General features: G+C 46.7%; 5 protein-coding genes across 14 annotated transcripts in view; 4 read left to right on the top strand and 1 right to left on the bottom strand.

Moving 5' to 3' along the window:
• Window positions 1–11,464, top strand: part of C3H1orf116 (chromosome 3 C1orf116 homolog) — a 12,003-nt gene extending 539 nt beyond the window's left edge. For 2 of the 3 annotated variants that reach the window (XM_068541633.1, XM_068541632.1), the window contains exons 2-4: window positions 4,990–5,175; window positions 7,578–7,755; window positions 9,142–11,464. In XM_068541633.1, coding sequence (XP_068397734.1) covers window positions 5,071–5,175; window positions 7,578–7,755; window positions 9,142–10,697 — 1,839 coding nt within the window. In that variant the 5' untranslated portion in view covers window positions 4,990–5,070 and the 3' untranslated portion in view covers window positions 10,698–11,464. The remainder of the gene's footprint in view (window positions 1–4,989; window positions 5,176–7,577; window positions 7,756–9,141) is intronic. The other variant, XM_068541634.1, reaches the window with a different exon arrangement.
• A 61,433-nt stretch (window positions 11,465–72,897) lies between these two features.
• On the top strand, window positions 72,898–84,004 carry FCAMR (Fc alpha and mu receptor). The gene is made up of 6 exons (XM_068538492.1): window positions 72,898–73,240; window positions 75,776–75,836; window positions 80,082–80,420; window positions 81,382–82,138; window positions 82,769–82,887; window positions 83,532–84,004. The coding sequence occupies exons 1-6, from the start codon at window positions 73,202–73,204 to the stop codon at window positions 83,714–83,716; spliced, it is 1,500 nt and encodes a 499-aa protein (XP_068394593.1). The 5' UTR covers window positions 72,898–73,201; the 3' UTR covers window positions 83,717–84,004.
• Window positions 84,005–94,342: 10,338 nt separating this feature from the next.
• On the top strand, window positions 94,343–111,428 carry PIGR (polymeric immunoglobulin receptor). The gene is made up of 11 exons (XM_068541631.1): window positions 94,343–94,473; window positions 101,524–101,619; window positions 102,371–102,715; window positions 103,456–104,109; window positions 105,298–105,630; window positions 106,203–106,526; window positions 107,433–107,607; window positions 108,000–108,121; window positions 108,759–108,890; window positions 109,014–109,072; window positions 110,124–111,428. Exons 2-11 carry the CDS (start codon window positions 101,577–101,579, stop codon window positions 110,217–110,219), a joined length of 2,283 nt encoding a protein of 760 aa, XP_068397732.1. The 5' UTR covers window positions 94,343–94,473; window positions 101,524–101,576; the 3' UTR covers window positions 110,220–111,428.
• A 2,536-nt stretch (window positions 111,429–113,964) lies between these two features.
• FCMR (Fc mu receptor) lies at window positions 113,965–126,984 on the top strand. Of its 8 annotated transcripts, none has more exons than XM_068538485.1 (8): window positions 113,965–114,025; window positions 120,767–121,102; window positions 121,848–121,979; window positions 122,959–123,181; window positions 123,333–123,469; window positions 123,794–123,952; window positions 124,231–124,289; window positions 126,593–126,984. In XM_068538485.1, the coding sequence occupies exons 1-8, from the start codon at window positions 113,989–113,991 to the stop codon at window positions 126,767–126,769; spliced, it is 1,260 nt and encodes a 419-aa protein (XP_068394586.1). In that variant the 5' UTR covers window positions 113,965–113,988; the 3' UTR covers window positions 126,770–126,984. The 8 variants fall into 8 exon arrangements, with proteins under 8 accessions (XP_068394586.1, XP_068394585.1, XP_068394587.1 ...); XM_068538484.1 differs by having other exon boundaries at window positions 123,794–123,965; window positions 124,229–124,289; XM_068538486.1 differs by lacking the exon at window positions 123,333–123,469 and having other exon boundaries at window positions 123,804–123,952.
• A 1,761-nt stretch (window positions 126,985–128,745) lies between these two features.
• Window positions 128,746–132,622, bottom strand: IL24 (interleukin 24). Its single transcript, XM_068538483.1, has 5 exons — window positions 132,452–132,622; window positions 131,297–131,359; window positions 130,257–130,415; window positions 129,723–129,797; window positions 128,746–128,829 (listed from the first exon to the last, which is right to left on the bottom strand). The coding sequence occupies exons 1-5, from the start codon at window positions 132,620–132,622 to the stop codon at window positions 128,746–128,748; spliced, it is 552 nt and encodes a 183-aa protein (XP_068394584.1).
• Window positions 132,623–141,773: the final 9,151 nt, after the last annotated feature.

Genomic DNA, 141,773 nt, shown 5'->3' with positions numbered 1-141,773 from the left:
AATCGCCCGGGGAAGAAAAGTGCTTTGGTTTTCCATTCTAACAGGCAAATTTCTCATGGCTTTATGAACTCAATGTCTATTGTTATTTAAATGAAGGGTGCAGTGTGTGTGTGTGTTCAGTAATGGTAGTGTGATAATGGAACTCTTTGTGGATGGGTGTGTAAGGCGTGAGCTGCGCTAGGTTTTCGTAAGGGTGTGTGAGGTTTGGTTACATTGGGAAAATGCCAGCTCAGGCTACCAGCTCATCTTTGGAAAACCCACGGATACTCTAGTTGCAAAGTCGAGCCTATTTGAGTTCAGCTTCATTAAATTTCTGACTTTGCCTGTTAATAGACACAGGGACTGGCAAACAGGAAGCTACTCAACTGTGCCGGGGCCTCAGCTACATTAATATTTCACGGTAGCATGTTGAGTCTAGTAGGAATTCCGAGTGGGGCTCAGGCCAAAGCAGTGTGGCAGAGTCCAGAGAGGAGAACCAGACCAGTGTTGTGGTTTTGCTTTGCCTTCCTTCAGGTGTCCCAGTTGGCAGTCTGTGTGGCCGGATTCCCTGCACAAGGACGCTGGCTGTAGAAGTCAAGTCAGAGTAACAAGTCAGCTCTCCGCCATCCACCTTGTGGGGATTAACACTGTGGTCCCTAACTTCACCCCTTTTCCTCCTGCTTCCAGAAAGAGGGAAGTGGGAAGACCCAATGCCAGGATCCCAGGGCCTGGCACACAAGCCCTGAGTGAATATATTGGGTTTCGTCCTGGCAACTGAAGCTTTAGGCTTTAGCTCAGCCCACACCACAGAACCAGCCTGCCAAGCTCACTGACTGAGGGCTGCCATACACGGCGACCTTGTCAGCAGTAAAGATAAGCTGCAGTGTCAAGCAGAGTTCTTCTGTGCAGGTGATATTTCCACCCACCCTCTCCCTCAAACCCACTGGTGAAAGAGGCGATTATATCATTGCTTAAACACAAACAGAAACTTGCCCTTGTGCTTGTGGAGAGGGATACACACACAGTGCAACTTTTAGTCTTCTTGGCCTTTTCCTTAGGATGTTCTCCAGCCCAAGGCACATTTTGGGTGGTCAGCAAAAAGCAGAGGCACCTGGTCTAAGAGAAACAGGAAACCTCTTTGACCACTGGGGAGAGAGCTGAGCTCTTGGAGGATAAAGGAATGGGCTCACAGGAAGAAGGTGATAAGGGGGCCTTGGGTCTGTTCAGATGGTACAGAGAAGCCAAACAGGAGTGGAGCTGGAGGCCTCTTCCCACCCCACCCCCTCCAGATGCCAGAGTTCCACACGCCATTTATTTACTCTCCTCCAAGGCTTGGCTGGTTTCAGGGAGTAGTTAATATTTAATGTGCCTTTGCATGGGTGGCCCCGATATAGGCTGTTCACATTTCTTAACCCATTCCCTCCTCCCCTCAAGCTGCCCAAAGAGGTCAAGGGTTAAAAAATACAGAACTCTCACATTGAGTGTTTTGCATGCTGTCAGGCTTCTTATCAAGTAGAAATACCTCAGGTTTCAATGGCTGCCCTGAAATAGCCCCCAAGTTTCAAGGTTGTAAAGTTGGTGGAAGGAAATGCAGCATCCAGGTCAGGTCAGACTGGTGAGGGAAGGAGAGAGTGGAGAGAAGAAGAGAAGACGTCTTTATGGTTCAGACTTTTAGGGTCAGGATACTAGGTGTGGAGATGAGGTGTGAGCACCTTAGAGCTCATTCAACTTTGGTTTCAGGTTCAGGTTAATCTCTGCAGTGATTTTGTTGTGCCTATGACTTGAGCTTCAGTGGCATTTGGTGTCTTTTCCTTATTCTGGAAATATCTATTGTGGGGACAAAAAGCTGGCCTGGATGCATAAATCTGAATCAGAGAAGAGTGGTCTTAGGGCTTTCAGTGTTTAGTCAGGCATGGCCAATGGCCCTTCTTTAGGTACCCGGCCCTCTTGCCTCTGGACAGCTGCTGTAATGCCCTCTAGAAGGGCTGGGAGCCACAGGCTGCCCCTAGATGCAGTTATAAATCATTTCCTACTTCCCATAGGAAGGGGAGGTAGAAAGAGCCCCAGCTTTTGCATCTGTCAAATGGAGAAAATGCCACATCCTGCCTAAGGTATCAGGTTATTTTAAAGACCGAATTAACATATCTGAAACCACTTTGTAAGCTATACCCTGGTATGTTTTTTAAAGCAATGCTGTTCATATTGTTTCTATCTCTTCCAGCTGCTTCAGGCCATCCTTTGTTCCAAAGTGAGAATGTGTTAGGCTGCCCCGGGAGCGAGGAGAGGCTAGCATACCACTGTAAAGTCCGAAGTGTGCTTGGAAGAACAAGGGTAGTCATTTTTCTCTGAAAGGGAAAGACAGCATCTGCTCATCCATTCACAGAGAACATTCTATTAATTACAGTGAGTCACTTTTAATAGTTACGGCCCCAGTGTAACAGAGAGGAAAACTAGAGCCAAAAAAACAGACCCTTGGATCTACACTGACTTCTTGGAAACAACACCTTTGTCTTAACAAAGTTTTGCATGCCTCATGCCTATTAGGTACTCATAAATGTTAGTGTAACTGAAAGCATTGCCCAAATTCCATTAAGCCATATATTTTCTGGGAAATAAAATATTAAAAAAGAGCTTACATGGGGCTTCCCTGGTGGCACAGTGGTTAAGAATCTGCCTGCCAATGCAGGGGACATGGGTTCGGGCCCTGCCGGGAAGATCCCACATGCTGCAGAGCAGCAAAGCCCGTGAGCCACAACTACTGAGCCCGCGTGCTGCAACCAGTGAAGCCCACACACCTAGAGCCCATGCTCCACAACAAGGGAAGCCACGGCAATGAGAAGCCCGTGCACCACAACGAAGAGTAGCCCCCGCTCACCACAACTAGAGAAAGCCCGTGTGTAGCAACGAAGACCCAATGCACCAAAAAATAAATAAATAAAATAAGTAAATTTATTTAAAAAAATTTTTTTAAAAAGAGCTTACAGTAATAGGATAGAAGCCAAAAAAGAGACCTTCCAACAGTTCAACTAGTTCTAATGTCTACTGAGTTCTAGTGTCAACTCAGTAGACACTAGAACAAATGACGTTTATCCATCCAGCATTTTTTGAATGCCTTCTGTGTGCCTAGGCTAACGAGAAATGGATCCTCTTTGTTGTAGTGGTCTCAACCCTTCAGAATGTTAGGAATGAGTTAGAACTTTTGGAACCTAGACAGTCATTAATGGAGAGGCTAGCTGAGGTGACTGAACTTCATCCACATGACTTCTCACGTTTCTGTTTCTTTGGGATTCTGGGTAATGGGGAACTAACCTCATGAAGGAATCCCAGGAGTTATCTTACCCCATGTTGATTTATCACTGGGCTTCTTTGGTATCTCTGTCCTCTCTGGTTCTCCCTCTCTCTCCTGAGAGGCTCTGGACCCGCGTGAACTACATGTATCTTGCCCATAATGGATCTTCCCTCTTCCTTCCCCACTGTCCTGCCCCCTCCCTACCTGCCCCACTTGAAGGTCTCCTCCCAAGCAGGAGGGGAGCTCTGTGAGGCCTCGTGTTTGTCAGCTCTAGGTGGTTGGCGGACTGACTCACCCAGCACAGCCCAAACCTGACTTTGGCACTGGAAGCAATTATTGGCAGAGGCGAAAAAGACAACCTGCCCTGGAATCTAAACCTCAAGCCTCAAGATCTCAAATAAAACCCAGTTTTCCAGAACATTTTACCTAGTATTCAGAAGGTGGGGAAAATGGTAGAAAATAAAGCATGGCGTTGTGGGGAAAATATGGATTCAGAATCAGACAAAGTATACTCTAATTCTAGCTCTTCCCCCAGGTCCCTACTTTATCTTAGAACTGTCTTTTAATCTTAATTCTTCTAGAATTTCATTTTAGCATAGGAGAGTCACCTTTGGCCTTTCCAGCTCTGGTGGAGTTTTTCCCACAAACAGGAATATGAAAATCCCTGGCATTTCCTGAAGGGAGATGGCACTACCTTCCTTTGCTATTTCTATTGGCACAATGAACTTGAAACTGTTCTTTCCCTATGAGCTGGAGTTGGGAGAAAGCTACCTAGAACATTGCTCTTGTTCATTTGACACAGATTAGGGAATCTCATTGGGAATAAGTGCAACATCAGGAGGGTGATACACAAGAGGGAAGCTGGGTTTGTGTCAACCACTGGGGTGCCACGCACATCCCTCCCGGACTAGGGGGATGACGGTGGCTGGGGTGGGGGTCGTTGTGATGGTGCTGACGATGTGGCTATGGTAGCAGCTGACAGTTACAGGGCCGTGCACTGCACAAAGTGTTTTACATGGAGTATTTCATTCTATAGTCACGAAAACCCTTTAAGGTAGGTACTATTACGGGCCCTGTTCCTTTTTTAAAAAAAAAAAGCTTTTATTTCCCTTGCTACAGTCTACTTTGATCCGAGATGGATCTTGTCTTTTTCTTAGTACAAAAACAGCAGTAGTTACTCATTTATACCTGAAGTGTTTGCTTACTTACTACCAACTAAACTGTGCTAACTGTTCTCATTTAGTCTTACTGTTAACCCTATTTAATGAAGAAAAAACAGATTCAAAGAGTAATTTGCCTCGTCACAACACTTTAAATGGTGGAACTGGAATTTGAACCCAGATCCAGCTACCTCCAGAACCCAAGCTTTAACCCCTGTAATATGTAGTGTTTATAGTAATGAAAATGTAGGTTAAGCTCCGTGGTTCAGAGAAAAAAACGTGACCAAGAGAAATGATGGAATCTCTTTTCTGACTAGACTGCTTCTCCACCACCTAAGTCTGACGTTCTGCATGTATGTAAGCCAGCTTATGTGTCCTTACATGTCCAGCTTATGTGTCCCCCTGCAGGCTGGGGGTTTGGGTTTGGGGCATGGCTGAGCATGGCCCCTTCCAGCTCTCTGTTTGCTTGGTGTCCCTGCCGCCATGCTGCTCCAGGGCCTGGGCAGAGCCTCGCTGGAGCCTGGCTCAGCTCACACGTGGCTTTGATTCTTCTCTTTTCAGGCCCGGCCTGGGACATTCTTCGCTTCCCTTCGCTTCCCCTCTGAGAGCCCCTTTCACCACCCCTGCACCTTGCTTCAGGCGATGCCCGAGAGAGAGCTCTGGCCAGCAGGGCCTGGCTTAGAACCCGTGACCCGCATTGGCAGCTGCGACAGCATGATGAGCACCACCTCCACCCTCTCTGGATCTGTACGTACCCTCTGTCTGCAGCCTGGCCCGCTCTCCGCACCCCTGCCCTGCCCTGCCCTGCCCTGCCCTGCCCTACCCACCACCATCCTGGCTCACTGCTCCTTGTCTTTCATCTTCCTTGTCAGGGAGTGAATCACACCGGTCGGTATTCTGCCTCTGAGTCACCCCGGGTTCTGCAGAGAATAGGGTGGGACAACCCCAGAGAGTAATAGGACAAATGAGAGTTTTTCCCAGTTTTCATTAGGTTGGGGGGTTTAACTGAGATGAGAGAGTGGGTCAGTGATCTGAGGTTACGGTGGAAACTAGAATGTAGATCCTTGTAGCACGTGGATTCCTGAAGTCCTCTGCAAAGAACAGCGTTACTTCTGTCTTTTACAAAGATCAAAGAGCACGGAGCAGTTAAGAGCCTGGGTTCTGGAGCCAAACAGATCTGGGTTCTCTACTTACAAGCTCTATGACCTTGGGCAAATTACTGAATTTCTCTAAGCTTCAGTCTCAGTTTTAAGATGGGCATAATATTAATACCAAATTCATAGGGTTCTTGAGGCGAGTAAATGAAATGCATGTCAAGCACTTAGCGCGTGCCTCTATGTAGAAAAGAAATAGCCTATCTGTTAGCAAAGACTGAGAATCTTCCAAAGTCACTGTGTTTAACTATTTGTGAGTGACATGTAATAAATTGTAATTTTTCTGGGCATGAATTTAAATCTCAATTCTTATAAGGTTGGTGTGACAGGGTAAATCTGCCCTCTGTCAAAGTGTAAGCATTCTTTTGTTATAGGTACTCATCACATACATGATAACCCTTGAGAATTTATACTTTATTGTTCTATATCCTATACGTAGAGGTATTTGATAATTTAAGGATCGTAATGATCTCTACTGAATGTCAAAGATGTTTGATATAGTCGGTGAGTTTTGATATGTAAAAATGAAGTAGAAAAAGCAGCACACAACACACAAAAAACCTAAGGTGCAGACAATATGTAGATAATTTCTTTTTAACCCTAGATGATGGGGCCGCACAGACCGCTTTCAGTTTCTGTTAAGCAGAGGCCAACATGAGTAGTTACATACCATTGGACACAGAATGTGACGGGAATTAAAGGTTTTCAAAGTGAATCATCCACAAAGGAGAAATTCAGAGTTGGAGTTTTGGAAGACTATTTTAGTAGGAAGAGGGCAGTAGAGAAGATTTTGTTTAGGGAACCTCTGGGGTCTGCATCGAGGCTTCCAAGGGCTGTATTCGAGACTTCCCTTTACAATGTAAGCGTCCCTCAATCCACTGACAGATGATTCTTTAAGGAGCCTGGGGAATTGGGGAAGTTATTCCAACAACCATCTCCCCTCCCCCTAAGATATTTTTAGGGCTTTCTCAAAATCTTTCCTGGCCATCTGAGTGGGTCTGGAAAATATATAACTCTGAAGTATCTCAAATATTAGGAAGAGGGGTAGAGACAGCAGGAAGGGACTCAGGCCAAATTTCCTATATTCCCATCTGCCCTTTTGGTCCTCCCTTCAACCTTCAACTTTGGAGAGTGATTATTCCATGGATCTTCCTGGCCTTGTAGAACATAGGCAGTAACCATCTGAAATGGCCTCACCTGTTCTCCCAAACACTCCTATGTGCTTTCTCGTAATGAAAATTATTTATTTTAATTTCTACTTAATATTTAATACTAAGTTGCTTTCCCCTCACCCCATACCAGTTTCTCCACCTTCCTCCCTTCAGTTAATATTTGTTTAAGAAATGCACACTTTTTTGAATGTTAGCCAGAGCCAAATGCTATCAAGAAAGTAAATACACGAGGGAAAAAAAAATACTGTATGGAATGCATTTCAAAGTCAAGTATAAATTATTTAGTAAATTTATCTGTGACTAGTCATGCCACTCTTCCCATTGGCCTGGCAGCGAGTAGTTGGCTGTCTTTCCTGTTTGTCCTCATACTGTCCTTGACATGCCAGGTCAAGAATGCAGAAGTACTTTGAAAAGTTAAAAGCAATACCATTCAAGTTTAAGGTCAAATCATTATGTCGCCCATACAGTTTAGAACAACATTGGAGACACGCGAAATGAGATACATGATATAGGTCACACAGAGGAAGTGGAATTAGAACCTGGGTCTGCTTCTGATCTTTGCCCCTAAGCATTCCGCCCAGGAGTGAACAAAAGAAAGGTCATTTGCCATCTGCCTGCCCGGCTGGGTGCTAGTGGGACAGCAGCCCAACAGTCTCTGCCCTCCTTGGTGCCTGCAGTTTCAGGAAGCAGCTCCAGCAGGTCTGCAGAGTGGCATGATGGACAGGTTTCCAGCTCTTCAGCAGTCCTTCGCAATGCAGGGTGGTTCTCGGGCCCCGCCAGTTTCTGTGGAGCTACCTCTCACAGCGCCCTCTCTTCACTCTAGAGTGACAGCAACTACGACTTCCTGTCCGCTGAAGAGAAGGAGTGTCTGCTCTTCTTAGAAGAAACCATTGGCTCATTGGACACCGAGGCTGACAGTGGACTGTCCACTGACAAGTCTGGGCAAGCCACAACTCCCCGAGGTCCCCGAACACTGCCCACGACCCAGCCTGCCGCCCAGGGTAAGAAAGAGTGTCTAAAAAAATCAAAAAAGGGGACTTCCCTGGAGGTCCAGCGGTTAAGACTCTGTGCTTCCACTGCAGGGGGCACGGGTTCGATCCCAGGTCGGGGAACTAAGATCCCGCCTGCATGCTGTGAGGCCAAAAAAACACAAAAAATAAAACCCCCAAAAAAGCAGTACATCCTCTGGCCACTCTCCATCTTGTCTGCCCTCTGCTCTAAGGGTCACGGGCAGAAGAAGGAGCAAGTGTTCTCCTCTCCATTCTCGTGGCTGGAATAAAGCCTTGTCCCTGCAGGGAAGGGGAGGGATTGCCCACAAGCCAGCCTTCTACGTCTTTCTATGAAGTATCAGAGGCCTGGGAGGGAAAGGGGTTTGACCAGCACCCATCCTCTTATGCAGACATTCTAAAGCAATATGACCACAGAGGTGGGGGAGAGATTCAGGGAGGGGTGGGTGGTTGGCTCTGGAAAAGCTAAGTCAGTCTGTGGAGCTAATCTGGGTGACCCAGAGGATGAGGCTGCAGGAGATAAGAAGAGGGAAGGGCTCCCTTAACTTCAGTGGGTGACGTCTCAAGGGCCTTGTGAGAGAGTGTGGAGTGGCGTTGAGGCTCAGTAGACGGGGAACAAGATGGCATGTAAGTGTGGCCATGAGTGCGGGGCCATATGTCCCAGGGTGAGGGGGGCATTTTACTCCTGAAGACGGTCCCATTGCTATCAGGACTGTGATCACTGATTCATTCGTTTAGCAAATATTGATTGACAATGTGTTAGACCCTCCCTGAGATAGAAGAGGAAGTGGGGACATGGGGCTTCCCCTGCTGCCTGGTGCTGATTTCCTGGTCCAGTGGGCCTGATACATGTGCTTACTCGCTGGAAGAAAAGAGCCCCTGTCACTCTGTGGTGCGGGGACAGCTGTGGCCATTACAGAATCATCCAGGTGCTTATAGAAAGTGAAGGCAGAAGAAGGCAGAAGCCTGGTCAGGCAAGAGCAAATCACCGTTGACAATGTTCATGCTCAATGCTCCCACTGGACTCAGTTACCTGAGAGCCCCAGGAGAGCTAGAGGGACTGTCCTGAACCCCAACCAACCCTGCATCTGTAGAGGGTTAGGAAGAGCCTGAGTCAGGAACATGGATCTTGTCTGGGGCTGCCCTTTCCCCAGTCATCAGGAAACATTAATCCTTGGTTGGAGGGAAACTGCTAGTACTGATCTGTTAGTCTAAATGACATCCAAACAAGAGTGCTGCCCTTTAAGAGCAAAGAAACAACAAAAATCAAAACCCATCCATTGCTAACTAGAGATCAGAGTTTGGGAAGTGTTTTCTTTCCCCCGGCAGCAGGGTTCTCACCACGCACTCTTCTTTGCCTGTTTCTCCCGACCCTCACAGGACATCCGAAAGAAACTGTTCAGCAAGGAACAGAGCCAAAAAGAGTGACTCCATTCAGCTTGTCGCATCTGCCCGAGCCTCAAAGCCTGGGCCTCAGGTCTGGCTCCTACAGCCTCCCCAGAAATATCCACATCGGCAGAGACCAGATCCTCAGAAAAAGCACCACACAGACTAACAGCCACATCCCGGGGGCACCTGAGGGGCTTGTCCCGGGGCCTGAGAAAGAGCAGGTCAGCCAGAGCAGTGAGCCCCACCAGGCACCGACGGGCCCCCGGGACGCGGCCCTTGATCTGGACAGGGCCTTCATCCCCCCACCAGAGGCCTTCCGGGACACCCAGCCAGAGCAGCGTGGGCAACACGGCCTGCCCAGCCAGCCAGGGGAGCTGAGTCACGGGCCCCAGCTCCACACATCACTCAGCCTCCAGCAAAAAAGGGAGACCACTTCGGAGGCCATGTCCCAAAAAGCCAGTGAGGAAGGCTCAACCGGGGAACCTGGACAAGCTCGGCCTCCTCCAGCTGTGTCCTCGCAGAATGCAAAAGCTGAAGATGTTCCTGGCCCATCAGGGGGGGATCCAAATGCCCGGCCGGCTCCCCTCACAGCCCCTAAGACGCGGAAGCTGCCACCAAATATTGTTCTGAAGAGCAGCCGAGGTGGTTTCCACAGTGATCCCCAGAAACGGCTGTCTTGCCACTCGGAGGCTGGGCCTGGAGACTCGGGCCCCGCCTCGTCATCACTGCAGGAGCAGAGGAGAGCACGCAGGGAAGCGCTGGAGAAGCTGGGGCTGCCCCAGGACCAAGACGAGGCCAGCGCCCACTTAAGTAGGCCCTCCATCAGGCTCAGGGAGACTCGCACTCAGGCCCCCTCCCCGGCTCCGGCCTCGGCTCCGGCTCAGCCTGTGCTTCCAGCTCAGGTCTCAGCAGCGACAGGAAAGGCTCCAGCACCTGCACCAATGCGGGGACCTTCTCCAGTGAAAGCTCCGGGTCCGGCTCCAGCTCAGCCGTCTTCTCCAGGCAAGGTTTTGGTTCCCGCCCAGGAACCCACTCCAGGCAAAGTTCCAGCTGCCAAATCCATGCCAATTCCTATCCCTAAGGCCCCACAGGCAAATAGTCTCCTGACTCAGCCAAAGCCAGACTCTGGGCTGACTCTCCAGGGCAGGAGCATCCCTGGCCTGAGACAGATGAACTTCAAGTCCAACACGCTGGAGCGTTCAGGCGTGGGGCTGAGCAGCTACCTCTCAGCGGAGAAAGATCGCAGCCCCAAAACCAGCACCTCTCTGGGAAAAAGCTCCTTCTTGGACAAGATCTCACCCAACGTCTTGCGTAACTCCCGGCCGCGCCCGGCCTCCTTGGGCACCAGGAAGGACTTCGAGGGGATCCAGGTGGGCAAGTTGGCCGACCTGGAGCAGGAGCAGGGCTCCAAGCACCTGTCTTACCAAGGACAGAGCCGTGACAAGCTGCCTCGACCCCCCTGTGTCAGTGTCAAGATCTCCCCAAAAGGCGTGTCTGCTGAACACAGAAGGGAGGCTCTCAAGAAGCTGGGCCTGTTGAAGAAGTAGGCGCTGGCCGCCAGCACCCCCACACAACCCCTCCCGCGCCCCGTCATTCGAGAAGAGACCCAGGGCTCCACTTAGTCTTCCCCACCTCACAAGTCAGGGGCCGGGCAGGGGTCTGCTTCTCTGCAGTGTCCTCTTCTCTCTGAGGGAGAGATTGGAGCACACATTTATATTCAGAGTGGCTGTACCAATGAGTGCCTGCGTGAACCATCCTGAAGATGATTCCCACAGGAGGGTGTGTGTGTGTGCTATAGGCTGCGTCTATCACTGAAGCTATTTATATGACACAGAGTCATTGCTCAGAATTCCTCACTTGTTGGAAATTTTCTTATATCAGGTAGAGTTCAGCCAAGCCAGAACTGAGTGCAGAGGGGTGGCTAAGCCTGAGAAAAAGAAGTCAAATGGGACAATGGATGTACTCGTGACACTGCAAATGCAGGGTCACATGAAATGTGGGTCTCCCAGAACCCCTGCAGCGGGTGGAGATTGGCACAGACCTTGCTGGCTTCCCCTCTCACTTCTGGCCTCCTGGATAGGGGCCTGCGGCCAAGAGGAGTTGGTTTGTTATCTCATCATCTGCTGCCTTCTCACTGTCCCTAGTCCCAAGGATCAGACACATCCCTGTCACTAAAAACTCTTGGTTGACTCATACCAGGAGAGCTCTTGCTGGCCTGAGGAGTCGGGATGAGTGCCCACACAGCACACCTCCACTGGGGAGGGCCTTGTCCGTGGGCTTGTTAAATTCAGTAATAAACTACGGTGGTCCCTGACTCTGATGTGCCTCTCCTTCCTGCTCCGGATCTCAGTCCGCACAGTGACCCCAGGGCTGGGCCAACAGTGAGATGGGAGCCCAAGCCCAGAGGCTTTGTAAATACCAGGGGACTCTTACAGGCCTTTGTCTACACGACTGCAAGTTGTTTTTTGATTTCCTCAATTCCTATGGAAAATCAGCACAGTGCATTCTCTGCTAATTATTCATAGAATATCAGAGCTGGGAGGGGCCTTAGAGACACCCTAGTCCAACCCTGTTGGGGAAGGCAAGTGACTCATCTTGGTCACTCTGCTGTTTGGTAACAGATCTGAGATCAGAGCCGGAGCTCCTGATGCCGCTCCCATGCTGCATGCCCCTTCCCTCCAGCAGTGCCTTTGTCCCTCCACTCAGCACCCTAAGGAGTCACCAGCAAAGGTCCAAGCTTAAAGCTCTTCAAGATCTAAAGTGTCTCCTGAAACATCAGAGATTAAACGTTGCTCAGGATCATATTTAGTGTTGTGGGTTTTTACTTAGTTTGGGAAAGTAGCAATATAATAACTCATTTTTAATCCCAAATTCCCTGACCAAGTTGTGCAACTTGAGAACATGCTGGAAGAGCGTACTGTGGGTAGGTGGTGTGGGCTTGTGAATGCAAGCTTGGAGATCAGACATGGCTGGACGTGACCCCTGCTTCCCCTTAAGAAATGAATGTTATTCAGAGATGTGACCTGGTTGGAGTCCAAGGTGCCCAGATGTGAGGGGCAGATAAAGGGAACCGGGTTGAAAAAGTGCCCTTTAGGTCTGCTGAGTGTTTCTGGGCTGTGTCCTTAGGGACCCAGCACATCAAGGCTCAGTATCTCTGCAAGTGGAGAGGAGGTTAAGGTAAGGACAACAAATGGCTGTGCCCTGCTATGGCATGTGGGTTGTGGTTGTGACAGTTTCTGTGTACACTCTCACACACACACCCAAAAGCTGGTGCCTTGTTCCTGGCCCTGGGTGAGGACCTGGCCTGTCACAGCCAGTAGGGTCACCCATGCATGACTGTCTGAGCCACATCTTATCACAGACACCCCCCAGAGAGAGAAGACCCCCCCCTCCTGCAATACTGGTCCGACATGCTGTATTTGGTTGAACTGCTTCCCAAGACACAACCTAAAGAATGCTCACTTTATTATTTATTAATTTCCCTGATAAATAGGGAAACTTGGGGCCAGCTATAAAGTAAGACTTGGTAGGAATCTGGGGCCTTGGCATTAACACAAGCCTCACTAACACAGGTTGGTCAGGGGCACATCCTGTGAAATCGCACTCCCTGGTGAAGGCAATTTCTCTCTCAGACAAAGCAGAGTTACACACAGCCTGCCTTCCTGCTCTCTATTCTCATCCTGCCTGCTTCCCCAAGTCACCCAATTTGAGATACTCTGTCCCCTTGTTATTTAAAGATACCATGCTTCCCCATGTCCTTGGCCTTCAAAGAGCATGCTTTGCTCTAAGGATGGTCTTTGGGATTCAAGAATAGGATAATAAATCCAAACCCGGTTGTCCTCATGTTGAAGAGGATCAAGGGGAGGTAGTGAGGACATCCACTGTCCTGAGTTGTATCCATCTTCTTGTTCCAGAAAGGACTGCTCTTCATTCAGCTTGAACTGATTGGGGGAGAGGTGAGAGTGGGGTCAGGGTTGTTCTTATCCCCTTTGAAGGATTTTGGGCAGAAATTTGGTTTTAAAAACCACAGTGACAACTCTACTTTCACATGGCCTTATTTCTCCGCTATCCCCTGCCTGCTGTAGTCTTGCTGCTGCTGGAAACAAACCATCTGCCAAATACAGGAGCTGGCCCCTCCTCAGCCTAGCCCAGTGAGGTCTGTGCCCTCAGATGCGTTGGCAGCCACTCCTCTGAATCACCACTCATATGCCACCCTGAGAGTTCTCCAGGCCCACGCACTATCCTACCCAGAGGTCAAGGGATGGACCCAGTCACCTCTTAGGTGGCCCTCTCCATAGTGGGAAGTGTGGTCTGACAGATGCCACCCTGGGGGTACGTAGGTGTGCAAAAGTTAGTGTTTATTCCATGGAAGAAGAGCAAGTGAAAGACTGGAGAGCAGGCCCTACTTGATGTTATGAGTTAGAGCTGGAGGTGAAGAATTTAAATATGTGTAAATATGTGAGATGAACCACTTCATCCTTGATCCATGATCATTTTGTAGGAAGAAAAGGATCATACTGTCAGAATACAAAGCTGTAGGTTCATAAACTAGAGAAGGAGGAGAGCCAGGGGGACGGGCAGGAGAAAGCACGTCCACCACAATCAGAATCTAAGAAAGAAGGCAGATACAGTGCTCCCATGCTCTTTTCTTCATGTGGGTGACTATGGAGCCTATAGATCTGGGCTCAGGTTACCTCCATCACTTACCAATCAGGGAACCATGGGGATGACACTTTAATTTTTGAACCTCAGAGTTCTCATCTGTAAAATGGGTATAATAATACCAGGCTTTGAAGATTATTAAGATGAACAAGTGATACAAACAAAATCTAAAGCTTAGTGCTTGACATAGCATAGATAGCCGATAAATGACAGAATTATTCCTTCTGGGTCTTATTCCTTCCTTCTCAAAGGGAGCAAATGTAGACAGGGTTGGCAGCCAAGAGCTCACCCAGTTCAGCTCTGAAGAAATCGGAGAGAGCTTGCTGCAGGTAAAAGTTCAAAGTAACAAGTAGGCTTTGGCATGCTCTCCGAGTGACTCAACTTCCCCCAAGCCATGAGTCCCGGAATTTGAAAACAAAGGGATCAGAGTGAATATGGTGTTTCTGTCTCCGTGAAGGCTGAACCAGCTATTTCCACCTTCTCTATCCCCAAACCCAGATTGCCATTTATCATCAGTCTCTTGTTGTCCATGACCATATAGTTTACTTCTGTTTGCTTCCTTTAACTTCTTTTTGCTGTGGTTCAGGGAACTATATGCTGCTCTATCGTTATTTATTTTTCAAATGGAGAAAAAGAATAAACATAACAGGAGGGAACTCTGGCTAAAAATCAGGAAGAGACAGAGGTTTCAAGATTCCTGGGGCATTTTCTAAAATAAGGTAGGCATCTTCCAGGAATGAACCAGGCATTCGTTAGCAGGAGGCAAGAAGATATATTGGGTGAACTCTCCAAATCCTTCTGATATGAGGGCCCTATGAATTGCAGGAGTCATCGCCAGTATCACCATCCCCACCACCACCATCATGACCATCACTGACTTAGCATACAAGTGAGGTAAAAATAGGTGATGTTCTAAATCCCAGCCATCATTCCCTCTTGCTCATTGCCTACCTGGAGCATTGTCTTTATTCACCACTTGCCATGTATCCAGAGTTCAAAATAATCTGAAACGGATTCTTTTTAAAAAGCTCTGGACCAGGTGAGCTTTAGTGAGTCACTTCATCTCCTTCATAAAACGGGGGGTTGGACTGGACTGGTCCATGCCAGCCTTGAAGTGTATGTTTCAATACATCCAAGCAATTTAATCAGGAAGACTAACACCCTGCCAAAAATAATCACAATGTAGTCTAAGCTAAAATACACCTCATAGAACCTAAGAGCTGGAAGGAAACTTTTAGGCTGTCTAATCCAACCTCCCAGCTAAAGAGGAATTATGTCTATAAGTGGATATAAATAGTCAGAAAGATAGATGGGTGGATGGAGGGATGGATGGGTGGATGGAAGAGAGGAGAGGGAAGAGAGGATTGAGAACATATAGTGGCCAAGAGCACAGGCTTAGGAGTCAGGCTCTCTGCACCTCAGCTTCCTTTTCAGTTTATTTCTTTTTGATTCCTTTAACTTCCTTTGTCAGGGAACAGTATGCTGTCCTACAGTCACTTAGTTTAAAAATATAGTTTAAAAAAAGAGAACTTATAACAAGAATGAACCCCATGGAAGCAACAGAAATACTTACCTGTTACAGCTGTTATGAGCATAGAATCAAATGAGATAATACATATAAAAAGCACTTAGCACATTGCTCAATAAATGGACTCTATTAATGTTGTTATCATCATATACATAGTTAATTCAGATACCAAATAGGTCCCCTTGAGGACTGGATTAATCCTAGCCTGCACCTAAATTCCTCAACCTGAAACAGTCAAAAGCCCTCACCATCAATCCTCCTGTGTTCCCTCTACATCCGTGGTGCTGCTTCTGGGCCTCCCCCGACCTGCCCACCCTTCCACCCCACACACCGCCCACCCCACAGCATCTTCACTGTCCCTAGAGCCCAGGCCTTTAACTGATTCCCAAGGGAAATCAAGTTGAAGCATTATGTTGTTTTCTGAGTTTCTAACTGAAGATTGAGTGGGAGATGCCAAGGGACCGAACATGAGGCACAGAGCCTACCTCCACCTCTGTGTCACCCTTTTTTCCCTCTCTGTCCCTTCTGGTGTGTTAACAGCGCTCCCAGGAAGCTCTCACCTCCATCCACACTCAGGGCCCCTCATGCTCTGAGCATCTGCTGCAAGAGACTTTTCAAAATATTTCTTATCCATGAATAGGGGTGTCTCGTTGAAATGAGCTCTGGAGACTGCAGTGTTCTCTACCTCCTTATCTTCACCCTTGAAAGCTGGGGGGGTGGGCTGGGGCAGGGAGAGTCTACAACACAAGATGGCTTGTGACATCTACGCTTCCAACTCACACCGGCCCCACTACATTCTTCCCAAGGGCTTCAGCAGGGCCTCCTTTGGATAGCTCCCTGCTCTGTGGATAAGCAGAGAAGTTTGGTCCTCTCTTCCAGTGACACCCCACCCTAGTTTTTCAGGCAGGGGCTCTTCTGTGTTAACCAAGGCCCCAGGTAGGAGTTGTGGGCTGTGGGAATGTCGTTTAGCTGGTTAGTTCAAATATGGTATCATTAGCATTTTAGGGTGATTTTGTTGACTTAAAAAAATTGAGAAGTATGCTTTATTTGGTGGACAAAACTGAGGACTTAAGCCCAGGAGGCAGCCTCTCAGGTAGCTCTGAGGGACTGCTCCAAAGAGGTAAGGGAGGGCCCAGGATATACAGGAGCTCTTGCTACAAAGACCGGGTAGTTGGAACACCAAAAGATTACTGTTAATTAAAGAAAACCAGACATCTCAAGTTAAGGAATTTAGCGCTTTTCTATGTATGGGAAGATGTAAGAGTCTGGACTCATTGATATCATTCCTTTGATATACACCTCAGCTCTCTGGGGACAGTATCCTGTGCTTTCTCAACCTGAGTCTCCTCAGGGTGCATCACTGGGGGGCGGCTGCAGTGACTGACTGCTTGGCGGTGGGCATCCTGTTTCCATCTTGAGTCTCCTCAGGGCTCACCTTCAGGGGTGGCTGTAATGTGATGGCTTGATGGCTACAGCATCCTTTGTTTACTGATACGGCAGGAAAATTTTTCACTGAGACTTGAAATCAGGCACAATTCTAGACCCAATCTTCTGCCATCCCACCTCCACCTGGAGAGGCAGGGATTGCCCTGTGCCTCTGACATCACCCACTGGTAAGGCACATTCTCTGGTGGGCACCATGCTCTGAGCAGCCAGCCTTCTCCAAGAAGATGGAGTGACTACCAAGGTTTTGTTTATGTTTTTGTTTTTCTGCATTGGACAGGAGTATCTCCCTGTGATTTATAATTGAAAATGTATATTTGGTCTTAATCCCCGTTTCTGGCACAGAGCTCCTAAAACCTTTGAAATTGCCTGTGATGAAAGCAATAAAGGTATCTTTCGTTGTGTTAATGAGGCGACTTTGGGAAAGCCCCTACAGAACCTATGAATGGGGGCTTGATCACCAGGGAAACCAACCGGGTGATTAGAAGTTCAGTCCCACTCCCTTCCCTCCCCCTCCACCCTATACCCATACCTCTGGGGAGGGGAGAGGGGCAGGAGACTGAGTTAAATTGCCAGTGGCCAATGATTTAATCAATCGTGCCTGTACAATGAAGCCTTCATAGAAACTCAAAAGGATGGGGCTCGGAGAACTTCTGGGTTGGTGAACCAGAATGCTTCCATGTGCCACTGTGCCAGGCTCCAAACTCCACAAGGACAGAAGCTCCTTTGTTCAGAACCTTGCCCTATACATCTCTTCATCTGGCTGTTGATTCATATCCCTTAATATCCTTTGTAATAAACCTGTAATCTAGTGAGTAAACCGGTTTCCTGAGTTCAGTGAGCCACTCTAGCCAATGAATTGAACTTAAGGCGGAGGTCATGGGAACCTCTGACTTATAACCAGGGAGTCAGAAGCACAGGTGACAACCTGAGCTTGCGATTGGCATCAGAAGTAAAGGGCGATCTTGTGGGACTGAGCCCTCAACCTGTGGAATCTGATGCTGTATCAGGGTGGATAGTGTCAGGATTGGGTTGAACTGTAAGACACCCTGCTGGTGTTACACTGGAATTGGGTACCGGATCCTCCTCTCCATGCTGTTGCACTCATTTCTTGACCAGAAGATCAGGGCAGAATTCACAGCTTGAGGAATAACTCTCTAGACCTCCCCTCTGTGCTTTATGCCTCAGGTGCCTACTCCATCGCCACTTCAAACTCGACATGTCCAAACACAGACCCATGTGAGGGACCCCTCACCACATCTGACCCTTTTACAGTGTTCTCTATCTCAGGTAGCAGCTCTAGTATCCATCCAGTCAGTCAAGCCAGAAACCAAAACATCACACATGACATCACCGTCAGAAATCAGTTACCAAATTATGACAACGTCACCTCCAAACATCATTCAAACCTGTCCTCTTTTCTTCTTTTCTGCTGCCACTGGAGCTGCACCAGTTTCCCCATCTCCCTCCTGGTCCACAGCAGCAGCTTCCCAAGTGTTCTCTTCACATCCGCTCAAGCCTCCCTCCAGTCCCACCCAGCAACCAGAATGGTCTTTCCATCTATAGTACATTTTCTTCCATGGAAGAGAAAAGAAACCCTAAGAAAATGCACATGTATCTGCACATCTGTGCAAAAAGAAATACAGGAAGGGTAAACCAAAAACTAGTGCGATTGATACCTACAGAAGGTGGGTGGGAAGGCTGTGGAAAGAACAGAGGAATGGGAACACGGTCAGGAGCAGGGGGTGGTGGAGAGAACTTGGCTGAGTATGCCTTTCTGTATAGCTCAGATTTTCGAACCATGGTAATGTGTCACATATCCAGATAATGACTATATAAATAAATAAATAACAACCAGAATGTTTGTGTGTTTGAAGGAGGAGGGTGGAGGGATCCAAAATGGAATACAAACAGTCAAAAGTAAACCTAGGGCTTCCCTGGTGGCGCGGTGGTTGAGAATCTGCCTGCTAATGCAGGGGACACGGGTTCGAGCCCTGGTCTGGGAAGATCCCACATGCTGCGGAGCAACTAGGCCTGTGAGCCACAACTACTGAGCCTGCACGTCTGGAGTCTGTGCTCCGCAACAAGAGATGCCACGATAGTGAGAGGCCCGCGCATCGCGATGAAGAGTGGCCCCGCTTGCCGCAACTAGAGGAAGCCCTCGCACAGAAACGAAGATCCAACAGAGCCAATAAATAAATAAATAAATAAATAAATAAATAAATAATAATTAAAAAAAAAAAAAGTAAACCTAATTGTATTAAAAATGAGTAACATAACCACACTGAGGGGAGTGGGGAAGGGAAGAACTAATCTAAGTAAGGTGGAAAAATATGTATTTTTACCATATGCTATCAAAGGCTAACGACAGATTCTATTTGATGAATGTGTTTTTCACGTTTACGGGTTAGCATTCTGAATTTATGTGTATTACTGGATTGAACAATAAGTACCTATACTATGTATAAAAGAACCCAGATTTCTCATTGTCTGAAAAGGGAAATAAGAAGGGAAACAAAATACTCTGAGACTATGCAAGTATCTCATTTCTCATCATACTTTCTTCCACTAATTTTGGCATCCATTAATGATACTTGCCTGCAACAATTACTACAATTACTACTGTGCTGTTTGCCCAATTGTCATTTTTCTATTTCTACCATTCCTTCTACATTTACTGTTTGGAATTTTATCCTTTACTTTGACTCTTTTGTCCTTTTGACATGCCCCTATAATTTTTTGACTACTTCCTTACTTTTTGCCACCACAAAATGTTTTAGGCCCATCTGTTCTTTCCCTGTCTTTACCCAGGAATTCCTCACCAAGGATTGATGGATCCTCTTTTTGGGAAATGATATTTGGAAACTAAGATCTGGGTGCTAGATGTGCCCATTGCTTCTAGACCCTCTCAGCAGAAAGAGCTAGGAAATATATGTATGAATATGTACACATACCTACACATATCTATATCTCGTCTACATTCATCTATCTGTAATATGTTAAAAATCATGAGTTCATACTGACACTGGGGCAGGAGATAGATGGGCCCCAGGCTGAGCAGCTGGACTTTGTCCCCTGTGGACAGATACTCCAAGACGAAGATAATAGCAGGGGGAGGAGAAGCTGAGCCCCTGCCCAGATAAGAGATAAAAGACCACATATTTCTCATTCTCAAGGTCAAGGAGACCTGCCTGACTACACATGCACAGAAAGACTTCTCAGGGGTTAAAAATGTAGGGGCCGCCACCCCATAGTAGGTTATGTCAACCTACCCATAGGCCTTTTTGCTAGAATCCATCTTGGCTAAGAGATGCACGCGCATACACGGGAGGACCCTAAGATAAACCAAATACGAACTCAGAACCAGGCAGAGCAAGATGATTGGCCAAAGGAAACCCAGAAGAAATGCCCCATATAAGTGATTCAAACTACCACGAGGGTGTGACTCTTTCTCTGAGTCTGCCCGTGTGTCTATCCACATGTACTCTTTTTCCTCCTAATAAACACTTTACTTTTTTCACTACTTTCTATCTCTTTGTGGAAATTTATTTCTACAAAGCTGATGGGCCATGGCCTTGTCACTGGCCGCTGGTCCCTGGTGGTCTAGTGGCTAGGATTCAGCGCTCTCACTGCTGCAGCCTGACTTCAATCTCTGGCCATGGAACCAAAATCCTGCCTCAAGCCGCTGCAGGCCAAGGCCACCTGAGATCAATACCTCCAATTCCAATCCAAAATCACAGGGTTTGTTCTAGTCTTCCTCACTTTCTTATTTATTTTTAATAAATGTCAAAAGGACAAAAGAACCAACATAAATAGTCTCTCAATAGCTAAGTATGGAGTAAGTTGAGCAACAAAATTAATGATAGCCATGGACTATAATCCAGAGAGTAAAATAAGTGTACATGATTCCATACTGATATAAATAAATAATTAAGTGGAGTTTAAAAAAAAGTTCTTCATTACAGTGGAATTCCAGCAATAAATGTAGAAAGAATGATGGAAATAGAAAAATGACAATTTGGCAAACACTACAGTAACAATTATTGCAGGCAAGAATCATTAATGGATGCTATAATTAGTGGAAGAAAGTATGAAGAGAAATAGGATATTTGCATAGTCTCGAAGCATCATCCTGCAAAATACTTACTCACTGAAAAGAGAAAAATAGTAACTGAGTGATCAAAGTCAACGTCGCAATGGCAATAATACTAGGATCTTGCAAAACATCTCAATTTGGTTTTAATAAGTACTATGTAAGATGGTAACATCTGGGGAAGATGGGGGAATGATATGTGGGAACTCTTTGTGGCAACTTTTTTAAAATCCAAAATTCTTTTAAAATAAAAAGTTTCAAGAAAGAATTTTTTTTTTTTTTTCAAAATAGACCACTGAAGCAGACATGACCTGGCTTCCCCACTGCTCTTAGGATGTAGATCAAAATCTTAAACATGGACTGTAAGATCTCCAAGTTCCATCATAGGCAGCCCCAGTCCATCCCTCCAGCCTCCCCTGCACTCTCTTTGAGCTGCAAGTCACTCCTTCAGTTCATGGAATTAGCCACTCTCTTCCCCAAAGTGCATTTGCTTATAACTATTTAATTAATGTCTGCTCCTCCATTAGCCTAAGGTCCACAAAATCAAAGACGATGTCTCTTTTTGCTCATCATTGTATGCACTGAACATTGCATAGTTCCCAGCATGCAGTAAACACTCAATGAGTATTTGTTGAATGAATGAAGGAATGAATGATGGAATAGGGTGCAGGGTGCCACAAAGGCCCATCATTTCTATAGTTCATACAAAAAGTGAGTCAGTTCTGATTCACCAAGTCTCAGGTACACCTTTTTAATTTTTCCAAATATGCCCCATTCATATTGAGACCTGCCGGGTATTAGATAACCCGGTGGGCCTAGTGGTCCTCTTGATAGTCAGGCTTGATAAGCAAATGTGTGGACATTGTCTCTACCCGGGGCTTGGACTGTACTGTGGAACTTTCTAAACAGAGAAGGGGAACCTCATCCCAACTCCCCAGGACCATGCTCGTGTGCCTTGAGAGATAGCAGAGAACAAGTTAAGAGGGCAAACTCAGGAAATCAGATCCTGGGGCTCGTCTTGAAAATTGTAATGATAGGTAATATTTACTGCAGTTAATCTGTACAAGATACGAGACACAGAGGTAGGTACTTTACCCACATTATTCTTTTTAATCCTCCCAACAATCCTAGTATTATTGCCCTTTTGTAGAAGAGGAAACTGAGGCATTAAAAGGGTAAAAGATTTGCCCCAAGTCACCTGCTGCGCACCCTTGAAGAGGTGATTCACAGAGTTGTTTTGAAACTTACATGAGCTACATATTTATGAAAGCACCAGGAGACCTTTTCGGTGCTCTGAGGATGTTAATAGCTCTTCTTATTCCTCCAGCCTGGGGAGAGACCCAGAGAAGCCCTGCATGGAGTAGCTGGCCTGGCAGCTGCTGTTTGCACAGTTAAAGGAGGCAGACAGGGTTCTGTGGCTTTGGCTGCCCAGCAGCACGTGGACCACACCTCTCTTCTAGGAATAAAGCTGAATCAGGCCTCTGTACCCCGACACTGAGTTAAATCTCGGAGACAGAGTTTTGGGTGAAGTAGAAAAGAATAGCTTTATTGCTTTGCCGGGCAAAGGGGGCCACGGCGGGCATTAGCCCTCAAAACTGTGTGTCCCCACCTGGGGGGGGGGGTTGTGTGGAGTCTTACAGTCCAGGGGCGGGGTTGCTGATAAGGATTAGGGTGTGTGCAGGGCCCGCATTCCTTCAATCCAGAGACCATCTGGCGTCAGGTGGTGAGGGGCGAACTGTGACCGTCTCTGGAATGAAGAGTGCTTCATCAAGTAGTTAACATCTTCTATTTGTGGCGGTTTTAGTTCTGCAGAAGAGCTCAAAGACATTATGTATATCGCTTGAGGCAGAACCAGGACCCTGCCCCAAGGCTGCACTATTGTTTCTTGACTGTTCCTCCCTTGTCTCTGCATCCCCTCCCTTCTTTGATTAGCAACTGTTTAAACTGTTCTTTGGAACTCTGGGAAGGGGACACAGAATGGCTTTTTGGCCCAGGAGCCCCACAGGATCCTGTTCGGTTTCAGGAAATGGGCATCCCAGGCAGAATCCCACTGAGGTTGAAGACCTCTCCTTCTCACCTCCACTTCAACTAATATTTACTGAGCCCCTGTTATGAGCCAGAAATTCTCACATCCTGTATCTCATTTAATCCTCATAACAACCACACAGGTTTATACACAACTTCCTAACAATTAAGAAACTGAGGCTCAGAGAGTTTGCCTAACTTGCTCAAGTTCGTAAATTAGTGATTAGTAGAAAGGTGGTTTTTAACCTGCGTCTGCTTGTCACCAAGGCCAGTGCTGTTTCTGACATTACAAAGCTGCCACAAACATAATTTCATTTGAACTCCAAATAGACATAGACAAAGGTAAAATTAATACCCTTGTTTTACATATGAAGAAAATGATTTTCAGAGAACTCAAGGGGTTATGAGAGATAGAATTAAGGAGAGAATCAAGGCCCCTGGTTCAGGGCACTCATTCATTCATTCATTTATTTATTTATTCATTTTACAAACAATTGCCTAGTCCCAGTCGCCTACTCAATATTGGGAAGACAAAGATGAATAAGACAAATCCATAGAGGTACTCATAGTCCAGTGAGAAGAAAAGACAATAAAATGTGATCGTGCTAAAGATAGTAAGGATACGGAACCATAGAAGATAGCTCTAAGAGAGGGAGGTGAAAAGCTTGAAGAAAAGAAGGTATTTCAGGCAGAAGAAACAGCATGTGCCCAGAAAACATGAAAGAACATGGTTTACTTGGAGAACTGTCTGTGATGGACAGTGCCAAGGGATGAGGCTGGAAGGACAGACTGCAGGAGATTGTGGAGGGTCTGCATGCCATGCAAAGGAGTCTGAACTTTATCCTGTTTAGTGGAGAGTCAGTGGAGGATTTAATTAAGGAAGTAGTGTGATCAAATTTGCATTTTATAAAGGTTACTCTGGCCAAGGTTGTGAAGAATGGAAAACTGCAGTGAGATTCAAACAAGGAAACCAGGTAGGAGACTATCAGTCAAGGATGCTTTTGTCTGCAAGTAACAGAATCCCCTCTGGCTTAAATAAAGGTTTATTTTTTTCCACACTGAGAAATCTGGGGGTAGGTGGCTGTTGGCACTTGTCAGGGCTGAAGGCACTAAGATTCTCTTTGCCTTTCCTTCAGTGATTGCAAGGTGGTGGCAGTCATGGTGTCAGCAGTCAAAGGAGGAAGAAGGGAAAGAAAGAGTGGCAGCAGCTATACCTGTCCTTTTTAATCAGGAAAGCAAAATCTTTCCCAGAAACTCTTCAACAGGCTTCATTTTAGGTCCATGAGACAAGCTTCCCCTAGCTGAATGTGTCCCTTCCCTCAACCTCTCTATTAGAGGCTAGCCTGGGAGAAGCGGGTGGGTATGAGTATTCTGTTGGCCAATCCACAATGTCCCCAACAGTTCAAGTGAGAGTTTAAATAAGTCAGTGAAAATGTAGAGGAGAGAATCAATTCCACGTACGTTCCCAAATCTAACTAGCCATTTAGTGACTGACCAGATATAAAGAATAAGAAAGAAGAATTCAAAATGACTCCCACATTGCTGGCCTGGGTAAGTGGGTGGGTTTCAAGGAGGTGCTATAGCAGTAGAACCAGGAGGAACTGGAGGTTCAGTTTTGGACATACTGAGTTTGAAATTGCTGTGGGAATTCTAAGTTGACATGATCTCTAGGTAGGTGGACTGTGGATCTGCTGCCCAGGAAGGAGAAAAAATAATGGGGCCAATTGATAGGTGATCATGAGCATGGATGAGGTTGTCAAGGGAGAATGGGTAGAATAGGAAGAGCAGGGGTCATGGATGGATCTCTAGGGCGCATTAACAGCTGAAGGGAGATAAAGAAAGAGAAGTGCAGGAAGAAAGATGTACCTCCAATCTCTATGTGATCACTGCTGTGTCTAGTATCCACCACATTAAGAAATTAAGTACAGGGACTTCCCTGGTGGCACAGTGGTTAAGACTCCGTGCTCCCAATGCAGGGGACCAGGGTTCGATCCCTGGTCAGGGAACTAGATCCCACAAGCATGCTGCAACTAAGAGTCCGCATGCCACAACTAAGACCCGACACAACCAAATAAATAAATTAAATTGATATTTTTAAAAAAATTAACTACAACCCAACCAACCAATAACAACAACAAAATTTAAAAACCTTCCTTAATCCCACATCCTCTACTGCAAGCTTGTCCAATAGAACTTCCTGCACTGATAAAAACATATCTGCTCTGGTCAATAGAGTAACCACTAGCCGCACCAAGCTATCAAGCACTTCAAATGTGGTTCGTGTGACTGAGAAAGTGAATCTTTTATTTTATCTCATTTTAATGAAAATGTTTAAAGAGCCACATGTGAGTAGTGGCTCCCATATAGTACAGCGCGTTTCTAGGGCTCTGGCATCTCTCTGTTCTTCTTCTGGAAATTCTCCTTGAAACAGTCACAGTCTCTCCTTTCTCACCTCACACCCACTCTTCCACCCCCTGCAAGCAAGCATCTGTCTCCTCCATGTCCCTGAGACTGCACTTGCCAAGGTCACCATTATACCCATTTGGCAAATCCAATGGTCCTCTTCACTCTCATTTTATTTTATCTCTTGGCAATATTTGACACAGTTGACAACTTCCTTCTTTTTGAAACACTTTCATTTCTGGTCTTCTGGGTTCTGTCTGCTCCTTCTCAGTTGCCTTTGCCAGCTCATTCTCTTGGGCCCCAGGGCGCTACCTTGCTCATATATATCTACACGTTCAAAGGGGAAATCCTTTAAACACATCAATTTTGTCCCAACTCTGGGATTCTGCCTTGGCTGTTTCTTCTGCTAGAATTCTCTTCCCCTCATTGTTACATAGCTGGTTCCTTCTCAGCCTTCAAGTCTTGGATAAAATTTCAGATCTTCAGAGAGGGCTTTGCTGAATGCTCAGTCTAAAGATGACACTCAATCTTTTCTTTAATAGTGTCACACTTTAATTCTCTGCATAGTACTCAATGTTATCTAACATTTTCTTGTTTATTTGTTTACTTATTTTATTTACTTTCTCTTTCCCTCAACGAAAGTATAAACTCTGTGAAAGCAAGGACTTTGCCTATCTTGTAGAAGAATTCTTAGCACATAGTAAGCACTCAACAAATATTTGCTTAATGAATATATGAGGGGATTTCTCTGAAACACAGTAGAGAAACAGAGAGAGAGAGGCTGAAAGGGAGAGAGAGATTTTGAAAGCTAAAAGAAAAAAGAGCTTCTAGAAGGAGACACGGTCAACAGTATCAAATACCCCAGATGCATCAAATATGACAGTGACAAAAACACCTCCACTGGATTTGGAAATTGAGTCACCAACAGTCTCAGCAAAGGCATTTTCAGTGGAGAGTTGAGTGTGGAAGCCCAAATTTAGAGGGTTGTCAGGTGAATGGAAATCAAAACAGTATAGATTTAAGCTTAGCTATAAAAGGAAAATGAAAGCTAGGGCAATTGACAGAGAGTCATCAAGGGCCAAGGAGGGTTTTTTTTAAATTGTTTGCTTTAAGATGAAATAGATTTGAGCATGATCATATACTAGGAGGAAAGAGTCAGCAGAGGAAAAAATTAAATATAAAGGAAAGGTCATCATTATAGAGCAAGGTTCTTAAAGGAAAGAGGGGACAGAATCTAGTGAATGAATTCTTGGGAAAGAGGGTCAGTACCTTCTTCAGGTAAGAGAGAAGAAGGAAAGGATGGAGAGATGTTAAAAAAAAAACCCAAAAAACAAAAATCTTTGTGGGTAGAGGGTGGAAAATGGAGGGAGTCCTCTCTTAATAAATTGCATTTTCCCTTTTAATTTGGAAGCAATGTCAACTGCTGAAAGCAAAGGAAGTAGGGGAAGGGTAAGGAGCTTGATAAGAGAGAAGGTATAAAATAGCCATAGTGGTAGGGATGAGAAACAAAGTTCATTGGGAACAATGACAGAAAAGAACGTGTGGTGATACCACAGGTCCAAACCAGGTCAGAAACCACCCAGGAAAGCATAAATATGTAGAGAAAGGAAGGTGGCATTGGGTCAATCAGGTTGGAGGGGGTGCAGGCTTATCTCCATCCCTGGTCCTTTGACTGAGACCCTTCACTCACCATTGTACAGCTACTATATAAAAACATCCCCATAAAGAAGACGTGGTACATATACACAATGGAATATTACTCAGCCATAAAAAGGAATGAAATTGGGTCACTTGTAGAGATGTGGATGGACCTAGAGACTATCATACAGAGTGAAGTAAGTCAGAAAGAGAAAAACAAATATCGTATATTAACGCATATATGTGGAACCTAAGAAAATGGTACAGGTGAACTGGTTTGCAGGGCAGAAATAGAGACACAGATGTAGAGAACAAAAGTGTGGACATCAAGGGGGGAAAGCGGTGGGAGGGGGTGGTGTGGGATGAATTGGGAGATTGGGATTGACATATATACACTAATATGTATTAAATGGATAACTAATAAGAACCTGCTGTATAAAAAATAAAATAAAATTCAAAAATTCAAAAAAAAAAAATCCCCAGCAGAAAACAATTGTTCTGAAAAAACAATTACCCCAATTTTCCACCCAATTAAGCTAAATTGACAGCTCTTGCAGCCACTCTTACTCATCCCCGGAAACTGTGAGAACCACTCCAGCATCCTGACGGTACCTGAAGAAGCTATCAGAACCTGAAGGCTGCTTAAAAGGGACTTTAAGACTTACTCTGGAAGCACTGAGGATTGGTATTATGCGGAGGAGGGCGGAAAAGGCATGTTCTAGAAATGGTCTGGGGTAAGCAGAATGCTGACACTGCCTCCCAGTGTCATCGCAGCCCCTTGACATAAGGGGGCCGGGAGAGGGCGCTGGGGAGGCATCTTTCAATTAGCACAGGAAGTAGAAGGGGTGGCCTGTGAAATTCTGAGGATATGTAAGAATTTTGTGTCCAATAAAGAATGTGGGGCTATTGCTGATTAGAATGCTGGTGTAGGGGCCTCCATTTGGACTGGGCTGAGATCCTTCCTTGGTGTCATTAGGGTTAAGCTTGTCTGGGGTCTACTACAGCGGAACATAGACTGAGAGTAAATTCCTCCCTCTGAAGTTTTCATTTCTCAGTTATGGGAGTTGGGAGTGTCAGGGTAGCGAGGAGGTGATTAACTAAATAACCCTCACCCCTTTCTGAAATAGGACTTCAAGGCTTGGAGGAATCTAACTAAACTCATTTTGTACCATTTACTATAGTCATGAAACAGGAGGGAAGGGGGCAGGGCACAACCTTTAAAAGAATGACATAGCCTGAGGACATGACATAAACTGATTAGAACGAAATAGGTCCAAGATGGCAGATGAGTAAACTCCCACTAGACCTTGAGCCTCAGTATATGCTCATTGTAACACATCAGCATGCTAAATGACACACCCACAAGTGCCATACAGTTCTGAGGCTAACCATAATGGTCAAAAAGAGGACAGTGGCCCAATTCCTGGAAATCCCCACCCCCTCCCCAAAATAGCTGGAATACTCCGTCTGTGGAGTGTGTTTCTCTCTAAATAAATCCACTTCTTACCTATCACTTTGTCTCTCTTTCTGAATTCAAGCACCTGAGCTTCATTAAGTTCTGAGACCAGGTGTGTGATCTCAATTAAAAGATCATGGGTTCAAGTCCCAATCTGGGTTCAAGTCCCAGTATGTGGGTTCAAGTCCCAATCAGAGTTACACAGTTTCAGGGGCAGTAACTTGTTGAAGGATGGATGGTTGATCTACATGAAATAACATACAGCTTAAGTCCAATCCTGAGAGAAAGAGAGACAGACAGAGAGAGAGACAGTCTGCACACAGACCTTTCTAACACTGCCCTTGGAAGAGTTGTGGCTAGAATTGGTATTTAACAAACATTTAAAGAACATGATGTGTTGTATTCAGGCTTCAAGCTGGAAAGAAGGAAACCATGGATTCTGCCCTAAGAAAGCCTTCCAATGTGGGATAGGTTAGGGGGTTCCCTGGAGAAAGAGAACCAGGAGCGCCTTTCGTCACATTTTGGCTGAAGCCATTTTGTGACCTAAGCCTGACACAATGCTTGCCCTTGAACAGGTCTCAGTAATTAATGATCTTAAGGGAGGGAATGCAAAAACAAGGGAGGAGCAGTCAAGAAACAGTAGTGTAGCCTTGGGTCAGGGTCCTGGTTCCTCAAGGGATATACATAATATATCTTTGAGTTCTGCAGGAACTAAGGCCCTCACCCAGGTGGAGGATGGAATGATAATGTTGACCCTCCTGACTTCAATCAGCTAAAGCTTGGACTCTGTCAACCTTGGCCCCAATTCTTCGCTGACTTCTTCTCTGCTCAAGCTCCCTCATGAATATGCATATACCCTTAGCTGAAAACTTCCCCACTTTTGCTGTTTGGGGAGACACTGCTTTGGGAAATATCCCCGGTGTTCTCCTTACTTGCTGCAAGTAATAAATCCTTCCTTCCCCCAGTCTTTGGCTTGGGTCTGTCTATTGGCTCAACACCCACCAAGAGGTGAATCCAGTTTTCAGGTAACAGAGACAGAGCACACAGATGAACAGTGCCACAGAAAGAGGAGGGCAGAGGAGCACAGTGCAGATGAGGCATGTCACCACTGAGGAATATGGTGGAGCTGATCAGAGGAAGCTGACTGAAAGCAAGGGACATTGAGCTCCATTTTTGAAGGATGAAGAGCTGAAAAGCAAGGGGAAAAGGAGTCTTTAACAGGTTTGAGTTTAGCAGGGAGGAAGGAAAAGGTGTAAGAACTCCTCATCCTGAAGAAAGGCAACTGTGCGTCCACTCAGCCAGCGGAACCCTGGTCATGCCTGGACAGAAGCCCGGAGCAAGTGCATCACGTCAGCCTGACCCGGGTTGTTCTCTTGCTTGGAGCTGGGCCACTCTCTTCCTCCTGCTCCATTGCATTCTGAGCCATGAACTGAAACCAGAGGCTCTGGGAGTCCTCCCACCTCTGGAAGGGTCCAGGAAGAAAGGTCACAATGAGCCAATGTTTAGCTCAGGAGACAAAAGGCCCTTTGATAGGACCCTGGCCTTGGCAGCCTCTTCCTCTCTGTGAATAAGCTTGGATTCCATTCAGGGAACGCAGGAGCAGGAAGCAATGGTTAGTGAGGGACCCCTTGTTCTTGCAGACGTGTGTGGCTGTAGCATGGGGTGCAGTGTGGACTCTGGCCTGGCTATCAAGTTTCCATTGATGCCCTTGATAAGGTCCTACTCACACCCGGGAATTTTGTACCTGCTCTGACAGAGATGGGTCTGGGGCCAGGAACCATGTGGAGAGCGAACAGGACTTGCATCCACACTGGGGGGTCCCAAAGCACAATGCCTGGTTCAGGACCTGCCCTCAGGTTAGAGACCATGAGCTTGCATTTCTAGAGGCACATCTCCCTCTGTGAAGTGCTAATTCCTTGGTCAACCTCAGTTATAGCAGCTAATCACCTTTCCAAGGCAAAACATAGAAGAGAAAACTAAGCAGTTGTGTGGATCTACAGGGAAATGGAGTACTGAGCCAGGAAAGTTGCATTGAGAAGTGTGGCCCAATGTTCTGGGGTGAGGTGAGGAGCCAACCACTCAGGGGGCTGGTGAGGGAGGGGATATGATGATGAGGGAAGCTGAAAAAGGGCTCCTGGGCCAGCCCCTGGGGGTGGTGCCTGCTAGACCCCCCCCCCCCACTATTCTAGAATCACCCTCCCTGACACACACTTTCTAATCCTTCCACAAGCTTCAGAATGATCTTCCCTTCCTCTCTCCTCAAGTTCCCCATCCCTCCAGGAAGTTTTTCTTGGGATAAATAGAAGACCCTTTCCTGGACTGTGTCAATTTATCACAAGGAGTGCATTGTGGAAGAAGACCATTTATGCCGTTCTAACTTGGGGAGGGAAATAGAATGTTTTATAGGGCTTCAGCAGGAGGGGTCAGCTGAAGTTCAGCTAGTCTCAGGAATAGTTGATTAAGAATGGTTCTCAGAAGAAGGAGGAACTGTGCTTGCAGATTAGCACCCACTGTTTGGGCCCTTTGGATTGTATCAAGAGAAGTGGAGAGGAACAGTTAGAGGTTTGTAACACTGTGATTCATAAAAAGAAATATGTATTTGGTCGTTGACTCCGACCTCTGTTCTTGGCTTGCAGCTCCTTCCTAAAACCCTTGGATTTTCTAACTGAGGAGAATTGTGAAGGTGTCTTTCGTTATGTCAATCACGTGACTTTTGGAATGCTCCTAGGTCACATAAAGACTCAAGCTGGTCGCCTGGGGACCCAATCTTGTGATTAGAGGGTTGGAACTTTTAGTTCCACCCCCGAACCTCTGGAGAGGGAAGAGGGGCTGGAGGCTGAGTTTAAATACCAATGGCCAATGAATTCATCAACCAGGACTATGCAATGAAGTCTCCATAAAAACCCCAAAAAGGATGGGGTTTGGAGAGCTTCCATATTGGTGTACTCATGGAAATTAGTGGAGAGTGGTGGCCCAGAGAGGACATGGAAGCTCCGTGCTCTTTCCTCACACCTTGCCCTATGCATCTCTTTCATCTGGCTGATCTTGAGTTGTATCCTTTTATAATAAACCAGTAATCTAGTAAGTAAAATGTTTCTCTTGAGTTCTATGAGCCATTCTAGTAAGTTAATCAGAACCCAAGAAAGTGGTTGCTGGAACTGTTACCGAGTCCAACTTGCTCTGCTTGTCGCACAACAGGCCAATAAATCAGGAGACGAGGTGTTGAGGCAAGGAGTAACGACTTTATTCGAAAAGCCGGCAGACCGAGAAGATGGCGGGCAAGGGTCCCCAAAAAACCACCTTATTTTGGTCTGAATGCCAGTTTCTTTTATAGAACAGAGAGGGGGAGGAGGTGAGGAAGTAAAGTAAAAAGGCCAGAAGCCTTGCAAATATCTCCTAGAATGGCCAGCCTCGGGGAGGCGATGTGTTAATTTCTTCTTTTCTGCAGCAATTCACAGGTAGACAGGGTCAGGATGTTTCCCTGAACAAAGGCACTTTGGTTTAACATTCAGACAGAGGGTCAGGGTTCCAAGGCAGGCCATTATGTATGATTATAATAACAAAAGCAACAAAAAGCAAAGGTTAAACTCAAAGAAACAGATCCAACAAGGAGTCCGATTTAGCTCCTCCCTGGTACGGAAACTCAAGGAAGGGGTCATTGGAAGCTCCGATTTTACAGCTGGTGGGTCAGAAAGACCTGGACTTGTGACTGGTGTCTGAAGTGGCAACTGGGGGAAGGGGGCAGTCTTATAGGACTGAGCCTTTAACTTGTAGAATCTGATGCTATCTCCAGGTAGATAGTTTCAGAATTGAGTTGATTGTAGGAAACTCAGATGGTGTCCGAGAATTGCTTGGTGGTGTGTGGACTCCTGCCCCCATGTTACTGAACTCAGGTTTGGCTGCTCGCTGCTCAAAAGCTAATACTTTTGAGAGACAGGTGCTGGTAGGTATGGAAAGGTTGCTTTATGCAAGAGACTGGCAACTTGTGTCCAAAAACCAACTCCAAAGATTCTGCTCAACCATGGAAGTTTTTAAAGGGAAACTCATTAGCGGAGGGGGTCAGGGTCTTTATTATCTTCCACTGTGTGCAGACTTTCTTCTGATTGGTTGGTGGGGAGGTAACAGGGTGGCATTCCAGGAATCTTGTGCTCAGCCTGCAGTTACCATCTTCCACCTGGGTGGGAGCCTTAGTTTCACAGAAGAACTCAAAAGCATTGTTGTGTATATTCCTTGAAGAGGAACCAGGACCTCGCCCCATCACTGCACTATTGCTTCTTGATTGCGCCTCCTTTTTTTTCTGCATTCCCTCCCTTCCCTTATAAGCAAGTATTTGAATCTGCCCTTTGGAACTCAGGGAAGGTCAAAGAGGCTGAATGAAGCTTATTTCTTACAAACAATGAAATGGTGGGCACAGAAAGGATTTGTACCTGGGAGGTCCCCACAGGGTCCTGCTCCGTTTTGCCCATACCCCCCAAACACACACACATTGGAATTGGTTGCAGAAAAACAGGGTATAAATCATGTGTGTTTGCTGAAGAGATCTAATCCACTCCCCCACTTTTAATTAATATCTATCTGCTGATGAATTTCAAACCTTATAGCTCTTGATCCTGAGTTTCAAGCCTTCAGGAAGTCTCCATCTCACTGTCCCATAGGTGACGCAAATGCAATTGTTTCAAAGTTAATCGCATCATCCTCCACCTCCCACCCCTACCTCGGTCTCAAGAACTACCTCCTTTGATGACATTTCAGTGAATCACACCATCATACACTAAATGACTCTTGGCATCATCCTGTACTTATTCCCCTATTCATACTTTCTGCTCCCCAACACATGTTTTTTTAAAATTTTATTGAAGTACAGTTGATTTATAATTTTGTGTTTAATTTCTGCTGTACAGCAACTTGATTGTTATACATATATATATATTCTTTTTCATATTCTTTTCCATTATGGTTTATCACAGGATATTGAATATAGTTCCCTGTGCTATACAGTAGGACCTTGTTGTTTATCCATCCTATATATAATAGTTTGCATCTGTTAATCCCAAACAACTGTGTCTAAAATATGACACAAATGAACATATCTATAAACAAAAACAGACTTACAGATATAGAGAACAGACTTGCAGTTGCCAAGGGGGAGGGGGGTGGGGGAGAGAAGGACTGGGAGTTTAGGATTAACAGACACAACACATATTTAATCATTGCCAAGGTTAACATTAATGTCTCCTAAAGAAATCACTAAATTTTCTTTTCCATTTTCTTTTTTTTTTTTCAATTTATTTATTTTATTTATTTTATTTTTGGCTGTGCTGGGTCTTCGTTGCTGGGTGCAGGCTTCCTCTAGTTGTGGCGAGCCGGGGCTACTCTTCGTTGCCATGCGAGGTCTTCACGTTGTGGTGGCTTCTCTTGTTGTGGAGCACGGGCTCTAGGCACACGGGCTTCAGTAGTTGAGGCACATGGGCTCAGTAGTTGTGGCACACGGGCTTAGATGCTCCGGGGCATGTGGGATCTTCCCGGACCAGGGCTCGAACCCATGTCCCCTGCATTGGCAGGCGGATTCTTAACCACTGTGCCACCAGGGAAGCCCCTCCATTTTCTAATATCAGCAAACATTTGGATCAGGACTCTCCTATGGCATATAACTGTAACCACTTCCTAAGTTAGCTCCTTAGTGCTTTGGTCTTGCCCCTTCTAATCTATTCTTTATATTGATATCCTCAAAATTCAAATTGGATCATGCTAATCATGTCCTCATTAAAATTCTTCAATGACTTCCTATACTGTTTAGAATAAAATACAAAATCTGAAACATAAAAAAAAAAAAAATCATGTGTGTTTTGGACAAAATCATGTTTCCTTCCATTTCAGTAAACAAAGAATGTTGCCTACCATCAAGCCATCAGCCACTGTAGCCACTCTAGTGTGTGCCCAGAGGGGAAATCAGGTTGGAGATAAAACAGGATACTGGCCCTGGATAGTTAAGATGCACATCAAAGGAATAATTTCAATGAGCCCAGACTTTTTTTTTTTTTTTTTTTCTTATTAGGCATCAATTTTATACACATCAGTGTATACATGTCAATCCCAATCGCCCAGTTCAGCACACCACCATCCCCACCCCACCGCAGTTTTCCCCCCTTGGTGTCCATATGTCCATTCTCTACATCTGTGCCTCAACTTCTGCCCTGCAAACTGGCTCATCTGTACCATTTTTCTAGGTTCCACATACATGCATTAATATACGATATTTGTTTTTCTCTTTCTGACTTACTTCACTCTGTATGACAGTCTCTAGATCCATCCACGTCTCAACAAATGACTCAATTTCGTTCCTTTTTATGGCTGAGTAATATTCCATTGTATATATGTACCACAACTGCTTTATCCATTCGTCTGTTGATGGGCATTTAGGTTGCTTCCATCACCTGGCTATTGTAAATAGTGCTGCAATGAACATTCGGGTGCATGTGTCTTTTTGAATTACGGTTTTCTCTGGGTATATGCCCAGTAGTGGGATTGCTGGGTCATATGGTAATTCTATTTTTAGTTTTTTAAGGAACCTCCATATTGTTCTCCATAGTGGCTGTATCAATTTACACTCCCACCAACAGTGCAAGAGGTTTCCCTTTTCTCCACACCCTCTCCAGCATTTGTTGTTTGTAGATTTTCTGATGATGCCCATTCTAACAGGAGTGAGGTGATACCTCATTGTAGTTTTGATTTGCATTTCTCTAATAATTAGTGATGTTGAGCATCTTTTCATGTGCTTCGTGGCCGTCTGTATGTCTTCTTTGGAGAAATGTCTATTTAGGTCTTCTGCCCATTTTTGGATTGGGGTGTTTGTTTCTTTAATATTGAGCTGAATGAGCTGCTTATATATTTTGGAGATTAATCCTTTGTCCGTTGATTCATTTGCAAATATTTTCTCCCATTCTGAGCGTTGTCTTTTCGTCTTGTTTATGGTTTCCTTTGCTGTGCAAAAGCTTTGAAGTTTCATTAGGTCCCACTTGTTTATTTTTGTTTTTATTTCCATTACTCTAGGAGGTGGATCAAAAAAGATCTTGCTGTGATTTATGTCAAAGAGTGTTCTTCCTATGTTTTCCTCTAAGAGTTTTATAGTGTCCAGTCTTATATTTAGGTCTCTAATCCATTTTGAGTTTATTTTTGTGTATGGTGTTAGGGAGTATTCTAATTTCATTCTTCTACATGTAGCTGTCCAGTTTTCCCAGCACCACTTATTGAAGAGACTGTCTTTTCTCCATTGTATATCTTTGCCTCCTTTGTCATAGATTAGTTGACCATAGGTGCGTGGGTTAATCTCTGGGCTTTCTATCTTGTTCCATTGATCTATGCTTCTGTTTTTGGGCCAGTACCATATTGTCTTGATTACTGTAGCTTTGTAGTATAATCTGAAGTCAGGGAGTCTGATTCCTCCAGCTCCAATTTTTTCCCTCAAGACTGCTTTGGCTATTCGGGGTCTTTTGTGTCTCCATACAAATTTTAAGATGATTTGTTCTAGCTCCGTAAAAAATGCCATTGGTAATTGGATAGGGATTGCATTGAATCTGTAGATTGCTTTGGGTCGTATACTCATTTTCACAATGTTGATTCTTCCAATCCAAGAACATGGTATATCTCTCCATCTGTTGGTATCATCTTTAATTTCTTTCATCAGTGTCTTATAGTTTTCTGCATACAGGTCTTTTGTCTCCCTAGGTAGGTTTATTCCTAGGTATTTTATTCTTTTTGTTGCAATGGTAAATGGGAGTGTTTCCATAATTTCTCTTTCAGATTTTTCATCATTAGTGTATAGGAATGCAAGAGATTTCTGTGCATTAATTTTGTATCCTGCAACTTTACCATATTCATTCATTAGCTCTAGCAGTTTTCTGGTGGCAGTTTTAGGATTCTCTATGTATAGTATCATGTCATCCGCAAACAGTGACAGTTTTACTTCTTCTTTTCCAATTTGTATTCCTTTTATTTCTTTTTCTTCTCTGATTGCCGTGGCTAGGACTTCCAGAACTATGTTGAATAATAGTGGTGAGAGTGGACATCCTTGTCTCGTTCCTGATCTTAGAGGAAATGCTTTCAGTTTTTCACCATTGAGAATGATGTTTGCTGTGGGTTTGTCATATATGGCCTTTATTATGTTGAGGTAGGTTCTCTCTATGCCCACTTTCTGGAGAGTTTTTATCAGAAATGGGTGTTGAATTTTGTCAAAAGCTTTTTCTGCATCTATTGAGATGATCATATGGTTTTTATTCTTCAATTTGTTAATATGGTGTATCACATTGATTGATTTGCGTATATTGAAGAATCCTTGCATCCCTGGGATAAATCCCACTTGATCGTCGTGTATGATCCTTTTAATGTGTTGTTGGATTCTGTTTGCTAGTATTTTGTTGAGGATTTTTGCATCGATATTCATCAGTGATATTGGTCTGTAATTTTCTTTTTTTGTAGTGTCTTTGTCTGGTTTTGGTATCAGGGTGATGGTGGCCTCATAGAATGACTTTGGGAGTGTTCCTTCCTCTGCAATTTTTTGGAAGAGTTTGAGAAGGATGGGTGTTAGCTCTTCTCTAAATGTTTGATAGAATTCACCTATGAAGCCATCTGGTCCTGGACTTTTGTTTTTTGGAAGATTTTTAATCACAGTTTCAATTTCATTACTTGTGATCGGTCTGTTCATATTTTCTGTTTCTTCCTGGTTCAGTCTTGGAAGGTTATACCTTTCTAAGAATTCGTCCATTTCTTCCAGGTTGTCCATTTTATTGGCATAAAGTTGCTTGTAGTAGTCTCTTAGGATGCTTTGTATTTCTGCGGTGTCTGTTGTAACTTCCCCTTTTTCATTTCTGATTTTATTGATTTGAGTCCTCTCCCTCTTTTTCTTGATGAGTCTGGCTAATGGCTTATCAATTTTGTTTATCTTCTCAAAGAACCAACTTTTAGTTTTATTGATCTTTGCTATTGTTTTCTTTGCTTCTATTTCATTTATTTCTGCTCTGATCTTTATGATTTCTTTCCTTCTGCTAACTTTGGGTTTTGTTTGTTCTTCTTTCTCTAGTTTCTTTAGGTGTAAGGTTAGATTGTTTACTTGAGATTTTTCTTGTTTCTTTAGGTAGGCTTGTATAGCTATAAACTTCCCTCTTCAAACTGCTTTTGCTGCATCCCATAGGTTTTGGGTCGTCGTGTTTTCATTGTCATTTGTCTCTAGGTATTTTTTGATTTCCTCTTTGATTTCTTCAGTGATCTCTTGGTTATTTAGTAACGTATTGTTTAGCCTCCATGTGTTTGTCTTTTTTACGTTTTTTTCCCTGTAATTCATTTCTAATCTCATAGCGTTGTGGTCAGAAAAGATGCTTGATATGATTTCAATTTTCTTAAATTTACTGAGGCTTGATTTGTGACCCAAGATGTGATCTATCCTGGAGAATGTTCCGTGCGCACTTGAGAAGAACGTGTAATCTGTTGTTTTTGGATGGAATGTCCTATATATATCAATTAAATCTATCTGGTCTGTTGTGTCATTTAAAGCTTCTGTTTCCTTATTTATTTTCATTTTGGATGATCTGTCCATTGGTGTAAGTGAGGTGTTAAAGTCCCCCACTATGATTGTGTTACTGTCGATTTCCTCTTTTATAGCTGTTAGCAGTTGCCTTATGTATTGAGGTGCTCCTATGTTGGGTGCATATATATTTATAATTGTTCTATCTTCTTCTTGGATTGATCCCTGGATCATTATGTAGTGTCCTTCCTTGTCTCTTGTAACATTCTTTGTTTTAAAGTCTATTTTATCTGATATGAGTATAGCTACTCCAGCTTTCTTTTGATTTCCATTTGCATGGACTATCTTTTTCCATCCCCTCACTTTCAGTCTGTATGTGTCCCTAGGTCTAAAGTGGGTCTCTTGTAGACAGCATATATATGGGTCTTGTTTTTGTATCCATTCAGCCAGTCTATGTCTTTTGGTTGGGGCATTTAATCCATTCACGTTTAAGGTAATTATCGATATGTATGTTCCTATGACCATTTTCTTAATTGTTTTGGGTTTGTTTTTGTGGGTGCTTTTCTTCTCTTGTGTTTCCCACTTAGAGGAGTTCCTTTAGCATTTGTTGTAGAGCTGGTTTGGTGGTGCTGAATTCTCTTAGCTTTTGCTTGTCTGTAAAGCTTTTGATTTCTCCATCAAATCTAAATGAGATCCTTGCCGGGTAGAGTAATCTTGGTTGTAGGTTCTTCCCTTACATCACTTTAAGTATATCATGCCACTCCCTTCTGGCTTGCAGAGTTTCTGCTGAGAAATCAGCTGTTAACCTTATGGGAGTTCCCTTGTATGTTATTTGTCGTTTTTCCCTTGCTGCTTTCAGTAATTTTTCTTTGTCTTTAATTTTTGCCACTTTGATTACTATGTGTCTCGGCGTGTTTCTCCTTGGGTTTATTCTGTATGGGACTCTCTGCGCTTCCTGGACTTGGGTGGCTATTTTCTTTCCCATGTTAGGGAAGTTTTCGACTATAATCTCTTCAAATATTTTCTCTGGTCCTTTCTCTCTCTCTTCTCCTTCTGGGACCCCTATGATGCGAATGTTGTTGCGTTTAATGTTGTCCCAGAGGTCTCTTAGGCTGTCTTCATTTCTTTTCATTCTTTTTTCTTTAGTCTGTTCCGCAGCAGTGAATTCCACCATTCTGTCTTCCAGGTCACTTATCCGTTCTTCTGCCTCAGTTATTCTGCTATTGATTCCTCCTAGTGTAGTTTTCATTTCAGTTATTGTATTGGTCATCTCTGTTTGTTTGTTCTTTAATTCTTCTGGGTCTTTGTTAATCATTTCTTGCATCTTCTCGATCTTTGCCTCCATTCTTATTCCGAGGTCCTGGATCATCTTCACTATCATTATTCTGAATTCTTTTTCTGGAAGGTTGCCTATCTCCACTTCATTTAGTTGTTTTTCTGGGGTTTTTTCTTGTTCCTTCATCTGGTACATAGCCCTCTGCCTTTTCATCTTCTCTATCTTTCTGTAACTGTGGTTTTTGGTCCACAGGCTGCAGGATTGTAGTTTTTCTTGCTTCTGCTGTCTGCCCTCTGGTGGTTGAGGCTATCTCGAGCCCAGACTTTTGCATCTTAGAAAAGCACTAAAATCATTAACTTGAGATGTCTGTTTTTTGTGATTAGCGGTAATCTTTTGATGCTCAACTACATGTTTTTTGTTTGTTTTTATTGTTTTCTTTTTTTAGCAAAAACTCCTATGTATCCTGGCTCCTCCCTTACCTGTTTGGAGCAGTTCCTTAGAGCTATCTGAGAGGCTGATTCACAGGCTATTGTCCTCAGTAAGGTTCCTGAAGAAAACAAAACTCTCAACTTTTAGGTTGTGCAGTTTTTTTTTCAGTCGACATGTGTGCAAGAGGGGTTGGGAGGAATAACTGCTGGGGACAAGGACATGAGAGGGCCACTGTAGAAGACTCTCAGCCTTCTAAAAGTGAAGTAGTATATGAACAAATACATGTGACAGCCCCCCGACCTGCCCACCCCCATCCCTTTATTGTCAGCACCTGCCCCCTTCCTTTTGCTCCAGCCATGCCTGTGCCCCACCTCCCTGGAAACAGAAGAATCAGGACTCTGCTGGGCCTGGCACTTGGGGCTGGGCTTTGGAAGAGGGGCAATAAGACCTGTGTTCTGGGGAGGGGGGGAAGAAAGTAGAAGAACCGGCTGAACTAGGAGGAAGCATTCTTGTCATTCTGTTCCCAGACTGAAAAGGAAACGGAGTAAGAGAGCAAGTGTGGTGAACGTGTGGAGGGGGTAATGAAGGACTGCAAAAGGTTGGGTACTCTCCCCTCCTGAGCCAGAAGTGGGTGCTGCTTTTTCCTCCTTGCTTCCAGCAGGATCTGAAGAAGGCAGACTGCAGACTGGCCCCATCTTGGAGGGCACTATGTGAGGAGGGGCAAGGTAAGTTGCCCAGAGGAGGATGGAATTTGATGGGCAGTAGACAGATTGAGCTGTGGGCTGTGCATAGCCATGTCATCCCAGATGCAAGATGGGAGAGCCTGGCACTGCCTGTACTAATGCATTTTCTGTGAAAAGTAAATTTGTGAGGCATTGTGTTGGCCAATGCCTAGGTTCCCTCATCCACACATATAAAATGCATCATGTTTTAAAGTTAACCAGCAATGAAAATTGGTGAGTATTTTTTTCCTTTTTCTTCTTTCTACAGTGGAATCAGATAGGCTATGCCTGTCATTTATAACACAAATACGTCACAGATGGTGAATTCATTGGAGAAGGGAGATGGACTGGGGAAAATGCGAAAGGAGCCTCTTAATCTGTCTCAAGATTTGGATATGAGTAATTCACTATTTACCAACAGCACATTGGATTTATTTGACTTCCTCTTTTGATACACAGTGAAGAGGAAAAGTGAAAGAAGGGTTGTAAGAGGATTGGAACAAGACTTGTCCAGACAGTGGTTTAAATAAAGTGGTGCTTAATAAACAGGCAATGAATTGATTGGAAGTGACGGTCAAGGAGAAATGGTTGATGACAAACACCCAGTTCAGGGCAACAGCTCAATGAAAGTGTCCACTGGATCCTGGGTGAGGAAATGCTCCCCTTCAGGCCCTGGAGTTAACCTGCCCATCACCCCCTGACCTCTGATAACAACAACCATCTCTCCCATCAGCCCAGCATTTCTCAGTAATCCAAACACACCCACAGTGACAATTTCATTTGGATCTCATAACATGGAAGATGAGGAAGTTGAGATTTTTAATTTTATTTTACAGATGAGGAAGCTGAGGCTCAGAGAGCTTAAGTGACTGATCCAAAGTCCCAAAGGAATGCTTTCATGACCAGAACCCAGTTATCCCGACTCCCAGGCCAGCCTGACTCCCTGGCTCTACATATCCTGAGACTTTGCTTTGGATTCAGCTGTTCATGTGGCTCCACATGGGACACTTCTCCCAGGACTGACCTTGTGCTGCTCCTGACCTCTTTGCTAGAACTGTTAGAGCATGCTTGCCATGGTGCTTTTAGAGCTGGGTCCCAGAGATAAACGCAATCATTTTCGCTCAGAAAAGTCCCCAAAGCCACCACCTTATTGAAACCAATCAGGACCCTGTGGGGCTCCTGGGCACAGAAGGCTTTCTGTGTCCCCCATTTCGTATTTGTAGGGAATAAGCTCCAGCCTCCATGACCTTCCCTGAGTTCCAAAGGGCAGATTCGAACAGTTGCTAATCAGGGAAGGGAGGGGATGCAGAGACAAGGGGGGAGCAGCCAAGAAACAATAGTGCAGCCTTGGGGCAGGGTCCTGGTTCTACCCCAAGGGATACACATAAAAATATCTTGGAGCTCTTCTGCAGAACTAAAACCCCCAACAAATGGAAGATGAACTACTTGATGAAGCATTCTTCATTCCAGAGAGAAGGTCATAGTTTTATAACCTCAAGAACCACAAAAGCTCATCAGGAGACCACCTGGGGCCAAATTAAAGGAATGCAGGCCCTGCACACACCCTGATCCTTATCAGCAACCCTGCCTTGAACCATTGTTATAAAACTCCTCACCAAATCCCCCTGGGTTGGGACACACAGTTTTTGAGGGCACGAGCCCACTGCGTCCCCTTTTGCCTGGCAAAGCAATAAAGCTATTCTTTTCTACTTCATCCAAAACTCTGTCTCTGGGATTTGATTCAGCACCGGTGCACAGAGGCCAAGTTTTCAGCATCACTGTGACCTCCTAACTGGGCTCTCTGTCAGGTGCACTTTGCGATGCAGTGGAAAGGTTGCTGGACTTGGAGACAAAATACCCAAGCACTAGGTCTGGTTCCTATCTGGCTAAGTAATCCTGGGCAAGTTATTTCACCTCTTTCAACTCCAGCTTGTTTATCTGTAAAACATGGATGGTAATACACTCCATTTAGTGTTGTTGACAAGATTAACAGAGATAGCTCTTTTGAAGGGCCTACTAGGTGCTCAGCAAAGGCTACCTCTCCCTTCTTCCTCCATCTGTCCATCCTTCCTCCTCCCCCCTGCCTTTTCTTCTTTCTTCTTTGCTACAGTTCATTTTGCACATAACTCCCAGACCGATCTTCCTGGAACTCCACTCGCATCAGGCTGCTCCCTAGATCACAAATCTCAACTGACTTCCCATTGCCAGGTCCAGTCACCTCTGCATCTGCCATGCAGGACCCTCAGCCGCTGGCACCCCCTCTCCTCTTCTCCCCATGTTTCATCTCCCACTGCTTGGGAACACGCTTGGTCTGGTTGCACAATTCCCACTCATGCTGACTTGTTCCTCTTTGCCTTTGCTTCCGCTGGCTCTCCCCTCCTGGATGCCTTTCCATGCCTCTCCAGCCCTGGAGTCATCCCTCACTACTATGTGGAGCTCTTCCTTCTCTGATTTCCAACTTCATTTCCTGTCTGTATCCGTTGCTTTGGCACCAAGAGGCACCTAGGTCTTCAGATTGTTTCCTGTACCTATATCTTTTTCTTATCAATTTCACTGTCCCTCCAGGGCAGACCAAGGTCTTTACCACTTTGAGTTCCCACTGGACCAGTAGAGATAAGTGGGAACACGGGGTGAGATCTGGACTCATCTCTCCAGGCCTGGGTCCAAATCCCAGGCCCAGGAATTCCTAGCTGTTTGACTTAGGAAATCTGTTTTTCTCAGTTGTAAAATGAATAATTTAACTTCTTCAGCAGAGGGTTGCTTTTTTCAAATGTGTTTTTCCATCAAATAAATATTCATTGAGCACCTGCTATGTGTCAGGCCTGTAGTTTTCAACATATTGAGCTCATCTAATACTCATAATCTCAATGCAGTAAGCTCAGCTCCTGGAACCCCAAATCCTAGCATAAAGTTCATGGAGATGAAATTAATTAAGATTGTATCTGAAGTTGCATCATGCCTAACAAGTAGTAAATGCTCAGTACGTCTTTGCTGAACCTGAGTATTAGGTCCTCAATGAATTGGACACAGTTGACTCCCTCATGCAGTAGAACAGACCAGTTCCCTGTCCTCATGGGGCATTCCGTCCAGCAAAGGATGAGATAGACATTAAATAAATAATGACAATTATCATATGGAGTATGATAAGAGCATGTAAGGGGACCTAACCCGGGGTACTGTATTGGGTTAGACATTTCTGAAGAAGATACTGAGCTCACATTGAAGGATCTGAACAGTACAAGTGGGAAGAGAAAAGGATTTAGAGGTGGGGACAATGGACATTCAAGGCAGAGGCATCAGCAAATGCAAAGGTCCTAAGGCAGGAAAGCATATAACACTTTCCAGGAACTTGAGATTAGCCTGATGAAGACCGTGGGGCAAGGTGAAGCTGAAAGTGGGCTGCTGTACAGCATGGAGAGCCTGGCAGGCAGGCTGAGGAATTTGGACATGATGCACGATGGGGACCATTGGGAGTCCTGGGCCAGGGGAGTGACATGATCTGGTCTGTGTTTTTGTAAGATCACTCTGGCTGTATGTGAAGAACAGATGAAAGGGCAAGGGTGCATTCAGGAGAGCGGAATTGAGTTAAAGAAGCACTGGTGCCTGGAACACTCCCAATAAAGACCCCAAAGTGTCTGTGGGCCCGGAGGCTGACAGCAGGGGCTGGTGTTCAGAAGAGCGGCAGCAGCCTCCAGGCCTGAGTGCCCTCTCCTTCCTGAAGCACATTTGTCCCAACCCACTGCCTCTTGTCTTATCCACGCTCTTCCTTCTCAATGAGACGACCTGCTTTAGAGTGGGGATGGAAAAAAAGAACTGCAACTACCACCCCATTCTGAAGTGTGGGCTAAGCCACAGACTGGTTTGAACCTGTTGGTTCAGAGCTGGCTACAAGGCAGAGACCCACTTGGCCTTGTTCAGAGGGGCCTCACCGCATTCTTGTGCCCACACTCACCCGTAGGGGGCCCCTTCCTACCCAGACAGCTGGCAGCAGCCCGCCCAGCCTCCCCTTACATCACCTGAGGCATTGCTCCATTCTCTTGTTTGGGGCTGGGTGGCTTCTGGAGGTGGGGTTAATAGGCAGCTTCTGGGTTGGAGATATGGAAATAAGAGCCAGTTCCTGGTCCCGGCAGTTCTGCCCACTAAGACCCCATTGGGGTCTAAACCTTGGGCATATCCACAGCTCAGACAGCCCAGGCTCAGGTGGAGCCCCCAACACTCACTGTTCAGGGTTCTTCTCCTCTGTTGTGAGAAATTGGAGTGACCATTGACTGGGGTAAGGGGGCTTCAGCTTTAGGCCTCTGCTCTGTCAACAGCATAGGCAGGTAACACAACTTTTCTTGGCTTTGGTTTCTTCAACTATAAAATAAGGGAATGATTGCTCATGTTGTGTATACCTAACAGGGGAGAAAGAAGACCTACATGAAGGTACTTAGAAAAGTTAAAAATGCAATACCAATGTAAAAGGTGTTAACATCAGTATCAGTGAATAGCAATATCAGACAATAATAATAACCGTATGTCCACGGGGACTCTGTGTGTCTGTTCAGGCACTGAGAATCCTTGAACTTGAGCTCTCGAAGTGGTGCTCCAGCAACAGGGCTGAGGCTTCCCACCCTCGATTTGCCCTCTTGGCCCTCACCCGAACAGAGTCAAGACAGACTGAGGCTCAGCCTCTCACAGGTTAGAGAAGCTTCGACACAGCACTGTGCATGACGGCTAGACTACCTGCTCTCTCAGCTGGGTCACTTATCCTGAAGCTCCATCTGCCTGATGTAGGTACTTCCTAGGGAAGGGGGTATAGATAATTACCAGCTCAGGCATGGCAGTTGCAACTGTCCCAGGCACGATTGAAACTGACGCCTAAAATTGAGATGATTCCTGGAAGGATTCAGTGCCCAGAGACTAGGCAAAAGGAGAGTACTAAGGCCCACCAGAGGACAAAATATAAAGTAGCTACATGTGCCTTCCAAGTCCCAACCTCGCTTTCCCTCAAGGATGCCCTTCTTTCCCAAGGTTTTCATGAGGTTTTCATACCTGACCCCTTCCGGGGCTCTGGCACTGTGGGTAAGCCCATGAGTTTAAGCCAAAGGAATGACTCCAAGAACACACCCACCTACAGAGAAGCCTAATCAGCCAAGACCACTAGGCACAAACATGACAAAATCACATTTATTGACTCAGTGCCATGAGGAAGGGCATTCCAGAGAAACTGTAGAATGAACCCCAACAATACAGAAGACTGGAAGCATCGTTTATAAGGACTGGGTTCTTGCTGAAGAATTTTGAAGAGCATCTCAGGAAACTGGGGTTCAGTTCTGACTTGACTGTTGTTTCTGATGCAGGATTAGGATATGTGGAAATTAACCAGGGATTGGATGTTGTCGTGAGCCGAGGGCTGTCTAGCAACTGGGTATCCCAGTACAGTAATAGATGGACAGAACAATGTGAGTCAGGAGCGTCATCGGTAAGAGAGAGGTGTTCACTCTAAGAGGAGGGTCTTTATTTTTTGTGACATTTTACATCTGCTGCACGACTTTGAGAGAAACAAAGCTTTCTCTCAATTTTGAGGCTAGTTTTTATCTGTGTCTGTCTTCCCAACCTGATAAATGGCAGGGCTGCTTTTCTTATTTTTCATTCTGAGATGATTTTGATTATAAGACCTTTGGGTTGAATGTCTATCTATCTAGCTATCTAGCTGTCTATCTATCATCTATCTATCATCTACCTGTACATATATGTCACATGCTGGTTAGGGACATAGCTTCTTGAGTCAGACTGCCTGTATCCATATCCTGGTTCTACTACTTGCTTATCTCTGAGATCTTTGGCAAGTTATTTACCATGTCTCTTAGTTTCCTCATCTGTAAAGTAGGAACAAAATAAAAGCACTTGTCTCATAGGGTTGCTGTGAAAATTAACAAAATAATACATGTGAAGTTCTTAGACCAGTGTCTGGCCCTGTTAGTGTCCAACAAACATGAGTTCTTTTTCTTCCTATTATTATTTTTATTTAAAAAAATAACCTAACTTCTGATTAAAGATGACAGATCTACTACACACGTTTTCTCCTCTCCCTTCAAAGACCCCTCTGTATAATAATTAAAACGTATCAACTCTGAGTAATGAAGAGACTAACAGATAGGTTATCAGCAGATGGAATAAGTCAACATATACTCGAAAGACGTGAAGTAGATGGAGGAGTGACAGTAGCCAAAGCTGAGAACAGGAACCCAGAGCCCAGAGGGGAGAGTGCCTGGGAGAGAGAGTAGAGGAGGAGCTGCCATGCTTGGTAGAACCCAGTGAACTTGGGCCTAGGAAATGCCAAGTGGAATGAAGCCAAGAGTGAGACATGGGCATGAAAGGAGGCATCTGCTGAAATCCTCCTATGCACAGAGCAGTTGAATGCTACCCAAAGCCCTTGCTTAAAATGCACAGGGATCCACATACCAACCTCCCAGGACAATAACACAACAAGCCAAAACCAGAAACAAACAAAACCCCCAAACAAAAAACAAAGAAGGACTTTTCCCATGAGAAACTGAATGGTCCCAGAGAAAAGATCCTCCCAAAATGGTGTTTAGGTGTCCCCCAGAGTAACTGCTGGCTCCCCACCCTACGAGCCTGAAGCAAAACATGTACCTGTACATGGAAATCCCAATCTGATGTTTTAAAGGATGAACAGACAACAAGGTCAACCAAATATCTTAGAAGAGCCTCCACCATGAGATAGAAAAAGAGATGGGTAGAGGGGAGTATAATTAGGAAATATACACATAAATGAGTATGTATATATCTAGATAGATAGATATAAACATATATATGTGTATATATATACACTTTCTTTTTCATATATATGTATATATATATAGATATATATGAAAGAGAAAGAGAGTTGAGGGATAATATTACTGTTTTTTTTTTTAATAGTAATCTTTTATTTATTTATTTATTTTTATATTTATTTTTGGCTGTGTTGGGTCTTCGTTTTTGTGCGAGAGCTTTCTCTAGTTGCGGCAAGTGGGGGCCACTCTTCATCGCGGTGCGCTGGCCTCTTCACTATCGCGGCCTCTCTTGTTGCGGAGCACAGGCTCCAGACGCGCAGGCTCAGTAGTTGTGGCTCACGGGCCCAGTTGCTCCGCGGCATGTGGGATCTTCCCAGACCAGGGCTCGAACCCGTGTCCCCTGCACTAGCAGGCAGATTCTCAACCACTGCGCCACCAGGGAAGCCCCAATATTACTGTTAAAATAACACCATGAACGATCCAAAAATGTTATAAGTCATAATTCTAGTTATTACTTTAAAATGTGTATCTCAGAAATAACTAAATTTCCTTGTCAATTGCATTGTTATGAACTTTCATCAAATCTTTAACCGTGGTCATTTTTAAGTCTTTTGTCATTTACAGACAGTTTTGGGTGTACTCTGATGCTTTTGCAAAAATGTTCCTATAAAAGGGTTTCATCTTCAAGGAATTCATGGAAAAGACGCTGACAAGTACAGGTTTCTGGTAACTGACTATACTGCTGAACTGAATGAATAAGCATTTTCAGAACTCTAATGGAAAACTGATGAATTCATAAAAGTGCTAACAAAAGATCAAGATGAAAAAAAATTAATTACATGAGTGAACTCATTACATGACTGAGTGAACTGATGAGGATGATTATAATTTTTGTGACTTTCTGTTTGAATAAAACAACAGCAACAACAACAACAAAACCCCACCATGAACACCAATGTACCACCACCAAGCTTCAGGAAGAGTTTGTTCTCAGTTCCTTTGACATCTCTGTGGCCCCCCCCTGATCATATCCCCACTCCCTCTAAGGTAACCACTAGCTCAAACTTTGTGGTGATCATGCCCTTGCTTTTCTTTATACTTATTCCCATATGTATCTATCCCTAAGCGATGCATTTAGTTTTCCTTATTTTACCTTTATATAAATGAAATTCCATTTTCTGTACTCTTCTGTGACACATTTTCCGCTCAACATTATATTTGCTTTTAAATAACAGTTTTATTAAGATATAATTCACATAACAAAAAATTCACCCATTTAAAGTGTACAACTCAGTGGTTTTTAGTTTAGTCACAAAGTTGTGCAACCATCACAATCATTTAACTTCAGAATATTTTCATCACCCCAAAAATAAACCATATACTCAGTAGAAGTCACTCTCCATTCCCCCTCCCCCAGCCCCTGGAAAGCACTAATCTACTTTCTATATCTACAGACTTGCCAATTCTGGATACTTCATATAAATGGAATCATACAGTATTTAACATTTTGTGACTGACTTCTTTCACTTAGCATAATGTCCTCAAGGTTCATTCTCACTGTAGCATGTTATCAGTACTTCATTCCTTTTACGGCTGAGTCATGCTCCATTGTGTGGCTATACTACAATTTCGTTTATCCATTCTTCATCTGATGGATAATTTGGGTTTTTTCCACTTTTGAACTATTATGAATAATGCTGCTTGAACATTCGTGTACAGTTTTTTGTTTTATGTTTTATTGTGTTGGGTGTATGTTTTGATACTCTTGGAGCATACCTAGGAGTGGAATTGTTGGGTCATATGATAACTCTATGTTTAATTTTTTTAGGAACTGCCACACTTTTTTCCCAAAGTCACTGCACTATTTTACATTCCCAACAGCAATGTATGATGATTAAGGTGATGTTCTGAGAGCCAGTCATGTTGATGCCTGTGACTATAGTTCACCCGTTTTATGTACACAGCACAATTTATGCATTCTACAGTTGAAGGTCATTTGGGTTGTTTCCAGTTTTTTGCCCAATGCTCTTGTGAACATTCTCCCACACGTCATCTGGTGGACATGTGCAAGAACGTCTTCAAAGTGTATGCCCAGAACTGGAATTGCTGGGTCAAAAAGGAGGCACATTTGCAACTTTATTACATAATCCTGAATTGTTTTCCAAAGTCTCATTCTCATAAGCACTTCCATCCACAGTGTTTAAGAGCTCCTGTTTCTCTACATCATCTCTTGGCATTATCAGATTTTTAAACTCTTGGGTAATCTGATGAGTATGCAATGTCCTCTCCTTGTGGGTTTTTAATTGGCATTTTCCTGTTTGTTCATCATACCGAGCACCTCTTCATATGTCCATTTTAGCTTTCTTCTCCAGTGAGAAGTGAGATGTCTTTTGTCAGTCTTCCTCTTGGTTTATTTTTATTTTTCTTATGATTTGTGGGTGTTTTTCCTATACTCTGGATAAAAATTCTTTTGTTACCTATGTGTGCTGCAAATATATTCCCTCAGTTTGTGGCTTTCCTTGTCTCTCTCATTATGGTATACTTTGATAAACTGTATCAAAGTAGTCAATGTATAAAAATATATACAATGTATTAATGTATTCATATGTATCCACCTTTTCCTTTAGTTTGTGATTTGTGTCTTGTTACGAAAAAAGAAAAAAGAAAAAAGAAAAAAACCTTCTTTTCCTTGAAGTCATGAAATTCTTCTATAATCTACTAAATTTAAGTTTTTTGTTTTTTATATTTAAGTTCTTAATCCATCTGGAATTTATTTTCCTGTATGATGTAATTAAGGAATTGATTTCTTTTTTCATCATAGGTAAATAATCAGCAATACCACCCTTCTCATATATCAAGCTTTCATCTATGTGTTGGACTGTTCCCGGGTTTTCTTATTTATTCGGTTCCATTGATTTATGTCTATCCTCTCCTAATATGACACTGTTTTAATTACTCTAGTTTTATTTTTAAAAATTGTGACAGAAGAGAACATGCTGTCCCACCCCAATCACCAATCTTGTGCTTCCTCAGAAGGGCTTTGAATATTCTTGGCCCTTTGTTCTTCCAAATAGACTTTAGGGTAAGATCATCATATTCCAGGGAAAACCATGTTAAGCCTTTAATTGGAATTTCTTTAATTCTATAGATCAAGATAGAGAAAATGTAAATATTTACAAAATTGATTTTCCTTCCCCACAAATATATTGTCTTTCTACTTATTTAAGTCTTCAGTAATATCTTTCAAAAAGTCATATTATTTTCTATATGAAGGATTTACACATTTTTAGAGTCATTTCTAGATATTTTTGTTTTTTGCTGTTTTTATCATTGGAAATGTGAAATTATATTTTTCTGTTTATTACTGGTATAAAATGAAGTTAGTTTTTGTATATCAGTGTTATACTTAGCAACTTTGCTAAACGGTCATTAATTTTAGTAATAAAGATTATTATTAGATTATTTGGAGTATCCCATGTGGATATTCATATCATTGGCCAAAATGAGACTTTTATTTCATCCTTTTTCATTCTTATATCTTTTCTCTTCTTTTTCTTGCCTTGAGCTGGCTAAGACAGTCACTTCAATCTTTATTTTCTTTCTGAATTTAAAAGCAATACTTTTAATATTTCACCAATAACTTATGCTGTTAATGCTGTAGTTTTAAAAACTAGTTTTCCTTGACCAGGTAAAGCAAATTACCTTCTATTTCAAATTTATTAAGAGGTTGGTTTTAATTTTTTTAACAATGAATGAATGTTGAATATCATCTGATATGCTTTCTAGACCTATTGAGATGATTGTCTCTTTAAATCTCTAATGGGATAAATTATATGAAGATATTTTCCTATATAACTTTGTGGAATAGACTCATATATTTTTTTTAATGTCTGGATTATGTTTGGAATATTTAACTTCGGTTTATTATTTTTTTTCATCTATATGAGTGAATGAATCTGATCTGTTATTTTTCTTTTTCAGACTCTTTGTACAGTTTGGGAATCAGGTTCCATTTAGCCTCATAAAGTGAAGTTGGGAGTATTGCCTCTCCTTCTGCAAGAGTCTGAGTAAGTTTGGATTATCTCCCTTTATCTCTTGGACACATGATAGAACTCACCTTTATAATTGTTTGGGCTCCATGTTTTCTTTATGATTCAATTTTGTTAACAGTTACAAAACCATTCTAGCTTTCCATTTTATGTAAAGGCAGTTGTTACCAGTTATATTTTACTAGGAGTTTGTCCATTTCACCTAAGAATACAAGTTTATTGGCATAATTTATAACACTCCCTTTAATCTTGTAGTAACCTCCTTTTTCATTCAAGATACAGTCTGTGAGTGCCTTTGTTTCCCTTATTTGAAGAATCATTCCAGAGTTTTGTTAGTTACTTTGGTTCTGTCACTCTCTATTTTACGTTTCTATTTCATGTGTTGCTCTTGTCTTGCATTTCACTCCCCACTTTCACTTGTTTTTCTTTGTGGTTCTTTTCCTAACATCTTTAGTTGGATACTTAATCCAGTATAATTACTTATCTTCAGCCTCTCTCCTCTTCCAAAATAAGCAATTTAAGGTTATAAATTTCCCTCAAATTTCTTCTTTAGTTTTGAAAGTTGGTATTTTTATTGTTTAGATTTAAATATTTTTCTAATTCATATTATCATTTCTATTTTAGCCCATCAGATATTTAAGGATCTATTTTAAATTTTCCAAACATACGGCTTTTAAAAGATAGGTATGTTTTTGTTATTGAATTTCAGCACAATTGTTTTGTGATCAGAATTAAGATCTGTTGGATACTAACTCTGAAATTTGTTGAAAGTTGATTTATGATTTACAATGGCAGTCAATTCATAAATTTTAAATATATTTTTCAAAGACTGTTTTCTTTAGTTATTAAGTATAGTAGTTAATCTATGTCCATTAGACCAACCTTGTTAATTGTTTTATTCATAATAATATTTTTAGAAATGCTGAAGAAATTTACCTATCAAACATCCTGTGTTAGTAAATGGTTAATAACATGCTTCAGCAAATATGGGAGTCAGCTAAGACAGGAAAACATGGGACCCCAGAAACAGTGGCTCTCGCTCGTGAAAGCTATGACACACCAGGACAGCTATGCCACACGCAGGTCTTGTAAGCAAATGATACCCCCTGTGGAGCAGGACATCCAAGGGCTCCAGGAGGAAGGTGTTCAGCCAAAAGCATGATTCAAGAGGTGTAACACCATCCTCGAGGCTGGGGAAATTTGACCCAGGACAAACACTTGCCCACTGATATGCCAAAGCCAGAGTCCATTAGAGTTGGGGACTGGGAATTGATCAGGGTATCCAGAGCACAATGTCAAGGCTGCTTGATCAGGGTATCCAGAGCACAATGTCAAGTAACAACAACTTTCAGTTGTTGTTACTAGTTATGGGTTGAATTGTGTCCCCCCAGCCAATTCATATGTTGGAGTCCTAACCCCCAGTACCTCAGAATGTAACCTTGTTTGGAAATAGGGTCATTGTAGATGAGGTTGAAGCCATGCCTCATAGGGTTAACAGAAACTGGTGACTAATAGAAATCCTTGAGTTTGTCTTGCAGCTTGCTAAACACCCCTTCTCTTGTAGCTTGCCTCCAATGAGCAAGCTTGCCTTAATTATTTTGTTGCAAATTGCATACCCTCCAAGCTTCAGGTAGCCTAAACAATAAGATGTTTACCCCACTTGTTTTCCAGGAACTTGGAGTCAGCAGTGTCTAGTTCCAGCCTGAGCCTGCTAAGACTGGCTGGGACCACTAACCCTAAAATTGGGCCATACATAGGTGTCCGATGATTGAACTTTCGACATCAGAAGGCCAAAAACTCCACCCTTTGGTTGCGCTAAGCACCTCCATTTTTAAACGTACATACCATGAAGAAGCCTGTAACTCAGATATGCCTGCACAGAACACTGATTACCTCACCTTTTCCCTACCTCTCCCCACGCCTAAGACCACCCTGCTTCTTTATCCCATAAATATCTCAAGCCCCTCACCTTTGAGAAGGCAGATTTGAGATTTGTTCTCCAGTCTCCTCACTTGGCTGCCTTGCGAATAAACCCTCTCTTTGCTGCAAACCGCAGTGTCTCAGCATTTTGGTTTGTTTTGCATCGGGCAAAATGAACCTGGTTTGGTAACAAGGTCCAGTTAAGAAGAGGTCATACTGGAATAGGGTGGATTCCTAATCTAATATGACTAGTGTCCTTATAAGAACAAAAATAAAAACAAAACTTTAGCTGAAGAGACAGATATGCCAAGGGGTGAACATCATGTCAAGATTGGACTTATGCTACCACAAACCAAGAAACTACCAGAAGCTAGGAGAAAGGCCTGCAACAGATCCTCCCCTGGTCTTCAAAGGAAACAAGACCAAATCAACACCTTGATTTTGGAGTTCCAGCCTCCAGAACCATAAAGCATGAAATGTCCATTATTTAAGCAACCCAGTTTGTGGTACTTTGTTACAGCAGCCCTAGCAAACCAATATACCAAATTCACTTATTTGCGGATGAGATAAAACTGAATGTTTGGAGGAGGAAATGTGATTTATAATAAATGTGTATTTGGTCGTGGTCCCCATTCCTGGCACAGAGCTCTTAAATCCTTGTGAACTCCTAAGTGATATGAGCGCTAGGAGCATCTTTTGTTCTAGGTGGGCTCCTGGATGGTTCCTGGATGGGGCTGGTCACCAGAAAGACCAAGCCATGATTAGAAGCTTGAAATTTTCAGTCCCCCACCCCCAATCTCCAGAGAGGGGAGAGGGGTTAAAAATGGAGCTCATAGTTGATCATACCTATGTGAGGAAACCACCATCAAATCCCAGAAGTACAGGGTTTGGAGGGCTTCTGGGTTGGTGAACACTTAGAGGTGCTGGGAGAGTAGCGTACCCAAAGAGGGCGTGGAAGCTCCGTGCCCCTTCCCACATACCTGGCCTGTCCACCTCTTCCATCTGGATGTTCACCTGTATCCCTTATCATATTCTTTTATAATAAACTGGTTAAACAGTAAGTAAACTGCTTTCCTGAGTCCTGTGAGCCATTCTATCAAATTAATCAAACACAAGGAAAGGGCTGTGGGAACCTCCAATTTGCAGCAGATTGGCCAGAAGCATAGGTAACAAACTGGGTTTGCGATTGGCATCTGGGGGTGGAGGGACGGACTTGTGGAACTGAGCCCTTACCTGTGGGATCTGATGTTACCTCCAGGTAAATAGTATCAGAATTGAGTTAAATTGTAGGGCACACAGCTGGCGTCACAGAATTGCTTGGTGTGGGGAAATCTCACACACGTTCGGCGGCCAGAAGTGTCAGAAGTAAAATGTTCTGTGTAAAAGTAAAGGGGACACATAGGAAGATTATGGGTTTTTCTAATACAAAATGGAATTTAACTTCCCATCCGTGTGTTTTTAAATGCAAGAGACTTATTAGGTAATGATTCTCTAGTCTTCTTTCAAAACATCCCAAGTATATTACTAATTCTTCTGAAAGATTTACAAAATAAACACTGGTCTCACTGAAATTAAATAAATGATTGGAGGTGAATTATTCTATTCACCAAATTATAAAACCACCCAAAACTATGCAGTGTGGCAGCTAAGAACCTTTTCTCCAGAGTCTGATAACCTGGGACCACTCTCCTCTAATGCTACAGGAAATCTCACATCCAGGAGCCTGGCAGCAAACCCTACAGCTAAGGCTGCCACTGACCAAGAGAGTGAGCAAGCAGTCTTGATCGCTAATCAGAGCAGAGCCAGACAATAATCAAACTGAACTTAGCAAGAAAAATCCCAAATTCTGCTTAAACATGGAGGAGTAGAAACAATATTTTATCTCCACTCTGTCCCAAAATTCCATTAAAATGGTAAAGAATTAAAAAAGGTAAAAATCCACAAAGACAAAGGAAAGAGAAAAGGAGATGACAGTGAAAGATGAAAAGCAGGTTAGGAGAGGGTAACTGACCCAGCGGGGCAGGGAGAATGTAACCCCAGGCCTGCAGAGAGGGGAAGCCGGGGAGAAGCAGCCCTTTGTGCTTGAAGCCACAAAAACATCAGGTATTTGAGGAACGTGGTACTCAGAAGGTGTGCGTGTGGAGTAATTAGGCTAAAACGGAAATAATTATACCAGATAACTCTAAATACAGAAACACTAGGCACAGCTGAGAATTGGGAGATTAATTCGTTGTATACTTCGAATAGTTGAAACCTCCAGCTTTCCTCCATTTGGTTCAAAAATGCCAGCAGAGGCTTATACCACCGCCCTCCCTCCACCTCTGCCCCTCCACCCACCCCACCTGCCCCACCCTGCACAGAATTGGAAGATTCTCTGGAGAAACCAACGAGCCCAAGAGAAAATGACCATTGCAACTGAATTTGGGGGTTTCTGCCAATGAAATGGGTGGGTCGCTGCCTGAAAAAACAAAACAAAGAGATAACCTACAGTGAAGCTTGTCAAGACTATTGACAAGCTCCAAAAATATGCAGTCAGATCAATGTTGGGTGCTTCAGCCTTAAGTATGAACACACGTACAAGGACCACTAGACATTTGAGGAAAGCCTCTAAAATCAGACCAGACACCAAAATAAACAAACAGGAAGAAGGAACTTGGGGAAAACAGACACAATGCCGGGATAAAAGAAAACTCTACAAACAATTCTTTTTAAAAAAGAATTAATATCTTTGGAAACATAAAGAGATACTGCAGCTATGAATCAAGAAAATGTCATATATTTTATAAGGAGGATTTTGAATACAAAAAGTTCTTGTAAAGTACTATATCTATCTATCTAACTATATAAAGTTATGGAAAAATCTCCTTCTTTGGCTTTGACCCTCCTGCTTCCCTCTTGCATCATATAAGGACACTTGTGATTACATTGGGACAACCAGATAATCCAGGATAATTTCTCCAGGTCAAGATCCTTAATTTAATCCCATCTGCAAAGTCCCTTTTGCCAGGTAAGGGTACCATAGTCACAGATTCTGAGGATTAGAATGTGAACATCTTTGGGGGGATCATTATTCTGCCTGCTATGGGGGCCTTTTTGGGTGGGATTTCAAATGGATACCGTCCATTTTTCCTTCCTGATGGGCCACCTCTAGCTCTGATCCACAGGAAACTCATTCTTTGCCTGGATAGAAGCTGAGCAACTCTCCTTGGCTTGCTCCACTCCCAAAGCAGCTAACCAACCTGCCTTGCCTCTCCCCTGGATTCCACGGGCAGGAGTCAGCCTTTGCCCTAACTGCAGAGGGTCCCACACTCTAGGTGGTCAAATGAAGCCCATGTCATTAGACTTGAGGCACAGGGAAGCACCACCACGGTCCTTTGTTGAGGGAGGGAGCTCAGTTTTAGCACACCTCCCTGCAAAGACATCTGCTTCACCACCTCCCTAATCTCTACTCCTAACTCTCTCACATGCTCAGTATGGGGAGTCACCTCACTGGTTCTCTTGGTGGAATTTTCTGCAGATCCACCTCTCATCTCATTCTGTCATTTATTTATTTCATATCTTGGTGATTCAGTCAAGCTATCTAAGTTAATCTGCTGTAATAAGAACAATAAGGAGAAAAGTGAGCAGAGGACACAAAAAGGCAATTCACAAAATAAATACAAATAATTAATACTATTTAAAATTCATTTTCCATGTAATGAAATATATTCAAATTAAAACAAGATGCCATCTTCACTGATGAGATGAGGAAGGTCTTGAAGCTTGATAACACCCTACAAGGGACTGCATAGGCTTTTTATACACTGCTGAGAGGAAAGAGAATATTTTGGATGGCAACTTTTCAATACGCATCAAAGTCTTTAAAATGTATATTTGAGGAAATCTTTGGCAGGTGTACAAAGATGAATGAATAAGGATATTCACTGAATCAACATTTATATTAACAAAAATGATTGATTACTAACTAATAAAGGATTGGTTAAATAACTTATAGTCTCTGTATATGATGTAATGCTTTGTAACCCTCTGAAGTAATGTTATAGAAGATTAAATGACAACAGTAAATAAGCCTGGGTATATCGACAAATGAAAAAACATGACTTGAAAAACAGTATTTGCAGCATAATTTTGTGGGAAAATACATACGAGAGAGAAACATTCAGATGTTAAAACTGGACATTTTTATGTGGTGGGGTTATGGGTAAATTTTAATTTTCTTTGGCTTTTCTGTATTTTTTAATATAAAGCTATGAAATTGTATCACAACTTTTATAATAAAATCCACTTTAAAAATAGTAAATAGTTTTTTTCCTATCTCTTCAGAACAGTTGTCTTTGGGAATTAGTTTTGATGTAAGTGGAGCCTGTTGGGAGTAGTACTGGGAGGTGCTCTCATTGTAAAAGGGGAGCAGGAACGTGGAAAATGCCCAGCAGGGACAGGGCGAGAAAAATTCCACATCAGAACTAGCAAGGGTGGGGAAGGAGGTTTGATCAGACAGGTTTCTATAGTCAGTGCTCTATTAATAGATGGTATGCTTGCCCCTCAGGGGGCCCCAATCAGCAAACATTGGTTCTGTACCCATGAAGGAGAAGGAAGAGCATATTCTGTTTGAGCTTTAAAGGGATGGTTAAGGAGAAAAAAAAATGTATGAAACAATTACAAAGGTATGCAGTAATATATTTAAAATAATATAGAACTATTTTGATATATTGGCTGGATTATACAATGGTAGTGGTGCTGCAGAGTAAATAACTAGAGTTTTGAGAATTTGTTGAGAAAGGGTAGGTGAAATACATGGATGAATGGATTGGTTCCAGCCCCAAAACTCCTTAAAGAGTACCTCATGCTTAGTATGCAATTAAGTTCCCATTAAGTGTTTTGGAAGGAAGAAAGGAAAGAAGGAAAGAAGGTGAGAAAGAAAGAAAGGAAAGAAGGTGAGATAGAAAGAAAGAAAGAAAGAAAGAAAGAAAGAAAGAAAGAAAGAAAAAGAAAGAAAGGAAGAAAGAAGAAAGAAAGAAAGGAAGAAAGAAGAAAGAAAGAAAGGAAGAAAGGAAGGAAAGAAGGAAGAAAGAAAGAAAGAGAGGAAGGAAGAAAGGGAAGAGAGAGGGAAGGGAAGAAGGAAAAGAGAGAGAGAAGGGAAGAAAAAAGAAAGAGGGAAGAGAAGGAGGGAAGGAGGGCGGAAAAAAAGAGACATTTCAAGTGGGAGGTATGGCTAAGCCAGTGGTTCTCAAAGTGTGGTCCCTAGACCAGCAACATCAACATCACCTGGAACTTCTAAGAAATGCAGATTCTCAGGCCTCAGCCAGAAGTGCTGAATCAGCAACTCTGGGGCGTGGGGCCCAGCAATCTGTGATTTAACAAGCCTTCCAGGGGATTCTGATAGAGCTAAAGTTTGAGAACGACTGGGCTAAGCAAAGACGTAGAAGCTGGCAGGAGCAGGTTGTGGGTACAGAGATTGGTTTTACTGGAGTGAAGAAGCCATATTAGGGGTTGATGGGCGACCAAGTGGGAAATATAGAAACTGGTAAGGCTTTGTATTATTGGAGGTAAAATTAATTAACTTTTTTCATAAACAACATGACTGGTATTTACATATAGCTAATATGAAGGAAATGTGTTAAAGAAAAAAATCACCCATACTTTCTCCTCACCAACACATCAATTAGCTTAATATTTTCCCTGTTCCATTACAGTGTTTGTATATATGCATAGATGATATTCACACAATTATAATGAAGTCATACATGCAATTTGGGGGGTTTGTTTACTTGTTTTAGTATTTTGTAGTGGGCTAGCATTTTGATACATTAATCAATGAGCTTAAAATTTATTGTAGTTTTCTTATTCAACATAGTATTGGAAGTCCTAGCCAGAGCAATTAGTCAAGAAAAAGAAATAAAAGGCATCTAAATTGGAAAGGAAGAAGTAAAATGGTCACTACTTGTGGATGACATGATTTTATATATAGAAAACCCTAAAGACTCTCAGAAATTATTAGAAATAATAACAAATACAATAAATTTGCAGGGTACAAAATCAAAAAACAGAAGTCTGTTGCATTTCTATATGCTAACAATGAGCTAGCAGAAAGAGCAATTAAGAAAGCAATCCCGTTTATAATTACAACAAAAGAATAAAATACCTAGGAATAAATTTAACCAAGGAAATGAAAGACCTCACACTGAATACTATAAAACACTGATGAAAGAAATTGAAGAAGACACAAATGAATGAAAAGATATCCTGTACTCATGGACTAGAAGAATTAACATTGTCAAAATGTCCATATAACCTGAAACAATCTACAGATTCAATGCAATTCCTATTAAAATCCCAAGGACATTTTTCACAGAAATAGAAAAAAAATTATAAAATTTATATGGAACCACAAAAGACCTTGAATAGCTAGAGCAGTCTTGAGGGAAAACAAACAAACAAACAAACAAAAAACACAAAATAAAGCTAGAGGTATCAGACACCATGATTTCAAACTATATTACAAAACCATAGTAATCAAAACAGCATGGTATTGGCAGAAAAACAGATACATGGATCAACGGAACAGAACTGAGAGCCCAAAAATAAACCCACACATATAGGGACAATTAATTTACAACAAAAGAGCAAAGAACATACAATGGAGAAAGTATAGTCTGTTCATTAAATGGTGTTGGGAAAAATGGACAGCCACATGCAAAGAAATGAAACTAGACCACTATCTCATACTACACACAAAAATCAACTTCAAATGGATTAAAGACTTGAATGTAAGCCCTGAAACCATAAAACTCCTAGAAGAAAACATAGGCAGTACGCTCTTTAACATGAGTCTTGGCAGTATCTTTCTAGATATGTATCCTCAGGCAAGGGAAACAAAAGCAAAAATAAACAAATGGGATTACATCAAACTAAAAAGCTTCTGTAGCACAAGGGAAACCATCAACAAAACAAAAAGACAACTTACCAAATGCGAGAAGATGTTCATAAATTATATATTCAGTCAGAGGCTAATATCCATAATATTAAAGAACTCATACAACTCAACAGCAATAACAAAACAAACAAACAAACAAACAAAAATACAAGCAGATTAAAAAATGGGCAGAGGACTTGCATAGGCATTTTTTCAAAGAAGACATACAGCCATACAGGCACTGGAAAAGACTTCAATGTCACTCATTATCAGGGAAATGTAAATCAAAACTACAATGAGATATCACCTAACCTGTTAGAATGACTTCTATCAAAAAGGTAAGAAATGACAAGTATTGGCTAGGATGTGAAGAAAAGGGAACGCTTATACACTGTTGATGGGAATGTAAATTGGTGCAGCTACTATGGAAAACTGTATGGAGATTGCTCAAAAAAATTAAGAATAGAACTAGCCTTCCTGACCATATTTCCACATGCCATTCTCTCCTGAAACGTAATGAAAATGTTCTGTTTTTAAAACAATTGTGACAAGCGATGAAAAGTGGATACTGTACAATAATGTGCAACGGAAGAGATCGTGGGGCAAGCGAAATGAACCACCACCAACCACACCAAAGGCCAGTTTTCATCCAAAGAAGGTGATGTGCATATGGTGGGATTGGAAGGGAGTCCTCTGTTATGAGCTCCTTTCAGAAAACTAAATGATTAATTCCAACAAGTACTGCTCCCAGTTAGACCAACGGAAAGCAGCACTCGATGAAAAGCATCCAGAATTAGTCAACAGAAAATGCATAATCTTCCATCAGGATAATGCAAGACCACATGTTTCTTTGATGACCAGGCAAAAACTGTTACAGCTTGGCTGGGAAGTTCTGATTCATTCGCTGTATTCACCAGACACTGCATCTTTGGATTTCCATTTATTTCAGTCTTTACAAAATTCTTTTCATGGAAAAAATTTCAATTCCCTGGAAGACTGTAAAAGGCACCTGGAACCATTCTTTACTCAAAAAGATAAAAAGATTTGGGAAGATGGAATTATGAAGTTGCCTGAAAAATGGCAGAAGGTAGTGGAACAAAAGGGTGAATATGTTGTTCAATAAAGTTCTTGGTGAAAATGAAAAAAAAAAAAAAAAAAGAATAGAACTAGCATATGATCCCCCTTTCCCATTTCTGGTTATTTATCCAAAGAACACAAAAACACTAATTCAAAAAGATATATGTTCATTGCAGCATTTTTTACAATAGCCAAGGTATGGAAACAAACTAAATGCCCATCAGCAGATGAAAGGATAAACAGATGTGGTATATAATACAATGGAATACTACTCAGCCATAAACAGATGAAATTTTGCCATTTGTGCAAACATGGATGGACCTTGAGGGTATTTTACTAAGTGAAATAAGTCAGAGGAAGACAAATACCAAAAGATTTTACTCAAATGTGGGATCTAAAAAACAAACAAACAAAATAAATGAACAAATCAAACCAAACAAAAGCAAACAAGCAGATACAGAGAACAGAGCAGTGGTTACCAGAGGGGAAGGAGGAAGGGTGGTGGAAGTGGGCAAAGGGGAACAACTGTATAGTGGCAGATGGAAACTAAATTTTTGGTGGGGAGCATGCTGTAGGGTGTACAGAAATAGAAATATGAGGTTGTATACATGAAGCATATAATGTTATAAACTGATGTTACCTCAATAAAAAATAAATTTAAAAAATTTATTCTGCAACATTTATTTGCCACCTACAATATGCCGGACTCTGGACTAAGCATCAGGAATTTGGGGGTGAAAAGAACACAATCTCCCATTGTCTGGTGGGAGAGTCCAGTGTGTAAAATGGTCATCACAGTGTAATATGAAAGGGATTATAGAAAGTGTGTATAAGTTGAGTCTTCTTTTAAATTATTTCCATAGGATAAATTCCAACTAGTGAGATTCCTGGGTTACGTTGACAAATTGGTTTCTAAAAGGTATGACGCAGGGCAAGAATAACTCAGCGTAGAATGGGGGGGACCAGGTGATATCTGAGCAATGTCACTGTACCCAGACACCAGCCTGAGAAGGGGTAGAGGGACCCCTTCAAGCTGTTAGGAGTTTGGGCTTTGAATTGACTGCTTTACCTAAAAGAGGTCTGAAAATGAAAGAGGTTAAGTTACCGTTAAATAATCAGGTTTAAGTATCTTGCCAATGCCACTTCGTCTTTGCTCTCAATAGAAGTTAACATCCAGAATAAAATGCAATTATAAAAAAAAATTTTTACTTTTATATTTCTGAGTAATATATAAATTTTGAAACTACCACCACCAAACACACACACACACACAAACACACACACACAGACACACACACACTCACTTGAGGCCTTTTCTGGGCTTTTTGTTCCTTTATTGATTTAAAATGTATCTTTTTGGGTGGGGGAGCCACGCCCTGCCATATGTAGGATCCTAGTTCCCCAGCCAGGGATCGAACCTGTACCCCCTGAAGCAGAAGAGCAGAGTCTTAACCACTGGACCAACAGGAAAGCCCCTAAAATGTACCTTTAAAGTCAGAACTAAACTTTAAATGTGCTTGGGGCACTTTGTGTCCACAGGCAATGGAGAAAGACATAATTCTTTTTTTTCCCCCTATTAATAGGCGTAGTTGGCATTTCCTTACACTTTGTGCCAGAGGCACTCAAAACGCTTTCTTGTACTGTTAACATTGAAGGAGATGGGTGATGGCCAGCGTGGAAGGAAGCTTCTTGCTGAGAGTAAACAGAGGAGAGTGGGACAATTTGGAAAACGCTGCCAGAATTGTCTCTAGAGAATCCCAGCACGTCCTTTTGTTCCCTCACATTCCCTGTCCCCGTTTGCACCTGCTGGCCCGGCACCATGATTAAAAGCCCCCTTTCACTTTAAAAAGTGTCCTAATCTGAGTAATGAAGGACATGGTCACCCTAGCTATGAAGCTCTTTTGCCACAAGGTGGCAGGATCTGCCCATGGTTGAAAAAGTACCGTAGCTTGCGGGTGGTTCCAGCATCTGTGGCAAGAATCTACCCCCTTTCTTAACCCAGGAGAGGACTGGAAATGCAGCACCAGACCAACGAAATGAGGGTACCTTAGAAAGCAAGGAGGTCATCTTGTCCACCCCCCAAACCTGACAACTATGAGAGAAGCTCATAGGATTCTCTTAGCGTGTGAAGTCGGACCTTGGTTCAAGCATTCCTGTGTGATACCCAAGGAAGGGTCCTCTCCACCAACGGTTTCTGAGATCCTGACCTACAAAGACACTAGTCCTTGCACTGAAGGTGCACAGTACTTAGATATGTTCAACTGGCCCATGAAGAAGGTTTTCCCAATGATCCTTTAATTGTTAGCTCTCCTCTTTTTTCTTCCTGTTTTTGGGCTGAATTCTTTCCTCCAAAAGGATAGGCTGAAGTCTTAACCCCCGGGACCTCTTGAAAATAAGGTCGTTGAAGATTTAATTTGTTGAAATGAGGCCATACAGAGTAGAGTGGACCCTTAATCCAATACGACTTGTGTCCGTATAAGAAGAGAAAGAGGTATGGATTGGAGTAATGCTACCACGGGCCAGGGAATGCCTGGGGTGAAAGAGGTAATCGTTTCCTAGAGGCTTCAGAGGGATCATGGCCCTGACAGAAGTCTTTGAAACTGAACAGACGTTTTTTCCGAGGAAATGTAGATGGCCAACAGGCATATGAAAAGATGCTCAACATCACTAATCATCAGGGAAACGCAAGTGAAAACCACAATGAGTTATCACCTCATACCTGTCAAAATGGCTATCATCAAAAAGAATACAAATAACAAATGTTTGGTGAGGATGTGGAAAAAAGGGAACACTTGTACACTTTGGTGGGATTGTAAATTTGTGCAGCCACTATGGAAAACAGTACAGAGGTTTCTCAAAAAACTCAAACTAGAAGTACAATGTGACCCAGCAATTCCACCCCTGGGTATATATCTGAAAAAAACAAAAACACTAATTCAAAAAGATACATGCACGCCAATGTTCATAGCAGCACTATTTACTATTGCCAAGACCTGGAAACAACCTGTGTCCATCAACAGATGAACGGATAAAGAAGATGTGGTACATATATATACAATGGAATACTACTCATCCATTAAAAAGAATGAAATAATGCCAGTTGCAGCAACATGGATGGACCTAGAGATTATCATACTAAGTGAAGTAAGTCAGAAACAAAAAGACAAATCCCATATGATATCATTTATATGTGGAATCTGAAAAATACAACAAGCTAGTGAATATAACAAAAAAGAAGCAGACTCACAGATATAGAGAACAAACTAGTGGTTACCAGTGGGGAGAGAGTGGGGGAGGGGCAGGATAGGGTAGGGGAGTGGGAGGCACAAACTATTGGGTATAAGACAGGCTACAAGGATATATTGCACAATGCGGGGAATATAACCAATATTTTATAATAACCATAAATGGAAAGTAACCTGTAAAAATTGTGTAAAATTTTTTAAAAGGATATAAAGATCAAAAAGAAAGAAAGAAAGAAAGAAATCTTTGAAGGTATTGTGCGTTAAGTAGAAGTTTGATTAGGTCACTTCTAAGGTCCCTCACATTTTATGATGCTATGGTAATTTATGATTCTAAGAGAATCCTTTCCTAACTTCTTTGGCTCATTGAATTCTCTCACTCTTTTGAGGTTTTATTTTTTTGAATATGTAAGTTTGTATTGATATTTGAGTTTTGATGTTCCTTCCACAATGAGGTCGTAAAGTTTTTGAGGACCATACCTTATATTTATGCTTTACTCCCCCCTCCCTAAGGCACCCAACATCGCTCCAGATAGTCACTGGCTTCTCAATAAAAAGTGGTCAGGGAGAGTTGCACAGGGAGTTTGGGGTTAGCAGATGCAAACTATTATATATAGACTGGATAAACAACAAGATCCTATTTTATAGCACAGGGAACTATATTCAATATTCAATATCCTGTAACGCAAAAAAAAAAAAAAGAGTGGTCAGGGAGGAAGGGAGGATCCAGCCCAGTCTTGCTTTTAGCGAACAAAGCTCCCAGGTCCAAGTAGGTGCAGCTGCAGTATTCCAGCCCCTTCTCTCCTTCAAGATAAACCTCAGCTTCAAAAATTGAACAGTTAGGAAGGAAATAACCCCAGGAACTCTGAGGATTCTAGGCATCAGCTTTTGAAATGCAGAATGAGGCTTCAGCATTTCCTTAGGCATCTTTGTAGGAGCCATAAAAAATTAAAAGATTTTTAAAAAGTGAACGGAAGATTAAGGGTAATGATCTCTGAAGATAATCTGTCTTCTCAAATTAAGATGCTTTGTTACTGTAGAGCTTAAAAGGTGATAATGTGAACAAATAGGCTTTACTTAGAACTTACAACTCAATGAAATGTCCTATCATTATGGAGACTGTCCCATTGTAGCAAATCTGGAGACTAAATGCATCCATCTGCTTGTTTCAATATTTGGTGGGGAAATGGCCCTTGGGAGCCTCCTGTTATCAGCTTCTGTGGGATTTCAGGCAAGTTGGGCAAGTAACACAACATTCTTTCTGTCAAGGAAAGCTGAACCTGCCCTTCCTGTTTCCTACACGTATACAAGCTTAAGTCCAAAGAGCATGGAGACATTTGTGGGGGAGATGGGACCCGGGAGCTTGAGAGGGGACATCTGGTGGATGAACCCTCCAAAATTTTAAGTCTCAGCTTCTTCTAAACTCTCAGAGCCTGCAGAATTGGCCCACCTCTCCCTATTAAGAACTAGCACCACTCTCTCTACCCCCCGAACCCCACCACCCCCTCCTTGCTTGAAGACACTACAGAGACCGCTCCCCACCATCTACTTTTCTAGTAACTAGGCTTATAATGAGAGGTAAGTCCCAGCATCACCCAGCTGGGATATACTGGGCCTGATAATGGAAGAAAGGGAATAGACCTCAAATGAGCTGCAAGTCCCAGCCAGCATGAACCAGCAAAAGTCAGAGGATTTCACATGGGACTCGATTCAGAAGGTGCTGAACCAAGGGCGCTGAAACATAAGAAAAGATATGGAAGGGTTTCTTGTTCTGGGAGCGCTCTCCAAGGATACAAGATTTAACACCCTGGCAAGGACTTCGGGAAGTCCTCACTGTTCCAATGGCTCCTAGAAGCATGGAAAAATTGATGGCCCAAGCCAGATGCAGCTGCAATGCCAGAGCTGCCCCGGCAGGCAGTGGAGGAAGAGATGAAAAGGTTCAGGAAGGGATCATGCTAGAGTGGATGTTCTGTAAGGCTGGAAGACTTAACAGATGATTCTGTTCCATGAGAAGGCCCGGCGAATACACCATACACAAAAGCTAAAAGAAATGAGCTAGTGGGCTTCCCTGGTGGCGCAGTGGTTGAGAATCTGCCTGCTAATGCAGGGGACACGGGTTCGAGCCCTGGTCCGGGAAGATCTCACGTGCCGCAGAGCAAGTAGGCCCGTGAGCCACAATTACTGAGCCTGCGCGTCTGGAGCCTGTGCTCCGCAACAAGAGAGGCCGCGACAGTGAGAGGCCTGCGCACCGCGATGAAGAGTGGCTCCCAGTTGCCGCAGCTAGAGAAAGCCCTCGCACAGAAACGAAGACCCAACACAGCCAAAATAAATAAATAAGTAAATAAATAATTAAATTTAAAAAAATTAAAAACCGTTTAAAAAAAAAAGAAATGAGCTAGTGAGAAAGACACCAGCATCACCAAAAAGATCGATAGGGGCTCTCCTCTGTAAGCCAGGCTGCTGGTAGGAGAGGTAGGTGAAGAAATTAGCTCAGTGATACAAATGGTGTTGAGAGGCCCAGACCAAAGAGGCCAGGTGGATGCAGTTATTATGATGAGCAACAAGGTTAGAGTGGCAGCCAAGGGGCCTGACCCGAGAGAGTTACGGAGATGATTAAAAGAATATGGTGCCTTTACAGGCAAAATAAACACTCAGCCAACAAGGGTGTTTCTTAGCTTGTATCATTAGAAGAAGTCAAGGATGGATGACAAGGAGTCTAAGGGCAGCAACCCCAATAAAATGTCAGACTCAGATTCAGCCAGGTCCCGAAGAGAAAAAGAGAGAAAAAAACCCACAACACCAAACATACAGAGTCATGATTCCGTAAGTCCTTCCCAAAGGGACCCACAGTTGTTTGATTGGGTAACTGGGGGAAGGGGGCCCCCAAATGTTCTAAGGACTATTGGACACAGACGCTGAGCTGACATGATACCCAGAGAAACAAAGCATCATCACAGCCCCCTGTTCTAACTAGTGGGGTATATGGGTAATGACTAAAGTCCTTGCCAAGGTCTGGTTTACAGTGTGCCCACTGGGTCTGCAGATATACCCAGTGGTAATTTCTCCAGTCCCTGAATGTGTAACTGGGGTTGACATGCTTTTTAGCTGAAGCATTGGGTCTTAGGCTTGTGGGTCAGAGCTATCATTGCAGGGAAAGCCACATGGAAGCTTGTGAAACTGGCACATCCCCAGCCAAGATAATAAATACAAAATGTTATTGCATGGTAGGGAGGAACTGTTGATATTTGTACCACCCTTAAGGATCTAAAGGAAGCAGAGTGGCAGTTCCCATAATGTCACTTTTCGATTCAATAGTTGGCCCCTTCAGAAACCTAGTGGACCCTGGAGGATGACAATAAACTCTTGCAAACTCAACCAAATATTAGCCCCAATTCCAGCCACTGTATCTGTTTATCTACCACAGCAGATTTGACCTGGCCTCTGGCACATAGTACGAAGCCTTGGTCTGGTGAATGCATTCTTTGCTATTCCCTTCAGAGGAAAGGATTAGAGACCATTTGCAATTATATGGGCGAATAACAACATAGATTTACAATTTTGTCCCCAAGGCTATGTTAACTCCCCTGCCCTATGTCATAATACAGTCCAAGGGGATCTGGACCATCTGGACATCCTGAAGAATGTCACATCTATCCATTATTTATTGATGGTATTATGCTAATTAGGCCAGGTGAGCAAGATGCACCTAGTATGTTGGAGGCCCCAGTAAGACACACATGCCTCAGAGGATGGGAGGAAAACCTCTTGGAAATTCCAGAGGACCGCCACATCAGCGATGTTTTTAGGGGTCCAATGATCAGGGGCCAGCCAGGAACTCACAGCCCAAGTGAAAGACAAGATATTATATCTTGTACCTTCCACCACAATGAAGGAAGCAGCATATTTGACAAGCTTCTTTGGTTCTGGAGGCAGCATACTCTCCACATGGGACCCAGATCAGGGTCCACAACCAGGACCTCGGCAGCAGGTCCAGGCTGAGACGGAAGCAGTCCTGTCACTTAATATTAGAGGTAGAGGTGTTGGGAAAAGATGCTATGTGGAGCTTATGACAAGCCCCAGTGGGAGAATCACAACCTGGTCACATAGTCCCCTGTGGTTGTTTGGCAAGACCATGCCACCTGCAAGGGAGAATCATATGTCTTTTGAAAAACAACTGCTAGCATGATACTGGGCCCTGGGAGAGGCGTAACACCTGAACACAGGACCCCAGATGAATATGCACGTGGAACTGCCCATTGTGAACTGAGAGCTATTACACCTACTAAGTCATAAGGTCAAGTATGCCAGCAGCAACTCAGAATAAATGGGAAGTGGTACAGCTGGGACCAAGCACAATAAGGGCTTGAGGGCACAAGCAGGCTGCATGATCAAGTAGCCTGTCCCTCATCTCCACGACCACTGCTGCACCAGTGCCCCTCCATAAGGGGCCACACAAGAGCACACATTAAACCACATGGAAGAGGGACAAAACCCAGGCTTTGTTTATAGATGAGTTGGTTTGATATGCGGGTTCAAGTTGAAAGTAACCAGTAGTTGTGTTACAAGGAGTGGCCTTGCAAAACAGAGAGAGCAAGAGAAAGTCCTTCCAGGAAGCAGAACTTTAGGCAGTGCACCTGGTCATCTACTTTGTGTTAATGGAAAAATGGCCTGATGTTAGAATATAGATGGAGGCCTGGGTAGAGAAAGATTGAAAGATTGGTTAAAGACACATGGATGGACATGGGAGCTGTATGACGTGTGAAGCTCTTTGTATCATAGGCTAATGCCCACCAGAAAGTATCCACCATGGAAGAGGCACTAAATTACCAAGCAGACAGAATGATTTGGCCATCTGGCATCAGCCAATTCCAGGCATTGGCCACCGTGGTGCTGGCACAATGGACACAAGAGAGAAGTAGTCACGGTCAGAGGGATGGACTAAGCCTGGGCTCCCAAGAACAGCCTGGGCTCCCACTAACCAAGGCTGAGTTTAGCACTGTTGCTAACGAGCGTCCAACCTGCCAGCAACAGAGCTGAACACCAAGTCCCCCGTGCAGCACCATTCCTCAGGGAGACCAATTGCTCCTCCATGGCAAGTTAGTTATTTGGAGCCCCTTCCATCCTGCAAGGGCCAGTGATTCGTCATCACAGGATAATGTCTATTACAAATAGCATCATAAGCAAATAATCCCAACCAGTAAGAAATATATTTGTTTTAATCCCCAGACTCAAGTCACTCCAGAAAGGTTATGCTAAGAGCTGTGGAGCATGTTTTCCCACAGTGATCTACACCAACATCCTGAGATGAGTTTCAGCTAAGATCTTAGGCTATATGTATACTCCTATGGTCTGTGAAATAACCTCCTGGGATTCTTTACTCTGTGCTTTTACCAGCAGGAACTTAACCACCTCAGCACTCTCCTGGCTGCCTTCAGAACAAACGTCTTCTGTGTTTGGAAGGTGTGAATGTTGCTGGATCGTAATCTTTGCTATCAGCCAAATGATGGTTGGGGTTGTAAAAGCCTGCTAATGGCATTATAAAACGATTATTTGTTCTATACAATTACTTTCTTCTGTTATCATTTGGAGGAGTGACAAGTCGCATAACAATTACTTTCTTCTGTTATCATTTGGAGGAGTGACAAGTCGCATAGTTCACCTTCCTCTATGAGTTTCTTTTTTAAAAAAAATTATTTATTTTTGGCTACGTTGGGTCTTCGTTGCTGTGCTCAGGCTTTCTCCAGTTGTGGCGAGCAGGGGCTACTCTTCGTTGCAGTGCACGGGCTTCTCATTGCGGTGGCTTCTCTTGTGGAGCACGGGCTCTAGGCACGCGGGCTTCAGTAGTCGTGGCACGTGGGCTCAGTAGTTGTGGCACACGAGCTCTAGAGCGCAGGCTCAGTAGTTGTAGCTCACAGGCTTAGTTGCTCCGTGGCATGTGGGATCTTCCCGGGCCAGGGCTCGAACCCGTGTTCTCTGCATTGGCAGGCAGATTCTTAACCACTGTGCCACCAGGGAAGTCCCCTCTATGAGTTTCTAAGGAAGTGATAAAGGACTTGTAGTAATCCAAGTGTTTTTAAACAATGTTTTCTTCAGCCTTCAGTATTCTGACCAGAGCTTGGCTGAGGGAGGGGGAGGAAGGGTGTGTCTCTCCCGCAAATAACAAGGATAGAAAAAAGCTTACATGTGTGGGTAGAGGAAGCAGAAAAATTTGCAATGATGTGTAAGGAGGAATGTAAGTCTTGACCACCAGCGACATGGAAGCATAAAACATCTCTATACATTGCTCTTATTCATTAGAAAACATGTTTTGGAGAGGAAAGAGATCAATACAGATTGTTTCAGCACAAATGGTTTTTCTTGCATTGGTTAGCATTCTGTTTGTTGATTTTCCCTCTGCTGTGTCTATTGAGCAAATAAAATCCTTTGCTACAACTGGGATTGGGGGTTGGAGGTGGGGGGTCAGGGAGGGGATAAAGCTCTTCCCAGATGTGACATTTGGTCTAAGTATTATTTTGCCTTTTTCTGGAGTCTGGGCCCTGTAATCAGAAGGTCACAGTGTCATAAACCTGTGTAAAGAGGCCACCTGTGGCTTTGTGCTGAGCAAGAGAATTCAGTTATGTTCCCAAGAGAAGTAGCCAGTACCGTTTTCACCCCCATAAATCTTCAGAGAGGGGACCAGCTTGGCTCTGGACCAGTGCTCTGAAAACTGGCCCATGCTTTCCAAACTAACTGGACTTTATAACTTATGTCTTTACTAATCAAATAGTCTTTAAGACACTTGCTCCCTGTTGCTATAAGCCAAGCTATTAATACTATCAGATAATATTTATTGAGAATTTACTGCAGGTTATGCACTTCGTGTTACATGGATTATCACACTTAATTCGCATAAGAACTTTATAAGGTAGGTGCTATTAATCTTCTGTTTTACAGATAAGGAAAATGAAGTTTAAAGAAGATAAGTAATCTGACCCATATCACTTTCCCAGCAAAAAGTACAACTGGGATATTAATTCGGAGGGAGCCTGACTCCAAAGTCTGTGTGATCAACAATGAGGCTATACTGCTCTCTGGAGAGCTGGGAGGGGAGAATCTAGCCAGGCATCAACCCTCTCTACCACCTGTACAGAGATCATTCAAACCTGGGGATAAGCCTCTGAAGGCAGGACCACCACGTACAGTTCTTCAGGTTGTACACTGCTCCAGCGGGCCACGCCTAAGGGGACGCCATCCACACTGTAGACGTGTTCAAACTTACATGGGAGGCCCTAGGTATTTGTGAAGATCTGGAGCTCATGACCAAGTCCCGGGCCAGCAGTACACACAGCTGTGCCCAAGGACACTGGCATGCACGGGTGCACGAGACAGTCTTGTCCCAGCCATATTCCAGGCATCCCATGGAGGTGTTTCTTTTCCTCTCCTATTGCTTTCAGTGGCTCAGTTCCTACCCTTACCCTGTCTGCAAACCTAGAAGGGGGAAAGCATAGGTAATACATGCTGCCCCAATGGTTATCCAAGTTATGCAACAATATACCAATTAAATTTATTTTTCTTAAGGAAGAAGTGCCATTTCTAATTGACTCAAGGATGCTACATACTCTATCAGGGGTCCTGGTGAGAGTCTTTAACTGTAGTCTGCAGCACATGTATCCTCTGGATCCCCTTCGTTGTTGAGTGCTTGGGCTATGCCTGCCATTTTTTTGTTTGTTTGTTTGTTTTTATATAAATTTATTTATTTAATTTTATTTTTGGCTGCGTTGGGTCTTTGTTGCTGTGCGCGGGCTTTCTCTAGTTGCGGCGAGCGGGGGCTGCTCTTCGTTGCGGCGTGCAGACTTCTCATGCGGTGGCTTCTCTTGTTGCGGAGCACGGGCTCTAGGCGCATGGGCTTCAGTAGCTGTGGCACACGGGCTCAGTAGTTGTGGCTCGCGGGCTCTAGAGCACAGGCTCAGTCGTTGTGGCGCACGGGCTCAGTTGCCCCGTGGCATGTGTGATCTTCCCGGACCAGAGCTTGAACCCATGTCCCCTGCATTGGCAGGAGGATTCTTAACCACTGCACCACCAGGGAAGCCCCTATGCCTTCCGTTTTGATGTCAGTTTAAAACCAACAGAGGCAGGCAAATGACATCTTCTACAAGGAAAAAAAACCCATCCATGAAATATCTTCCAAAGGGAAATATTGGGATATTTTTGAAGTGTGTCATCCATTTGGATAAGCCACACTTGTCAGTGTTCTTTCTCCATGGAGATCATCTCATTTACTCTATTGTGCTTTGTCCAGGGCTTGAGCTGGTAACTACCAGGCATGCAGCTGAACTGGAGTCAGGGACTCAAACTGCCTCCCCATGGAAATTGAAGGGGCCCAGCCAGCTAGGAGGAACCAGATGCCAGCCAGCCAGCAGGGGAATTCCTCTCTTGAATTTTCTCCTCTGCCATGTTGTTGCATCACTTACCCGGGAGAGGTCTGATCGGGCTGGCTGATCTGGGGCATCCTAAAAAGTCTGGGACCCTGGACTGGAGGGGAAATGAGAGGTAGAAGGATGTGGGTCAGTGTGTTTCCCTTGAAGCCACTGTCATCACCCCTGGAAAAGTTCTGCAGGGATAAATGACAGTAAGAACAAAAAGGGACCTGGACTGGCTCCCTCTTTATATGAAATAAAAGCCAAGATCCAGCGTGAAGTGACTTGATGGGAGTGTGGAGAGGTGAGTGGCAGGGCTATACCTCATCCCTCCATCTTCCAGTGCGAACTCCAGCTGCCTTCCATCACATCAGACAGCCAACTCAGCCTCAAGGTTTAAAGAAAAGAAACTAGAAGGCGTCCAATCACCAGCATATCAAAAACAGAAGAAGTCCAAGTGGATTTTATTTCTGGACAGAGATGGATGGAGAATCCCCAGCTAAGCCCGGAGAACAAAAGGTGTGGTGAGGCTTTCCCCCGAGAGGTTGGGGGCTTGTCTCCGGATGTGGGTGGTGAGTTGCAGCCACGGCCATCCCAGAGCAGCCTGGCCTCGCTCCTGGGGGCCAGGGAAGGATTCTGGAGTTCAGGCCAGCATCCCCCTACTCTTCTGCTCACCCCCATTCTCCCTCCCACCAGAGTGCATGACTACTTACAGCCCCCTGAGGGATTTAGAACCAGCTAACAGTAAGAAGGAGAAGGAAGCATGGCGCTCTTGCAGTCAAAGCTCTTGTGTTGCAGTGGAGACGAAAGAGGCATTGCTCAAGGTCATTGCCATGGGCAATGCGGAACCTCCTGAATCCTGGTTCTGTGCTCTTCCCTCTACATCTGCCTCCTTCCTTTCTTGTCTCCTGCCACAGGGATGGGGGCATAGGAGAGAAGTGGGGCTCAGGGGGCCAGTAGGGATTTGGGGAGTTATACAACAGCCTGTGCTGAAGATGGGGTAGATCCCTTCCCAGCAGGTCTGAGGGACAAGAGAATTCCCCAATGTGCCCTTGTCCCCTAAAATGCTGTGCACGATCATAGAGGCCTGTGGCCCCAAGCTGCTGAGTTGGGGCTCCCTGTCTCCTGGAGGGAGGTTTTCTGAAGGTTATCGGCAGGTGGATGACTTGGAGACTTTCCGTTGAATGTTATCCTTGCAGCCTCTAGTCAAGGCCGATAACTCCTTGGAGGCATTTTATCTCACACCTTGTGCTTCCTCATTGCCCCTCAGAGGCGGCTTTTGCTCCTGAAGCCGAGAGATAGCTGCACCCACTGGTGCACACTTCAGAGAACCCCAACAGGGCAGTGCAGACTTTGGCCCCAGCATGTGCTGTGTCAGCACTTAGCACTTTTGAAAATCTCACCTGGGGGAACCTGGGCACCAGCCTCAGAATTAGCCTGGACCTGGTGAATATTAATCAAACAACAGATAAGCTGCAGGCGCACCTGGGAAAGCCTCCAGGTGCAGGCAGGAAACCAGCAGCTCTGGAGGGCAGGGAGGGCCTGAGGCTGCCATGATGGTGCCCAAGACCCGGGAGGTTCTAAGGGGAGGGCACAGGAAGCAGAAGGAGCCCATGGACTTTTCCAGATCTGGCCACTCTGGGGGCCCTACCTGGATAGAGCAGGCAGAGGCTTTAGTGGAGATGGCTAGGCAGAGCCACACTGAGGCGACAGCTTGCATTACAGGGCCAACCATGGACTCTATCTCCTTCTCTCCTCTCTCCTCTCTCCTTTCTTTCAACTCCCACCTTACCTTTCCTTTCCCCTTCTCCTACTTGCTCTGCCTTCCCCCTCTCCTCCTCACCTCGTTCCCTTCTCCCCCTTTAGCCCACAGCCCAGACTGGCCAGCGGCCTTGTGTGGCTTTGTCTAGTTGTACAGGGGGTGGGGCGAGGGGACCAGACCGTTGACTGTCAGAGCCTGTTCTTAACATTAGCGAGACGTGTATTAGCGTTGGAAGGAGAAAACTATGGCTAACTTAATTTTGCTTTCTTTAGAAAAAAAAGTCCACAGGTCCCAGGAACTGCAGACAGTAGATAGATTCAAAGAAGAGATTTTTAGTCACTCAGAAAGCATCCATGAAAACCCTGTGGGAACTACAAATGAAGTATAATGCACCATCCCTGCCTTTTTAATCAGCAAGCAACAGAAGGCCATTGAGTAGTGGTCAGCATGGTGTCTGTCAAAAGAGTGGAAGGTTCTTGTTCACAATAGCTGTGCCTTGGGCACCTACACCGGCCTAGATCCTGGTTCAGAGCCTGGCGGCTCAAAGTCCTCCCCTCAAGGAGCTCCCCAGGCCAGTGAGAGAGACCAGAGCAGGGGAAGATCAGTGTGGACTGGGGGCCCAGGAGGGCTTTCTAGAAATTGCGGAGAAGAAACAGAATAGGACCCTTGAACAGAAAACTACTTCGCCTGAGAGTTAATTAACTCCTATTATTGACTGGAGGCACACTACCAGTGAGATAGAAAGCTTCCCTTGACGGAAGCAATTCTCCTTCTGCAAAAGAGAAGGGGAAGCGAGCGACTCAGTACCAGGCCTGCTGTTGACTCTTCTAACACAGTCTCATTTAACTGGTACAACAGCCCCGCACAGATTCTCATTCCCCCTGGAGAGGAAGCTGATCCCCAAGACTGAGTAACCTTTCCAGGGTCCCACAGTTGCAGCTAAGGTTTAAACTTCTAGCTTGGGGTCTTTCCACTACACAGTGCTCCCCCAAATCCAGAGCTCCATGCTGGCAGGTGGGTGGGTGCTGGGGCTGGAATCCCCCAGAGGGAGTTTTTTAGTCTTGGTGGTGGTGACCCAGGCCAAATGTGCGTGTTTAGGGCTGTGAGGATGGAGCTGTGCTTCTCTCGGAGGGCAGGTACGTCCTGCTCTTAGATGGAGCTGATCCAGCCCCAGCGCTGAGCAAACCAAGATCCCAGAGTGAGAAGGAGCTTGCCCAGGTCCCAGGGCTGCTCGCCCAGCTTCTCACTCGTCTCCTCTCAGGCCTCTTCATCTACAGTGTTTTTTTTTGCAGGTCACCAGCCAGAGGGCAGGATGGAAGATGCCTATCTTCCTCATACTGTGCCTGCTGCAGGGTGAGTCACAAACAGCCCAGCTTCAGAGCCTGTACACCCAGACCCGAGCCTTCCAGGCTGCAGACATGCCTGGCGGGCACCTCAGCGGCATTCAGCACCTGCACCGTAGTTTGGGCATCTGCATGGCTTTGGATCGAGGGAGTGGTCAGATCTGGGTCAGAGGGAATGAGGGAGGTGAGAGCTCACATGAGAGGGCATATGTCCGACTTGATGATTGCTGGAATATTCACAGTTTTGATCTGTCTCTGCTCTCTTCCATTCAAGTTGATGACTGAAAGTCGGCTGCATTTGCAAGATACGGGTTCCAGGGTGTGCAAAAGCCAGAGGTAGCACTGCTCTATTTCTACTCATTCTAAAAACGCTCAAGTGCCAGACCCAGTACTAGGGACATAAAAACCCTGACCTACTCCAAAGAGTGAAGAGTCTACAAAGAAACCAGATGGGTAAATACTACATCTACACATTTACTTATTTAGTCAATGCATACTTATGGAGGGCCTACCATGTGCCAGGCACTAGGGACACATGGATGAAAGACAGAATTCCTGCTCTGTAGGTCCTGACAGGCTGGTGTGCTGATCAGGCTCAGAGGACCAATGGTCCTGTCTCCATGCTGTGGTATCTGGTTTTATTTTGATGGTAATGGGGAGCCATTGAGGAATATAGTGAGTATGTGCTTAAAGTGTCTGGTACCCAAGTAGATGCTTAACAAATAACTGTTGAAAGAATAGATGAAAAAACAAACGTTATGATAATACAAAAAAAGGATTAACAATTGTGTCTGTCTTACAAACAAATCAGAATTTTAATGAATCAAAGGTAGCTTATATCTGGGCGAGAACCCTCTGTGATATAATCACACCACCTCTTTATTTTCATCTCCCAATGCCCCCTTCAAAATTTTTCAGTAGGAGCAAGCTTCCCCGGCCCGCAGATGAAAACTCAGGCTGGCCCATGATTTTTCTCCGAACATATCAGAGTCTTAACCTAATTCCTTTAAGTCTCAGATGTTCTAATTTGATCATTGTAAGTGGCCGGTTAAATATTTTGGTCAATAATTTAATGCCCCTTCGTCACCCAAGGCCTGCAGTCAGGAAGGCAGGGAGGGGTCCAGGGGCTGCCTTCCCCCTTCCCCTGCTCCTTCTCCTCCCTGCCGAGGCAGCTGGCACTTGGGAGACCAGTAGGGTCACAGCAGCAGATGGGAGGAGAACAGGAGCCAGGCAGCTCTTACTTGATGGGATGGCTTAGAACTCTCTGGCCTGGCAGGGCTCTCGAGCTGGCTCCTCCTCTTGTGGATGCCTTTGTGGCTCCTTCGAGGGCCCATCTCCTCCCTGTGCCCCAGGTTCTGCTTTGGCCCCTCCACACGGAAGACCCCGTCTCAGGTGGCTGTGGGATGGCTCTCTCCCCTCTGGGCCCACCCTCTGGGCCAAGGAAACACGCCCGGTTTTCTCACCCCTTTGCTGGAGGGAGGAGTGATCCATCCCAGGCACCACCCCTACTCTCCCTGCTCCTGTCGCAGGCCTTTTGCGCTTCCTCAGACCAGGTCAAGCTCCAGTGCAGGCCTCACTCGCCCATCCCTGACTGAAGCCGTACAGTGGGCAACTGGTGGGAGATGACGGGTGAATGAGAGCAGGGGCACCGCCTCCACCGCAGGGACCCCTGGCAGGCACCACATTGATCCTAAAATGCCAGCCCTTTCTGTAATTCTCACAGGCAACCAGTACTAAATTCCGAAAACCTTTATTATATATAACCAAGAGCTACTAGTCATCCACCGAATAAGTTCTTAAGGGTAAGTGAAATTTGGTATTTATAAAAGAAAAAAATGTTTATTGCAAAAGTTGATTAAGGATTCCTAATCAGCTCTCAGCTGCGAAGTCAGAACAGCCCTTCCCGCTGATGAATGGGGCTCCTTAATCCTTTTGCCTGCGCCGCATGTAGATCACATGCAGATTCCTGAAACATGAGGTGTGAACACTTTATCAGAGCACCGTCACTGTCATCCTGAGGTGGTCCTTGTTTGTAATTACGAAGATTCTTACTTTTTAATGATAAGTTGCCATTTAACTTTATCAATAGTGACATAGTTGTGGTGTGTCGCTTAATTAAACCTACAATGAGTATTGATTTATCCCTAACGTTTATGGCCTTGACTCTTCCTATAATGAGACCTCAAGACATATGCAACAGGCAGGGCCAGCTTTATGGGCATGTGCCCTGTGCAGTCACACAGGACCCCGTTCAGAAGGTGCTTGGTTTAATGCTCTACTGTTGCCATGGTGAAATCCTTAGTAACTTTTGAATAAGGGATCCTCCATTTTTATTTTACACTGGACCCTGCAAATTATGTAGCCAGTCCTGGCAACAGGATTAAACTTTCTTGGATTCAGAGGTGCTAAAGGCATAGAACAAATTGATAGATGCCAGGCACCCACATCCTAAAGCAACACGTTGAACCACCTGGGCAGGACTATGGAGAGAGATGGCAAAGCTGGTTGTTCCAGAAATAGCCCACCGTGTAGTCTCCTGAAGAATCATCAGAGGTAGAAGAGAAGAGCTTTTTGGAGAGAGACAGTGTGCTGTGCTCTCCACCACCTGCTCCTGGGGGACAAGACGGATCACCTCCTCCTCACTTTAAGCCAAGTAAGAGAAGGAACTTCTAGGATGCCACTCAACAAGCTTGCTGTATGTCCCAGGTTTCTCCTGACAGCAGGACAAAGGTGTGTTTCCTGGGGCCAAATGTAGGTCCCACAGAAAGGAGCTGCCCCAGGGCCTCTACCAAGAGGTCTACCCAGAAGGGATTGTAACCACGAGAGGGGCACGTGGCCAGAAGTCCTAGGCTTGGTGGTGCAGGAGTCATAAAAGGCCAGCAGGAGGAGAGGCAGTTCTTACCAGGAGGGAGCTGCAGCCAGAGGCCACGGACAAGCGATCTGGGAGGCAAAAGGGAAGGACGCAGCTCTGGATGTCTGCCATGCCTGGAGGGCGCCACCAGCAGATCACGACTTTCCATTCACCTCTCGTCTCTCCCCTCCACACCCAATCCCAGAGGGGCCCCAAGAACTGTTCTGAGTAGGGGAAGGGATCGAGCAAAGCAAGAGACCCCGACCTGTCCCCCTCCCCCACATCAGGCCTCCAAGTGTAGCTGGGAAATAGGAAAAGGCTTCAGTTGGATAAGAGGCTGGAGTTGCAGCAGTCACTGGGCTGGACATTTTCTTATCCAAGTGAGACTATGAACGCTACTATACTTGAAATTATGTCTGAGATTTCATCAAGGAGGAGAGACATCCCAGAGCTAGTACGAAGAGGCAGTGAGAGAAAGAGTAAACTTTGTTTCTGCTTGCATTGGATCAAATTTAAGTCAGTAAAAGGGCCATAAACTGTGCTTCAACTGTGATTCATGCCTACCGCCAAAGCAGACATATTCACAATTCTGCTGTGCTTTGACAGTGGCACTTGGTTATTTCCATTTCTAGAGAAGTGAGCAGTATGAACGTTTTTGAAAATGATGGTCTGGGGAGTCGCCCACCGAGCAGAGCAGGATTCCTGTGCTTCCAGCACCCTCTCCTTTCAGCAGAAGTCACACTCATCTGTTTTTACTATTTAACATCCCTCTTTTAAAAAAAATTTTTATTGAAGTATAGTTGATTTTCAGTGTCGTGTTAATTTCTGCTGTGCAGCAAAGTGATTCAGTTATGCATATATATATTCTTTTCCATATTCTTTTCCATTAGGGTTTAGCACAGGATATTGAACATAGTTCCCTGTGCTATACAGTAGGACCTTGTTGTTTTAACATCTCTCTTTTACATTCCATGCAAATAAACCACAGCCCTTCTGTCAGCCTTGGCCTTCTTACAGGTGCTTAGATGGCAGCTTGTTAAACATTTGCATTTTTTGTAAAACATCTGCACTGGAGCACAGTGGCGTGAATCCAGGCTTTGGATGGACATGTACAAGATCACCTGTACATGATAAGCTCAATAGTGGTTAGCTAAATAGTGGTAAGATTATTCTTGCGTTTTCATCTCTCCATGGGGCCTTGGACACAGCTCCATTTCATACCTTGGAGCTACTCCTAACCTAGTGGCTAAGCTCTGACATTTCTATATTGATTCTTTTTAGCTTCACTTTCACGGAGGCATTTTCTGACCTGTTCCCTCTCTGGCAGAGTTTGGAGCTCATAGCTCCCCAAACAGTGACAAATTCAGCACTCTTGCCCCGGACTTTTTTTTTCTCTGCCTGCAGCTGCAAATGCGTTGAAGGGCCCGAGGCTGGTGTCTGGGGAGCCTGGGGGAGCTGTCACCATCCAGTGCCATTACCCACCCTTCTCCATCAACAGCCACCCGAGGAAGTACTGGTGCCGCCTAAGCCCCCTGACGTGGGCCTGCCACACCATCGTGTCCACCAACCGCTACACTCACCGTCGCTACCGTGGCCGTGTGGTCCTAAGAGACTTCCCACAAAGAGGCTTGTTTGTGGTGAGGCTCTCCCAGCTGTCCCCGGAGGATGTGGGGCACTACCGCTGTGGCATTGGAAACACAAACAACATGCTGTTCTTCAGCATGAACCTGACCATCTCTGCAGGTAAGGGCTGATGGCTGGCAGGTCAAGTTTGGTGACATGAATGCTAGGAAGGGGAAGGGGCAACAGAAGACCCAGAGGTCCAGGAGGGCTTTAAACACAAGGGAAGTGATGATGAAAAGCTGGGGTCAGGTAAGGACTTTAAGACATAGACTTTCATTTCAGATGGAGACCACCTTCAGAGGGAAGGTAGATACTAGGGAAAACGTCCCAGTTGAATCCCCGTAGTCTATCTCACCCAATTCCCCCCGAAAGTTGTGGCACATATATTTGAAGAGAGCTCCGTGAAGCTGGTGAATTGGAGGACATGGCTTCTTATGGTCATGATGTCTCTTTGTTCAGACGTGCAGAGCGCATAAGACAGGCAATGCAGAAGAATGGGGACTGAGCTCTTCCTAAGGCTGAGCCTCTCAGCAGACATCCGACAGCTACCAGGCCAATGCCGTGTGTGGCTCCTTCTGGAGAGTTGATCTAGAGTCAGGTACCCAGAGTCCAAGGAAGGGCATCCAGGCTATGAAAGGCTGGTCTACCGGAGAGATGGCTCAGGCAGGCAGGAGTCCAGAGAGTGGACTTGTTTGATTAGATGTTGCTATCTAACCATCTGCCGACATTGGCTGCTCTGCTGTGACTGGAGTTTTCTTTTTTTCTTATTTGAAAAGCAGTACGTGAAGGGATGTGGGCCCTGGGAAAGGGGACAGCATGGTGTCCTGGGGCAGCTGGATAGAGAATATGCGGGTGTAAAAGGAGATAGGGACATAAAATGTCAATATTGGCAACAGACTAGAGAACACATCTGGTTTTCCCAATTTTTTATTTTATCCAACATATTGACCAAAGACTGCATTGCTTAGTGAAGTTGCATTCCATGGAGCAAACACGTCAAGCCTGGTGTCCTTTGCAGCCTGGTGTCCTGTAGGCAGCCCGGATAGCCTTCTCATCTGGTCTCCTTCTGCTGTTCACACAGGTCTTTCCAGAACCATCCCCGCAGCCACTCTGGCTGCTGGTGAGCTCATCACGGGATCCTTTGTGACGGTATCGCCAGTGGCCAACAGGCAGACACCAGGAACTATCCAGACTATAGAGAGACAAGGGACAGGATGGGACAGAGTTGCTCTGACTCTAGGAACCAGCGAAACCGCAGCTTCAGCTAAGGGAAGACAAACCCCAGGAGCAACTGGGGTAGTAGCTCCAGGGACAGGCAGCCAGCTAGAGGGTTCCATTTGGGCAACCATCCCCACTCCGCAGAGTCCAGCTTCAGCCATCAGAGGTGTGTCCAATACAACAGAAGGTGATCGAGAGTGGAGCACCAGAAGTTTGGAAGCAAACAGGGCTAGGGCCAGCAAAAGAGAGAGGGAAACAACTACTGGGACTGATAGGCAAAGAGAGGACACAGAGAGGGTCAGAATAGCCCCAGACACAGCTGAGAAGGTCATGGCGACCATTAGGCCATCAACCCTGGTCTCAGAAAAATGGATGTGGGAAACCCTCCAAGAAGAAATGTCGGTTTCTAAGCCACAAGCCCTGCGCTCCATTGAAGGAACCAACCCAGTTGCAGCTGTGTGGACCTTGGAGCCAACCAGCATAGAGATGGCATCTGCGGAAGGAAGCAGTGAAGGAGACCTAGACACCCCTGCTGGAGACAGTGGTCCCCAAGTGACGCCAAGCCAGGCCCTGGCAGCAAGGCCCCTCAGGCCCCTGGGCAAGGACTCCCACGTGAAGAGGTAAACCCCCAGGCTGCCCTCCCCGTTGGGACTCCACATCTGCTCCATCCCTTTGCACGCCCCTCAGTGAGCTAACCTCTGTGACTCCTTCCGTCTGCCCACTCCTCTCCCTTTGTGACCTCAGGACAGTAAAGCACAAGGGACATGAAAGTCAGAATCCTCCCTCATTCAAGGGTCCTTGCTGGGAGAACGCTATCTGAGTATCTTCATGTGACTTTCAAGCAAAAATATAAGCACTAGAATAATGGAATATTTAGGTGGGACTGTTGGGACTTTTTTTTTTTAAAGATGAGGAAACAAAGCTCCGACGAGGTCGGGGGGTGACTCACTGAAGCTGCAAAGACAGATTGTGGCAAAGCCAAATGCCAAGCGTAGATGCCCTGACCCTCACTCACTTCTCTTGCCCACTGTGGCACGTTGGTGGAGGAGGGAAAAGATCAGGGCTTGGGAACCAGAAGGCAGGGGACCTAGTCCCAGCTCGGCAACTAACCCTCCATGGGAATTCGGGCAGACAGCTTGCCTTGGCCTCAGCTTCTCATCTGTAAAATGAGGGGCAAGGGCCAAAGGGTCTTCAGTCTCCTACCCAACTCCAACCTCCCCTCTCCTGTGCTTTTACCATCCCCTCCCCAGTGCTTCTCTGGAAGAGAGAAACATCTCTCGGATGCTGACTCCAGTCTCTTCGGTGCTGTGTCCGCTTATGCTGACGGCTCTTGTTATGCTGCGAAGGAAGCTCCAGAGAAAGAGGAGCTGTAAGTGGAGCTTAAGTCGCCCCAAGGCCGGGAAGGGGAGTGCTTGTTCCCATCTGACTCCCTCAGGACTGGGTCGGGGTCAGCGTTGGTACCAGGACTTCTGGATGTAGAAGTGCTGCTAAATTCTAGTCTGAGCCATTTAACCAAGCTTGGCCTTGGTTCCTTTATCAATCAAATGGGAAAGTAGTCTATGTATTTATGTCTCAGTGGCATCCCAGAGCTTAAGGAGAAGCTCTTCCGAAGATGGCAAGGCAGCTGGTAGTCATATGAACCACGTGAACAATCCCGACAGCAGATCGGATTACAGGGTCCAAATGTGGAACCAGACTGCATCTGCACCCTCTGCACGGCCCAGCTGGAAGTCTCTTACAGCACCAGGCCCAGGTTTAAACATTCCTAAAGGGACTGCTCCACGGCATTTAGATCTGGCGAGGAAAGAGTGAGATGCTCTGGGAGCAAGTCAAAGGGGCTAAGATTCTCAGACCCAGCGCCCCAAAGGCCTGGCCCAATCCCTGCCGATCTAAGGGCTCAGTTGCAAATCCTCTGTGTCAGGAAGTCCTTGAGGCTTGCGGTGGGTGAAGGTGGTTCTCAAGGAATCAAATTCAGTGCCCAGGACGCTCACAGTGTGCTCTGTGTCTGTGCAGCTCAGGAGACAGAAAGGTCATCAGGGGTCACCTTGATTCAGATGACACCGTTCCCGGAGCTGAGCCTCCAGCCAGACCAGCTTCCCCAGGTGGAAAGGGAGATACTCCAGGATGACCCTCCTCCTCTCCGTGCCAGCCTGAGCATCCCAGAGAGGGACCCTGGACCCCGAGGAATGGAAGGATAAGCCACGCAGTCACCGTGGAAAAAAGAACCAGGACCGAATACCATAGCCCCAGCCTCTTCTCTTCCTTCCTCCGCCTGTATGAAGGGAAGCTTGGGGAGCTGGGACTCCATCTGGGGAAGCAAAGGCTGACCATCACTGGACCAAGGAAGGTGCAGCACTTTTCATGGCCAAAGGTGACACTATGACTCAAAGAAGGCTGCCAGAAAGGATCTATTTGTTACTGGAGGAGGTCAGTGGACCCGGAAAAAGTGGGATTTCCATTCCTGGAGGTTTGAAAATATGAGAGGCTTCCGATCAGAGTGGAGAATTAACAAAATTTCAGCCATCACTCCTAGCCCTTGGTAGGTGCCCCTTTTTTCTGACATCTCTTAACACTCAGCCTGCTGCACACATTAAACTATATCTTTTTCAAGTACATTCTAAGCTCTTAGGGCAGTAATTGTGTTTTCTCCATCTCACTATGTCCCCAAAGAACTTCAGCTCAGTAGGGCCCCCAATAAATATTTGTGACTGAATGACTGACCGGAGGGGCATGGGCTCCGTGACCTCTGGGGACCCTGCCAACACAGATGTTCTGAATCCCCCTTCGTTTGGGAGTCCCCTAGATGATCCCATAGGTCCTTACACAGGAACCAAAAGGAAGAACCCTCATTCCCAATTCATCCCTGCCCATTTGGCCCCATAGTTATTATGCTGTAGACCTTTTGACCCAGTCAAGATTTTCTGGGAGTTTCCTAAGTTCATGAAGGAAGAGGGTATTTTTCAGTAGATTCTCATCTCCTTCATAAAGCTCCTCTTATTCAACTGCTTGTAAATCCTTGATATCAAGGACTGATGATGAAGCTGGAAAGTGGTTATGGTAAGAGGGACAGATAAGAGAGAAGGTGGCCAAGAGGAATTTTATGTGGATTCTGCTTTACAATCACTTTATCTCGTGCCTGTTGGGGGACTTTGGCTCCACTCTTGGGCCCACTGTCTTGTCAGGAATTGCATCTGCTCTTTTATTTTGCCAGATCTGTCAGCAAGCTGTCTGAACGTCATGTTTGGACAGAGCAGCCCTTGAGCAGTGGAAGAGAAGGGAAAGAAAGGTTCCAGTATCAAGTCAAGAATTGTCAGGTAGACATTCCCAGAAGGCTCAGCCCTCTCTCCTAACCTGTCAGCAGCACCAGAAATCCCTCCTTCCTTACTACCTCCTCATAGCTGGGGCTGAACCCAGACACTGTCCAGAGAAAATCAATACGATGTCATTTTCATGGTTTGGGAGAGAAAGACTCACTGCTTTGGATAAGCAGGGAAGTTGCCTGCATCTAACCAAATGGAATCACCAAATTTCAGAGCTAAGAGATCCTCAGAGATTAACCAGTCTAAAATCCATTGCCCAGGGTGAGATAACTGAGACCCCATGGGGGGAAGTAACTTGTTGAAAGTCACTCAGTTAACCCAGTTAGGAATAGCAGGGTGAGGACTAGAAAAGGGAACTCACGACCTTGACCTGGTGGCTTCCCCACTTCACCTTTGCTAAACAATGTATCAGAGCAAAACTCATCGTCAAAAATCAATGACACCACAGCCCTAGCTCCAGACCATTTTCATGCACATGATCTCAGGGACCTGCCTGAAACACCTGTAAAAGAGATAGGAGAGCCACTGTTATCCCATCCAACCAATGAGGAAGCAGGCCCTGAATGGTATGTAATTCAACCATGGTCACTCAGCTCATTAGAGGCAGGGACGGGAGAGAACCCAGGCTGTACAGGATCATTCCACCTGATAGAGTTTTCCAGAGGCGTCCACAGAATGCTAGCTTCTGAGGACTGTTAAGAGGTATGCTGAGAAAAAGGTTTGGTAGACCAAAAAAGTTTGGGAAATGTGGGTTAAACAAAAAACAGGTTTTGTGCAGGATTTTTGGAAGACTTTAGTTCACTAAGGTGCATTGTGAATAGCTCTGGGGGGTGGGGACATTGTGTGTGTTTCCCCGGGTTTTGGACTATTGTGTTTTGGTGAAGCAACCTCACAGGACTGGGTTCCTCAAATCGCTTCTTGTTTGGGGAAGCTTGATGCACTAAACCAGGGGTCAGCAAACCTCTTTGGGAAAGGTCCGGATAGTAAATACTTCAGACTTTGCAGGCCATACAGCCTCTTGTCACAACTACTCAGTTCTGCCCTGGCAGCACAGAAGCAGCCAGAGACAATCCCTAAGTGAATGACTTTGGCTATGTTCCAACAAAACTATTTACAGAAGCAGGTTGGATCTGGATCTGGCTCGAGAGCCATAATTTGCCAATCCCTGCGTTAAGCCATAAAACCAACTGAGACTCTCCTGTTCCCACTCTGATATGAAGGATCACTCCTTCTCAACAGCTTCCCTTGACCACCCCTTTCCTGGCCCCCTCCTCCTTCTGAGCTCTTGTAATCCTTCTGTCTGGGATTCAGCCGTTGGGGCATTCTGCCTGACCACCTGCCTGGGGGAAGGAGGGGACCAGCCAGTGAGGGTGTTGGCCAAGTGGCTGGAGTCAGGGGCAGCTTCCAGAAGTAGGAAAGACTGCCAAATCAGAGTTCCAGGGAAAGCTGAGGTCCTCGAGCAAGAGGAGCCAGTAAAAGTTCAAATGGATGGAGCAGAGCCAAGATCAAAGTCTTTGGAGCTGAGCCGAGATAAGATCTGAGGGAAATCTTGGCCAGGAAGGAAGTGGGGCAGCCCCGAAGGCTTACAGCTCTCCTTTATGGGCTAAAGGATGCCTGCAGTGGGGCAGGAGCCTGGACTTAAGGGACCAGAGCCAAAGCAGGCTAAGCAGGCTAAGCAGGCCACGTCCACTGCTGGGTATTGTCAGTGCTTTGGTTTTTTAATCTCATATCCCCAGCTAGCATGATACCCACACCTCTGGGATGAGGGGCAGGGAGACACTCCACCTCTGAAGCTGGAATCAGGGAAGTGTCCGTGGAGATTTCTAATCCAAGATACAGGGCAGGGAAGCACTGACTTTCCTAGGATCAAGCATGTTCTCCGGGTTAGGGCTCAACCCTCCCGTTCTCACCCCGCTAATTATTAATGCTGCTACTGTTCGTTAAGTATCTCTACATAGCTGGCACGCCCCTAGGTGTTTTCACATTCCGTATTCATTTGATGCAACATTTCTGTAAGGTAGGCAGGATAATCCCCATTTTACAGATGAGAAGACTGAAGCTGGAGGCAGGAAGTAGCTACACACCTGGGCACTGAACGCACAGCAGCTACAGCCTAGATCCTTGATCACGGCGCTGCACCTCCATACTTGGACTTATGGCCTGCATAGCTGGTCAGGCCTTCCCTGTTTAAGGTTCTAGAGGAATCCTTGTTTTCCTCTTTTAGGCCTGGGTGTAAAAATTTCATAACCATTTCCAGTAATTTGTTCTCTTCAATCACTGAGCTGACTTATTCCTGTCCTGGCTAAGTGAAGTGGAAAAGTTCAGGGAGCTGGAACTAAGAGCTAAAGATTCACTCACCAGCCCCGAGGTCCTTATTGGCATTTGTACAAATTGAGCTCAGATCTTAATCGCCTGCAGGGGTGTCCGTCTGTCACAGGTAACTCAGGGCAAACGCTTAACTCCACAGACAACTTCTCATGCTCTCCACTAAGACTTTGGGGATTTCTTCCTCTTCTCCAGGAGCCAGTGGGGTCTGGGAAATACAGAATCAGTTAAATAACAGCTCCAGTCAGATATAAAGAGGAAGGTACTTCCACAGAAAGACTTATACTTCACTTCAGCCAAGTAGACATGGATTATGTGACTGTTTTCCATTGGTGTAGATAATCCAGGGCTAACAGCTTGACAAACGTTCAGTGGAGAATGGAGATTCTACACGAAAGGAGACGCACTCTCTGTGGGTGGCCTTGCATGCAGGGTCCAGGGCCACCAAGCCCTCCATTTTTCTTGAAGTGACACAGCTTGGCTTGCAGGCACTGGCCCTCCCAGGTCAACCTGCTGCCTTCACTATCAGCAAGGGGATGAGCAGTCACCCCATGGCCTGCTCTCCAGGGGGTCAGCTGAAAGCCAGACAGGCAGCAGAGAGGTGCCAGCTGCAGGAAAGGACCCTGTGCCATACTCCTAGAGGCTCGTAGAAACCACGAGCACTGAGGCACTGGGTCAGGAGGCCACCATTTGCCTCCTGGTCCCGTTTTGTTGAAGACATGTGTTCCCTGATTAGCATCTGGCGTCTTCTGTGTCCTGCCTCTTCCAACCTCTGGCCGAGTTCCCAACCTTGGCCTGTTTGCTGCCTTGACCTAGATCTACCAGTGTTGCTCTGAGTGTAGAGGGTCAATCAACAAGGGCCACTTCTTCTCCTAATGTTACAGAGTCCTGGCTCCCCAGCCCTGAGTATCTTAGACAAGAGGAAGAGAGCCAGGATGACCATGACCAAAGGCGTTTTCCAAGTTGTCCCATAATTTGAAGACGTTGCACCTCACTTCAGACACGAATTCAGAAAAAGGGCATCAGGGAGTTCACTTCTTTAGAGCCTGGCATGGGAAGGGCAGACTGGTTAGGAAATGCAACTTGTCTAAACTTTTCATTTTGCCAGCACTCTCCTCCACCCGTGTAGCACAGAAAACTGAAAATTAATTACAGTATACGTCACCGGAAAGAAGCAGATGGTACACCACTATACAGGTGGGACTGTTGAGGCTCAGAGGGCACAGGCTGCAGGGGATCACAGGGGACATTTTCCCAATGGCTGCCTGCTAGGCAAACCTTGGGCTAAAGGCCAGGCTCAGACCAGGAACAAGGAAACAGCAAGGCTTCAGGAGGACACCAGTAGCTTATGAGAGGGGCTGGGCCCTGTCACCTGACCCTCTGTTGACTTTGGATGTCTACTTTGAAAATCTTCCTTCTTCCGCCCCTTCCTGGCCAAGGGATGGAGGTAGTAGAGGGCAAGAGAGTGGCTTGGTAACCTCAGAAATGGTTTGCTCATTTGTTCCTGCCTCTCAGAACCAGAGAATAAAAGCTCTTTGGGGTCCCAGGACCGGCTTAGGGGAAATAGAGGGAGCCTTGGGACCAAGGCCAACTTTCCATTTCCAGGCTCTTTCATGTTCAGCTTCATCACTCCTAGCCTCCTCGGGGCAAGAGACAGGCTCAGGGGGCACCCACCACAGTCTCTGCCTTCACTACCCCACCAGCCACAATGATAGAGTACAGACAATCCCCCTCACCACCACCCCGGAAGGCCTAGAAGAAATGTTGTTTTCACTCCCTGATTGGGAGTCAACAGAGCTAGGAAAACAGATGAGGGATTGGACGTCTGGGCAGTGACACAGGGAGGCAGGTAGTCAGGGAGAAGGAGGTGACTCAGTGAATTCATGTAGAAAAAAGAAAAGATTTGAGGCTCAGGTGCACACACTTGGCCAGTAAGTCACCCTCTCCAACACATTCAGTAACCTGAACCTCTAATCTGGTCGCAGCCCTCTCCCCCTCTTTCACACTCCCCACATGTCCACCACCCAGCTTGCCATTCTGACTTTTCCTTCATTGAGCTTGTTCTTGTCATGGACACAATGCTGCCAGATCATAGATGCTATGCTCCAAGCTCCTTAAGAAGGGCCCTGGGGAGCCCCTATGAAATCACCCAGTAGCCAGGCAAACATAGAGCATTTATAATGAAGTTTCCTTCTACCTACTTCCTAATGGGAAGATTCACCAGGGAGCCTCCGAACATAAGTCTGTGCTCAGAAACTCCCCCAAAAGCTTGCCCGAGCAAGCCCAGCCAACTGGACGGTTCTACTCTGGGATTCCAGGCAGTGACCACACTAGGGACCGCGTTGCCAGACAGCAGCACTCAGCTGAGCAAAAGGGCAGTCATCCCCATCCCATGCCCTCTCCCAAGCCTCAAAGGTGAAATTAGAACAGGAAGAGCCAATGCTGTGCTCCTGCCAGTAGATGACAGCTGGGGCCAGGAAATGCTAGATCATTATTTGCTGATGGCGAGGGCAGGATACTTGGCATAAACGATCCCAAACAGTCAACGTCCTTAAAAAATAAAGGGGGGAATGGGGCTTGCTATTTAGCTTTGGTAGATCCACTGTCACAATTCTATTTTGCAGTGATTGATACTAAAATACTACATATTCTTGGCTTACCAAGGAACGCTAAATTTCAGGGCTGGCTGACCTGGGATTAAACATTGACTCCAGACAAGGGTTAAACATTGACTCAGCTAAAGATCCGCACATGGGAGCAGAGAGCAGGCAGTAAACAGCAGTTATAGGCATTTCATCCGTCCCATCTTACCCCACTTGTCCAGCTACATTCATGGGGACCGTCCACAGTGAGCAATGCCAGAAGGGCAGCGGAGGTCTGGGGAAGGAATGGATGGCATTGACCTCCCCTTCTCCATTGGTGGCTGGGTCAGCACCGGGTCTGGGAGCAACACGCTAGTGGTGCCAACCTGAAGGGCTGGACCTGCGGAGGCGTGTGGACCTGGCCCTCTCCAGTCTTCCCTGGATCAGTTCAGGGTGCAAACGGGAGCCCTTGGCGGCCTGGGGAAACGCAATTCAGAAGATTCATCTGGGGGAGTAAAGGCTTTGGGAAGTGGAGGAAAGTGCCCAATGCTGGGAGACCTTGGTTCTCAACCCATCCATGCCATCAACTCACCATGCAAACCTGGGCAAGTCATTCCACTCCCCCGCCCGTGGTTCCTCATGGATCAGTGGGGCTCTGTTCCAAAAGCCTATGCTGTCCCTTTCATTTGAAGCTGGATAATAAGCACCTTTGAGATGCCAGCCGCTGTCCATATTACAGTTAATTTCATACCAAAATTATGGGGTAAGTGTAATTAGCCCCATTTTGTAAATGAGACTACCAAGGTCCAGAGACATTAAAAAACTTGTCAAGGGTCCCCCCGCTAGTAGGTGGCAGGGCTCCTACGTAAACCCAGGGCGTTCTGGGTCTGGAGCTTGGGAGCTTCCCGCAAGGCTACACTGCTTGGCTGGTGTGGCTCTTGGCAGTGGTGCATTGGGGTGATGACTCCTCAGTTAAACCATAAGCCCTGGGGGAACAGGGCTGCGTACCCCTGCGTGTCTCAAATCTCCCTGGACCTCGAACTTGTTGTGGGCATAATTTTGTGGTAAATTGATCGAACTGGTCATGGGCATAGTAGATGCTTGTGGTAGGCTGAAAAATGGCCTCCCAGAGACATGTACACCTCCTGATCCCTAGAATCTGTAAATGTGATCTTATTTGAGAAAAGGGTCTTTGCAGATGTAATTCAGTTCAGGATCTTGAGATGAGGAGATCATCCTGGATTATCTGGGTGGACCCCAAATGCCATCACAAGTGCCCTTACAAGAGAGGCAGAGAAACATTTGAGATATACACTTTCAGAAGACAATGTGAGCCCAAGGACAGAGATCGGAGTGGTGTGGCTACAAGCCAAAGAATGCCAAGGAAGGCCAACAGCCACCAGGAGCTAGAAGAGGCAAGGATCAGGTTCTTCCCCAGAGCTTCCAGAGGAAGCACAGCACCCACGCCTTGATTTCAGACTTTTGGCCTCTAGCACCAAGAGATAATACATTTCAGCTGTTTTAAGCCACACAGGTTGTAGTGCTTTGTTACAGCAGCCACAGGACTCTAATGTGGTGCTCGATCAAAACACAGAATCCTAGAACTGGAAAAGCCTTGGAGACCATTTGGTCCAGCCCCCCCCATTCAACAGATGAAATGACTGCAGCCCTAAAGGAGGAAGTGATTTGGCAAAGGTCGCTCAGCAAGTTAGAGGCAGAGCCAGAGCCACTATACAGGCGTTCTGTCCCCAGACCAGGGCTCTGCACTTCCCCACACTGACTCATGCCGAGTCCCAGAGTCGTGAAAGCCAAATGAGAAGCCGTTCTCATTATTATATTCTTCTCATGTGATTATTTTAAGACGGAGGGGGAGCTTTTAAGCAGATGAAGTGATGGCAGTTTTGGAGGTATAATTCCTGTTGCTATCCTCACTATTGAATTGGGTAGTTGGACCCTCTTGGCCAGTCTCTCCTCTCTCAGGACTGGGAGGCAGGGGCTATGTCTTAGGGCCAGTGGGTTCCCGGTGGCGAAACCACAGTGAAAGAGGGGGAGCTGGGGGACTCTAATCACACCACCAGCATGTGGCTGAGCCCAAAATAGGACGCAGGGTCTTGACTTTGTGGTTCTTCCCTGGGTTCTACTTCTCATTTTCTTCTTTCCCTAAGCTGGATCACTAATCCAGGCGGGTCTTGGATATGTAGGGCGGGGCGGGGGTGTGTGGGGGAACGGTATGCTAAGATAGTCTTGGGGACTCCTGGGAATACAGCAGAACACGATCGAGGAACCCTCCCACCATCACAGACTACAGGAACAGGAGTGGAGATCTGGGGCCCCCAAGGCAGCATGAGAAGCAACTGTTTCATGGATGTGCTTCCCTCCCTGCCCACAGGCTTACACTCACCAAGGTTCTGTCTTAGTGCTCAGTGGGCCTCTCTCAACCCCAACTCCAGCCCAAACAACACAAGGTATCCCTGCTTTGGAGGAAATCGGTTAATGAGACTAAGAAAACAAAACCTACAAATATCTTGACAATTGAGTTCCAAAGGAGAGAGAGATAAGAAGGAAAACCTTTGAAAGGAGCTATAATCTGGCAGAACCAGGATGTTCCCCTAACTGTCCCCAAACCATCTCCATCTCCCCTCACATCGTCCCACTTCACATTGACACTGGAACTGGGAGGAAGAACAACTGCTGAAGGGGAAGAAAGATGGCTTAGCTATCGATGCATCTTTGTGCCTTCCCACCCGCCACCATCGGGCTTAGATCAGGGCTGCAGTCAGGAGAGGAGGTTGACCATGACGGAGATATCCAGAAGGGTTTGGAGATGCCGGAGCCAAGGGGGCCTGTGCCTTGCTTGTCCTGTATGCAACTTTGGTGGCCAGCATCTTGCCAATGTCCTTTGCAGCCCCAGTTACATGGGGACAATTGAGCACAGAAGGCTACAAGGGGTGTTGGGGAGAATGTGCCTCTGAGGCACACGATCTCCCGAAGGCGTCAGAAAGATGCAGATGAGCCACATTTGCCCTGCATACACAAGAAGGGCGAGGAAGGGCTGAGGGGGCCCGGAGGTCCTACCCGAAGGAGCCCAGACGAAGTGACAAGTAGAACACAGAGTGGACAGCAGACCTCTCAGGATGGGCCAGTATAAAGGCCCCCAAGCAGCAGGGCACATTACACCTCAGTGGATGGGACTATTTCCTTCTGGTGCATGAGGCCAACATAGAACCATGACAAAGCAAGGCCGGCGTGATGGGGTCCTCCTTCCCACTGCCTCGACAGTTACACTGGCACAAGCCACCCCCTCACCCATGCCCACTTCCCCAGGGTTCACATAATCACCAGAGGAGAGAGGGGAGACAGAAAGGAAAGAAAATCCAGAATGAGACTGAGTTTTGAATCGGGAGTAAAGTGACTGAGATATCGTTGAATTGGACCAACTTTGCCCAGAAGTGACTAGGTAACTTTTTTCTTGCATCAGTCAGATTGTGGGTTCAGGGTCTAAAATAAAGAAAGCTCCGTAATAGAAAGCCTGGTTTCTTTTCTTGCCATCCAAACCTGTGATGGCGAGTTGATAGCCTGCTGTGACTGAGTGGTTAGCGAAAATAAGACCTGGGCTCTGACCGCCTTGCGTTTTTCCGGGACTCCATTTCCCCTTTCCTCCTTCCCCTTTTGGGGTTCAGTCTGTGGATGCTGTAGGAGAGCCTGGGCCAGCCCTGCGCAGGTATGATGGGGCAGAATCCTGTGGGGGGGGCATGGTGAGGGGTGGAGGACGCACACGTGTGTTGGGGAGTGGGCTTCACTTGTGTGACTCCGGACTAGGATCATTTGGGTTGCTCCTGGGAGTCCTAACTGGGTCAGGTCAGGGAGGCGCCAAGGACTAACTGAGTCAGGGAAGGAGGTTTCTACCCCAGCTCTGCCTGTCAGCGCCCTCTTTGCCGAGACGCCAAGCCCAGGTTCCAACAAAACTCCAAGGTCTGCCATTCCCGGGGGAGCTCAGAGGCAGCCAGAATCTCCAATTCTTCCAGTGAGTGAGGAGGGAAGAGCACGGTCCCCGGGGTCCTGGGAGCTCTGGAGCTGGCAAAAGGGGCTCTGCAGGACATGCGTAACAAGTGGACTTAATCCAGGCTCAATAGCCCAGGCAGTGGGGGACATGTTGCCAGGTGAATGGAGATATGAGTCCAAGGACGTGAGGCTCTTCCTGCCGCCTATACCCCTTCCAATGCATGTCGATTCCACACTGTGCCCTGGGCTAGGTGTTTCACATCTAATATCTGGTTATGTCCACAACCGGTAGGTTTGGTATTACTCTCCCTATTTTCCAGCTGAAAAGAAATATGAAGGTGACTTGCCTAGGATCTTGCAGCTAGAAAGCAACAGAACAGGCTTTTCATGCTCGATACCCCATCTCACATCCTGCAGCTGTAAAGATGGAGGATTCCCAAGGAACAGAGTCTCCCAAGGTCAAGGAGAAGCAAGTGGTGCCAGCCAGGAAAGCCAAAAGGAAAGGAAAGCAAGGGAATCTGTGGGAGTCACGTGCCACTGGCCAGCCGCCATGCCCATGGGAGAGTGTCCCTTTAAGAGCCCAGGTGTGGGTCAAGCACCACACACAGTTTCAGTTTTGGCAGCAGTATCCAGTGTCCTGCCGGAGGCTTCTAGAAAGGCAAGGGTTGCGGACTGGTCAGCAGGCTGTGCCCAAGAAGCTGACAGGATAGAAGGAAGTGGCTAAAAGTAAGTGTGGCTGCTCTGGGATCCCCAAAGGGATGCCATCTGGGAAGGGCCCGGGATGGTGACTCAGGCAGTGCCCTCTGCGTGCATGACTCCCAGCTTACAGACAGCGGGGTGAGGAGAACGTGGTCGCGGCCTGTGTGCCCGAGCATGTTGTGGGAGAGTAGACAGGCACAGCCCGGAGAGCTGAGTAAGGACGCATGGGTGAAAAGCTCAGCAGGTGGGAAGAAGGGATGTCTTGGGTCAACACATGCAGCTCTGCTCTAAGTTTGGTCTCTGAATTCCCTACTAACTCCTTTATAACTTAACTGTGACCTTAGGCAAGTCACCTAATCGCTCTCTCAGTCACGGTTTCCTAATGTGTAAAATGGGGATACAAATAAGGCATTGGCCTCACTTAGGGTGGATGTGAGATTCAAATGAGAAAACGTGTGGAATTGCTTTGAAAACTCTAGAGTGAAATAACAGTTGTTTGGTGTTTTTCAGTTCGGTTCAGTTATTCCAGGACTATTGAGCACCAGAAAGGCCTGGATAGAATAAGGCATATGCAGTGCCTGGCGTGAGGCAGGTACTCTTCTAGTCCTTGAAGCTTTCCACCTCCAGCTTTCTGGTGAGGGCGCAGGCAGCCCCTTTTTCCCGGCTTCGAAGAGGCTCTGAGATCCTTTCCAATTTCAACCCAGCTTTGCTCTCGCAGATTCCTGCCACTTCGAGGTATAGTGTGTATCACTGTATCATCCTGCACCTGCTAAAGTGGGAAAAATGAGGTCCTTCCTGGGAAAGTGAGTAAGGCAGGCAGAGCCCCCTCCCAGGCATAGGCAGCATTCCCCAGTCCTGATGTTCCTCCTGGCTCTGCAGCCTGGAGGCCTCAGACATAGGCTTTCCCCTGGCCCATCCCGACAGCATCCCCAGGCCAGCCAGGGGACCCTCCGGCACAAGCTCAGCTGCTGTGCAAGCTCCGTCTCTCACCACCCCCACTTCCCTTTTTGCAACTGCCCGGGGCCACCTAAGCTGCTGGCGCTGTTTTGCACCACAGCCTTCGCCATCACTCTCCCCCTTCACTAGGGGAATTACAGGTCCCTGAACACCTGGAGATGAGATATGCCAATTCATGGATTAGGGTAGAAGGCAACTCTCTGGTCTGCCCAGAGCCAGCTCTGAAACTCTGCATCCATCTCTCTCCCTGGCCTTGGGTGTGGCGACGTAGCAGAAAAAGCAATGAACCGGGAGCCAGGAGAGCAGCTAGCTGTCTCTTAGCCTGTCTCTCAGCACCTCTAGATGCTGGGGCTTTATTTTACAAATAGTGTGATAGCAGCAGCTTCCAAGTAGTAAACACACTTACCCTTGGCTTTCACAGCTTCAGTCCCTTCCCACCTGAAACAAACCTGGGAGGTAGGCAGGGTAGGTATCACAATCCCATTTTACAGTTGAGGGAACTAAGACTGTGAGTTCATGTGAGTGGTGTAAGTTCACCCAGCAAGTACAAATGACAACATTTTGGGGCAGTCATTTTGATATGGTCATGGGGACATTCTGACATCACCTAAAAAACACAATACCCAACTTTAAAAACAATAACATTATTCATGCATGTGCTCAGCAGAGATCCCCTCATCTCTGTCTTGCCCCCTCTTTGGGTGGGCTGAAGCTGGGAGCCCAAAGTCCCTGGCGTTGACCACAGTGTGATGAAGTAGAAAGAAGCTTTGAAGGCAATGTGTCTGGTTATAAGAAACGAACGTAGCATGCCGTACACATGGTAAGTGCTAAATAAATAGCAGCCAGTATTATTTTTCAGGAAGAAATTTCTCTGTTGGCACCTACCTCTGGCTTCAAATAGAGTCTCTTCACAGGAACTACCTTTCCTGTGAAAAGCAGAGAGGCGAGAACTGGACTAACTTCTCCTCTAAGATTGGATTTCCTGCTCCCTCCCTCCTGACTGCTTCCTCTCAACTCTAAGACCCTCTGCAGTACAGCATAGTGACTAAAATCTTGTACTCTTGACCCAGAATGCCTGTATTTGAATCCCAGCCCAGTCACTTACCTACTGTGTAACTTTGGACAAATGTCTTACTTCTCTGGGCCTCAACCGTCTCATCTGTGAAATGGGTTTGCCCATTTTATCCTACCTTCTAGGGTGGTTGTGAAGATTAAATGAGTTAACACACGTAAAGCACTTGAAAATGACTCAGTACGTGCTAGCTATAATTATGATCCCTCACTTCTAACCTAGTCCTCTTTCAGGCCATGCTGGTCTAATCTGAGCAGCTCCCCCAAGTCTTCAAAGGCCGCTCAGCAAACAGACTTCTGTTCTCTCACTCTAAGACAGGACAAAGAGAAGACTGTGTTGATCTTAGAGAGGATATGGGCAAGGAACTTTTTTTTTTTTTTTTTAAGCCCAGCACCCTGCTTAGGACTTTACATGTGTTGCTTCATTTAATCCTTACAGCGACTCACTATACTAGGTACAATTATCTCCAGTTTACAGATGAGAACTTGGGGCTCAATGAGTTTAAATAGCCTGCCCCAAATCACACAACCCCCAAGTAAGAGAGACGATAGCCAAGCTGAGGAGTCCGTGCTCTGTGCTACTCTCCAAGTGCACAGCAACCGTAAAAGTTAAGTGCACAGACCCTCACCCTCCTGTGCTAACGAGTAATTGCAACCTCTTACAGTGGAAGAGCACTTTACACTATTCAGAGTGCTTCCATATATATTAACCTGTTATTCCACTACATAGTCCCCCATCCCACAGTAGCCCTTCAACTAGAAGAGTCAGGGACCATGATGTCCATTTTACAGATGGGAAAGTTGAGCCAGCATATTTTGCCCAAGTGGTAGAGCTCTTCTGGTAGCCTGTGACAGAGCAGGACTCTGGACCTCTGGGTTCTCTTCCATCCTCCATGCTCCTCTTCATGCTACTTTCCCTTGAGTGCCCAGAACCAGGAAGCTATTGGGCAAAGTGAGAGAAATCAGCCCTAACTTTGCCCTTCTCAGAGAGGGAATGAGGATGTAACCATTCCCAATCCAATCAGTCTTTGCTGAGCAGCTGGTCTTTGCCAGGCACTCTCTGGAGAGCAAGGCCTTCTGGAGATGGGGAGATTGATCTCAGTTGACTCTAACTTCCAGGAGCTTGCCATCTGGTAGAGCGGGTGAGGTAAACACTTACACGTCAGGGTAGAATGGGATGGAGTCAATAACAGGGGTTCTCAGTCTTTGTCGAAAGGCCATCTGAAAATCCGCAAGTCTTATTCCCAGAGCTTCATGAAGCTTGTATCCCAAATGCTTAATTTCTGCTGAAGTCTTGCATTCCGACTTTTGACAGGAATGGAACCAGAAAGTCTTGGGTCTTTCTAGCTCATATATCCTTTGGACCCTGTGGTTGCTCTCTCTCCATCTCCCTGCCCTCTGGAGTTCCGATTGCTTTTCTCCAACACTGCCTTCACTTGGAGATTCTCCCACAATCCAGGGCTTCCATAAACTTCATAACCTCTCCTATGCTCCTGCCTGTCACTACAAGTCTGAGGCCCTTCCAGACTACACAGACTGCCCTCCCTCCCCTCGCGATGCTGTGGTTTCCAGGCTCACTCTAGTCTGTGCTCGGCCTCTGCACCCCTGGGAGAGGAGAGTGATAGTCCCACATGGACCCAGGCAGCGCCTCTCCTGGCCATGCAGTCCAGGCCAAGGAAAGCTCCTTCCCCGGCCAGACCAGCCACTCCCTGCTCCTCTGAGCCCCAAGCTTCCTGTTCCCCCAAGTTCACACTCACAGGCAAACAGGTGAAGGACCCAGAGATGCTGAGGGCCTGTGCTCACCAGCAGCCAAGCCAGGACCTGGTCCAGGAGAGCCTTCTCCCTCTGAAAAAGGAGAAAAACCTAAGATTAGATGGACAGAGATTTGACGCCAAGCCATGAGAGCTGAAGACCAACCACTCTAACTTCAGGGGAGCTAGCTAGGTTAATTCTATGAGGAGATAGACTCTGCTATTCAGCAGGGCCTACACCCTGCCCCGACCCACAACTGTGGAGACATACATTATGAATATTTCAGGGTCAGTAACTTGGTAAAATGAGAATGATTTAGAATATCCCAGCCTGACTAGTGAAAATACGGCTCCTTTCTTAAGAGCCAGAAAATGTGCCTTCCTGCATGATATACTAGCCCATGTAGATCCCAAAAGAACAGGTCCCTCTGAGCGTCCAAGTAGTGATAATAGGGTAGCGATTCGATCCCACTCTGCTGTGGAGTCTTGGGGCCAAGAATCTCTCTAACCCTTAGATTTCCCATCTGCACGTGAAGATATTATTTATCCCTTGGGTGGCTGAGATGATGGATGAGGTCATATAAGACGAGAAGGTAGCAAAGCATCTGGTGCATACTAGGTGCCCGATAAATATTATGCTCTTCTTTCCTTCCTAAAGCAAATCCTTTGACTCCAGCCCCAGCTACCAAGGAACTGGGGCCTCCCTGAGACCTGAATCTCCCAGGTTTGGGAGAAAGTCTGGTTTTGAGAGGAAGGGATTTCTAATGATTCACAAAGCCCAGGGTCCTTTCAGCTGTGAACAGAGAAATTGTGTTTCAAGTTTAGCTTCGAGCAGAGATTTCCTGCTCTTGAGAGCACGGGGGCACGGGAGGAGTTCAATATCCCTGGGGACTGGACTGTGTGTTTCCTCACCAAGGTCAACTTCTACCAGATTTGCCCTCCCCCTGCGCATGCCTGGTGATGGCATCCCTGGTGTGAGGTTATGCAAAGGGTAATGGGTACGTGTGCGCATCCTCCCCGGACGTGGACCTTCACAGCCACCCAAGCATGTCACAGATGAGAGAAGCCTGGGCTGGCAGTCGGGACCCCCGCTTTGGAAAATCTGGCATCTGACTCTATGTAACCCAAGGCAAATTGCTTTTACCAGTCCAGAGGAGGGGCTGCATCCCCCAGCTCAGCCTATGGGAAGACCGACTCCAGTCTCACAGAAATATTAGGAAGCTTGTTGATCTCAGGTGAGAACAGCGACCAGAACCGGAGAGCTGCTGTTGGCTTGGGCTGCTCAAAGCACGTGGCATTGTGTCCTCCCACTGGCCACTGCAACCAAGGCCAGCGCAAATGGCAGGTGGTAGAGTCCTTGGGACTCTGCAGCGAGCCCGTCCCAAGTGTTCCAGAGGAGAGAGACTTCCCAGCCCTCTGACCCCTGCTCCCACCTGGGAGTCAATCCCATGGCCACCACGGTGCCCACTCAGGTGGTCCTGCAGCCAGCGTTGCCTGAGCACATCCAGGCTGGGGCGGACGCTGGCATTTGGCTAAGGCCCCACTCCAGAAGTTAATCATTGGCCTGGTATGAAAAGTCCAGGGCAGTTAACTAGAATCAAGAGAGCCTCGAGCTGCCACCCGACACCCATATCTGTCCCCACCTCCCCTAACCCGCTCCTCTTACTTTTCTGAAGAACTGGAGAAACAGAATACCTTTATCTCCACAAGGAAATAAAAAGGTGCCTTGCTGGGAAATTCCCTCACGGAAAAGAAAGAACCAAGATAAACAGCTCTATTTCCTTTGGCTCAAGCTAGCGGAGGGCGTCTCTGGGAGCAGGAACAGGGCCAAGGCAGTAAGGGAGCCTGGGAGATGCCTCTCCACGCTCCCTGCTGCTTAGAGCGTCCTTATCTCTATGGGTGCTGGTTACTGCCCAGCACTTGTTAACACAGTTTTCTCCTTTCACACTCTCATCGTCAATCCATTCCAAAGTTGAAAGCCTGTCACAGTCCGTGGGAAAGTGAGGACTCCCCTCTTCACCTCTCTCCTCCTTTAGGCTGCAGTCTGGGTCCAGAGGACAGCTGTGGCCAGGCTGGGCCCTGGGGCCCTCAACACTCCCCAGCCCTGGGCTATGTCCACAGATGTTACAAGGTCCACACGTGCTGCACCCTCCGAGTGGCCTTACCTTGGATTCTCCATCTTCGTCTGACCGACCTCAGCAACCAGGATAACAGAGGCCATCACACCTACATTTTTAACCCCAACCCTATAACTGAGTCTCTGCGAAATCGTGGGCAGATCACTCAGCATCTCAAGACCTTGATTTCCTTATCTATGAAATGGTTGTAATTACAACTGTTCTGCTTTATGTAAAGGGAACTTATAGAGCTCCAGTGAAATAGTGTAAATGACAATGCTTTGATAAGCAAAGGGGGCTTTACAAATAACAGGAATAAGCGTGAGGGATAAGCATCCCCCTCTATTTGAGGTGCAATACAGTGCAGTGAGAGAGGCTCAGTGCTTAGACCCTGGGGGTCAGACAAAGCAGGATTCAGGTCTTGCCCACCTCCTCCACTCCCACCCTACCTATCCCCACACTTAATCCTTGTGTGAACGCGAGGAAAGCACTTAACATTAAAGCTTTCATTTCCTCCTACGTAAAATGTGGATAAGAATGCCCATCTCCTCAGCAGCGACAACAACAACAAACAAAAATAGAATACCCACCTCCTAGGGGTGATTATCAAGTTTAAATGAGATAATACAGGTACATTATTTAACACAGTGCCTGGAACATGGTACAAGGACCATTCATGGTGGTTATGACCGTCATCATCGCTTTAATCCTTGCTAGGCTGCCTCTATGCATCTCTACTTACTCATCTGACACGCCATAAAATATGCCAGCCCCCCTCCACCTCCCAGAGATGTAGGGAGGGCAGCTGGAACAGAGAGGTGGAGCCACTTCTTGGTAGTAACCAATTATCCAGTGAGCTGTTCCTGAGCTGTAATGGATCTTGCCCAGGACCACGACCCCCGGACAGGGATACAGAGGAAATGACACACGTGCGTGTCCTTACCCTAAAGGAACTTGCAGCTTAGTTGAGAAGATGAAAATCTACTTATACCTATTAAGGAACAAAAAAGCAGTGTGGATGATGGGACTTTGAACTGTACTAGGAAAGGCGGAGCCATTCATTCTTCCACAGGTTTTATGTCGGTTACTGGAGATACAAAGTCAAACAGGTGTTGCAGGAACTCGGTCAACTAGTCTTGGAAGACAAAGGCACTTCATCACCTCGTGCTATTGTCTTTCAGCAACCACGCAAGAAGGCGGTCTGGGTGGCACAGCCCCACGGGAGCCACCAGAGATGTCGCTCCTCTTCTTCGCCTGCCTGCTGGCTGTCTTCCCAGGTGCGTCGGCCAGGTCCCAGCCCACCCCTATCCCAGACCCAGTTCCCTGGGGGCCCTGAAATCAGGCCAGTCCCCAAGGATGCCCCTTGCAAAGCTTGCTTACTCCTTGAGGAGCAACCACACAGACAACGCAGAGAGGCCACAGCTGAAAATGGATTGGTGAGCCAGCACTGGGGATGGGGAGCAGAAGTGGCACTTCCTCATTTGAAGGTCAGGGGTCTGGTGAAGGGTCTTCACTGGGAATAAAGGAAACAAGACCTTGACCCTGAACGAAGCATCACTATGAGTTGCTTTGGGGTTTTGGGGAAATGGCTTATCCTTGTGGCTCTTAATATTTTTATCTGGAAAAAAAAAGCAAAGTAATCTGAAAAGCTTTTCCAGAAATATAAGGAAATAACAGATAACAAATGAAATAATGTAGTACCCCACGAGGGTCGTTTAAAAAAAAAAAAAAAAATATATATATATATATATATATACACACACACACACACAAGGGATATCACTAAATAAGTTTGCCATTCCGTTTTCCTTAAAATGGTTATCATTAATGAATTACGATTAAAATTTAAGAATTGTTTAATAGTTTTGCAATTTAGCAATTGCCTAGCTTGTAGCACGTGGTAATTAACCCACAGAAGGCACATGTCTTGGGAGGAAACTTTCATGTCCTCGGCGTGGGCTGTCTGGAGCCTCTCGGCAGGCTGTACCCTCCTGCAGCCTCAGAAAGCCTCTGTCTCTGTCCCCACAGTGGTCTCCATGAAGAGTCCCGTATTCGGTCCCCAGGAGGTGAGCAGCGTGGAAGGCAGCTCCGTGTCCATCAAGTGCTACTACCCGGCCACCTCCGTCAACCGGCATACCCGGAAGTACTGGTGCCGGCAGGGAGCCAGGGGCCGCTGCACTACCCTCATCTCCTCAGAGGGCTACGTCTCCAAGGACTATGAGGGCAGGGCCAACCTCACCAACTTCCCAGAGAGCGGCACATTTGTGACGAACATCAGCCATCTCACTCGGAATGACTCGGGGCTCTACAAGTGTGGTCTGGGCATTAGCAGCCGAGGCCTGTCCTTTGATGTGAGCCTGGAAGTCAGTCAAGGTAAGGATCCCGGTGCCTTAGACTTCTGGGGAAAAGTGAGAGGGAATCATCCCAGGAGCAACAGGAAGACCTGAGGAAGGCTCTCCTGAGGGGGCATGGGGAAGGCTAGGGGTCCATCTGGAGGAAAGGACTTTGCATAATAGAACATGGAAACGAGACAGATGGGACCTACTTGGTGGTGGGGTGCGGGGGCACTTTTCTAGGTCCTCAGGGCCTGAAACATTTCAGGTTTTACTAAGGCTCTAGCTTAGAAGAGCATGAGGGGGATGGCTTCTCTCATTATATTTGTTGCAGGAGGGACAAGAGGCCCATGAGCAGGGAGAGATTCATAGGGATCCTTAAATTCCTGCTATTAGAGCACCCTTCAGATCAAGACCTTGGGTCACCAGAAGGCTTCTTTTAAAATATATTTTCTAACCTGAGATCCATTAGTCCATCAAAACTCTCAGCGTAAAGTAAGTGATCAGTTCTTGCCCAAAGTCCACAAGATTGGATGTAGTAAGTGATACAGGTGTAAGTATCAAGACAGAATAGAGGAGGGAGCGATTAATGCCAGCTTGGGAAGCCTTCATAGAGGAGGCAGCAGTAGAGTTGGGCCTTGGTAGACATTCTGACAGTGTTCCTCTGGAAAAGAGGGCACTCCAGGTGACAGGCACACCCAGCCCTCAAAGGGAACATTGAGTAGTCCTATGTTGCAAGAAAGCAAAATCACAACTTGCCCCCCGCCCCTCATCCTGCAGTTCCTGGGCAGATAAATGGCGGCCACGTCTACACAGCAGACCTGGGCAGAACAGTGACCATCAACTGCCCTTTCAAGGCTGTGAATTCTGAGAAGAGGAAATCTTTGTGCAAGAAGACAGGCCAGGACTGCATGCTAGTCATCGACTCCACTGGGTATGTGAGCCCCAGCTACAGCAACAGAGTACGTCTCTCTATTCAGGGTACCAGCCAATTAGTTTTTAGCGTTGTCATCAACCGAATCCAGCTCAGCGATGCTGGGATGTATGTCTGCCAGGCTGGGGACGATGCCAGCGCCGATAAGAGCAATGCTGACCTCCAAGTGCTGAAGCCTGAGACTGAGCTGATTTATGGAGACCTGAGGGGCTCGGTGACCTTTGACTGTGCCCTGGGCCCCGAGATGGCAAAAGAGGCCAAATTTCTGTGCCGGCTAAAAAATGGGGAAGCTTGCAATGTGATCATCAACACGCTGGGGAAGAAGGCTCAGGACTTTGAGGGCAGGATCCTGTTGACTCCCAAGGATAATGGTTTCTTCAGTGTGCACGTCACCAGCCTGAGGAAAGAGGATGCGGGGCTCTACCTGTGTGGAGCCAACTCTGATGGTGAGCCTCAGGAAGGCTGGCCCACCCAGGCTTGGCAACTCTTCGTCAATGAAGGTGAGACCTGAGAGGGGGAGAGGGAAGAGATGGGCAGTCTGGCAGGGGAGAGCCTCACTGGCTCCCTGTGAATCTATTTAGTCTCCATCAGTCAGCTGACAATATCTGCTCACTGACGAGCCCTGGATCAGATGTTCTGTGGGCAGCTGTGCAAGAGAGCTATAAGACATAGCCTCTGCCTTGTGTGATCTCCTAACTCTTCTCTGTTATCAAAGGGCTTTGATGGCCGTCCCTGATCAATAGGAATGAGGGGAGTGAAGCTCCTGATTGAGACCAGACCTGTAGATTGTCTGGGTTTCAGACAGCCATGGTGAGGACATAACATGGAGTCTCCCTGACCCTCGAGCAGCATGGCACCTCATCCTTCACACTCAGATGGAAGAAGTCTTGACTTATGTTGGTCGCAAAGCTTTCCCAGGAAGGCAATGCCCCGGCTTCTAAAATCTCCCCTCCAACATCTCTTAGGGTTATTTGTTATTCAGCAGGTTAAATCCCTGCTCCTTCTCACCCTGGAGCACTCCACACAGAGTTACCCTCATGAGAAACAGTGAACTAGTACTTGAAGTTCATGGTCACTGCCCTTGTGACTTTCCTGTAAGGGGCTCACATTCCCTGTACATCATTTCTCCATCTAGCTTGGTCCTCACCACATCCCTCAGCATCTTCAGTCGTCCAGAGTTCTCACAGAACCTCAACTTTAGCTTCTTGGAGAGAGGCCATGCTTCTCTTGGACATGGCCCTCAGTCGGGGTGCTCAACAATTAAACTTATCCGTGCTACATAGTGCATATTTTAAATCATACTGTTCTAATACATTTTCTTAATTTGGAGAAAAAACATCTGGCCATTTTGTGGGACAAGCTAATAAACAGACAAAAACTTACCTAGGCAGAGATTTTTTAAGAAGCCCAAGGAGAAAGGCTAATAGTCTCTCTTTAAACTCCTTCCATTCTCTGCTCAGAATAAGGTGGGGAAGGGATCAAGGTCGCCAGACCAGTGGGGAAGTCTCCTGGAGGCTGGGTGAAGGCTCCAGTGCTGGGCTCTGTGACATTAGGAAAATCTTCTTCACTTTCTCAGGCGGGTGAGGTGATTGGTCTAAACCTCACTCTCCACCCTGGCTGAGCCCACGGGGAAGAGGCTGCCCAGACCACACTGCGTTCTCCCTTCCCATCCCTGTCTGTGCTTCTAGAGACCGCGATTCCCCCAAGTCGGTCTGTGGTGAAAGGAGTGGTGGGAAGCTCCGTGGCCGTGTCCTGCGCCTACAACCCGAAGGAAACAGACAGCCTGAAGTACTGGTGTCGCTGGGAAGAGACTCAAAATGGCCGCTGCCCGCAGCTGGTGCAGAGCGAGGGGCTGGTCAAGGAGCAGTACGAGGGCAGGCTCGCACTGTACGAGGAGCCAGGCAATGGCACCTACACCGTCATCCTCAACCAGCTCACCCCCCAGGACGCCGGCTTCTACTGGTGTTTGACCAACGGCGATACTCGCTGGAGGTCCATGGTGGAGCTCAAGATTGTAGAAGGTAATTGCTGAACTGGGGCAAGAGGGAAGGCAGGCAGCCCCAGGACCCCTCCAGTCAGCAGCAACATCACCCCCCAACCACTCTGCCTCCCACCTTCCCCCACCTCCATGCTGATGGAGAGAGCCCACCTGCTCATACCTGTATCAAGCACCCGCCCCCCACCTGTTCACACCTGTAACAAACCCTTTCCTGCCCCACACTCTTCAAACTACCCCACGTAGCACCTCCTGTGATCATGAGCATCTGCTTCTTTTACAGTATATACGGCATCAGCTGAGTAGAGTATGGCTGTCTTGAGTCTAGGAGAGCAGATAACAACAAGGAAAGCAAACTGAAGTCATTCGCAAGGTCTATGGTCTGTGATAGACTAGAGTGACTCACGGTGGTCACCAATAATCTATTAAATAGGCACATAATTACAAGTGCTTTTGTGTTCAGTATAGTGTGTTTATTTACCATGCTGTCCAAAGAGGAAATAGGCTGTGGACAAAGCACCCCCCTAGTCCCCCAGTCACTTTTCTGCGGCATCACCAGCGCTGACTTCTGTGCCTATTTCTCCCTCCCTGCTCCAGGAGAACCAAGCCTCAAGGTACCCAAGAATGTCAAGGCTTGGCTGGGAGAGACCCTCAAGGTCTCCTGCCACTTCCCCTGCAAATACTACTCCTACGAGAAGTACTGGTGTAAGTGGAGCAACAGAGGCTGCAGGGCCCTGCCCAGCCAGGACGAAGGCCCCAGCCAGGCCTTTGTGAACTGCGACCAGAAGAGCCAGATCGTCTCCCTGAACCTGAACTCCGTCACCAGCGAGGACGAAGGCTGGTACTGGTGCGGAGTGAAGGAGGGCCACCAATACGGAGAGACCGTGGCTGTCTATGTGGCGGTAGAGAAGAGGGTGAAGGGTGAGTCTCCGAGGGCCATGCCCACGTACCCTGGGACCCCACAGAAAGCTGCCTAAGAACATCTCCATCAGGGGTGGCCCCTAGGTTTGGCTAGAAGAGGCGGGGGTGGGGGGTGGGGTAGATTATGCCCCCCACCTGGTCTAACTTAGCCTTCCAGAAAGGGCATCCCACTAAATATACAAACTAATTAAAAATAGTGGATTTGCCATTTAACCTCAGTTTCAAGACAAGTCCCATAGTTGCTCCTTCAGGCCACTTTGAAGCCCTTTCTATACAGAGAGATCGTCTTCTATATGTAGAAATGTCAAAGTCACTCTTATATGCATCATACTCTGCCAAAGTCTGCTCAAAAGAGGGCCAGATAACCTTCAAGTACAAGGTCTGATAAAGAAAATCGGGGCAATATCTTCTAATAAGTTTGCATTTCAAGCCTCTTTTTAAAATATCACATGAAATGTTTTATCCCTAAGGAAGGTATTTTTAGTCCCTCCAGAAATCCGATTATTCAGCATGTAGTTGGTCAGGCTCACTGAGGGAACCCTAACCAAGCTATCACCAGGGGGCAGCATTATGGCGCCCAGCCCTGTAGTCAAGAGGCCCTGGGCAGGGTTTCAAAGCTGTGAAAAATCTCCCTGTCCACAAATGATGGGTCAGCCCTTATGCATAGCTGGATCTAATGACACGGAACCTTGTAGATGGAAGTGAATTTGGCATGAATGGGACAGAGATCATCTGTGACAAGCTAGAGAAGACCATCACTCCTGTTTCTAGTGTCCTTCGAGACCCTATCCTAACAGTCTTGAAATCTCACCCTGACCCTGGGATTCCTAATGAAGTCCCACTCCCCAGACTCCCTAAACTCAAGGACAGAAAGAACCATAATCCAGCCCCCTCTGCTCTCTCCAGGATCCCAAGATGCCAGTGGAGTGAATGCTGCTCCTGGTGAGGAGGCGATAGAGCCGAGGGCCAGGGAGACTGAGAACAAAGTCCTTCTGGGTCCCAGCCTTTTTGCAGAGGAAAGAGCAGGGAAGGATACTGAAGATCGAGCTGGTAGGAGCGGAGCGTCCGCAGATCCCGGCAGGTGAGGAGGGATTTGGGACTCCCCACCTGGAGAACATTCTGGAGACCAAGGACCTGAGGTTGGGCTACCAGGCCCAAGGAGGAGAGCCTGTCCGCTTCTTGACAGTGGAGGCAGCCCTCACTGCCTCGGTTTGTGCTCTCTGCCCTTCTCCCGCGACCAGTGCGGTGTTCACCATTCAGTTCAATTTCCCAGTCCGGGTGTGCAGGCGAGGCCCAGTCCTCAGCTTTGTCCTGTCTAGGAGGGCTTCTTAGAAGAACAGAGATCGGGCGGCTGTATCAGGAGGACGCAGTGGATTAACCAGGAAGGAAGAACTGGCTGTAGCCAACGAGCCAGCACCTCCTGGGATCCCCAGTGTCCCTTGCAGGGACTAACTCAATTAATGCTTCCTCCAGCTCTGCAGGACAAGGTGGGGGCTCCAAAGCGCTGGTCTCCACCCTGGTGCCCCTGGCCCTGGTGCTGGCTGCAGGGGCCGTGGCGATTGGGGTGGTCAGAGCCCGACACAGGAAGAATGTCGGTGAGTCCCGGGGTGCTCCCTGCCCCCCACCTCCAACCCTGAGCCTCAGTCCTGGCTCAGCGGCCCTGAGGGGAATTGCCATGATCTGTTCTCTTTTATCAGCTCAAAGGAAGGGTCCAGGAAAGTGAGGTGGGGAATGATAAACCCACACATGCTCAAAGCTTACATTAAGTGCTGTGGCCCAAATGCCGTCATCTCTGCTGGAAGTCCATCTTCAATTGCTGGGGGTCTAAGTTCAGAGGCGTAGCCACTGGGAAGAGGAGGGCAGGGTGCCGGGAAACCTGGGCTTCCAGCCTGGTGTGAGGGCCCGTCAGCTGTGTGACTCGGGGTGTCCCAGTTTCATACCTCTGGTTTCCTCACGGCTCAAGACAGGGATAAGAATAATCATCTCTGAGGACAAAACAAGGTCCTGCGCATTGCAAGTTTGCAGAGTGATGAAGAAAGGACAGCGACTGTTGAGTCTAGATTGTCTGTGAAAAGGGACCGGGGAGGAGACTCGGGTCATTTCCATTCTGCCTTGGGTCCTAGTCAGAGACGAGCAGCAGAGAACTTGCCCCCCTTCAGCTCTCCTGTGGGGTTCCCTCGGGGACGCCCCGGCCTCCATCTCTACACCAACTCCTCTTTCCCCCCCTGACAGACCGGATTTCAATCAGAAGCTACAGGACAGACATTAGCATGTCAGACTTCGAGAACTCCAGGGATTTTGGAGCCCATGACAACATGGGAGCCTCTCCAGACACTCAGGAGACAACTCTCGAAGGAAAAGACGGTACATCTCTCACTCAAGGGAATGCCCAGTCCCTGGGGAACAAGAATTAGCCCTGACTCTGCATCTGGGACGGGAATAGGAGGCCAGGGAGGGCTGATCCACCCTCCCCTGCTCTACACACAGAGTTCGCCACCACTACCGAGGATGCCATGGAGAAGGAAGAACCCAAGAAGGCGAAAAGGGTGAGGGCAAGGAGGGAGGAGGCCTCACGCGGGTGACGAGGAAATGCAGCATGAGGGACTGCAGTTAGACATCAGGAAAAACCACCTCAGAGTGGGGCTGGTGCCAGAGTAGGGAAGGGGGTGTAAACAGTATTTGGAAAGTGCATCTTTCTGGTTGTGGTGTTGATGTGGCTGAGGCCCAGGCAGGAGGTAAGCTGCGTTTATAGGCTGTAAACTGGCAGGAGGGAGGGAGAAGGCAGTGGGGGGGAGCAGGGGGAGTGGTTGGCAGGGGATGAGGAAGGCAAATGCATTAAAGATTCAGCCACAGGGTGGGCAGGTCAAATGTCAAACGCTGGCAATTAGGCGGGTGCTCTTCCCAGGCCATGGGACCCATAGACTCAGGTCACCACCCTTGCTTGAGGTTTTGTGGGGACCAGAATTTTCCCTGGGGCTGGAAGACATTTGCTCATGGGAGGCACTGATAGTCACTAGAGGCCCCTTCCCACCCCAACCAAGTGCCACGTTACTTGAAATCCTGCCTGCCTTTGGGTCACATGTTACCCTCTCCTCGTACTTCCCTGATCCCAGGGCACTAACGCTTGTTATCATATCTACTCTCCCTGGCGGCAGCAGAGATCCCAGCACTGGGAACAATTAGGGGAATGAGTCAGTCCTGGAGACAGCCTTCCCCTCCAGCCTGGTGTCGTGTCTCTGCACTGGTAGAGAAAGAAAAATGTAAACCTTGTAGCTGACGCCAGCCTAGGCCACCTTGGCCGTGACCGGGGGCAGGGCTTCCGGGGACGGGCCCAGGCAACAGAGATGGTTCCACTCCATGTGTTGGAAGGAGGTAGTGAGACAGAGGGAGATATTTTTAGAAGCTGCAACTTTCCGTTTCTCAAAATTAGTCCCTCTTGGTGAGCACGGTGGCTGGAATGAGAACAGTGGGTCAACACAGTCTTGGGTTGTTTAGGCCAAGATTATGAATTTAGGATACTTAGTGCATCCCCTCCCTCCGACCCCCATTCCCTGAGCCAATGCCCCAAACACTGACCCCTCTCCTGTTGCCCCCTAGTCATCCAAGGAGGAAGCCGACATGGCCTACACCGCCTTCCTGCTCCAGACCAACAACATGGCCGCTGCCACCCAGGACGGCCCCGGAGAAGCCTAGACAGAGCCCTGGCTGCACCCATCCCTCCGCACGTGGCAATCACGTTCCGAATCACGTTGATCCTCAGGGCCCTCAGCTCCAGGGCTCCACTCCCTGCACTCACACCCCACCTAGGCTTTTCCTACCTGTCCTCAGAGGGTATGTTGGTCCCTTCTCGGTGGCATCCAAGCCTGGCTTACTTGTTCCTGTTGGGGGTCAGGTGACGTGAGGCATTCCCACCTACAGCTTATTCCTAATGAAAGAACTAAGGTGTGGGAGGAGAATTAAGATCTAAGGGGACCTCTCAGAAAGAAAAGGGACCACAGTGGGTGGGGAGACAATTTCAGAAAGCCATTCAGGGCTTCTCTGCACCCTTGTTTGGGGATGTCAGTGGGATTCTCCCTTCCACTCCATCCCTGAATCTCCCAATCCCCCACTCCCTTCCATCTTCTCTTCTTCTTTCCCTCATTAAAAATACGCATTTGGATACTCACTAGATTCCAGGCGCTCTGCTAGACACCGGGACAGATAGGCCACAAACCCGGCTAGCAACCTTTCTAAAAACATCACTGAATCCCTGGAAGCCACAGCACTCTGTGTATTTACACTCACTAAAATCCTCATCAGGTATTCTCACCTCTGCCTATACTGGGAGAAATCATATAATGTCTGGAGTCCTGAGGCCTTAGGGATTGTGTAACACGGGCATACATACAAGGAATCAAAAACACATTCTTACCATTTTACGGGTGAGAAAATTGACGTCCTAAGAGGTGAAGAAGTTTGTCCAAGGGCAGCAAATGAGATACACTAGTGTCAAAGCTAGATTTCGCATCTCCTGTCTCCATATAAGAGCCTCTGCTCTCCTGATGGAGACAGAATTCTACAGTAAGGAGAAGGAGGGGGAGGAGAAAAATGTAAATAGAGACTGGTCTTTCACAAGCCCCACCTCAGGGAAGACACCCCTTTCCCTTTCTGTCACTCATAGAGACCTAATAGGGTAAGAGAACGGTCAAACACTCATAACCCTTGTATTTGAAGAGTTCTGAGTGAAAGGGGAGAAAAGAGGGGGTTTGATGGTGCCAAGGAGGGGCTGATCTCCGAAGAGCTAAGGTTTTAAGGTCTTTTTCCCTCTAAGCTCTGTACTTCAACTAGCACCTACGAGCTGGCACTTGCTAACAAATCAAAAATGTGAATTAATTAATAATTAAAGACAGTGATTGCCACCAAGGAGGCTCAGACTGCATTTGTCCCCCATACCGTTTGCTTCCCGGGCAACCCTTTCAGAGCAGTTTTGCTGTGGTCCCACTTTTAGACACCCCAGAACATGTATCTAAACCAGAGTTCCCCCCACCTCCAATGCTGGGCTGAGGGAGGCTAGGGGACAGCTTGCAAGTGGGACCAAGATTCTCTTCAATAAAAGAACACTTTGGGGTCTACACCAGTGGTCAAGATGCCAAAGCTCTGTAAGGAAAGACTGTCGGTCAGAAAGGAGAAATAGAGTGTAGATGGGCAAAAGAAACAGAGGGAGAAGAGAGTGAGGCTGGCTAACTTTTCCCACTTGGCAATTTAGCCAGGGGTCAGCCTTCCCCTGGGGCCACACCCCCAAGAGCCGGGGGCAACATCTGAAGGTAGAGACTAGACAGCCCAGGTCTGCGAGCTTCAGTCCCTCAGACTCCATTCACTTCCTCCCTGGCCATCCCCAGATCCCTAATATTCGCTCTTAGGACCCCAACGTGATGTTGTTAAGGGTTTTATTTGGGCCACACATGATGTGAAAATCTCTCCTACACGCTCTTATCCCACACATCCCTGCACTACCCGGCAGACCCAGCCACAGCCCAGCCGACCCCTCGTCTTCATAGACACATTCACACACACAGCACGTTCACACTCACAGCCACACACCCACACACTCGCAGCCACATGCCACACACTCAGAAGCACACACCACACCCACACACTCACAAGCACACATACGTTCACACATGACACACACACATTACTCCACACATCACACGCTCACACACTAGCATCACACATAACACACTCCCGCACCGCTCCTCCCACTGTCACACACTCACACATTCCAGTCACATACCACTCACGCTCACACATCACACACCTCACACCGTCACGCCCACAGTCACACACACACACACACACACACACAAAATTTCATTCATTCATTTATTCTGTCTCCCTCCAAGGCATCCCAGGCCTTGGGCTGGCAATGCCAGAGCCCAGCTGTGCACCAGCTGCAGGGCTGGGAAGAGGCCTCAGTATAGGGAAGGGTGGAGGCTGACGGAAGACCCCCTAGAGTCACTCGCTTGAACCAGAGCCCGGAGGCTGCTCTCGACACCTGGGCGTTGGGGGGAGAAATCTCAGCCACAGCTGCCCTGGGCTGGTGGGGACCCAGCGCCCCGCCACCCACACTTCCTCTGCACCTGCTCCGAGCCTCACGCTCCACTTCCACTGCGGATGTTGTCTTTTGTGTTTTGGAGAGCATGTGACAGACCTGTGTTGTGGGGCCCGGTGGGGGGCTGGAGGGGCCTCCTGGAAAGGTATGGGGACAGCCAGAGTCCCCTGCGGGCACAGGAGGCTGCAGCGCCTGGAGGTGGGGGCCCTGGGAACCACCCTGTGGACAGCAGCCAGGGATGGCGGCTGAACCCTCGATCAGTAGCATCCTCCACGCCTCCGCATGAGGGGCTCTAGAGACACCTGCGTGACCACGGCTTCTGCGGGGCCTCAGGCACACTGCGGGAGGGAGGCAGGGCAGGCACCATCCCATTTTATCCGTGGGAGAACTGAGGCCCACGCTAGAAAGTGCCAAGCCAGGAAGAGAATCCAGGGTTCTGACTGGAGCCCAAAGCTCCTTCCATGATGACTCTCAGCTGATTGCCTCAGTGTCCCGGCCACTGGCCCTCGCCCTCGACCGTCAGGGTCCTGAAGGGTGGCTCTGCCAGGCTGCTGTGACTCTAGACAGAGCTGCTGTGTGACCTGTCACACCCTCTCCGGGCATTGCCCTTGTGGTCACTGGACTGTGCCTGGGCCGCTGTGAGAGGGCAGCACCTTAGGCAGATAGTCGGGGAAGATGAGGGGTGGCTGATCTGAGGGGGGATGAGCTGCAGTTAAGACCCCAGGAATGATGTTCTGTGGGAGAGAATGCCAGTGATCATCTTGTCCCACCTTCATTTCCTAGATAGAGAAATGGAGGCTCAGAGAAAGGTAGTGAATTGCTCAAAATCCACAGTTAGTATTTCCACATAGTAGGTCCCCCAAAGCATTTGTCCAATGAGTTCAGGGGCTACGACCAGCACCTTCTGACTTCAAGCCCAAGCTTCTGTCCATATAGCTGTCCTCAGATGCAGAAAATTGGTAAGGAGGCTCTTTTATCCTGAAGACAGGCATAAGGGGAATGACTCTGGCTCACATAAAGCACATAAAGCATGAGAGGACCCTCCAAGGCAAAGAAATAGCAGAACTGGTAGTTTCTAATAGTCTTTAGAAGCTGCCTGGAGGCACTTTGAACCCTGGTGACCCATTCTCACTCAACACAACATGTTTTCTCAGTTCCTGACTTCCTCTTTGGTTTGCTGGTACTTTCTTTTTCATCTAAAACTAGTAAGCAAATAAGATAGGTTGTCATTTCCTCATTTTCAAGCCGTACTCCTTGTGGGGGCCAGAAATCTCTTTCAAGCATCAAACAGTGAAGGGTTCCTGGGTGAGCAGTGGGTCTCTGTCCCCCTCTCCAGGGGCTCTTGGATGGGACCTTGCTCTGGAAGGAGCCATGGACCTCTGGCTTTGGTCACTTTACTTCCTGCCAGGTAAGTGCTGTGGGGAAACACCCTGGACGTTGTATGAGGGCTGAATTGGCCACAGGTAGGGGAGTTGCTGTGCATCTCCAGCTCTGAAGTTTCTGGATGGATTTAGTTGTAAACCGGTACCTAGGGCAGGACGTGGATGGAGGCCCTCCCCACTCCCAGTTAGTGCGCCTCCCTCTACTCCAGACACACCTCCTGCTCGCTCAGGAGTTGACTTGTAAGGGCTGAAGGTGCCACCTCTCCCAGACATATCAGCCTGTTAATATGGAATCTCAAAGCAAGTGCCTCTAAAGTTCTTTCTTCTTACTTCTACATTCTCTTTCTTTGGATCTCTTTAACTCCTGAATTTTCAAAGTTCCAATCTAAATGAAGTCTCCCTAACCCATTTGGTAGCCCTAATCCATTTCCTGAGCTCCATATCTCAATTTACAACTGTCTCCTGGGCACTCCCACTTCCATATATCTCATCGAGATCAGAAATGCAACAGGCCTAACACCTAACCTCAAATTCCTCACTGGTCACCACCAAAATCAGCTACTCTCTCTGTCTTAACTATCTCTGATATCAGCTGTAAAATGCCAAAATAGCTTTTTAACCACCTCTTCCCATTTATCCCCAACCAGACTTTGACCTAATCAATGGCCAATTCATGTAGTTTCTAGATTCACATTTACCAGGATGAGAAGCCATGGCAGCCCCTACTAGAGACATAACAGAGGGAATGGAAAGGAAAAACACTGGATCACCTCTTAACTATCTCTCCCACTTCCTCCAACCTGACCAGCCTGTAGCTCCAGATCAACCTTCCTTCATCTTGACTGTGATCATAGGATCATCCTCTCCAACAACCTTCCATGGCTCCCACTGCCTACTGAATCGAACTCCTTAAATACAAACTCCTCCCTTGGCCTCCCCTTTTATACTCTAAGCTTATCATACTCCCCTGTGTTTTCCTAACCTCCAGCCAATGGGACGCCTCTTTGAACATGTGCTAGACTTTCCTGCCACCATGCCCTTGCTCATGCCATTCCTTCTGACGGGAATAGCCTTCCACTCACCTCCACCATTTATGGGTCCTTCAAATCCCATCTCAACCTCCACCTTCTCATACATGTTCCAGAGGTCCCTCTTCTGAACCCCAATAGCTGACCCCGTTCTCCCTTGTATTGTAGCTTAAGGTGTGTCCACCTTATTTTATTGATTCCATGGTAAGCTTCTTGGGGGTCAAAGTTGTTTTTTATTCATACTTGCTTTCTTTGTAATGGCTGGAGTTTGGAAGAAAGTCAAATCTTTGAATCAAATATTGGAAATCCCTAAAAACCCATGGGAATGAAGGTTTAATGAAATAGACTCTGTGAGAGGTAGTAGGACATAGGTGATCACAGTGGATGGTTAACTAAACTTCGGCCTGAGAGGGAAGAGGGATTGGGTAGACGTGGAAAATGTCTAGGAGTGAAGGGTACCTAAATTGTACCCCTGCAGTCTGTCCTGAGCAATATGACCCTTCTAGCCAGAGGGGTCCTTGCTCTGGGCCTGGGCCTTCTCCACTTGTGCCCATCTCCACAGACAGGGTGAGGAGTTCAAGGCACAAAGGGATGTGCCTATTCCAAGCCCACACCCACACCCCCTCTTCTAGACCTCAAATTCCCTGTCCAAATTTCTCTGGAACCACCTTCAATGACTGTGTGAGAGTCTACCCTGGGTCTTCTATCCTAGGGTGACCGCTTGGCCTATAAAAGGGTGGCTACAGGTGGCTGTTTGGGAAGGAGATGGATGGAGCTTGTACACGCAAGCTGAGTCATCCCCCATGTATATACCAGGACCATTGTGGAGTGGGCAGGAGCCAGGGATGAGAACAGAAAGGAGAGAGGCCAGAGGCTAGAGGCAGGAAACTTGGAGCCATTTTTCCCTGCATAGCCATGTATTAGAGTGGACATCCAAGGAGTGTGTAAATTTGTCAAGATAGGAGGATACTTTATTCAACAGATTTTAGCCTGCTAATTAACTTTAAAATATGTAGACGTATGATATTTGGGTCCTATTTGTATTCCTGCCCCAGGTCCTGCAAATGTGGGGGTGGTCCTGGTCCCAGAGCCCAGTGCGTGAGGCACAGACTATAGGCCACATCGCCTGGGGCCCTAAGTGGAGTTCCGTAATAAAGCAAGGCAGTAGCATAGGGTATACACTTTCAAACTTTTTTTACCTTGACCCATAATAATAATACATACATACACTTGATGCTGTGACCCAGTACACATACGCATACCTAAAATTTATTCTTGATTCTTTAATATGGGGATGACTTCGGGGCTTCAGCACTTGGACGGATGTTGGTGCTATTTTTGGAGATGGGAAGAGCTTGTGAAGGAACAGGCTTTGGAAGAGAAATCAAGAGGGTTTTGTTTGTTTGTTTGTTTGTTTGTTTTTGCCATTGTAAGTCTGGAAAATATCTTATATGTTTGAGTAAAGTACAAGAGCAGGTGTCAAAAAGGCAAGTCTGGAGCCCAGAGGTAAAGACAAGACTGGAGATCCATATTATGATGAGACCTACATAGAGTTGGTATTAAAAGCCATGGAAGTAAATGAGCTAGCGTGAGGGGAAGCAAGGAGGACAGAGACGAGAACAGGCCCAGCGTCAGGCCCAATGCTGATAGAGAAGGGGAAGTAAGGAAGGAAGGAGGAGGAGAACTAAGTGAACAGATAAGGAGAGGTCAGTCAGGAGATTGCAAAGGAACAGCCATTGAGAGTGTAATGTCGGGGAAGCCAGGAGAGGAAAGCATTTCAAGGCAGGAAGGCTCAGTTCCACCAAATGCTGCCAGGAGAGCAAGAAAAAAAAAAGATAAAGAAGTGACCATCCAACATGGCAACAAGGAAAGTTCTGGTGACCTTGACCGGAGCAGTTTCAGTGGAATACTGGAGCCATAATTCTGACAGATGGAGGTGGAAGAGGAATCGGGAGATGGAGGAGTGGATTCAGTGATTTTGAGAAAGTGAACAGAAGAGGGGTGGCAGCTGAAGGGGAGGGGAGAAGTCGACCAAAGGTTCTTCCAATATGGGCCATATCAGGGCGTGTGTGTAAGCCATGGCAATGCTGGAGGAGAGGAACCAGTGAGACAGACAGAGAAAGGGGGTGATAGCAGAAGACATGCTCTAAAGAAGGTGATGGGATGGATTCAGGATAAAGGTGAAAGGACTGGCTTTTGAGAGGAGGGGGACACTCCATCCACAGCAACAGGGTCGAGGGCAGACAGCGGGCCCAGACACACACAGGTTAGTGTGGGCAGAAGTGGGAAGGAGCATAGGATGCTTCCCATCCTTTTAAAAAAATCCACGCTCCATTGGATAAACATAAAACTCTCAGGTCAGCTCCCTTCTTCCAGAGATTCTGCTGTGACTTGAGTTGATAGGGTCCTCATCGCTTTTCCCACCTAGAAAATCACTGCTACACGGAATCCAAAGTCTATTCCCAGAGCACTGCCACCAGCCAAGGCCTTGGGGGCCTTTACCTTATTTTGCATTATGAAAACAAGATATCTTCCATGTTCCAAATTGGATATTTATATCCAATTATATGTTGAGAGTGACTTTTTTAAGCTACATATATCCGTTTCCCCTACCATCACCACTGAAAATCAAATCACCAGCTTAGAGATTAATGACACTTAGTTAGCAGCCTCTCTAAAACATCAATATTAAACAGCTTGGTTCCTTTAGATACCTTCTACCACCCCTTTCTTTTTTCCCCTGAATCATTTGGAAATGTAGTTAAAGGGTCCAGAATTGCAAAACTTCAAGGGCACCTGGGATGCTTATCTAAGAATGCAGATTCATAGGCCCCATCCTAAGCAGATATAATCGCATTGCTTAAGGGCAGGACCAGGTTATCTGTATCCTAGCAAGTTCCCCCACAGGAGTCTTACGCACACTGTGCCTAAGTTCTAAACCTGGAGGTTATATCTACCTTTTTTTCTATTTGGGAAATCTGCTTTTGGTTAGAAGCTACTATGAACTCCAAGGCGAGTGGGATCTGGTCATTTTTATCTCACCCATTAGTGCTTCCTTGGGACCAGAGTTCAGTGTACCCAGAAGCTTTCCTTGTGCTTCATCCATCCAAAGTTTGCACAATAAGGATGTCTTAGTCAGCTCCAGCTGCTGTAACAAAATACCATAGACTGCGTAGCTTAAATAACAGACATTTATTTCTCACAGTTCAGGAAACTAGAAGTCCTAGATCAAGGTGCTGGCAGGTATGATTCTCCGTGAGGGCCCTCATCCTGGTTTGCAGCCATCTCCCTGTGTGCTCACATGGTCTCTTCTTGTGCACATGGAGAGAATAAGGACACTAATCCCATTATGAGGGCTGCACCCTCATGACCTCATCTAACCCTACTTACCTTCCAAAGGCCCCACCTCGTAATACCATCACTTTGGGGGTTGGAATTTCAACACATGAATTTTGGGGAGATACAAACATACAGTCCATAACAGAGGGTCATGGGCAAGCCAGAGGGTTACCAGCAGCTCATTGCTGAGTGGAGAGAGGCCACTGGAGGCATCTGCACAGGTGATGACCCCCTCTCTGCTCTGTCTTGCGCCTGCCTATTTTACAGCATCTCACCCTCGAGAAAGCAGCAGGCATGTCCTTTTCTGGCTGGGTTGGTCCAAAAATGTTTGTATGCTCATTCTCAGGTGCTGGGCTTTACACACAGGTATGGTCCTTCTGGACATACAGGGGATTCGCCTATCCCCTTGGTTGGGTGTTTGTCCTTTGATGGGTCACCCTTCCACTGGCACATTCCAGTCACAGGGCTACCTCACACGTCTGTTTCCAGGGGATTTAAAGCAGCGTTGGGTTATTCATGAAGGGTTTCCATGTCAGATCATACATGTCTGGTGGGCCCCTCTTCTCCCCACCACACTGACCAGCTACACTTTCAGATCTTAACATATTCCTGTAAGTGTCCCCAGCTAGCCCCTCTCTAGCCTCCTCTACCCCCATCTCATGTTCCCATGGTTGTTTCTGTTGTCCACTTTCTTCCCTCTCCCCAGAACATCCTCCTCGACTCTCTCTGCTCATCTAGGAGGCTCCAGCCCCACTTCTTTCCTTGACTCCTTGGAGCTATTCTTTTTGTTGTTGTTGTTTTAAAGAGAGAATTTTTTTTTTTTTTTTAATTTACTTTTGGCTGTGTTGGGTCTTCGTTGCTGTGCGTGAGCTTTCTCTAGTTGCGGTGAGTTGGGAGTTACTCTTTGTTGCAGTGCACGGGCTTCTCACTGTGGTGGCTTCTTTTGTTGCAGAGCATGCGTTCTAGGTGCACGGGCTTCAGTAGTTGTGGCACACGGGCTTAGTTGCTTGCAGCACGTGGGATCCTCCCTGATCAGGGCTCGAACCGGTGTCCCCTGTATTGGCAGGCGGATTCTTAACCACTGTGCCACCAGGGAAGTCCTAGAGCTATTCTTAATGTTTGCTCTATGGATGAATTTCAGGAAGTTTGTGAACATCCCTCCCCGCCTCATGAACATGCCATGTCCTCTCTCCTGTCCCAGCCTTTTTGGGGGTGGTTCTCACTGTCTAGAAGGGTCTCTCCTCCACCTTAGTCCACAGCCCCCTCCCCACACACACACTTCATCCTCCGAATTGTCCTCCCAGAAATATACAGACACTTATTGGGACCCACTTAGCTGACAATTAATCATACTTGGACTTACTTTCTTCTCCAGCTTAGACCTGCCTTCTCTCAGCCAAAGCATAAGCTTTTTGATGTCAGGGACTCAGAAACCACACCTTTTATTCCACCCTGCTCCACGCCACCCCCAATGCACATACAATGTGCACACAAACTCAAATATACCCTTGTTTCCTTCTGTGTTCCCTTCCTCAGTGAAGACAACCATCACTCTCTGAGTTGCCCTCCACACCCAGTCCTTCAGGTCACAACTTACACCTCATGTCTTCCAGAAAGCCTTCCTCAAATTATATCATCCTCTGCAGCAGCCTGGATCAGGCGCTCCTGCTTGCTGCTTCCAAGGAGCCCTGTGTATCTACGCCATGGGATTTATTATACTCTGCTGTCACATAGTGGCCGTCCATTTGTATCATTCAATAAATGATTCGTTCTGTGAGGGAGGGATGCCAGCTACCTTATCACATGAAAGGCATTCAACAGGTACTTGTTGAATTATTGAATAAAAAAACTGGAGGTGAATGGTTGTTTTGGTTGGTTGGATGGATCTGAGCAAAACAAAACTAGACAGAAAACCTGTTGGAGCAAATTGTACCATGCCTCCCGACACCACCCTGAAGTCACTCAGGGATACGTGCTGGTTGGGGGGATCACTGTGGCCCATCCTCTCCCTCTGGAGTGGGGTAGTGGCTTTGACTGTATTTTCAGGGGTTTGATGTCTGGGTCCATATGGGTTCAGGTTTGGTAACGAGGCCGAGGATTACATTAAGGCTTGGGCTGGGGAGAGACTCAGCCTTGGGCATAGGGCTAGGGATGGACATAGAGCTGGACCAAGGATATAAATAGGGTTGGGGATGGGAAGAGGCTGAGGATGCAGCCAGGGCTAGAGATCATGAGAGGGCTGAGGCTCAGGGCTGGCTGAGGCTTGGGCTGCTAATGGGGATGGAGTTGGAAGTAGGGATGAGTGCGAGGCTGGGCTGGGGCCTGGGTTGGAAACAGGGCTGGAGTTGGGGATGTGGCTGGGGATGGGGCTTCCTCTACATTAACTCCCTCTCCCTGCAGTAGCTGGAGCCCTGAAGGTCCTTCCAGAAGTAAAGGTGGAGGGAATGCTGGGAGGATCCGTTGTCATCGAGTGCCCGCTTCCTGAAATGCATGTGAGGATATATCTGTGCCGGACAATTGTTGCGTCTGGAGGATGCGCCACCGTGGTGTCCAACAGGAACTTCGTCAAGAAGGAATTCAAGCATCGAGTCACCCTGGAGCTGCTTCCAGACAGGAATCTGTTCCTGGTGGAGATGACAGAGCTGGTCGAGAGTGACAGCGGGGTCTATGCCTGTGGGGCGGGCATGGACACAGACCGGGGCAAGACCCAGCAGGTCACCCTGTCTGTTCACAGTGGTAGGTGCCCCACCCGATGGAGGCTTTGGCCACCCAGAAAACGTTTCCACTCAGGAAGGCTGGGACAACAACGGGACTGCAGTCCCCACACTCTTACACTATTGCCATATTAGCAAGTCCAGTAGGAATTGGGATCTGTAGAGTTGAAACCTCATCGAGTCAATGAACTTCATGGTCCACCAAATTTTCTATCCAAGCTGTATGAAAGGGACAGGATAGGTGCTCTCTTTGTGTGGTATTTTACTCATCCGACCCAGGGCACGAGGCGAGTGTGGGGTGAGACTGAGGAGGGGCTCTGAGACTGAAGGAAATTGGAAGCAAAAGGACATAATTATTACCATAATTGTCCCATGAAGAATATCAGGGATAAATATAAAGGAAAGACAATCATTTTTCACAGTTGATGGCCAAATTTGTTACTTTATGATCTGATCCTTTCTTTATTTCTCCCAAATCCTTCCTTTTTGCTTTTCTCCACTGACTTCCTCAGACATACACAGCACTAATTCAACAACCTAGATTCCCAATGGTCTCCGATGGTTTTGCAGGGAATGCCGACGGGGTTAGGGTGAAAGAGGATTTCTGTCAGGGAAGCCCCCAGCCTGGTTATTTTTCTGCTCCCTGCCCTCATCCCCTCACTGCCATCTGCCCTAGCTGAGTCAGCCTCAGCTCATACCAGCAGTCCCTTCCCCAGGCTTCAGTCTCGTCCTAGAGACCACCAATGGACTCCTCTTGCCTCCGGTAGATTACGGGCCTTTCTGGGAAGAAGAGCCAGTGCCTGAGCCTCCAGCATGGTTTAATAGATTTCTCCAAATGCATATGCCTCCTTGGTTCCAGATGCCTGAACATGCCAGTTCTTTGGAATTCATATCCAAAGGTCAGTTCCCCAAAGGTAGGGTAGGGGAGGTGGGGGAGATTCTATGGCATTGTGAAAATGGAGGAGGGGGTATATGTTCAGCTCATAGGACGGTTGGCAGAGCAGAGCTGCGTCTCAGATGTGTATTTCCCTGCCTTAGGAGGGGGTACCTCCCTGAGATCTGCGTTCCAAGTCTTTCAAGGCCATCCTTCAGCCTGTACACTTGGCACTAGTTGCAGAAATTACCCATCACCACCAGGTGGCGCCACATGTAATGAAGTTTGTGTTCCATTCACCAAATCTAGCTCTTTTATGAATGACTGCGGGAAACCAAGACTGGGCAGACGTTTCCCAGCCAGAGGTCCTCCTGCCTCCTGCTCCCCATAGGGCTGTCTTCCATTTGCTGGCATACTGATTTAACAGCTCTATTTTACCATAAAAAGACTAATCATGATTATACTAATGGTACTTTTACATTTCTATACCATTTTCCTGTCTTAAATGCATTTTGACATGCAATAGTTCCATCACATCCTCACATCTGCCCTGTGAGGTAGATACATTAACTGAATATTGTTACACTAAAAGACTGCTGGCCATTGAGAGAGGGATAGTGTAACTGAGCTCATTGCATACTCAAGGTTGTGACTGACAGGTGTGGGATGGGGGAGAATAGACAAGCACACAGATACAACACAAGGCAGAGTGGGAACTGAACTACAAACAAGGTTTTGTCCATGCTTAGAGGAGGGCAAGCTCTTCTGCCTGGGAAGTCAGGGAAGACTTCCTGTAGGAAATGGAGTTTGAAGCAAATATAGATAGGACATACTAGATGCAGATGGCATGCTCAGGAGGCATTTCAGGTGATGAAGACTGTGAGAACAAAGGTAGTCTAGGTAAAAGGGAAGCAAGCGTTCCGGAAAGAAATGGTTGGCCCAAGGCTGCTGGAGACTAGAGTGTGTGTGTGTGGAAGGTCACTTCTTCCTGCTGTCTTCTGTAGTAACCACACCAGCTCAAAGGACCGAGGCCCCTCCAGCACACCATGCCTCCCCCACCACCTCAATCACCCACCGCCCTCGAGTTTACAGGGCATCTTCAGTAGCAACCGCCCAGCCCACCACCCTCCTGCCACCCGCCAGAGCCTCAAAAACCTCAGCACGGGAGGAACTGCTCAGGCTCCAGACGGCCAGCTACAACCACCAAAGCAGGCTTCACAGGCAGAGGTAAGAGGCCTGCACCATTCAGGGCGAGAATTCTGTTAACAAAGGGACAAACTTGTGAGCTACCTCCAAAAAAGTTGACCACCTGCGTGCTTGCCTTAACCCCCTCCCTTCCTGACCTCTCCCTTCTCTCTCCCCCTCCTTCCCTCCTCAGAGCACTCAACCACGGCCCAGGCCCGGTGTCTGGGATGGAAGATCAAGGCTTCTACATCCTGACCCCCACCATCCTGGGTCTCATCCTGCTGGCACTTCTGGGGCTGGTGGCGAAGAGGGTCATTCAAAGGAGGAAAGGTGAGGGGGTCGGGCTCCTTTTCGGAGAGCCGAGCTTCCCAAAGATCCCAGCGCATTCAGATCCCTCTGATTGCCCGGGGACACTCAGGAGCTTTGGATGAGCAGCCTGGGGTATGGGGAACGTGGCACGGGGCTCAATGGTCTGGAAATGGGGACGGGGAGGAGCGCGGCCTGGGCCCTTTGGTCTTCAGTAAGCACCCACGTGTCAGACATTGCCAAACACCAGGGAAACAGACGGCCTTCCGTTTTCTAAGACTGGGAGGGGGTGGCCATGGGCCTCTGACGCCCTCTTCCTCTCTCCTTCCCCGTGGCTTTACCGAGAAGCTCTCTCCAGACGGGTCCGACGACTGGCCGTGAGGATGCGCGCCCTGGAGGCCTCACAGCGGCCCCTGTCACAGCGGCCACGCGTGTCGCAGCGGCCACGCACCCAGAACAACGTCTACAGCGCCTGCCCTCGGCGCCCTCGGGGGGTGGACGCTGCTGGTGAGCAGGCGGCCAGGTGGGGGAGAGCGGGACAGGTCGGGGGGAGAGGGAGGCGGGTTGGGGGAAGCGGGGCAGGTTGGGGGAGAGCGGGGCGGCCCGGGCGTGCATGCAGGACCAGCAGAAACTGCGCGGCGCGGAGGGTGAGCCAGAACAGCCCCGCCTCCAGAACAGCCGCGTGCCGCGCGGCCGGCTCCTCCTCCCCAGGGTTTCCGGCGGAGCTGTGGGTGGGGCTGGACCCTCGGCCCCGCCCTCATGTCGGCCCTCCTGGTTCCCAGTAGGTGAAGGGGCGGCACCTCTCCCAGGCCCCGGAGCATCGGCGCCGCCAGCCCCGCCGCAGGTAAGCTCCGCCCCGCCCCTGATTGGCAGCTGCGGCCCCAATGGGCGGCCCCAGACCTGGGCTTGGACCCGAGCGTAGTCGGTGGAGCTTCGGCTTAGCTGGAGGGCGCGGGCTTTCGCAGTGGCTCCCCGGGCCCTGAGTCTGGGAACTAGTATCAGTTTCCTCCTTGGATGGTGTCAGTAGACGACTACGCAACAGTTGTGGTGGACTTAGTTACGCGGCTTTTAGCCAAGCATTTGTCATGCGGTAAATGGGAGCTTAGTAGAGGATGATAGACGGTACCTCTACAAATACGTGAAGGGCTTTCGTGTGGAAAAGATTCGATTTCTAGGAGACCTTAAGGGGGTGGAAGTTATCCAGTTTCACCTTAATATGAGGAAGTACTTTCTAGTAAGCCCTCGAAGATGACAGGAGGTTGTTTACCCATCACTGAAGGCAGTTAAGCCTGGCCTAGGGGCGTAGATAAGATTCAACACTTCGGATGAAGAAGATTCCTCTTGAAATCTGGGTTTGGACATAGGGAACTCATCTTTCTAATTTTTTATTTTTTTCTTCTGATCTTTCTATCGATGGCCATTTGGCAGATGTGTGAAAAACCTTTAAACTATTCGTTCGTGTTTGTTCTCCCAAATTTCCCATTTTATTCTCTAAAGCAGCCTACCATAGCGGAAACATTATTACTTCAGGAACCAGTAAAAACTAAGTGTGGCAAGTGTCCCTGATTTAGTTAGGGGGTGTAGGCTAAGCTAATGCAGCAAACCCTAAACCACGGCCCACAACATGGAAGCCTATCTTCCTCTCAAGCAAAGGCCGGGAGCCAGGAGGAGGTGGCCTGAGCCATGGGGTCATCCAGGGACTCAAATGCCTTCTGCCTGTTGCCGCACCATCCCCTGGAGTCTTGCCGCGTCCATCCGTCCATGGTCAATGCTCAATCCCCAGCACCATGCCTGCATCCCAGCGCATGGGAGGGAGAAAGAGAAAGTTGCTTTTTTAAGACCATGACCCTGAAATTTCACACATCACTTCTACCTGCATCCCACTGGGCACAGTTTAGTCACGTGGTCACAGCTGCCTTAAAGGGAGGCTGAAGAATGTATCCCTGGCTCAGCAACCGTGCCTTGCTAAAAAGGGGAGAGTGATGCCTGGCAACAAGCAGCAGCTCTGCCCCCGTCATGGCCAGCTTCTTGAGCTTGCCCTTACTCAGCCCCGCTGGAGAAGGTTCACAGTAGCTTAGGTAGGTCCGGCGGTGCCCATCTGCTCTACACTTACCTCAGCCCTTTTCTCTGGAACTGCTCTGTGACCGCACGTGCCCTCACCTGGGCCAGTACCTTGCTCAGATTTTACCCTTCCTCCCTGCTTGAAACTCACATTCCCACCATCAGGGATAAAAATCTTGATGGAACAAGTTCACAACCAGGTGCCTATGATTAATGACTGAGCATTTTAAGCCTTCACAGGGAGTGACGTTTTAAAATGTTTTAAGCCAAAGAAACCTCAAATGAGGCACTGTATCAGGCAGTGGGAGATGCATTTTGGAAGCAAGCGGCTGCTCATTCCCTCTCTGGTAAAGTACAGAAAGTAACAGCTCCTTTCAGCGAGCACTCACTCCGTGCCTACTATGTTCAGGGGGCTGAACTTCTGGTTCTCAGCGCTTGTGTTCAAGATGTGTGACTCTCCCTACTGCAGCCTTCCTGGGCGGATATTACAGTAGTTGTGCCGTGTTAGAGTCAGGGCATAGCCCTGTCCTCCGAGAACTGACCCATCCTGAAGGCAGATGATCCTGGACTTTCTTTCTGGGGGAGTGGAGTTCCACATGGCCTGCCACCTTCCTCTGCTTCACCAGCCGGCTCCTTCCTGGAATGCACTGTCACGTCACGTCACAAGCTCTCCATGGAATAAAAGCCCTATGGAGGTGCAGAGGATGACTCATCCTACTTCTGATAACTCCCCCGAGAAGACGCATATTCATTCCGCGAGTCACATCATCTAATCCCAGAGGGGAAACTCCTCCGGCAGATGGTTCTCCTTCAGACCCGTGCTCAGTCACATGATTTGAGTCCGAGCCCCGTTTAAGGCATTTCCTGTCACGTTAGATCTAAGTGTTTTCCAGTTATTTGGGGTTGACACGCCACCCTGAAAATCCCCAGGACTGAGCCACCTGATGGAGCTCAACCACCGCTGTATTTTGCCTTCTAGAAGACAGCAACCACATGCATGCTTCCCCCCCACCCCGCCCCATTGCCTGCTGTCGATGCTACGATCACCCTACCCAGATCCAGTGATGCTTCCCTGGTTGTTCCCAGGTGTCGGAAACCCCCTGGCTCCATGCCCCATCTGTGAACATCAGCTGTGAATACGTGAGCTTCTGCCACCAGCCTGCTGCCGAGATGGAGGACACGGATTCCGATGACTACGTCAATATTCCCTGCCTGACTCAGCTCTCCAGCTGTCCCCCTGGGCCCAGACCTTGGTGCCAATGAGTCTTGTCTGTCTGCTGGTTTCCAACGCCCGCTCCATCCGTTTTCAGAACCCTCATTACTCCCACGTCCCACCTCGAGTCTCATCCCTGTCTGTTTGCCCTGAGCACTGCTCAGTCCCCCCTCCCCCAGCTCTTCCTGGACACTTTTGCAGCCCCCTGTGGTTTTCAGGTGGGCTCTGGGAATGCAGAGCATTTGTCCTGATGCCACTTGCTTCCTTTCCAAGCCATGCAACAGGCTGTGGGATTTGCAGAGTGTCTTTGATCACACGGTCTTTGCTGCCCTGGCTCTAGACCACATGGCCTTGGACTGGAGCCTAGGCATAGCTGTTGCTTTGAAAGCCCTTCTCGGTCTTGGGTTTCCCGCCAATAGAAGGTGCCTGAACTTCTTTGTGAGGACATGCTTCAGCCCGGAGCTAGGAAGGGACCTTGTTATGAAACACCCCTTACAACCTCTTTGCCCTGATCTTAGGGCTGGCATTTACTAGTGATCTTCTATTTGTCTGGAGTCCTATGGTGAGGGCAATTTATTTTGATGTGATGAAGGGTTGTAAATTTTCAGAACCATGCTTGTTAGTGCTAGTGATATATGTGGATACCCTCTTTACTCTAAGTCTTCCTCCCTTGATGCACTAAGTACCCTGACTCCAGCACTCCCCCTCTTTCAGAAATAGAATAGTTTTTGTCATCTATTTATCCTTCTTCCATGCACTGAAATGTGTGCATTTATCTTAGCCTTGGTCTATTTGAGCTATCCAAAGCCATTACATCTCTCTGCTTTCAGAAATGCACCTCCTCTCTTTGCCAGTCCAGGTGGCTTATAGCCAGGTGGGGAAGAGCAAGGATATGGGATTCTTGGAAGGCCAGTTGTTCTGCAAGAGCACTCACGCCATGGAAGAAGAGACATCCCACCTCCTACATATATTCATCCTCTTGAGTGTTCTGAACAAGGGCAGAGTTAGGCAGACATTATATCTTTGGATTGCAATCAACTACAAAGTTCAGTCAGAGCTCGAGACTAGAGAATGTCCAGTCTTGCTTTTAGGAAGAAGGCCTTTCCCAGACACACGAGTCAGCTTCTCTGGGCACTGGTCCAGTGACAGAAAGGAAAGGTTCCCGAGGTGCCTGCTTTTCATGAGCAGGGAATGTCATCACAGATGGGATAACACATAACCCTAACCCTAACCTAACCCTAAATTATATTCACACCACCATCATACCTGTCATCCAGGTATGATGACACCATCCACGAGGTCAGCTTGACACTGGCACCCTCCCAAGTGGCAGATAAGGGAAGAGTGAGTAGGATAAGAAAGAGAGCACTCAAGGGGCAGGGATGGTGGGAGTGAGGTGGGGAGTGTGGGCAAGAAATGCAGTGTTTAGGGAGAGTCTGCTTTGTTCTGGGCACACCCCTGCGTTATATCTTTTATCATTTATATTTCAAACCAGTGCCCTCACCCTCACCCCAGTGCTCTGCAGATGACCCCTGCAAGGTGTCATGACAATGTGATTTCCGTGCCCTAAAGTTCAACTTCACATCCCAACATCCCTCATTGTTCCTCAACAATTCAAAGACAGGTTAAAAGAAATCCAATTTATTAAGCATTTGCTGAGCACCCATCCTCTACCCCACGTGGTGGCAAGGATTGTGGAGGATCAGAGAGAAGCATGGGGCACTGTCGTTGCTGCCTTCACAGAACTTTCATTCTGACAAATAAATATGGCATCGGTTAAAACACTGATAGGAATTAAATAGCGTTATAATAAATATAAGAATCTGCTTTGTAGATTATTCGCAGCACCCAAGGGAACCTTCCACGACTGTTGTTGGGGTCACTTGAAGAATGAAGTCTTTGAGGGTAAGCCTGGGCCAAGGATGGGGCCCACGGTCGAGGATGTGAAGCACCCAGAGAACATCATGGGGAGGGACGCTTGTTTGAAATGACACAGAGAACGAGGAGGGTATCCTGGCCTAGGCCTTCAGAGCTGGTAGAAGTTCTCCATCCAGGTCAAGAGAATGTCCACTTCTCCAAAGGCTTTGGTCACAGCTGCTTCTCTGTCCAACTAAAGGGAAAGGAGAGTTGAAGATCTGTCATGTTAGCCACAAGAATAGGTTTCCTTCCAACACCTGAACCCGGTCTGACTCCAAATCATGGGCTGAGTCCCCTTTGGGATGGCCTCTGACAAAGTCACCTACCCATCAATTATTCCCCGTCTATGAGTGTTGTCTGCTTCGGAGGTGAGGACAGATGGGTTGGTGAGTGGCAGCGGATAAGGAGCAAGGGAAAAGCATCTGGAGTCCCTGACACTAAGAATCAGAATCCCAGGGGAGGGTGGATTCCGTCCATCCCCTGAGACCACTGTGCAGATGAGGAAACTGAGGCCGGGGTGGCCCCTTTCCCTTGTATATTATTGCTCTTCACCACTTATTTATAAACTGGGATATCTGTTCCTCAAAAAATGATCAAAATTGTATTTGCTTTGGGGGGGAGCTGGGTATGAAATTGGGATTTTCTTTGTTGTCTTAATTTAGGAAAAGGCAACATACTTCCCGTAATTCTTTTTCACAGACTAGACCCTTTGAACATCATGGAAAACAAGCAATGTGTGTTGTGCTTGGGGGTTCTCCCTTCCTTCCCCCTCACTTCTGACTCCAATCACCCACCTCAAGTACCCATAAAACTCTCACTTGGGAATGTCCTTGGTAGTGAAATCGTCTTGTAGAGAGATACAATAGCACTTTAACTTGAAAACTAGCAGAGAAATAGGCTGCCATTTGTGGTATTTATGCAGAGTATATAGCAATTGACGCAGCTACAGCTGTTCTAAGTAAGGTGGCTTTGGGGCCAGCCAGGTGGAGTCAGCTGCACTGGATTCTGCACTCGGTCCCCGAGGAACAGTCGTGTGACGCTTCAGGCTAGTCTACTTCCAGCTGGGCAGTTCCTGGCTTTGATTACCTGTTTAAATGCTCGCTGGAACAGCAGAAACCGCCTGCGTGCACTCTCACTGATGGAAAACATCTCCTTCTCCTGCTGGATAACAGAAAAAAAAGTGTGCCAAGTGTCGGGTAGGAGCAGAGGCAAGGCCCCTCCCACTCCTTCCTAAGGACGCCGAAGGGGTGCCCCAGGCCTAAGAGGACAGCTCCGAATCCCACGTCCCCAAGGTGGCCAATGCTGAACTCCCACCATGCAGCAGGGACTGCGTCCTTTAATTCTCACTGTAGTCTTGCCACGTAGGGGTGATTATCAGCATTTTATAGATAAGAAAACCAAAGCTCAGAGAGGTTGACCACCTTGCAAATGGACACCCAGTTGGTTAGAAGCAGACCTTGATTTGAGCCCAGAACTGCTGGTGTCCAGAGCCTGTGCTCTTTTCCATGACACCTGCAGCTCTCTGTCGTGGCATAAAAGCCAGGGCCAAATAAGGGAAGACGAGTCTTCTGGAAACATAGCATCTCCTGTGGGCCTCAGTCCCAGCCTTGTTCTACTCACACTGGCTTGCAGTTTGGACACGATGACAATAAAGTTGTTGGCCAGAGTAGAGAATGACTTCAGGATCCTGAATTCAACTGCCTTATCGCGGTAGTTTTTGAAGACAGTGTTCAAGTAGAACTTCAGCAAGGCATGGATGAGGTGGCAGCTTTCAGCCTCCTGGGGAGGGGCAGGGTCACTGCGGAGCCAAGGCCTCTGCCCGCCCCAGCCCTGGATGAACCACTCACGTGCCACGCAAGGCAAGATAAGCACAGTAGAGGCAGCGATCCTCTAGGAGATGCTGATAAATGTTAGATCTTAAGGAGCCTTCAGGCCCCTTTGTTTGACAGGAGGAACCGCAGACCCAGAAAGTGAGGGACTCACCCAGGGTCCCACGGCCGGTCAGTGGCAGACACAGCCTAGCCCCCAGGACTCCTGACTCCCATCTGGTTAGTATTCTTTCTTCTATACCACATGGCCTCTCTAATAGCTCTGGGCGGTGATGGACCTTGAAAAGCACCAGATCTTGATTGGTTGAGAGTCGGCAGGGAAAAGGCTTGGAAGGAGAAGAAATGAGGAGAAAAGAAAACTAGTATCCCTGAGCACAGGGATTGCACACTGGCCCTCTGAAGCGCCACAGAGGGAAGCTCAGCATCTCTCAGGGATCAGGGCTCAGTCGTTTGTGCTCACTGCCTAGATGGGTGATGAGTAACAGGTGAGAAAAAAGTAGGGGCATGGAAGTGGCCTAAGCACATGCTCACTGGGCCAACAAAAGCGAAAGAGAAATCTAGATTGATGGCAACTCTGGCTAAATGGAGACAGAGGTTTACAAGCCTCAATCCCCGCCCCTCTCCTCATGCCATATGTTCATATACCCCAGATACTGAGGTGACAACCCCAGATATTACTTCTCTGGCTCACTACCAAGCCCTGTCCTGTGCAGGCTCAGCCCAGGGCAGAAGTGAAGTCTTCTGTCAGCCTCCCCTAGACAACCCCTCAGCGTCACCCATAGAAGACCAGCCACCCAGAGGAGGCACCATCCTTCCCCAGCATCTGATTACCGAGACATTCTGCAGAACCTCCTTCCGCAGCAGCTGGACACTCGTGATATTATCCTGAGCTTGCTTTGGGAACAGAAAGAACAGATGTCTCCAGGTTGGGGGTCAGCATAGAAACCAACTTTGCAAATACACGCTGCTTCCCCAGACCCCTAAATCTATCCAGTCTGTGAGATCTCAGAGGCCAGAGGGAGGACCCAGGAAAGGCCATGCTGAGCTGGCCCCTGGGGTAGGGGTTCAAGGTTCCCAGCCCAGAAAATCACCAATCTTGGCCCCCAGGGGCAGATGAAATCCCAAGAGCTCTTAGAGCTTTGATGAAGGACGTGTTTGATTCCTTTGGTCACTTGAGGCAGGAAGAAATAAGCCCATGTGGTTTAAGAGCCACTAGGAGCGGGATGTTACCTGCATATTCTGGGGCGGGTCGGGGGGCTGCCCCTTGGAGCTTCCCCTGCAACCCACCACTCATCCCAGTTCTTGAATTTTGAGCCAAAGAATGCTTGAGAGGAAGGAGTTTTAGAGCTCCTTTGTCCCACCTCCTCATTGTGCAAATAAGGAAACTGATGGGGGCGAAGGTAGGGGTTGCTGTACGGGTTGGTTTCAAGGTGAAGATCATACATAGGTGCCCTGTCTCCAATGCAGCACCCTCCCCTCTTCCCTAGCTGCCTCATCAAGCTCCTTCATTCTACCTTGCATCTGGATTGTCCTTTAAGGAGTACATGTCACAAGCTCTATTAACCATTCTTTCCCAACTCAGCACTAAACATTCTTCGACCTTTACTCAAGGCCTGAGCAGGTGGGAACGGACTAGTAGGAGCTGGCAAAGCAGTAGGTGAAAACTCTAGTGGGTCTCAAAGGATTTCCCATGACTTCCCATTGGTGGAATCTCATGTAACCCTGGGACATAGATGAAGCTCAAGTGAATCGGGCTCCCTTCTTTATTCCTCGTGGGCTGTTTCTTTTCCTACAGACTGGCCACATCTTTCTGAGCCTCAGTTTCCCCAAGGGCAAGAGGAAATGTAGACTTGTGATACCCCTGACTTCACTAAGCTCCTGGATAGGAAAATGACGATCAAGCGGCAAAAGGCTCCGTAATCATAAAATATTATCCTCTACCCAGAATCACCCCCATGGCTGGCTTCAGAACAATGCTTCACTCACCACAATGTCCTTCATGGCCTGGAAGGCCTCCCACAGTTCCTGAAGAACTACCCCTTCTACTTGGCAGGGCCCAAACTGGAATTCTTGGCCCTGGACCCCTGGCCCCTGGCTCCAGAAAAGCAGGATCAGACTCAGGCAGGGAAGGGCAGCCATGTGCACAGGAGAGCCCATCTGCAGCAGGGGAAGGACCAGGAGGATCCTGCTGGAAGAAAGGGGGGCATCGCTCTGAGGCAGGCCCTCTGCCCCGGCAGGGGTACACCCCAGAGTAATGCTCCTTGGCTCTGCCTCGGCCAGCCTCGGGGACACACAGATGGGAAACCTGAAACTAGAGTGGGTTCCCGGTGTTAGAATAATTCAAACATGTGGCCTTGCTGAGGTGCCCTGGGGTGGGGCAAGGTTCTTTCTGCCCTGCAGTCTCATACCCGTTGATCTGGCTTTCCCGCTACCTGCCCCCCACCCCCCATCCATGTCACACACACACACACCCTGCACCTCCTTCCTTGCTCTGTTACAGTCAACTCTAGCCAACAACCTGCTAGTCAGAATTTGACCAAAAAGAGTGAAGAAATGAGGAGTGCCATTTCTTCACTCTTTTATAATGTGCCAAAGAACTCATATAGGGGGCCCAAACTCAGCAGGATAGAGAGCTTAACTAGGCATTTGCCTGTCTGAGTTCTGCCCTTAAGCCACCGGGCACACGTGGACAGGTCTTTCTCCCATCCCCCAGGAGAAGGCCACCTCTGACTCATGAGGGGCCATGGGTTTAATCCTGACCTACAGGGAGGGGCTAGCTGATTGATAGGTTACGGTCACACATTCACTATGCCACCTCAACTGACCGACTGGCTCTTGACTCTAAGAATTAAATTTTCAGGTAGCTGAACAAGAGGAAGAATCAGATTTCCAGATGAATCACCTTTAAAACCTTCCACTGAAAGACTCTGTGAAGAGCCCCAAGCTAGAGGAAGGGAACTCCATTGTCTGTCTATCATAATTGTATGCAGAGAGTTCTTCTCCCTGACTTCTTTGTCCTTTGCTTTTCTTCCTTCCTTCTTGCCTCAGAGCTCAGTCCCTCCCTCCCTTTCTTACTCCTGGCCCTGGTCTCACACCTGAGGACGCTCAGTCTTCCACCCCTAGACGGGGCAGGAAGCCGGGAGAAGGCCTGTCTCTGGAGTGCCTGCCAACATATGGGCCAGAGAAGCGGGCCCAGGGCCAGCACCCATTGTCCTGTCATGCAGCTCTGTGCTTCAGCCTCTCACTCAGAGTCTTTCCATTCCCTTCTGTCAAACTCCACAGGATCTGCAGCCTGTCTTGCAAATTCATCTCTAGGCCTCATAATCCTCCTGGCCTTCCTCTCCTCCAGCCGAAATTCTTCTTGGTGTTAAACCTGAGAAAGTAGCTCAGCTTCATGGTATATCTCACCCTTACATAAACACTGGAAAAGTTGACTTCTGCCATCCCCCAGCCCCCATTCCCAGTAGAGCAGCGGTCGGTGTAAGGCTTCAAAGCCAAGTACTCAAGACTCTCCCATCACTCACCTCAGGTCCTAGAAGTGATGCTTGAGGGTTTGCTGTTTAGAGGTGGCTGGCTCCTGTTGTAGAGGAAGAGGGTTGGGCAGGCACCCCGACCATTCACCGATCAGGGTGTAGCTGTGAATGGAAGGCTCCTGTTCCAGCTATGGAAGCTGCTTCAAAAGTAAAGGTGCGCAGGCAAGCCAGGCTTTGTGGAGCTTCCTATATACGGGGGCTGCGGGGGAGGGGCGGAGGAAGAAGAGGGAGGTGGAGAAAGGGAAATTGGTCATGCTTTCCTAGAAAATTGCTTCACTGCCTAGTCACCCTTCACTCTGAGACAATGGGGCAATGGAGAAAGCAGCCTCTGAGGTGAGGTGAGACCTGGGTCTGAGTTCTAGCTCTGCCACTGTCAGTGTGCCAGGGGCAGGTTGTCTAGCTACCTCAAGCCTCAGTTTCTACGTCCATAAAATTAAACCAAGCAAACAAACAAAAATCCATCCCGCCACCCTCAGAGGGCAGGTGTAAGGAGCAAATGCGAAAGTGACACAGAGGTGCTTTGTAACCCCTATACACAGGTAAACCAATTATTACTGTACAGAGTACATTAGTCTCCTTACTGCTAAGATCACTCAATAATTAAGCCCTATTTAATGATGCAACAGTAACCCAGAGGCCAAGGATGGCCAAGGTATGCTTCTCCTTTAATCGGTCAGGGACAAGAATTTTAGGAGTGTTTCCTGACATGCAGCCACCCAGGTGTATAATCACTCAACCAAAATGTGCCCCTTCTCAGGTTCAAGTAGAATAAGGAAGCTGCTGTGCATGGCCAGGTCTGGAAGGTTGGGGGCCCTGGTGTGCTAGTGGTCTAGCCTCGGCGGTGCTGCTCTGCCTGGGGTCACCCAGGGGATGCGGCAGTGCAGCATCAGGAGCAAGAGACCTGGCCACGTGTCCAGCTAGCAAGGCACTCAGCCTTCAGTTCTCTGGGTGTAGAATGAGGGGCAGACTGGAGCAGTGTTCCCAAAGCATGTTCCACAGAGTCTAGTCCTGAAGGATGCTTGTCTGCAAGACTCTCCATGCAACTAGGGATTTCACTGTCAGTAAATTAGAGAAGCCTGGCACCTGCTAGACCCTCTTGGAAACCTATAGTACCCTGTAGAGGCAGGGGGCCAGGCGTGGGTTCAACTTTCTTTAACCCAGCCTGACCCTGGGAAACACCGTTTGAGAAACATTGGACTCTGAATGAGGAATTGGCAAACTACCGGCCAAGAATAAGCTAAGAATGGCTTAGCCCGGTGACAGAAGGATCGTTTTTATATTTTTTAATGATTGAAAACAAATCAAAAGAAGAACATGTGTTTTGTGACACATAAAAGTGAGCGAATTAAAATTTCAGCGTCCATAAATAAATTTTTATTGGGACACAGCCATGCCCATTTGTTTACATATGGTCTAGGGCTGCTTTTGTGCTACAGTGACGAGAATGAGTAGCTTTGAGGCCATATGGCCCACAAAGTTGAAAATATTTACTATCTGACCCTTTGCAGAGAGAGGTTGCCGAGCCCTGCTCTGAATTACCTTCTTTCACACACATTCTAAGAGTTTCCTTAAACCTGGGTCCAGGCAAAGCCATGGAAGTAGAAATGTGATGTGAGGGGCAGGATAACTTTTTCCGGCTCCGTGGAGAAGGAAGAACAGGGGACCCTGGGAGGAACAGCTTTTCCAACCTCTCCAGGTGGCCGACCCTTAATCTCTCTGGCACCAGCACCCCTCCCCTCCATCACACTCACAGTGTTGTCTGTTTTCTTTAGTAAATCAAATACATGATGCAATGCCCAGCCAGCAGGCTGGCCAGCTGCCCCTGCTGCTACAGGGACCACGCTTGAGTCCTTTGCTCCTGGAAGACCTGAGTCTTGTCCTCTAGTCCTAGGCAGGGGCCCACATCACCCACCCTTTTCCCCTTCAGGGTCTAGGTCATTACTAAAAATCCCTAACTATGATGGGAAGAAGATGCCAAGAGGCATTTATGAGACAGAGAAGAGGACAAAGTAAGAGTATTGGGGTAATAGATGACAGGGAAGCAGGAGAGGGCTGGAGAGACTAGACAGGTGAGCTGAGGGGAAAAGTGAGCCCCTAGGGCAGCTGCGATCCTAGACAACTGTCTACCGATCGGCAGGAGGGTGGGAGGGATGAGCTATTAGCAGAGCAGGCTAGGACAGAGGCATGAGGTCATGGAGACAGCTCAGCAGGCTCCAGAATATCCACCTGGGGTCATGAACTGCTCATTCTGTCTAAGGAAGGAGTAATATAATATGGACATTCCAGGCAAACACATGTCTGCATCTCAGGCTTGGCTGAGCTTATCGTAGCAAGATTCCCCAGGGAAGGGAGAACACGGGGAGAACTCAAAGACCTTGGTCCCACGACAACTGAGATCGCTGGTTATGAATTCGCGTTTTGCATGCAGGCAGACCTGGGCCCAAAACATGATGAGCCCCTAGGAGCTCTCTGAGTCTTCTCTTCCTCATCTGTAAAACCGAGTCCTCATAGGGCCACAAGGACACAATGACATAGAGCTTTGCTACTCAAAGTGTAGTCTGTGCTCCAGCAAAACAGCAAAATCTGCAAGCTCATTAGAAATGCAAAATCTCAGACCCTTCCCCCGAAACTACTGAACCAGAAGGTGCACTTTAAAAACTCTCGAGGTGATGCTTATGTATATTAAAATTTGAGAAGCATTTACATAAAACACATGAAGGACCATCCGGTATCTTCCACATGGTAAATGCTTAACAAACGGGGGCTTCAAGTGAAGGAGAAGGAACTAGAGCAGTGATTCTCAGTGGGGCAATTTTGCCCCCAGGGGACATTTGACAATGTCTGGAGACATTTGACAGTGCACAGGACAGTGCACAGGACAGCCCTCACCGCAGAGAATTGTGTGATTCCCAAAGCCAACAGACCTGAGGCTAAAAAATCCTGGACTAGAGGAGAGTAGTGGCTGTGGGGAAAGAGCTGACGTAGGCGTAGAGAAGGATTAGAAGGGTACCCTTCTTGGGGGACAGGGGAAAGCAGTGCACTGATGAAGTGATCAGGAGAGGGGACAAAACAAGATGGCAACATGGAGGCAGTGCCCAAAGGCTCCTGGGTGGGAGCAGATGGGCGAGACCTGGCTCACTGGCTCACCACCATTCCCCCCACCCCCCCGCTCCCGGAGAAGCTCAATGTCTCAGACTTTGAGAGACTGGAGAAAGGGGGGCTGATCCCTTCGTCCAGATCCAGGTTTTTTCATCCAAACTCCATCCTGGACCAGACTAAGACCAGGGGCTCTTCTAATCTCTCTGGAAACTTGGAGAATTTTCTTCACAATAATATTGGACAGGAGAAAAGCTCCTCTGAGGATAAACTCTGATTTACAAGGCCACTTTTTTCCCTAAATACACTTTATTAGATTGAGGGGGTTTATTCTGCTACTCTCAAGCCACCTCTGTCACATATGTATGTGTATATGTATGTATGTATTTCACGTATGTCATATCATGTCTGCAGTCTGAATTTTACATATGTGAAGTAACTCTACTCCCACCCCACATCCTCTACAAACTCTCCAAAACCTATAGAGAGAGAAAAGGACTGAACCAGGACGGAGAAGGTTCCCTTCTCCACTCCCGGGTGAGGCAGTAAAGAGCTCACTCCTAAACCTGAATACCCGCTCCTTCTCTGATTGATGGAAATGCCCTGCGGGAGAGAAGTGATGAGAATGTGAATCAGGATTTCTTGAGCGCCAAGAGATAAAAGAAAGTTACATCACCATTTTTCTTCCCGTGAACTGATTTAATCTTCACTCTAAAATGGATTGTTATCTCCTTATTTGGCTGGGAAACTCCCGCACTGATAGATGTGGGATTTCTGGGCTTTTGTTAGTCCTTTTCCCTGTTTCAGCTGCTGTCGTTCCAGGAGCAGAGATGAGGGGTTGGTGTCCACTGGTTGGCCCCCTTAGACTGGCACTCTGCCGTTCCACTTTATCCTCTGTCACTAGTGTAATAAATGATTTATTATTACAGGCATTTCAAAGGATGAGAGTGAAAACAAACATAGATCATTCTTACATCTGTACAGCATGCTCAGATGTACAAAGTACCCCCAAGTGAACTTTCTCATTTGATATTCATTGTCACAAGTACGTTATGAGAAAGAGGATAGATATTATTAACTGTCCTTTGCAGATTAGAAAGCTAAGCATCAGAAAAGTAAAATAATCTTCCCTAGGTCACATAAATAAATGTCAGAATCAGAACTAGAGTGCAGGTCTTCTGGCTCTCAGTCCAGTATTCTTTCCTCTGTTCCACCCTTCATCAACTTCTCAATCTTGCATGTATTCACACATTTAATGAACAAACATTTCCTGAGCACCTAGTGTCAGAGTCTTTTCTGAGTGTCAGAAAAGTCTATACAAAAAATGAATGACTATGATAACAATTTATAAAATGTCCAGAAAAGACACAGCTATAGAGACAGAAAATATAATACTGGCTGCCTAGGGCTTGGAGTTGGGGACTGGGTGGAGAGAAGGAGTTGGGGGTGACTGCTAATGAGTACAAGCTTTCTTTGAGGGGTAAGGAAAAATGTTCTAAAACTAGATTATAGTGATGCACTCTGTGAATATACTAAAGCCCACTGAATTGTACACTTTAAACAGTGAACTCTGTGGTATGCAAATTATATCTCAATAAAGCTGTTTAAAAAAAGAATTAAGACACAGTATTTGTGCTCTAATGAGTCAGTAGAGTGGATACACTGCAAACATATCAATTGCAACACGAGTCATGGGAATGTGTTAACACCACTAACAGAAGGATGGAGCCAATGGAAACATAAATGTGAGGCAGAATCTCGGTGCGGTGTGTCTTGGATGGTGCTGGAAGGGGTTGAGAAGCTTTCTAGTGGAGGTGACATTTGACCTAAGGCTTGAAGCCTGAGTAGGAGTTTGCCAGCAAAAATAAAGGGAGGGCACCTGCTGGAGACCACTGTGACCTCCACTAATTCTATGGCCACACAGCTGCTGTAGGGGACCAAGGAGAAGAAGGTTCTGGAAGTTGCTGGAAGAAGGAGGATAACTGTTCTTTTGCTTGAAAGTTAATGGAAATCAATGGACAACAGCAATTTAAATACAGCTGCAGGGCATGTAAGGTAACCTAGTGTTACTGAGCCCTGGGAGCTACAGACAGGAATGGAGAAGTGGGGTGAAGGGCTTGGGTCTCGGCTTTCCAAGCAAAGACTTTGGCCAATCACAAGAAAGAGAAGCACAAGAGACATGCAGTTCTGAAAACTGCAACTGCCTCCCAGAAGTCAGGCTCTTGTACCCTCCCACAGCATGCAGAGCATCAACTTTGAGGCAAGAGTATTTTAAATAAATACACAGCAGTGTACAGGGTTGGGAAAAATGATAGTTACAGAGTCTCCTGACTAGATCCAGGTGATGAATTATGGTCCATGTCCCATGTGCCAATCTGTGTCTCACATATTCAAGGTTGCTTTTTTTTTTTTTAAGGTTGCTTTTTCTAACAGATTTTTTTTTGAAAGGAAAGGAAGAAAGGAAAGGAAGAAAAGAAAGAAAGAAAGAAAGAAAGAAAGAAAGAAAGAAAGAAAGAAAGAAAGAAAGAAAGAAAGAAAGAAAGAAAGAAAGAAGGAAGGAAAGAAAGAAGGAAGGAAGGAAAGAAAGAAAGAAAGAGAAAGAGAAAGAAAAAGAAAGAAAGAAAGAAAGAAAGACAGACAGAAAGAAAGAAAGAAAGAAAGAAAGAAAGAAAGAAAGAAAGAAAGAAAGAAAGAAGAAAAGAAAGAAAGAAGGAAAAAGAAAGAAAGAAAGGAGAGCGAGAGAAAGAAAGAAAGAGAAAGAGAGTGAGAGAGGGAGGGAGGGAGGAAGAAAGGGAGGAAGAGAGGGAAAAGGCTTCAGTGGGAATGCGATGTATCCCATCCCAAGTCATTCATCAGCGTCAATACTCCCGAAATAGCGCCTCCGCCTACCTCCTATCCAAATTCATTCTCTAGACCTACAAGGAAATTTTTAGAGTCCTAGACAGCAGCAGTCACTCCACTCCTGTGCTCTTTTCTGATGGCACCATTGTCATCACTCCCTGTGCCCTGGTTGTCTTGTCCACCAGGCCATGAACTCCCTAGGCACCAGCTCTGAGTTTTCTCCATCTCACAGAGGCCCTCAGAACCTGGCACATGGCAGGTGCTCAGTGAGCATTTGTTAAATAAGTGCATTTCATATGACTGATCCCCAAATCTAATTATGTACAGGCCCCAGTAGCCTCCCGGGCTGTTTATAAACAGGTCTTTGCCAAGTGTTGGCCAGTTTTCTCAGGCAACAACCATTGGGTTGGGAGACACGGCCTTGCATCCCATGGCCTTATTAAACACCTGGACCAGCTTTGCGTTGCCTGTAGTATGAGAGTAAAAACTCATGAAATTATACTATAACCACCCATCTGATTGTAGAATCCCAGGGAAACAGAGTCTGTGATTAGGTCAGCACAAGAGAGAGTCCTGGGTCGGTGAATAAGAAAGTCTTAGTCCCATCCTAGAGCTTCCATACTGCTGCCTTCATGCTTTCTCTGTGCCATTCTGCCAAAGGGAGAAAGGTCCCTATTTCATCTGTCTTATAGACTCTCTCCCAGTCTCATCCCTCTTTACAACAGAATGCACACTACTCCAGAAGATCCTTCTAAATGCACAACTCTGATCATACTACTCCTCAACCCCTAAAATTATCTTTGGTTTCAGGTAAGGAAAGCTCCCCCCAGCACATTGCTCTTTTTTCCATTTCTGTATCCATCAGTGCCTAGCACAGAGGCTTCAACATTTTAGCTTGTTTTTTAATCAATTCTTAATTTCAAAACCAGGTAAATGGAATGCATTTAAGGGAGAGGATAAATTAAATTTATTTTTACTTTTATGTGATCTTTAACTGGTTATTTCTATGGGTAAGAGTCCATGTAATAGGAAGCTATTCAACCACTAAATATAATTTGTCTTTAAATTCTTCAAAAAAACCTTTTATAACATTTTAGGCTTAAAAACCAGGTTACAGAATGACATATGCGGTACGGTCCCGTTTTTGTAAACAGTACAATGAGTATATGTACATGTTGAAAATGATCTAGAAATATAAATACCAAGATGTTAACAGGATTATCTTTGAGTGGTGAGATAATGGGTGTTTTCCTTTTCTAGAGCTTATCTGTATTTTCCAAGTTTATACAAGTTTAATACAAGGGTAAGGTTTTTAAAAATTACTTAAAATTTAAATAAATCATTAGTTTCACCATTGCCCACAGAAAATTATTGAAATTCCTGTTGTGGAAGTGCACATTCTCTGAGACCCGGCCTACTCACCTTTCTAGCTTTATCTCTCCCCACACCTCTCCTCATCATGCTCCCAGCCAAACTGGGCTGCTCACCTCCAACTCCTGCCTCTGCTCTGCTGCTCACAGAATCTGGGACGTCCTTACCACGTGCCAAACACTAACCACCATCTGTTGCCTCGACGTAGAAAGATGAAGTGATATGTTGTTGACTGTCAAAAATAGATTGCATGTATATGTATGTATGTGTTCACATACATGCATATACACACATGTATAATATGTGTGTGTATATAAACACACACATATATCCTGCTAATGATACTTATTTTGAAGGAGTAAGATTACAGGCTGGATAGATTTTATTTTCATCTTCAGACTATTTTGTATAACTGGTGTAAAAAGAATGCAACAAACACCATTTGAGAGTGAAGGAGACATTTGCAT

This window comes from Eschrichtius robustus, chromosome 3 (genome assembly GCF_028021215.1).
Source record: "Eschrichtius robustus isolate mEscRob2 chromosome 3, mEscRob2.pri, whole genome shotgun sequence".
NCBI classification, from domain to species: Eukaryota; Metazoa; Chordata; class Mammalia; order Artiodactyla; family Eschrichtiidae; genus Eschrichtius; species Eschrichtius robustus.
The sequence above is the reverse complement of the archived record's forward strand: the minus strand, read 5'-3'. Positions and strand labels throughout refer to the sequence as shown.

Bases quoted from the DNA above. Each gene is read 5' to 3' on its own strand.
- FCAMR (XM_068538492.1), top strand. From the start codon at position 73,202: ATGGATGGAGAATCCCCAGCTAAGCCCGGAGAACAAAAG. The intron at 73,241-75,775 runs GTGTGGTGAGGC...TTTTTTTTGCAG, and splicing joins CTAAGCCCGGAGAACAAAAG to GTCACCAGCCAGAGGGCAGG. The intron at 82,139-82,768 runs GTAAACCCCCAG...TCCCCTCCCCAG, and splicing joins AAGGACTCCCACGTGAAGAG to TGCTTCTCTGGAAGAGAGAA.
- PIGR (XM_068541631.1), top strand. From the start codon at position 101,577: ATGTCGCTCCTCTTCTTCGCCTGCCTGCTGGCTGTCTTCCCAG. The intron at 101,620-102,370 runs GTGCGTCGGCCA...CTGTCCCCACAG, and splicing joins CCTGCTGGCTGTCTTCCCAG to TGGTCTCCATGAAGAGTCCC. The intron at 108,891-109,013 runs GTACATCTCTCA...CTCTACACACAG, and splicing joins AACTCTCGAAGGAAAAGACG to AGTTCGCCACCACTACCGAG.
- FCMR (XM_068538484.1), top strand. From the start codon at position 113,989: ATGGACCTCTGGCTTTGGTCACTTTACTTCCTGCCAG. The intron at 114,026-120,766 runs GTAAGTGCTGTG...CTCTCCCTGCAG, and splicing joins GTCACTTTACTTCCTGCCAG to TAGCTGGAGCCCTGAAGGTC. The intron at 123,182-123,332 runs GTAAGAGGCCTG...TTCCCTCCTCAG, and splicing joins AGCAGGCTTCACAGGCAGAG to AGCACTCAACCACGGCCCAG.
- IL24 (XM_068538483.1), bottom strand. From the start codon at position 132,622: ATGGGCTCTCCTGTGCACATGGCTGCCCTTCCCTGCCTGAGTCTGATC. The intron at 130,416-131,296 runs GTAATCAGATGC...GCCCCTCCCCAG, and splicing joins AGGTTCTGCAGAATGTCTCG to GAGGCTGAAAGCTGCCACCT. The intron at 129,798-130,256 runs GTGAGTAGAACA...TCTGTTATCCAG, and splicing joins TGTCCAAACTGCAAGCCAGT to CAGGAGAAGGAGATGTTTTC.